The 122,846-nt window shown below is 36.6% G+C and overlaps 1 protein-coding gene and 2 long non-coding RNA genes across 6 annotated transcripts; 1 reads left to right on the plus strand and 2 right to left on the minus strand.

The window, feature by feature from the left end:
* Positions 1-23,619: 23,619 nt before the first annotated feature.
* Positions 23,620-25,941, plus strand: LOC135770365 (uncharacterized). The gene is made up of 3 exons (XR_010542605.1): positions 23,620-23,695; positions 23,846-24,190; positions 25,606-25,941. It is a non-coding gene; the product is annotated as an uncharacterized lncRNA (long non-coding RNA).
* A 13,047-nt stretch (positions 25,942-38,988) lies between these two features.
* LOC135770820 (uncharacterized) lies at positions 38,989-42,149 on the minus strand. Its single transcript, XR_010542777.2, has 3 exons — positions 41,608-42,149; positions 40,389-40,535; positions 38,989-40,245 (listed from the first exon to the last, which is right to left on the minus strand). It is a non-coding gene; the product is annotated as an uncharacterized lncRNA (long non-coding RNA).
* An 8,317-nt stretch (positions 42,150-50,466) lies between these two features.
* Positions 50,467-121,415, minus strand: aplp1 (amyloid beta (A4) precursor-like protein 1). Of its 4 annotated transcripts, none has more exons than XM_065280645.1 (17): positions 121,169-121,415; positions 71,645-71,830; positions 65,194-65,323; positions 62,085-62,197; positions 61,506-61,699; positions 59,887-60,200; positions 59,657-59,784; positions 59,101-59,175; positions 58,303-58,461; positions 57,783-57,911; positions 57,439-57,538; positions 57,172-57,339; positions 57,024-57,047; positions 56,846-56,913; positions 56,333-56,398; positions 54,997-55,140; positions 50,467-53,122 (listed from the first exon to the last, which is right to left on the minus strand). In XM_065280645.1, exons 1-17 carry the CDS (start codon positions 121,229-121,231, stop codon positions 53,021-53,023), a joined length of 2,163 nt encoding a protein of 720 aa, XP_065136717.1. In that variant the 5' UTR covers positions 121,232-121,415; the 3' UTR covers positions 50,467-53,020. The 4 variants fall into 4 exon arrangements, with proteins under 4 accessions (XP_065136717.1, XP_065136718.1, XP_065136716.1 ...); XM_065280646.1 differs by having other exon boundaries at positions 50,467-53,119; positions 121,169-121,414; XM_065280644.1 differs by having other exon boundaries at positions 50,467-53,119; positions 59,657-59,787; positions 121,169-121,414.
* Between the last annotated feature and the right edge of the window lie 1,431 nt (positions 121,416-122,846).

Genomic DNA, 122,846 nt, shown 5'->3' on the forward strand with positions numbered 1-122,846 from the left:
TAACCCACCAAACTGGCTATTGATTTTACATCGTTACCACAATAGATGGACATGATTTTCATATTTTCAGTCACTAGGACCATGTTTTAAAAACTCATCAGATTTAGACGAATCACAAGAATGACCTATTTTGTATTCAAAATAGCGGATTTCGCCAAAAGGTGACAAGTTTGCACCCCTAAACCTTATTTAGCTTTCCCTGTCTTAAGACAACAGATGATGCAGGTAGTCTTTTCCGGAATCCGGACAGAAACGTAATTACGATTGGGTTTATGTTTGTTCCCTGGCTGCATTTCGGAGAGGATTGCTTAACAAACAATGCTCAGTTTGATGCCTGATTTGCCACTTGTTTACAACTGAGTCAAGTCAATTTATTTATATAGCACAACATTAACACAACCACCGTTGATCCAAGGTGCTTTACAATAAAAAGGTTACCTTAACTCTTTCACCGCCCGCGTTTTTTAAAAGAGTTGCCAGCCAGCGCCAGCGTTTTTCATGATTTTCACCAAAGTTTAATGCCTTCCAGAAAATGTTCTTCTTTAAATATATAAACATACAATATACCAAATGAAAGAACAGACCCTCTGCTTTCAAACAAAAAAAAACGTTTCATCCTACCTTCAGTGGTTCTTTTGTAATCAGCTTTTGAATATGGGTAGGTTTCTGCAAAAACACCACATTTTGAGCAAAAAGCAGAGATAATTCCATTTTTGTGACGGACTTTTCATAGAGATCCCATTCAGAGCGATCTTTAAAACAGACACGGACATGCAGCCGCTTGCCATAGGGCAATACTTCCGGGTTTAAAAAGTTGCGGAAAGACGGAAAATCTCGTCATTGGCGGGGAAGCGTTTTCTCTTAATTGACGAGATATCTCGTCAATGGCGGTGAAAGAGTTAAAAGCAACTGATAAAAAATTAAAGGGAAAAGGTATAAGATATAAAATAAAATATATAGAAGTATATACAGAAGGTAACATTTTACTAAACATCAGAGAGAAGCAAGAGAGTGGCAACACTGCAACACTTTTGTCGGAGCTCCGTCGAGTTCATCATTTAAATCCTATTTTTCTACTATCTTGTTCCTATCTATATAATATAACTCACTAGTTCATCTTAGGAATACCTTTCCGTGACGATTATTCAACAGTATCAATAACTGAAACGATTTATCGCTGGGAAACACCCAGTATTAGCATATAGCCCGCTAGCGTAAACAAACGGGGAAACGCTGCTCCGTGCATTGGAGCTCCGTCGAGTTCATCATCTAAATCCTATTTTCTTACTATCTCGTTCCTATCTATATAATATAACGTACAAATTTATCTTAGGAATACTTTACCGTGACGATTATTGAACAGTATCAATAAGTTAAACGATCTATCACTAGTAAACACCTAGAGTTAGCATATAGCCCGCTAGCACTTGCTCACTCTCTGTTTACTGTAAATCTGCCTTCCTTTTCGATCTAATGGCGGACACATCCGTTGTATGTTTTTCAGACCTTTCCTCACCAGAGCGGGAAGCTGTGGAGGAGTTGTTGCCCGGCATTCGCACCAGGCGGTACAGCGTGCCCCACATCACCCTGGCTCCAGGCACCCGGAGACGACGGAGGCATGCAACGAGCGATAACCCATCTCGATGCAGCTTCACGGACCGCGTTAGGGCAAACGGAGACGCTATCGCCCAGCATGAAAACGGTAAGACTCCGCTTGTCATTGTAACCTGCACTACTTGCCACATGTACAGTTTAGCTGCTTCCGTCAGCACAGAGGGGTTTACATGTGTTAAATGTATTAAAGTAGTAAGGCTAACGGAGAAGGTTGCAGAACTAGAAGCGCACATCCGAACGCTCGTTGAGGACAGTAAAACCGCTAATGTTAATGTTTCAAACACTGTTTCGGGTGAGCCTACGGTAACGCGTAGTACACATAGCTCGGTTTCGGCAACTGAGTTAACACGGCCGACTAACTGGGTGACTATCAGGCGGCGTAGTCATATTCGATGCCCATCGAAGTCCCCCCTAGTAATTTCTAACAGATTCGACATCCTAAGCAATACACCGGCTGAGACATCTGTTAAAGGTGCCCTTGTTATTGGAGACTCGATACTTAAGAACGTGAACATTGAGGCACCAGCCACCATAGTTGACTGTATACCGGGAGCCAGATCGTCAGACATTAGATCCAAACTTAAAGTGCTGGCTAATGCTAAGTGTAAGTTTTCAAAAATTGTTATTCATGCCGGCGCAAATGACACCAGACTCCGCCAGTCGGAGATCACCAAAGATTCTATTAAAGAGGTGTGTGACATTGCAAAAACAATGTCAGATAATGTAATATGCTCTGGTCCCCTCCCCGCCTACCGGGGTGATGAAACTTATAGCAGATTAGCGTCTCTTCACCACTGGTTGTCAAAATGGTGCCCTCAGCATAACGTAGGGTTTATAGACAATTGGAAGCACTTCAGGGGGAGACCTGACCTGCTAAAGAGAGATGGCCTTCATCCGTCATCGGAAGGAAATGCTATACTCTCTAGAAATCTGACCAATACTCTTAATTCTAATACAGTCTGACTACCCAGGGCCCAGGTCAGGAAACAGATAGATCGGCCTACCCGTCCATCTGTTAGCTGCTCTGACATGTCAAGATCACATATATCCCAGAACTTAGAGTCTATCTTACCAGAGTATCAACACATTTCAACTGTGTGCGTTCCTCGAACAAACGAATACAGAGCACCGTTTACCTCGTCTCGTACAAATCTTACTAACATAAAATTAGAAAACAATACGTTTACAGATGAACCTCGAATGTTAAAATTCGGCCTTCTTAACATTAGATCGCTTACCAATAAAGAACCCATTGTCAATGAAATAATTACTGACCAAAACTTAGATGCACTCTCTTTAACAGAAACCTGGCTTAAAGCAGACGATTACATTAGTTTAAACGAATCCACCCCACAAGACTACTATTATAAACATGAACCGCGATTAAAGGGGAGAGGGGGTGGTGTAGCTACAATATACAACAACATTTTTAAAGTTAACCAAAAATCTGAACTAAAATTTAATTCATTTGAAATAATGCTATTAAATATGGAAATAACTGATCGTAACCATAAACAGCTCTCTTTTGTCCTTGCAACAATCTATAGACCTCCGGGCCATCATGCAGATTTTCTTAAAGAAATATCAAATTTCCTGTCTGACCTCGTAGTCACTGTAGATAAAGCTCTTATCGTTGGTGACTTTAATATACACGTTGATAACCCAACAGATACATTAGGATTAGCGTTTATAGATATTCTAAATTCTCTCGATATTAGACAAAACGTGACAGGGCCCACGCATACTCGTATGCACACATTAGACTTAATTCTGTCACTCGGGCTCAATATTAATGAAATCGAGATATCACCTCAGAGCGATGCAGTTTCAGACCATTGCCTTGTCTCATACACGGTACTTCTAGATAGGATCACTCGATCCACAATATGCTACCGACTAGCCAGAACAATAATTTCTACCACTAAAGATAACTTTATTAGCACTCTTCCAGACCTGTCCCAAATGAAACATGTAGCAGATAATCCTGAAGATCTAGATATTGTAATAGAAAACCTGAACAGTATTTGTTCTAACACATTGGATGCCGTAGCTCCAATTCGAAAAAAGAGAATCAAAGAAAAAACGCCAGCTCCATGGTACGACCATCATACCGCAGCCCTTAAAAAGGCAGCTAGAAAAATGGAAAGAAACTATAGAAGCACAAAGTTAGAGGTATGGCGTGCAGCATGGAAAGAGAGTGTTAAACACTACAGACAGGCTACAAAAATTGCCAGATCTACGTATCTCAGCAATCTTATTAAAGAAAATCATAATAACCCTCGCTTCCTCTTTAGCACAGTTGCGAAACTGACTAGAAATAAAGAACAAACAGAACCCACTAATAAACTCCCACACAATAGTAACGACTTCATGAACTTCTTTACTAAGAAAATTATGATTATTAGGGAAAACATTGTAGGTACCCAAGCAGCCAACACTCTATCCAGTAATATATTTAACGCTAGCTTACCATACGAACATCTTGAGTCATTTAAACCTACTACAATAGAAGAGCTATCTAAATTAGTATTGTCATCCAAATCATCATCCTGTATATTGGACCCTGTTCCCATAAAATTACTCAGAGGTATTCCCTGTAGTGTCTAACCCAGTACTAAATGTATTTAACTCATCACTAGAATTAGGCTACGTTCCAACAGCTTTCAAACTAGCAGTTATTAGACCGCTCATTAAAAAACCAAACCTTGACCAGGGAGATCTAAATAACTTTAGACCAATCTCAAATCTCCCTTTTCTTTCCAAAATATTAGAAAAAGTAGTGGCAAGTCAGCTACGTACATTCTTAGCAAATAATAGTACGGACTATGAAAAGTTCCAATCAGGATTCAGGCCCCACCATAGCACAGAGACAGCGCTGCTTAGAGTTACAAATGACCTTCTCCTAACATCCGATCATGGCGAAATATCACTCCTTATATTATTAGACCTTAGTGCAGCCTTTGACACAATAGATCACACAATCTTACTTAATAGGCTTGAAAACTATGTTGGCATCAGTGGTCAAGCGCTAGCCTGGTTCAGATCGTATCTAACCAATCGCTACCACTTTGTTTATGTAAATGAGGAGGAGTCACATCACTCCCTGGTTAAATACGGCATACCGCAGGGATCAGTTTTAGGTCCTATCCTGTTCTCGTTATATATGTTACCTCTGGGAGATATTATCAGGAATCATAACATACAGTTTCACTGCTACGCAGATGACACACAGCTTTACATCTCCTCACATCCTAGCGAAACACACAATTTTTCTAAGCTATCAGACTGCATCAGCGATATAAGTGACTGGATGGCACATAACTTTCTTATGCTAAACTCCAATAAGACAGAGATACTTGTTATTGAACCGAATCGCTACAAATATAATATGACAGACTACAAGTTGCCCATAGATGGCAGCACTGTGGTGCCAACCTCCACGGTTAAGAATTTAGGTGTGATGTTCGACAGAAATTTATCCTTCGACAGCCATATCTCCAATGTCTGCCGCACAGCGTTCTTCCACCTTAGAAATATCTCAAAAATACGCCATATGTTGTCTGCATCAGATGCAGAGAAGCTTATCCACGCTTTTATGACCTCTAGAATAGACTATTGTAACTCGTTACTCGGAGGATGCCATGCAAATCAGGTAAACAAGCTTCAGCTAGTTCAAAACGCTTCTGCAAGAGTTCTTACTCGATCTAAGAAGTACGACCGCATAAGCCCAATTCTGGCATCTTTACACTGGCTACCAGTTAAATATCGTATACAATTTAAAATATTACTAATCACCTACAAAGCCTTAAATGGCCTAGCACCCTCATATCTTAGAGAATTATTATCAGAATACAATCAATCACGTGCATTGCGGTCACAAAACTCTGGCCTCTTAATTATCCCTAAAATATCAAAAGTGTCTAAAGGTGGCAGATCCTTTTCCTACTTAGCCCCTAAGCTATGGAATGATTTACCAACCGACGTCCGAAAATCAGAGACAGTAGATAACTTTAAATCTAGACTTAAAGCTTTTCTCTTTAACAAGGCATTCGCATAGTTTGTTTAAGCAATAGTACGTATCTCCCAATAGCTAGCTTGTACAACCTAATAAATAAATAAATTAATGAATAAATAAAAACCTTTTTTTTCGTTAACACTCCAAAACATGGTAAATGACATTAACACACTTTAGTAATATGCTGAAACTTTGAATTGGTTGTCGATTGAGTCTTAATTGCAAAATATGGTCGGTTTGCAATTTTGACATTTTCCCATGGCCTTAAAATAGTATGTCATACAGAACCGTTTGCCACTGTACGTTAGTATTAACGACGGCAGTGGGGCCTCTGGCCTTAGTCAAACGAGTTCTGTTTCGGTTTCTAAAATCATCAACTATATGTAATACACTTATCTCCCAATAGCTAGCTTGTACAACCTAATAAATAAATAAATTAATGAATAAATTAAAACCTTTTTTCGTCAACACTCCAAAGCATGGTTAATGTCATTAATACTCTTTAGTAATATGCTGAAACTTTGCATTGGTTGTCAATTGAGTCTTAATTGCCAAATATGGTTGGTTTGCAATTTATGGCCTTAATAATAGTATGTCATACAGAACAGCTTGCCACTGTACGTTAGTATTAACGACGGCAGTGGGGCCTCTGGCCTTAGTCAAACGAGTTCTGTTTCGGTTTCTAAAATCATCAAATATATGTAATACACTTAACCAGCAATAGTTAGCCTGCCCGGAACCAAGCTGACTAAAACCACATTACTGTGTGACACCTGCTTTTTATGTGAACGGCCCCTACGCTAATAAGATTTTGTTTCTCTCTCCCTGTCTCGTCCTCAATCACGAGGACAATAAGACAAACAGATCCAGTTCCGGTAAATGTGAAAGTCGGCACACCTCTGATCTACTGGCTGTTCTTCAACGTGATGTCCAGCTGATGCCTGACCAAAGACCACCGGCAGAACTCGCTTAATCTACGCTTAATCTCCTTCCGTTTCAATGTATATATATATATCTCCCAAGGGTTTTTTCCTCTTAGGACTTTTTTTTACTTCCCCGGCTAAAATTCCGGGGTTTTTTTCTCCTAGGGGGTTTTTCAACCCGGGGAGGCAGCCTTTTTGGGCTTAACTTCTATACGTTACATTAGTAATACGTTTGCTTATAATGTTGATTTATAGCCGCAGCAAATTTAGCTGCTTGTGCTATCGTGTATTATGTTATGCTATCTGTCGATTTTCTGTGCTTTTCACTACATCTATTATGTAAAGCTGCTTTGATACAATTACCAAATTGTGAAAAGCGCTATATAAATAAAATTGAATTGAATTGAATTGAACTAACCTTTGATTATGTTTCAACACAAACATGCTTTACCAACAAAGAACAACAACCTTTCATCCTGACTTATGTGCTGTCACCAAATGCAAGACTCAGACTGCAGAAGCAATGGATTAAACTGATACTACACATTCTCTGCTTTTCAGTGGTGGATGAAGTAAACAAATCATGTACTTGAGTAAAAGTAAAGATACCCAGGGTAAAATATTACTCTTTTATTAGAAAATTAGAAGTACTTCCTTAAAATTTTTACTTGAGTAAAAGTGCAAAAGTATTTGCCTCAAAATGTACTTAAGTACAAAAGTACTGTGATTATTATGTCTGTATCATTTTTGTCACGAAACTCAAATTATGTGAAAAACTCTCTTGGCTCACTAATCTATTAATAGAAGGACATTAATTAATCAGACACTGATGTCTATTAAAATTATCCTAAGCCTAAAACCAAAAAATTTCCTTTAGTACCAAATGAAATAACAGGATTTGAGAGCAGCAAGTCTCATTTCAAGATTTATTCGTTAAATAATTTAACAGTTTAAGTTTAGTAAAAACTTGAATTAAGCACAGGTTTACAGTAGTTTTCTTTTACTATCTGGAGTTTGATGGAGCCTCCTCACTTTCCAGGTTTCTTTTCCTTGATGATGTAACAGCAACATACCTTTTAATGTTGGCTACCATGCTTTCTCTGCAAAAGAAAAGATTTAAAACATTAAATACATATCTAGAAATCAGTCTCCCTTCCTTTGACAAATACAATTAGCCTTACAGAATATAATTTAAGAAACATTTCATGTGCTTTAGCATGTCATATGTCTATTGTAATACATAAATAAATGTATTAATATACAACCCCAAATCAGAAAAAGTTGGGACACTGTAGAAATTGTGAGTAAAAAAAGGAATGGAATAATTTACAAATCTCTTAAACTTATATTTTATTCACAATAGAATATAAATAACATATCAAATGTTGAAAGTGAGACATTTTGAAATGTCATGCCAAATATAGGCTTATTTTGGATTTCATGAGAGCTACACATTTCAAAAAAAGTTGGGACAGGTAGCAATAAGAGCCCAGAAAAGTTAAATGTACATATAAGGAACAGGTGGAGGAGGACCAATGTTTAGGAATAGGAATGTTGACCTATTCTTGTCTAATACAGACTTCTAGTTGCTCAACTGTCTTAGGTCTTCTTTGTCACATCTTCCTCTTAATGATGCACCGAATGTTTTCTGTGGGTGACAGATCTGGACTGCAGGCTGGCCATTTCAGTACTCAGATCCTTCTTCTACGCAGTCTTGATGTTGTAATTGATGCAGTATGTGGTCTGGCATTGTCATGTTGGAAAATGCAAGGTCTTCCCTGAAAGAGACGACTTCTGAATGGGATCATATGTATCTAGAACTTGGATAAACCTTTCAGCATTGATGGTGCCTTTCCAGATGTGTAAGCTGCCCATGCCACACGAACTCATGCAACCCCAAACCATCAGAGATGCAGGTTTCTGAACTGAGCACTAATGACAACTTGGGTTGTCATTGTCCTCTTTAGTCCGGATGAAATGGCGTCCCAGTTTTCCAAAAAGACCTTCAAATTTTGATTCGTTGGACCACAGAACAGTTTTCCACTTTGCCAAAGTCCATTTTAAATGATCCTTGGCCCAGAGAAAACGCCTGCGCTTATGGATCATGTTTAGATATGGCTTCTTTTTTGACCTATAGAGTTTTAGCTGGCAACGGCGAATGACACGGTGGATTGTGTTCACCGACAATGTTTTCTGGAAGTATTCCAGAGCCCATGTTATGATTTCCATTACTGTAGCATTCCTGTATGTGATGCAGTGCCGTCTAAGGGCCCGAAGATCACGGGCATCCAGTATGGTTTTCCAGCCTTGACCCTTACACACAGAGATTGTTTCAGATTCTCTAAATCTTTGGATGATATTATGCACTGTAGATGATGATGATAACTTCAAACTCTTTGCAATTTCTCTCTGAGAAACTCAGAAAACTATTCTTCGCCGAAGCATTTGGGGAATTGGTGATTCTCTGCCCATCCTGACCTCTGAGAGACACTGCCACTCTGACAGTTTTTTTTTATATCCAATAATGTTTCCAATTGACCTAATAATAATTGCAAATTAGTCCTTAAGCTTTTCCTTATATGTACATTTAAATTTTCTGGCCTCTTATTGCTACCTGTCCCAACTTTGTTTGGAATGTGTAGCTCTCATGAAATCCAAAATGAGCCAATATTTGGCATTACATTTCAAAATGTCTCACTTTCTACATTTGATATGTTATTATTCTATTGTAAATAAAATATAAGTTTATGAGATTAGTTAATTATTCAATTCCTTTTTTACTCACAATTTCTACAGTGTCCCAATTTTTTCTGATTTGGGGTTGTATATTGGAAGCAAAACTTTTGAAAATAACAATCCCAGTTAATAAGGAGCACTACAATCCACCTGCTTGTTTAAGCATCATACACTGCATGGCTACTTAAAATGTCATTTATATTTTACAACAGTGTGTTGATAGCGATTGATTGTCATTTCACAATAACAGAGCACTGAGCAAACTTAAGTGAAACAGCTAACTATACAGTTAACTATACGGCTTAAAATAGCTCCAGCCTGCATAGCTAACTTGCTTAAAAGTTCATTCATGTCATGATAACGTCGTATATATTTTCTGCAAGCTAATTAACGTTACTGTTAAGATTGTTTATTTAAAAATATAACCAGAACAAAAATGGCTTACCTCTACGTGTTTCCTTAGATTTGAAGGAGTAGTCTTGTAAAAAGAAATAGCACAGTTTCAAGGCAGACAGAGAAGACACAAAGGACTCGTTCTTTTATTCAAGGACTTTAAAAAACTTGTTGTTTATAAATGCAGTTTCATTCTCTAAACGAAACGATGCGCTGGCTGGCTGCTGCACTCGCGTCACATACATTAACCACCGCGGCAACCAAAACAAGTTCAAAACAAAGCGCGTCCTGTACCGTGATTGGTGGTTTGACGCATCACGTGTGCATCTTATTTTTACGCAGATTTAGTTTGCCCAGTTAAGTTTTTATCCACTGATAAATAAAAAGGAACGACTGATTTTTCAAAATGTAGTAGAGTAAAAAGTAAGTAAAAGTCTCCCAAAATAAAAGTACTTGAGTAAAGTACAGATATGCGAAAAAACTACTCAAGTACAGTAACAAATTTCTTTTACTTCGTTACTGTCCACCACAGCTGCTTTTCAAGTCTGAGCAATTAGCCTAATGCATCAAACACAATTTATGACTTAACACTTGTCGGACAATTGTCTCAATATAATCACATTGGATAGAAGTATTTAAATGCTAATGTGTTGCTCCATTTAGTTGGTAAATTGCATGTTAAAAAGTAAACATATAAAAGTAAAAAATAAAATGTGATATTCTGTACTTTTGTCACACACACACACACACACACACACACACACACACACACACTAAGAATACATTACCATTTCGAATACAGTCTATTTTAAGACTAAGCTGAGTTGATATGTTGCTGAATCCATCGTCTTCAAATTTTAAAGGGGTAGACTGTTCATCACTGGAAATACACTTCATCTTAAATACTGAAAAGATAATATATTGTTAACATTTTTTAATCACATTATAAATACTTGAGTTTTTCTCAGCTATCATAAAACAAAGAGCTTTTAATCATAGAGTAAGTAACTATTGAACACTATAAAGTGTAAAACATGTAAACTGTTGAAATGGGTTATTTTTGTAAATTCAGTTATCATTGTGTCATATATGAACTATATTTAAATATTTAACTGTCATATATTAGAGATCAGAGTTAGGGGAGAGCAGGGGCAATTTTTTTTTTCAGAAAAATTTCATTTTAAAAGATAATGTTTAGACGGATATATTTTTGCTGTGGTCGATAACTCACAAGTGTGGTCAATACCAGGTGGAATTTGAACAAATGTAAAACGACTTCAGTATAATTTCACTTTAAACACAAGTAGTGAATTGTTACTTTTGACCCTGTCAGGTGGGACAAAAGTAACACACAGGTTGGTCAAAATAACACAACAAAACAAGATAGATATTTGTGTTACACTTGTTTTTAGTGAATGTACCATGACCTTGTTAATATGTTATTTTATTATTTTTTGCAAAGATAAATAAAATATGTTTGCAATTACAATCTCACTTTAAATTTCAGTTTCATCAAATGTTTCAAAAGCAACCCAACAGTACAAACTTGAATTTTAAAGAATAAGTTTTGTTAAACAGTATGAACATAAAAATTTAATTACATCAAATTAGCATAATATAAATGTTTAACATAACATGCAAAGATATAAGCAGCGGGACAAAAGTAACAGAGAGTTACTTTCGTCCCGACAGGAACCACTGACATTTAAACCCGATTCACTATTATTAAGAAAAAATCTAAGAAGGTAAACTTCAGGATGTGTTAGAGCACTAAATACTACTTTAGGAATTTACTTATCATGGTTGAAAACAGCTTTCTGGATCTACACGCGCAAAACAGTGAAAAAAATAACGCGATATTTGTCAGCTCTGTCAAGGGTTGTATGCTAAAGATGCTGTCATAGTTTGGAATGCATATGTAGTCAGGGCTTGAAGTGAGAAAATCACTGTTTCTTTCGTCCTGTGTTACTTTCACCCCGGTTCTCCCCTACTGTATCTTATATTATTATTATTATTAACATTAAAATAAATTACTATATATCTTTTAATTAAAACAGGTATAGATATAGATATTATAACACAACACTTTTGTTTGTGCCCACATTTTTCATGAGCTGAACTCAAAGATCTAAAACTTCCTATGTACACATAAGGTCTATATAAAAATATCAGTACCAATTTTTTCACAGCCTATTTTATGAATTGCTTGTTTTTTCTTGTCACTGAATCCATAGTCTTCAAAGGTTACATCAAAGGAGACAGACTGGTCAGAGGAGATACACTTTATCTTTAGCCCTGTAAAGACAGAGTACACACAAACACACACACACACACACACACACGTGAAACGTCTTTGCATTGGATAATAACACGCTTTCTTATAAATAGTAATGAGACACCAACACTTCATCTATGTACTATAATGCTTTGCCACATCACAGCCCGTGACTTTGACACGATATGGAGTTTAAATCCGGAAGACAAAAATATCACAAAAAAGCTAAACATTAACTAGTTTTCTCCTAATGTTAAAATTAACAGATGCTAACATTATCCTCTATGATGTGCAACACAACTAACTCTGTTAACATCTAAAAAAAAAACACTTTAACATTTATGTTGTATGCAACCTTAAAGGTGCAGTGTGTAATTTTTAGAAGGATCTCTTGACAGAAATGCAATATAATATACAAAACTATATTATCAGGGGTGTATAAAGACCTTTCATAATGAACCGTTATGTGTTTTCTACCTTAGAATGAGACGTTTTTATCTACATACAGTGAGGGTCCCCTTACATGGAAGTCGCCATTTTGTGCCGCCATGTTTCTACAGAAGTCCTTAACGGACAAAGTGTATTTACCAAGTTGTCTCCGACGATGCATGTTTGTCCGGTGGCAGCTACCGTAGCTTCTCTATGTGTAGGGCCCTATAATTTCCGCGATCACGGAATCGCGGACGGAATCGCGGAATTGGCTAATTAACATGGAATCTAGTATTAACGCGGAATTTCGCGGAATTTTACATATTTTGAATAAAATTATGTTTTTGTGTGGGAGACGAACGTATGTCTGGGGAAATGCAGACCGGGGGAAGTAAATCTGGGCGACACGCCCCCTCCAAAACACTGAAACCATGGCGAAGCGGCTCTCCACGACTCTGCTTTCGTCAGCGAAAAAATTAAGAAATTCGACGCTAAGCACTTAGTTCCGAGCAGGTCTCACATGACTTTTATCTGACCGGAGAACTGTTATTTTGTAAGTTTTGTCAACACTCTGTTCACGGTGAGCGCAAAGATACATGCACTCTCTCTTCCACGTCTGTCTCACTGCACCTCTCACTCGTGCACACGCTCACGCATCTGTCCGAAGTGCGAACACAAATCCTCATGTATTTGTTCAGTTTTATGCATTTCAAGCGAGCTGAGGCAAACTAACTATCCCTCCCATTTAAAATATAATCATCTGCATCATGGTGCCGCTCTCTGTCTCTCTTTCGCTCGCACGTTCAAAGAGCTGCGTGCTCATGCTGTCCTAAGTCAGATCACTATCCTTTGTATGTTTGTAAAGTTATATGCATTTCAAGCGATCGTGTATAAAATATGGATCGCGTTCCGCTGGATTGATGTGTTTAAGGCACTTCTAAAGGCACCACTGCTTTGACACCTTGTTGTAGCCTCCTGCAACAACACTAAACAATGCATTGAATTGAGTGTGTGTGTGTGTGTGTGTGTGTGTGTGTGTGTGTGTGTGTGTGCGTGCGTGCGCGCGCGCGTGTATTTGCGTGTGTAAATGCATCTTTTATAGTCATTAAGTAATCCTGTTTTCCAGTTTTTTCCCAAAATCATTTACATTTTAATCATTAACATTAAAGGCACACTCTTTTTATGACTAAAATAACAGTAAAGGGTAAAAATATAATTGCCAAAAATTTAAACGGATAAAACGGAATTTGCAAAAATTTAAACGGAGACAACGGAATTTGGGAAAAAATAAAACGGAATTTGGAAAAAAATAAAACGGATTTTATAGGGCCCTATATGTGTTTCAAAAGCAAGAGGTGAGCAGTGGACTAAGCCCTTGGTTGCAATTCGCAACCTCACCACTAGATGCCGCTAAAATTTACACACTGCACCTTTAAGGCAAAGATAAAGTGGAAAATCATTGTTACCTGTTTCTGTGTGTGCATCTATAGGTTGGAATGTAGCCAGGTATATCAGGAGCTGAATGTATGTTGTAGCTCCCATGCCTTAAAAACATAAGTTATATAGAAATAAGATACACTGTAAAAACAAGGATAATGTACATCCATCCTGTTATTGCAAAATAAACCCTGACATGTTGATCAGGACAGCTGTTGCTTATTACAGAGTTACCATTAATTGGAAATTGATTTGAAATCTTTTATTAGCTCATTTGTAACAAATTGAAAACTAGCATGAAAAAAAGAGAGTAATACAGTAACATGCATGTAGTTCTGGTGAAGACAACTCTCATTTCAGGGTGAGCAGTGTCAGGTTTTCTATTGGGCAACTCTGTTTCTCTATGGCTGCGTTGAAACGAACACACTTTCAGTCTTGGCCATTCGAGAGTTTAATTTATTCAATTTTATTTATACAGCCCTTTTCACAATTGGTAAGTGTTTCAAAGCAGCTTTACATTAACTCTTTCCCCGCCATTGACGAGATATCTCATCAATTAAGAGAAAACGCTTCCCCGCCAATGACGAGATTTTCCGTCTTTCCGCAATACCGCTATTATCCACCAGGTGGCGCCCTTCCGCAACTTTTTAAACCCGGAAGTATTGCCCTATGGCAAGCGGCTGCATGTCCGTGTCTGTTTTAAAGATCGCTCTGAATGGGATCTCTATGAAAAGTCCGTCACAAAAATGGAATTATCTCTGCTTTTTGCTCAAAATGTGGTTTTTTTGCAGAAACCTACCCATATTCAAAAGCTGATTACAAAAGAACCACTAAAGTTTTTTTTTGTTTGAAAGCAGAGGGTCTGTTCTTTCATTTGGTATATTGTATGTTTATATATTTAAAGAAGAACATTTTCTGGAAGGCATTAAACTTTGGTGAAAATCATGAAAAACGCTGGCGCTGGCTGGCAACTTTTTTTTAAATGCTGGCGGTGAAAGAGTTAATAGAAGCAGGGAAAAACACAGAAAAATCGACAGACAACATAAGAAGCAAATACAGCGGCTATGAATAAACTTCACAAGTGAGCGTATTAATAATGTAACGTATAGAAGAGGGTGCTAAGTTAAGCCAATGTTGGCTTACTCCCCAGGGTTGAAAAACCCCCTAGGAGAAAAACCTCCCGACTTTTAAGCCTAGGAGGAAAAAACCCTTGGGATATATAATGTATGTATGTGATGTAAACAAATAAGGAGATTAAATAGTAGTAAGTTTTCAAAACTGTCCCATGTCGTAAAACTGGCAAAGTACAGTGCCCTTAAAGGGATAGTTCACCCAAAAATGCTTGAGCATGCGCTTCACAACAGATGCGGAAGAGAAGACAATGCTGAATAAAGTCATATTTTTTGACCAAAATGTATTTTCGATGCTTGAGCACATTCTAACTGACCCACTGATGTCACATGGACTACTTTGATGATGTTTTTATTACCTTTCTGGACATGGACAGTATAGCGTATGTAGATTTTCAATGAAGGGTCCACAAGCTCTCGGACTAAATATAAAACATCTTAAACTGTGTTTCGAAGATGAACGAAGGTCTTACGAGTTTGGAACGACATGAGGGTGAGTCATTAATGACATTATTTTCATTTTTGGGTGATCTGTCCCTTTAACCCACATTCTCTCAAATACTGCTTCTTGAATTGCAAGGACGAAATTATGCACAACTATTTAATGTACTACGGCAATTTAGAAAGTACTTATCAATCTAAAAATCACAGTTTGAGTCATTTATAACATGCATTGGAAAAAGCAACACTTGTCAAACATAATCATTCATTATAAATATTCTTTATTATTATGGAATAACTTGTTAATGTTTGAACAACAACAACAATATGCTTACATTCCTGGAACTGCCTGTGTAATTATAATTATTCTGCGGTGCGTATTGAGTTTCTGCATGAGAGCGCCATCTGGCTGTGGTGGCATTTTTACCGTAATTCAATGACAAGCATAGCAAGCAGAATTGCACGATGTATCGTTACACCCCTACGCATAATGCTCATTGCCCATAGTGCCTCCCACTGCCATAAATGTGTTCTGTGTTATTGGGCCCTTATATTGTACCATAATAAAGTGAATTACAATAGTCTAAAAGAGATAGAACAAACAAACTATTAATCTGTCTGAACTGTTTTTTAGAAAGTAGAGATTAGATTTTTGATAAGCGCCGAAAGTGGAAGAAGCTATTAAACCACTGACTGTGCTGATTTGTTTCTCAAAACCAAGATTATAAAACGGGCAGTTCTGGTTCTTCATTCTGATTGGTTAAAATGAGTTCTAAGCCGTGATAAAATACGCACAGCCGGCGCAACGTCATAGAATGTCTCTGAACAGGTTCACGCCCACTTTTGGGGGAAAACAAACTAGACCTCCCATTGACTTCCATACAAAATAGCAGAATAAAGCAACATTCGTACACACCCGGCAGGCATAAATAACTTAAGAAATCACTCAGATTAAACATGTTGAGTAATTATCTGTCCACCCTGCCTGCCATTGAGCGCGAAAGATACATTAACACATTTAATTTGGTCATTATAAAAACATATCTCTTTCATTCTCACAGCGTCAAATTTGTGTAACAACGCTTCCCATTGGCCAGAGGTGTCTTACCCGAATATATTTACTCGTACCTCATTGGGTCAACAGGGAAGACAGTAAATGAATTTACTTCGTATTTGAAAGTTACTTCGTATTTATATATTATGTCTTTATATTTAGACTACTGAGTAAACTTTTCCGTCCAGCCATACAACTAACTGGCTTAGCGATATTTCCAGCAATCACTGGATGGCGTTGTTACACAAATTTGACGCTGTGAGAATGAAAGGGACATGTTTTTATATTGACCAAATTAAATGTGTTAATGTATCTTTCGCGCTCTATAGCAGGCAGGGTGGACAGATAAATACTCGACATGTTTAATCTGAGTGATTTCTTCAGTTATTTACGCCTGCCGACTGTGTACAAACATTGCTTTGTTCCGCTATTTTGTATGGAAGTCAATGGGAAGTCTGGTTTGTTTTCCCCCAAAAAGGGGCAGTGACGAAATTTACAGTCAAGTTCCCGGATATGCCGGTAGTCCGTATACACCGGTAACCTCACGGTTCAGACCGTATTACATAAGTATCACTGCGCCACTGTTGCTGCGTGGGTGATTCTCACGAAACCATTGAAACACCACGGCACTAATGATTTTAGATATAAAATGTGTAATATAGTAATATTAAAAAGCCTCAGAATTAACACAATACTGTGTTTTACCTTGCACAATGTGTGATTTCAACATAAGAATTTATAATTTGTCAATTTTATCTCATTTTCTGCTGAAATTCTCATTACCGCAATGCTTCCGGCTGTGTTTGAACATGCGTTATGCTGTAATTTAAACATATTAAAACAAAAATATTTAGAAAAAAAATTAATGGATGTTTTTCTAGACTACTTTAGATGACAGAAAAATAATTTACTGAATATTCATGTATAATAATAATGAAGAAAAATTAGGAAATTGATGTGTCCATGCCTGATGTTCTCATCCTCCGCAACACTTTTTGAGAACAGTTTAAGCACACATACAGAATTTTAATAAAGTTTGATTTTGAGTGACCAAGCACATGGACCAGTTACTTCAAGAAGGCTACCAGGTAGGGTTGTGACAATTAATCCGGCAAATGCGCGTTTTCTCAATGAATGAATTTGAATGAATTACGGTGAAATGCCGCCACATTCAAAAGCCAGGGGGCGCTTTCGTGCAGAAACTCCATTTGTGCCACAGAAGAAGTATCATTACAAACACTATTCCAGGAAATGTCTACAGGAATATCTATATCGCTGTTCTTCAGATTGTTTCAGGTATTTTCATGATAATAGAGAATATTTTGAATGATTGTGTTTGACGAGTGTTGCTTTTTTAAATACTCGTTATAAACGAGTTAAACTCATAGTGATTTTAGATTGATAAGGACTTCCTACTGATCACGGAGCCGTAGTACATGCACAAGCTGTGCATGAAACACTGAATCGGAGCCTTACGATTCAGAATCGATTTTTAGACAGGTCTTTTCAATGGGAACGCGATGCATCGATGCACATCCCTACTACCAGGTAAGATCATCTCTTTATATCTTTCCAGTTAAATTTGAAATATTCTCTTGTCAGAATGCTTACACGACATTTTGATTATCATTACCGAAACAGGTAGTTTTCTACATTTCGAAAATTGTTTGATTTACAATTTTTTATGAAAATGTTCTTTATTAAAGTCTAATTATATGCACTGAATAAAAAATGAGCAAAGCCTACGTGGCTTCTCTATTTTTAGCAAAACATACTGGGGTACCTCCTCCTCCGCAACACCATTCTCATATACCGCAACCATTTAATAGCAGTTGCGGTAAAGAGAACTTCTGTTTCGGAAATGAGAATTTAAGCATATTGTTTATTACATTTAAATATCTCTTATGAATTTTATATAAAATGTAATAACTGTTGATATTTTGCTTTATGATGCTTCATTGTAGACAGTCAGCAAGTGAGAAAAAAGCTTTAGCAAAGGCCAGGTTGACAAAGTTCAGGGAGAAACTTAACAGCAACCCAGAATGGCTAGAGGAGTACAGAAGGAAGGAGAGAGAGAGGTTAGGTTTGGAGATGTTACTAGCAGGTGTAATTAGCAAAAAACACACTACAGTGTTAGGAAATGTACATGACAAACACACAACACAACGCAACAAGTCTATACTATATGATGATGTGTACATTAATTTTTTTCTCCCATGTTGTGAGACATGCTAATTTAATGTTATGCTTTCTTTCCACTTTCAGGTATCAAAAACAACCTAGCGATGGCACGCCACGCATCTAGGCGCTGCAACATCAGTTGGATCACAAGATCCACAAAGTTGGATCCCATGCGTGCCAGCATCTCAGCTACCTGCGACCGCACAGCGTCAGATTGCTGCCTGGGGGCGAGGGACAAAGGGAGACTAAAGGCGGCACCTCCTTTCTGCGCAGTGCGTGAGTCACAGACACCAGAGAGGATGGCCTAAAAGCGCCCGGCACTGTGACAGAAAGCGGGTTGCTGCGCAATTCATTAGGACTGTGCGTTAACCCTTTCCGCCTCTACTGTCTTCGCAGCATGTGGGTCGTGTTCGAGAGTGGGGGGGGGGCGTGTTGTAGACGCTTATGTGAGGACGGGCCCTGGGGCGAGCAACACAAAACCAACTGAGGAGAAAAATGCTCTGTTTTTGAGCGGCTTCGTTCTCATATACTGGAGGATTTGTGCCAGGGACTCTTGTGATGCACCACCGGTTCTGGTCCATGAGACACAGGGTGGTGAGGTAGGAAGTGGCTCATAGCCTTAGAGCTCTTCACCGCTTCCGAGAAATGCTCCGTGATTGTGCCCACCGTGTCACCAAACAGGCCGGATAGAGAAACAGGTGTGACTGTGCATTAGCACCGTGAGTGGTCTTCGTGGCCCTTAGCGTGAAATCCGTAACCATTCTCAGATCCCTGAAGGTATTTAGATCCGTGCTGCCCTCATCCAGAGCCTTAAGCACCTGCGCCTAAAAGATCTGTAGGACCGCCATAGTGTGCAATGCAGACAGAGCCTCTCTCGGCGCGGGTATGCTTTTTCGGACAGGTGTGCTGTCATGAGGCTTCACTACCCTCAAAGCTGCGCCACACCATCCAAGGAAGTGGACAAGGGGCAGAGGTGAGCAGCCACAGCGTCCTTGATGGGGGGAATACACAGGTAGCCTACCTAAGAAAAAAATGGGGGGAGGGGTAGCCCACGCTTTGGTGACTTTCCTCCGAGCATCAGCGGGGCGGCCTGAGTGAAGAAAACAAAAGTCAAGCTTGCTTCTCTGGGGTTCTTGTGGGGTGCTCCACTCAATCTCCAAGTCCTGCACGGCTTTGAAGAGAATGCGCACCAGTTCCTTGTAGAAGGATGGCTGTGTGTCTGATGCACCACGTGGAGCCTGGTCCCAGTCTCCATCCAATGCTGTCAGAGACATCTCATCTTCCTCTGCCGGAAACCCAAAGGAAACAGAACTGGCGGCTCCCGGTTCAGGACACAGGCTCTCGGCGACAAACTGAACCGGTTGAGCGAGGGGAGGACGACCACCAGCGGCTCTTTGCCGGCAGTGGGACACTGCAGTAAGAAACCTCCAAGGACGATGTTGAGCCGGGTCCTGAGCACCTTCATCGGGAGATCCTCACAATAAGGGACACCCTGAGCCAACAATTGCCGCCTTTGGGTGGAGAAGCCCCAAGCAGAGCACACAGAGCTCGTGTGAATTGGGTGGGTCGATCAGACCTCCGCACCACAAGCAGATTTGCGACATCCCGGAACACAGAGAGGGCTGCTTACATTTCAACCTGAATTCAATTTTGCTGCCTATGAAGTCTGTCCTAAAGCATTTCTCGGAGCTGCCATTATGCAGCCAAAGTCATTGTCTCATAAGGCAGCGAGGGAACAAGTCAGCAGTCTAAACTTTCGGATACAGCCTCTCTCTCTCTCTCTCTCTCTCTCTCTCTCTCTCCCTCTCTCTCTCTCTCTCTCTCTCTCATCGAAACAGATACAGAATGGTAAAAGGTCAGAAGACCAGATCATATCCAGCAAGGAAATATTTTTCATCTTATTTACACAAATGTTTTGTGATATCCAGCTGACATTAGCTGGCCATTTCTCAATCCGATGGCTGCAGCCTTCAGAGCTCGCATTTGTAGGCAGCATATGTCATCAAGACCATCTTATTTCAGTATGTTAAATGCATAAATGGGGACTTAAATATGACACAAAGGAATATTAATATAAGCCTTCCTGTTCTCATGTTTTTTCTTTAATATTTTTTTCAAAGACTACACAATAAAACAGTTTTGAACTTGAACGCATGATGCTGTAAATATTATCAGACTTTCTACTTTAAAATTTGTTTTTAACAAAATCTCAGGCTAGTATACGTATTCTCATTACCGAAATAATTAACCTAATTTCCGAAACCTATGTATCATTACCGCAACAGATGCTTATTAAATGTTAATTTCATTAATAGAAGCATAATACTTTGATTTTAAATGCATGTGCAGAATATCCAAATTATGTTCTTTCAGGTTTGTCATGTCATTTTGAAAATGTGTCAGGTTTCTTCGAAATATATAAAAAAAATAGTTGTAAATTGTGGAAGGTGTTGCGGTATATGAGCTAAATAAAACAAAATAAAAAAACGTTAAATTTAAAATAAATATTATTTCAGAATTTCAATTTACTGTGCATGACTATTAATAATCAATTTTTTAAAATGTGAAAATATATTAGCTTTTCTAACAGTGTTGATGTTTTCTGACTGTTGCGGTAATGAGATTTTTTAGGACTTATTTTTGAAATTATGTTACAAAAAGTGTTAAATGATAAGTAAAAGTTTTTAAATTAATGTTCCCATATACTTCAGACTTTGTTTCTAATGTCTGGTGGAAAAAAAAGTAAATTTAAGCAATTTTTACATTTTCATGCTTGACATTTTTACAACCAAGTTTTCGTGAGAATCACCCGCGTACTGATTTATGAAAATAAACACCACAGTCTTTAATCATATTTTTAATTTGTCTACAATTGCACAATTAATGGCGATATCCAGATAACTGTCAATTAATATTGATGAGTCATCTTGTTGATAAAGAGAAAACGAACACAGGAGTTTATAACTCAAGTTCATACGTCCGCTATTATCCACTGGGTGGCGATCTTACCCAACTTAAACACTGACGCTTTCACTCAACACTGAAAACACAGCGTGTAAGTTTTGATGGCTTTGAATCTGATCTCTTACATAAGTTCTTCACATTAATGGAATTATCTCCACTTTTAGCTTAAAAATCTGAGAGGTGATAAGAGAACAAATGAAGGTAGGATGAAACGTTTTTTTTTTTTTTTTTTTTTTTGAAAGCGGATGGTCTGTTCTTTCATTTGATATTTTATGTTTATTTAAAGAAGATAATTTTTCTGCAAGGCATTAAACTAAAACTGGGTGGCAACTTAAAAAAAAAACGCTGACGGGGAAAGAGTTAAGCATGTTCCAAGCATATTTGATCATCACTTCAACAGTTGCACAATATAAATGTTAATGTATAAATTAGATGAATGTTGATTTATAAAATAAACATCACAGTCTTAAATCATATTTTCATTGTGTCTTTGCTGTGTTGGTTGGGAACTGCGCTCTGTTTCAGTCACACTTGATTCTGAGGAACTACTTTCTTTGGCGGAAGAGAAATATTTGTACTAATATAATTACAACTTATTTGTGTTTTATTTTATATAACCCTCTAACGTTATGCATATGAAGTAACCGTTTTATAAACGCAATAAACCCCCTCGAAGCAGTGGGGTTACAGTGCATTTTATAACAGCTAAGGGGGTTTTAGGCACGACGCGCCCCTTAGCTGTTATAAAATGCACTGGTAACCCACTGCTTCTTGGGGTTAATTGCTTTATTAAACAATAAAAACACCAAGTTTTTTTAATACAAGGTGTAAAATAAGAAAAATGGCCACAGTGGGGGGCGTAGTGTTCATATAATGTTAAACTAAATAGAATTATTTCAGTCTTATTTGCATTAAGCACTAGGAGGTAAAGCTTTACCCATTTTTGTAATTTATTTAAACAATACAACAAGAATTGAACCTTGAGGAACCCCACAAGTTAAAAAAAAATTCACAAAATTACTAACAAATGATGTGGACAGAGCAGAAAAAAAACGACAGCGAAAAGGATCCAAGGCTTTTACTGTAGCTAACTTTAGCATTTAGTATAATTAATCACTGTAATTAGCTGTCCAAGTACTTGACAACAATGCAGGTAAGAAAATTACACAAAAATAATGATTTTATGTCACTGTAAATAATGAGTGTATATTGATGGCTGTCTGTCATTGTTTACCCTCGAGGGGGACAGAGGCACATTTATGACACAAAATTCACAAACTACTCCTGGTTTTTGTCTCTGACAACATTCTGACAGCCCACCACTTGCAAGCGCACACACATACACATACTGGTTCCATGTTTTAAGTAAGCAATAAGGTACGAGAGGTTGTGCTGTATCGTGAATAAGTAACGGCTGAAGGCCGTTGTTATTTCAATATTAAAGTAAAAAAAAACTATTAGTGCAACTTTCATGAAGTTAAATCAATAAAATGCATTCCTTCCGCTAGAAAAAAATAGTCCCTGACCATGAACAAAAATGTGTTCCAATGTGTAATATGCATGAAAGCTCAAATAAAAACAACAAACCGTTACGCGTGGTTGCTAACGGGTGTTGCTAAGGGCGCAGTGATCAACAGAACCATTGGTTGAAGAGGTCATAGCCGTGTTTTATCGTGTATAAAGCACATATGACCAATCAGAATCAAGGATTGGACCTAACAGTTTTATAAGGGGACTTAACATAGACAGAATGCCTGTATATTCTATCCCCCAACACTATACATACCCCTCACTCAAACCTTTCTGCATTTTGTACATTTTTAAATTTACATCACTTAGTATGGTTAATCAATTTGAAATGTGGGGTACTGCAGGTTGTCCCACACTGTTGGTGGTTAAGACTTGCTATAATTGTGGGGATACATTTGGACCCCCACAATATATAAAAACCTGTAGGCCACACACGCACGCGCAAAAACAACCTGCATTTTTTTTTTCTTTTGTGGATAGTCATTTAAACAACAACAGGAAATAAGTGGCCAATCTTGTCAGAGCTGCAGATGAGCACAATGAAGAAAATTTTCATATTTTTCTTGTTGTCAGGTAAAGTACTGTAAATGTGAAATTTGTCTCAGTGTTAAAATGATTTGATTATCTTTATTTAAAAATAAAACAAAGCATATTTTGCGTCACTGATACATTTTTAACAGTACCACTATATGTTTGCATAATTTACATGTTTTTATTCCAAAGGTCTTGGATCTGCTGAAGTAAAAATTGTTGTGAAAACCGAAAAGGATGATTATGCTATGGGAGACTCAGCAAAATGTCAATGTTTCATAACATCTGATCAAGAAATCCTGGAAAACTGCATCTTTAAGTGGTTCATTCTGGATAACAATAATGCAACGGTAGAAATTCTTGAGTTCATGAAATATAAACATCGTGTGAAGATTGAATCAAAACACACCTACAGTCTGATGATTTTGAAAGACCTAGCTAGAGATGATACCGATACGATGGTGTGTACTGCAACATGCATTGTAAATGATGAACTGGAAAGAATTCCAAGCAAAACAACCACAATCAAATTTCAGGGTGAGTACATCATGTCATTTCACACTGTAAAATATGGATAGGAAACACACCTAGAGAATTTTTTTAAAGAAATCATATTGTTGCATAATATTAAAACTACATATAAAGGAGGGAAGGGAAGATTCCCCAATTCGCTCGGTGCATCGGCATACAAAGTTTCGGCAAACTGCATCAGATACAAATTAGCATTTACATCATGATGCATCGCTTCTAACATATTGCATTGGTAAAAAACAGATTTATTTACATATAATTATTAGTAGATGCGCTATACTTTTTATTTAACAACTGACCAATATTGCTTTCTCCTCTCTCTACTCAACTGTTGCTACGTCCTGCTGGTGTATCACAACCCCTCGGAAACCGAGGCGTGTCATGAAAATTACATAGAGCATAAAAATACGAAATAGAGTTTAAATTATATGGACTCAAAATGAGTCAAGTGGAATGGATTTGAGAAAGCAGGAGCAGGAAATTTAAGGATGTGTAGCTTAAATGCATATACGGAGTTTAATTTATTAGGGCATTCCTCTAGTGGAATGGATTTGACTGACGCCGCTCTGACAAGTAAACAAACATATGTGCTAAATTAGAGAAAAAGTTAGATATCATTACTTTTAAAGTGGTCTTTTTAATGGTTCAGACGCCCATGTACAAATGAAGAGTTTCATTGCAAAACGAGATAAATCCATTTTTTTAATTGTTCAGAAATCTTGTTTTTTTGGTTGTGCATTCCAATTAATATCAATTCAACTGCAGTTGGTTTATTTTGATTTAAACCTTCATAACTTAAATACAGCTAAGTAGCACCATAAAACAAAATTATAACATGATAACATAATAATAAACATGTTTTGACAATATTGTAAAAAAATGGATTTCTCGTTTTGCAACGAAACTCTTCAAATCCAATGTGTGGAAACTATCTGTTCACTCTTAAGAGTGTACAACCATTTTAAGAGTATACCATATTAAATTGCATAGCATCATATTTTTTCATTGCATCGGACCGCACTGCAACATCAAGGGGTGAATCGCATCATATCGCACTGGTAGCTGCTCGTATGCATCTTTTAATGTATTGTATCGTAGGCTATATGCATCGAGATGCGCATCGCATTGGACTCAGTTATGGAGATGCACATCCCCAATATAAAGCACATACAAATTATTAAATTCATCTGTTGTTTTAATAAAATCTTTGATCCAGAAAGTATACCAGACCTACTGCAACAAACAATATTATTAGAAGTGTTATCAAACAAGTAGCCTATAAAACAAAATTATGACAATATTTAGATTATTCTATAATTTCTTTAATACTGTTTGTGCTTTATTCAATTGTTTTGAAATTACAGTTCAAACTCTGACCCTGATTAAATTCTAATTATGTAATTGTCTTTTTCATTTTCTAGCTGTCACAGCCTCTGTGCAACCTTGGTTGAAATACCTGTTATTTGCCATAAACTTATTAATATTCATTATGGTCACATTTATTTGTGTTTCTATTATTTGTAAGCGAACTAAGCATAGAAAAATGCCTGTTAAAAATTAAATTGACATAGTGCTGCTTTTTGCGTAGTAATCTATAAAACTATAAAACTTCCTGCACAAAGTCTGTTGTATTGTGTGTTTTTTTTAAGTGCATAATGTAAAAAGTTTTTTTAAAGTGCATAACACCTTTAGAGTGCATAATGCACTCTAAAGGTGTAAAAGAAATATAACAGCAAGCAGCATTTCTGCCCCAATCACAGTAAATGTTGGCATGAAATGAAATAAAAGAAATTAAAAAGTAAAAGTAAATTTGTTGGTCAACGGGTGGTTCATAATGCTTTTAAAAGCAGATGAAAGAACTAAAGAATGATAAGAAAAGTAATAAATTTAAGAGATATCCAATGACTTTCAGTATTTTGCCCTCAGCTGGATACAAATAAATTGTCCTGAAACATTTAATTATTTAAAGTGCATGTTAACCACATAGTGCAGTGACAATGTGGGTTGTTTCCATACTGAATTTGCAAGGTTGTTGGGGAAACTGTGTACAATCAAACTGTTTCAGTTTCTAATATTTTTCTTATGTCAAACACATGTAACCCACAAAATGTTATAAATTGTCTAGAATGCCTTTGTTTTGTTGAGTGTTGTTGTTAAGGGATTTTAAGTACAATAAATACAGTTATAATAATGTCATTTAAATTTCTCAAATTTTATATTATGCAGTAGTTTAGAGCAGTGGTTCTCAAACTTTTTCGGCATGCATCCCCCCTTGTGTATGGTGCATCTCTTTGTGGCCCCCCAAAGAAAATTTATGACAAATGAATTGTTAAATGAATTAAACAAAACATTAACTTATAGAATGTAGTGCTGTTGGTGAGAAGCCTCATTTTTCTGAGGTTTATGATAAATGAATGTATTTTATCAAATGTCATAAATCTGGGGCCCCCCTGGCACCATCTTGCGGCCCCCAGTTTGAGAACCACTGGGTGCGTCCATGAATAAAACAGGATATCACATCGGAAAAGGGACAAGTAAAAAAAGGTGCAAATACCACAGTGGTTGATCTAACAAAATGACCTAGTTTCAGACCACAAAGTTAAACGGCAACTGATATATTGCGAGGGACAGGAAGGTGCCATTTAGACAGGCGTTTTAATGTTTATAATGAACATTTTAAGCAGCACTATAGCAAATGTAAAAAAATGCCTTCTAACAACTTGGACATCTGCTATTTTGTATCCGGTGTACATGGTATTTCATAGAAGTATGGCAAAAAAAGAGACCAAATGGATGTTTATGAACGCAGTTTAACACACTTCTAACAAAAGATTCCTGTAAATGTCGTGGTTTCTGCTACCAACCAGCCCTGCAACTAAAGTTGTGCAATCTAAGAAAGGTGGTGTTAATTGCTTTACATCTTTTTGTGTTCTGCTTTTAACACTTTATGTGTTGTTTTGTTACAAGTACATTTGTTATACAAGTTACACAAAATGTGTTGTTTCAATAATAAAACAGAGATGTGTGGATTCTGTTGTTTTTAACACTTCCGTTCTAAGAGTGTGGTTGGTGTCTCAACCACAGTTTGTGCTGAGCTTTTGCTTCGCCTTGTTGTTCTACAAAAGGGGTTCACCTGTCTTTATAATAATGTAATAGTTACAGTACAACAATAACTGCAAATAAGACCATAACTAGTAGGCTAATAAAAAAATCTATCACTCAAGAGATAAGCTCTTATTGAATAAAAAATGTGTAAAAGCATGCTTTACTAACATTGCATTTTGTGCTCTTAACTTTTTGTTTCTTTTGCGTGTGGATGTGATGGCAAACTTAGATAAGCTTAAATCCACAGTGACAGCGGGTGCCCTCACTTGAATGTAAAACCACAGCACTTACCTATAGTAACTATTATTCTGTACTTCAGTTATATTGCTAAATAATGTTTGACAACAGCAACTCTGAGCAGTAGCTTCTTCATCTCCTGATTTTCAGTTAATCATTTTATTGTTTAGACTTCATCAGAGCTATTCAAATCTTTCCCTGGAGGTCCGGAGCACTGCAGAGTTTAGCTCCAACTCTAATCAAACACACCTGATTAAGCTAATCAGGCATATATATATATATATATATTATAAAAATTTTACAATTTTAAATAAATATTATTATTTTAAATATTGAGTAGATTGGTCCCTTACTGTGTAGGGATGCGTGTTTATATTTAAAACTAAAACAAACGTTTGTCTTTATAAAAGTTCTGTAACATTTCATAAAGCTTATTGAGTTGGATCACGTGATTTTTGGTTGGCGAGTTTCAGAAAAGGTCACGTGGTTTCCGGTAAGGGAACATAGGGACCATCGATGCTCACTGGTTTTTGCGTTGCATTGTGGGAATTTTTAGGGAACGAACGTTCCAGTGCACTGGAAGGATTTTGCGAATGAGACAGCCCTTAAAATGGCCGACTCCCTGATCAGTGCCCTGACTACTGAACAAGGGAGCTGAATGAGACACACGGAAGGTCTTCATGACAGGCCCGGTACTAGGCTTGCTGGACTGGGGGGGGCAGTCAGGATTTTTGGGTGGGCAGCCATTTTCCATGATTCATACACTAAATTATGGATGTTTCAATCCAATATTATTTTGCATAGGCTATGTCTTAAAATAAAGTGCCATTTATATGTTCTTTTACACGTTCAAATTTTAAAACTAGATACGATTAGATTTATAATGATTTTTAATGTTTTAATGATTACACTTAATGTAGTTTTACACATTAAGTCACAGTTAATGAAATCAGGCAAGCAGGTGATATGAATGCAAAGCTGTACATATAGCTATATTTTAATAATGTGTACACTGCATTTAATCTATTATTTCACTTATAGATAAATTAAAGCCATTCTTATACCTACCCAACATATGCCTTTCTTCTAAATAAACACTGGTTGGGCACTTTATTTCCACTTCTCAAACATTTTCTTCATTTAAAATAATGCATTTTCAATGTGATATGTGATAAGCTATATTTTCATTAATTCCTGACCATATCATGCTGCTGCAGCAACAACCTCAAATATCACAACAAAGAACAATGCTTTAAATAATCTATATTGAAACATCATGAAAGCAATTTGACATGCATGACAAATTAGTCAAAGCTTATCCTTTAACAGAACCAGACAAAAGCACAAGCCCTAAAATACTTTAAGTGTGTTTGCCACGAGACCAAAGATAACTCAAACTGCTTTGTACATAACACAGCAAATTAGATATTATAATACAACGCAAGATTATAAAATACAACGTTTTACCTTACGATGACCTTGCGGAGTGAAAGCTCCTCCTGAACTTAAAAGTCTGTAGATTTTTGCATGTGAAGATTTTCTCAAACGCGAGCTGAATGAGCTGATGATGAATGACGATGAAAAAAAACGCTAAAATTTGATTTTAAAACTGCACGCAATGCTCAGCTGTTACAATACTGTATATTTACTGTATAACCATCTTATATCATTTATATCTACTATATAGTATGCCACAACCAAACTGCATATTCTAATTTTAATAAACAGAACTACGTCTAAAACAAACACATTAAATGCTACTGGAGACTTGCCATTGGCTGTTGTATTTGAATGAATAAATAATGAGGTGAGTCTAAGAAAGGATAAGGGGCTATTTTGGGCATGTTTTACTATAAAAAAGTTTCAATTTAATATGTGTTGTGTTATTACGTTTATGTAATACTAAATTGCATCGTTTCTAATAGGGATGGCGAAAACGAAAAATTTTCTTGACCGGCCACCGAGCCTCATTAGCCGGTTGAAACCGGTTAACCGATAGGCCTATTAGTTTAAAATATGCTATGCTATTTAAAATAACAGCCATTTCTAGGTATGTGACAAAATGACGTAATACGCACGAGCGCTTTGTTCCCACGGCTGTGTTCCCAGCAGGTATTCAGCGCCAGACACGTTGGTGACTTAGGAAATCTGTCATATCTTTGCTTTGTGAATACCTCTAAAGCCCATATACTAGTGACATAAATTACTTCCTCACGTTGATTCTCACGTTCGAATTTCCAAGACAGCTGTCGTAAGAAGAAAGTTATAAGCGAAGCAAAATTTCTCTCGTGTTTGACATTGAAATCCTCAATGAAGGCGAGTATTTTTTTGTTTCAAACCAAATACTTTTTATAGAATATACATTTAACTTGAATTAGGTGAAGTTTGGGATTGATTGTAACATTCGCATGTGCTTTTTTAAGATCCGCAAGTGACGTTGTTGTCAAAAGCAGAATCGCCCATTCAATCATATTGGCTTCCAAAACTTCTCCGTTTTCATCAATTCGTGCAGTATTTTTCAAAGTAATCATACAGAACGAAGGATTAGACTCTCTAGATTACATTATTGGCATAATTTTGTCAAACATATAAATAAATACATGCATGCATTTATTGATTTATGAATGATAAATTACATAATCATCAATTAATGTATTAATAATATCTGACAATTTAAATTGCTCGCCAGCATTATTAGTCAATTAAGAAATATTAAAGAAACAATTAAATGTTTCTTTAATATATAAAAATACAGCAATTTTATTTGAGAGGGCTTTGATTTCAAATGGAAAGATATGCGTGGATTGATGCTCTGGGTTTCATTAATTAGTGGTTAATCAAAAATAATAACATTTTTATATATCTTTTAAAAAGATGTCATCTTAATCTTGTTGGGCTTTTAATTACCTACAATGTGGTGTTTGAATTATGCAAATAGACCAAGAAATGAGTTATGATATTTTAAAGTGTTTGGTCAAGCGGAAGAGGTCACAGTTTTTCATAGTTTTATTGTTTTAATTGGGTACAAAATGCCCCCTAATTTTCGAGATAAAAAATTCCATAACTTTCTTAATAATTATCCGATTTTAATAATTTAAAAACCATGTTAAAGTTCTTTTATATTATCTATCATATGGTTATAATTATATATGAATTTTCTAGTATTTATATTTTTTTGTCACATACCTACCATTTCGAGCCGCGCCTGCAATTTCGCAACTTGCATCTCTCTGCGCTCTGCCTCCGGCTCACACACACACACACAGACCTCACAACACTTTTTAAATCCCCTACAGCGCGAAACATAAGTCCCTCAAACGCGGCGCCGTGCTTAGTTTCGAAATAGTTTAGGTACTAGGTGATCGCGTTGAACTTGAAAATAAAGGCGTTTGTGAAGCTCATTTGAAAATTGCCGCGGCTCATTTAAGAAAATGACAGCTCAGAAGAGACTGCGCTTTAGTTTGGGGTAGTAATAATAAAGACATAGGATGATCATCATCACCTTTTCTGTTACCACTGAAATATAGATGTAATGTATTTCCAAATCTAAACCCATCTTATGCGGAATGTTGCCTAATAGACTGCAACACGATAAAACCAATGGATTAAACGGGCACCTTCAGAATGTGTAAAAGACGCACCGGCCAAAGCAGGTCTCGCACTGTGTTTGTTCTAGAACAAATGCAGCAAAGATATTTAATGCTTGTATGAGGCATATAGGCCTACGCTGAGTTTTATTTATTTATGATGAGGTGCGTTCTAATTAACAATGCAATGCAAGTAAACGCGCCGTGCTGGCGCCTTCATGCACGGACCGGTAATTATATACTCTGCTATATTTGCTTTTTATTTATTAAATACATGCATTTGGTTGATGAAACATTTATTAAAATTAAGATACAATTTATACAAAACGAAATTCACTTTAAAGAAATGCTTTCTACAAAGCAAAACTTAATAAAGTGGTAAAAATCATGGCTGAGGATTTACAGAAACAAAACTTACTCTGCACTTTATACTGTTAGCCTAAAAGACATAAATGTTAATAATTTGGAACACAACCAGGAGAGACTTTAATTTTAATTATTTTATTGCTGTATTTTATTTACTATTCGAATAAAGGAATTTATCAAAAAATAGCCTGTAGCATTTACTTTTCGCAAACCTTGTGAGCATGCGAAACCAAACGCAGTGACCTCGCGCCAAATGTTTTTTTATTGGTTTATAAAGTACAAACAGACCAGTTATGAAAAACTGAGTGTGAGGGATTTGTTCACTTCACACAAAATGATCTTGGAAAGAAAGAGATGACTAACTGTAGTAGGGTTTAGTCCACTGTAATAGCCTAATTTACAGATCCCTTTTTTTAACCGACAACCGACAACTTTGACCGGTTAACGTTGATACGGTCAACCATCGGTCAAACGGTCATCGGTTAACATCCCTAGTTTCTAATATATATTTTAAAGATGCGGGTTTTTTTTTTAGTTACCGTCATAGAGAACAGTAGTACTTTTTCTGTGAGTTAAATACTGCTGAAGAGACCTCTAATGCTTGAATAAGTTAATGGGCAGTAGTGGGCGTGAGCTGTAAACACTAGCTTTGCCAACAGAATTCCATTTTATGTTTAAAGAGACTCCGTTATTTTATGGTTGGCTGGATATTTTTGGGGGGGCAGAAGGAAAATCTGGGGGGGCAAGCCCCCCCAGCCCCCCCGTAGACCCGGCCCTGCTTCATGATCACTAGACAATTACAGGTGGTTAATTTTGATTAGGGTCGGAGCTAAACTCTGTAGTGCTTTGCCTTCCAGGGTAAGATTTGAATTGCCCTGGACTACATTAACATGCTCCCTGCTTGTGTGAACTTTCTGAAACCAAAGCATTCTGTATGTCTTCTGTTTACAATTGCTTGCATTATTGTTGTATTATTGTTTTAAATCAGGGGTCTCAAACTGGCTTGGGGCCATTTCTGAGATTGACACCTCGTCGGAGGGCCGCAGAGCAACATTAACATAAAATACACAATATTTATGTAAATACACAGTTTTTCTGTTATTTACCATAGAAAGCACTGTTTATATTTTCATATTATTTTTTATAATTATTTGTATTTTTATACATTATTTTAACAGTATAAATCTTTTCTTAACCTTATCTTTAATAACTTTATATTAAACCCTGGCACTAAACTAACAAATTTAATTCGTAAATATGAATTTATTAACTACTATAATTTTTTGCAACCAGGCAGTGTTTCGGTATTGATTTATTTAGGATTACGGTATTTTAAGTCACAGACTTGACTAGGTTATGTTTCATCTCATTAAAAACAAAAGTTGCTTAGCTTTTTGGCTAAAAAGGGGGTTGCTCTTCTTATTAAAAAATGAAATGCTGCACTGATTAGCCTCTCACTTACTTTGTGGTTGGTGCAGATACCTGTGTGCAATCTGTGCAGGTAGTGGTGTGCACAGCAGGGTTACCTGAATGTCTGAGCTGCACACGTGACATATTAAGCAATATGATGGACTGTGTGTGTCATCGCGCACCAAATGACTCTGATTAAAATCACAAACTTAACATTAAAATGGGTTCCAGTGTTAAGAGAGCACTTTACTTCCTGCTTTGTTTAGAACAATCTCATTCTAATGACGAAAGCGTGCCCGGGCATCGTTAACAGTACAGAGTGTGTGCTTCGGGGAGTAGGAAGGGGGAAACCCTGCACTTGCTCAAGGATTGGGGGTGACATTCAATTATTGTTTGTGTTGTCTGCTTTTTTCTTTCTGCCCGAAACCGATAATGTCATTTTCGACAGAAATTTCAGTGCAAGCATACTTTTTTCATCTTTTCTAAATTTGTGAATGTCCTGTAAATATACTTTCCAAGCAGTGTAGATGTGTGCGTGCACAAAGCGGTGTGTCTTGGGCTTTAATAAAACCTGCTTGAGCTCTGCTTGAGGCGCTTGTCATTGTTTGCAACGCATGACAAGATATGGAGATATATTTCTTTCTTTTAGGGATGGGCATTTTCCAGTAATTTACTATTCGAATATATAAGCTCATAAAGAACGAATATTCGAATATTTGTTTATTTAAATTATGTTAATTAAGACATGCGTGTTTTGTATTTTTTTGTCATAATTTCACAGAAGGCTTATAATTAGGAAATATCCACAACAAGCTAAACTTATATTCTGTATGTGTATATATATATATATATATATATATATATATATATATATATATATATATATATATATATATATATATATATATATATATATATATATATATATATATGTATATATATATATATATATGTATATGTATGTATTTTTAATTTGAAAACATTGTAAAAAATATATATATATATTTTAAATTCTTCCTTAAAAATATCCTGCAGAAAAAAAGGCGTTAACCCCATGCGGAGCGAATTCTGAGTCAAATCCTTATTTTTAAGTCGGTCGTTAGTATGAATTCATTACTGTTTGATATTACATACTTTATATTATACAAAATATTATACACTAATCCCAAATCTAAGCGAAGTTTGAGGACTTGCAAAGTTTAAAGTTTGAGGACTTGACAAAGTAGGCTATCATTATTTAAAAAGACTCAAAACACCAAAGAGCCCGGAGCAAACGAAAAAAACACATCTACATAACCGACTGCTCAGTCGCCATATTAATATCTTCTCAGATTAGTTTGACATGTATTTGTGAATAAAGAAACCATATTTACCCTACCTGCTTCGGTGAAAGCCGTTCTTCTGACTAGATACAATAATGACAGTGCTGCGGAGAAAACTCTTCCTCGTGATGATGGTTATCCGATAAAAACAACAGACGGATTGAACAAGATTGAATATCTGTATTTAACATTATTTTACAAATAACGTAAGCTGGCTCGATAGATTATTGTTGACTGTGCAAAGTTACTAACGATAGCTTAATTTAACAACATTTCACAAAGACGGAGCTTTGCTTTTAAACTGCCATGTGCAGTTATCCGGTTCGGTTCATTTTTGAAAGAGCACCGCATATAATAAATGTTCTCCGTTTCATTTCGTTCTCCGTGTCTGTCTCGTTATTAACAAAATAAAGTAGACTTTATAACAGAAAGCTTACAAATCTCTCATGATGTGTTGATACGGGCGGCGGAGAAGCACGTTTAATAACACGTGAGCCCTCACTGAGCCAGTGGCCAAATACGGCGCGCCGCGGACAAACCCGGAGATAAAAGGAAAAGCTTAAATTCGTCTGCAATCTGCATTGCCAAACAATCAGAAATACATACAAATTAATGTTCATGTATATTCTACATTTAAGTCTGTAAAATACAGTATAGATGAAGTGAAAAAGCATTAAATAAGTCATAACCCTTTTGTGGCACATTAAAAACAAACAAACATTCGAATAGCATTTTTTAAATTCGAATTATTATTGCCGATCGAATATTCGAATATCCGTGCCCATCCCTACTTTCTTTAAGTCCAACACAAAAGGAAAATGTTTAGATTCCGATGCGTGCTTACTGTGTTGTATATGGTAATTTAGTCACGTCGAGTTTAAAGTTTTGTTTCTACTTTACTATACGTATTGTCATTTATGTGTATCATCTTTAGCACCCAGAATCTTTTTGTGGCTCAAACATATATGTGTTCGGCTGCTATTTTTACACATTAATGTTAACATTAACCCGTGACTTCCCACCCGTGAACTCGTACTAGATCGATGTACTCCCAGTTCAGAGTCGTGGTTTTGAAGTCGTAATTTACAGGTTACAGGTTGCCTGGAACGCAGCATCAGTATAGTAAAATGGTAGGCGAGAATTACCGGGATTTTAGACTATTTCTTGCGAGGTTCAGAGGCACGTGTACTCAAGTACCGTCCGAAACCGCCTACTTACTGAAAATGAAGTGGGGGAAACAGTACGTGAACAGAGTAGTATGTCTGAATCATCAGTATTCATAAAATCAGTATGCGAGAATTCCCCGGATGCCCTGAGTCCGCCCAGATTCTGAAGCAAGCATCATATGGACACTAATCCTAGTTTTTCCCATAATGCCACGGGAAAGCAAAGCAATCGACATATCGACCGAAGAACCGGCCAATCGGGTGATTTCGAAACTTTACACAGGGCTGTTCCTCAGTACCCTGACAGCCAGGGGCGCTGTAAGGGGGGGAAGTTAGGACAATTCTAAGGGCCCATGAACTTTCGGGGGCCCCAGCCAAGGACTGTGCCGCACACGCAACCCCCTTAAGCTGAGCACTCTTAGCTCCGCCCCGTCTTTACTCCTTCTTCAATCCACGGTCTCACACAGTGGGGAGTGAACTTCAGAAGAAAGCAAGGTGTGTGTATTTTTTGCTATTTGCTATGATATCTGCATATGTGCACTTCCTTATAAATGCAGTTTATATGTGATGCTGGAGCAATACAATGCAGTTTTCTTTCCACTGTAAAGTCTTTGCTCTGTTCACCCCAGTTTAAAAAAACAAGGTGGTTTACGTTCCCAGTTTTGTGTTATGATTCTAACACGAAGTCAGCCCTTATATCGGTTTTAATTCACGATGCCCATATAAGCTAAGAAAACAAACTACAAATGCGATCGGTTAAACACGCCAATGTTTTGTAACACAATATGCCAAAGGAGGATTTTTATGCAGTCGAGAATCGAGTTGATTGTGATAAAACAGAAAAGCAACGAAGGCTAAACTAGTCCAGTTATGTATATTAAAGCTTCTTACCTTGCAACAGCTTTAAGAAATCAATGGAAATCTATGTCATAATCTGCTATAGTTGTTCTTTCATTTCATTGAAAGAGTCCCGTTGATAAAAACAGTCTGAAGAATCATTTACGAGTATAGCTGTTTTCTTTTTTACGATTTCAATGATCGGTCGTTATTTTTGCTTTACTGTAGCTGTGTGAAACCTGTTCTTCACCTTATAAATAATACTAATAATTATAATACAAGGTTTGGTCAAGCGTTTTTGACCCAGTCTTATTTGAGGCATAAGGTAACTGACTGTATAGAAAAGATGCACTGTTGCTGGTTTGTTTGCCATTTTTAAATGCTGCAATGTTAACAGCTCAAGTATACAGTATGTCACTGAGACTGCCTGTAAAAATCAAAAAGTCTCAAATCTTATTGTGAGATAAAAAGCATCACAGTTTGATTTCAAGCATTAATTTCACTATGATTTCAATCGCTGACATGACATTACTCAGTCAATATTAAAGATATCAAGTTTATATTTTCACAAAATGTTCTTTACATTATGTAGGATGATTTTATGTGGAAAACCATAAACCACAAATAAATACTTCAGCTGGGTTTTCACAGGCATTGGTCACATTTATCTTTAATCTTTAAGAATGTTGCACTTTCTCTGATTATTTGATTACTGTATTTTTCAATTAAATTTACATTTGCACAATAAATTATCTTAGCTGCAGACATTGTAAGTCTCTATAAATACTGTTAATTGTTGTCAAAACAATAGCAAAATAAATAATTCTGTATTATTAAATTGCAGACAAAGACTTTGAATAGCTACAGTAGGTTGAATTGTTTGGTGCGAAATGGGTATGGTGGGGGACCGACCCCCTATTCTTTCATAGGGCGCAAAATTGCTAGCAGCACAGACCCAGGATATACCACAAAGTGCTCAGCTGATTCATGAAAATAAAGCTGTAGAATTGTCACAGCTGTGTTGAGATTGCAGTAAATATGTGATAGTTTGTTAGAAAAATACATCTGAATAAAGTTTTGTTTAATTTGGTATTTACTTCTATACGTTTTCATTTATTGTGATGGTTTTATTCATATTTCCTGTTGTTTAAAGTAAATAAAAGAGCATCATTGCTTCACTAAAGTGTTTATTATCACTTGAAAATACATATTACAGTCTGCTTGTTTTACTTAATTTTCTCCACTAAAACAGCATTTGTAATATAATATCTGTAACACTGACAGATAGGTTTGTTCGAGTTCATGCACCGCTGCAAGAACCAACAAGTGGATGACATCAAAGTACCGTAAGAGCAATTCCAGAAACCATATGGAGATTTCGAGTCGCTCTCGCGGTATTGTGGTGTCATCCTCTTGTCGGTTCCACTTCCGCATGAACTAGAACAAGTCTACTACGTAGACTTACGTAGGTCACAACGTGGCGGATGACTGTGTCCATTCTAACGCAAACTTAAGACTGTCTTAGCGCTCGTTAAGTAGGTACTCAGTGAATTCAGTACCTACTCAGTAAGTATGCGATTTCGAAATCAGCCAATGACACTTAAACATGATTTTTTTGTCAGACTTATTTGACCCGTTAATGCGACTAACTTCAGCTCAAGTGCAAATGACGTTAGCTCGTGCGATATATGTAAGCAGACAATATTAACCAACTAACATCACTCATAGTTTGCTGCCAAATTTGAAGTACTTTTATGACATAATGACTATTTAATATTCAAAATCTCATTCATAACTCACCAAAGCATGAGTTTAATATTATTCAAAGAAAGAAGTTCATCCGCGGTGGGCTACTGATATGCTCCAGTGAAGTGTGCCGTGTCATCTGCAGAGGTGCTCTCAATTCTTTTATGTGCATTCTTCCTCGTTTCCTTTCCTCGCAGCCTACCCAGATAGCAAAATCTGCCTGGCCCACCACTGGGCCACATATTTGCTTGAGTTCTGGCCCAGTTCTGGCTGGGTCCCCGGCCCAGAACTGGTCCACACACTAAAAATTGGATCAAACTATTAAATCTGGGCCAGTTGTGGCCCACATCCAGTAAAATAGATCTTACATACTGACTTGGCCCAGATTTGGCCAGCACACTGTAAAGTGACCTAAATTGTTTATTTGGCCCAGGTCTGGCTAGCACACTGTAAAGTGACTTAAATTGCTTATTTGGCCCAGGTCTGGCAAGCACACTGTAAAGTGACTTAAATTGCTTATTTGGCCCAGGTCTGGCCCAGACCCTTTGTTTTATATGGCCGACAACATCTGCATGGTCCCTGTGCCAGATGTGGCCCAGAAACTGGTAAATATTGTATATTTTTTATTTTTCAAGAAAAATACAACCATTTAAGAAGATTAAGAGCCTTTTATTAAAAAAACACACATCAAATTAATGTGAATTAACATTTAACAAATACATAAATATGAACATGTTTTAACATGTACCAACAATTAACCAAATACATTGTAATTTTGAACATATTAATTCTTAACAAATTCAGTACACTTTACAAAAACCCAACAAATACAAACAGACATATATCTCTTACACAACACATTTTACAAGCACATAACCCACTTTATAAACAATTTAAAGGGATAGTTCACCCTTAAAATTATAATTTTCTCATAAACCACTTACCCCTGTGTCGTTCTAAACAACCAAGTGCTCCGATTGTCTTCAGAATACATTTTTAGAATTTTTTTATGAAAACCGGGAGGCTTTTGTCTGTCCCATTGACTTAAGTTAGTCTCACAATCCATTTCCCAGAAAATAATGAAAGACATCGCCAAAAAGGTCCATGTTCCATTAGTAGTTTAATAATAATATTATGAAGTGACAAGAACACTTTGTGCACAAAGAAAATAAAATGAACGATTTCAACAATTTGTTCTCCTCCTTAGTTGTTGAAAGTGTATTCAAGACCAGACTACGGCGATGCTGCTGACATCACCTGCAGCTCACGTCACTTGCTGATGTGGTTACCAATGTTTTTTTTTGTTTTTCTACACTCTTTTTTAAAGCATAATGCAAACATTGTAACACTTAAACAGCCCAAATAAATGTACAAATTACTTGGCAGCCTATTCTGTCTGTACGCTGGCAACTACGTCAGCAGGTGACGTCAGCATGATGCGCCGTAGTCTGGTCGTTAACAGGCTTTGAACGACCAAGGAGAAGAACAAACTGTTGAAAAAAAATTTCATTGAAATACTGATGGAACACTGAACTTTTTGGCAATGTCTTTCATTCTTTTCTGTGAAACGGATTGTAAAACTAACTGAAATCAATGGGACGGACAGAAGCCTCCCAGTTTTCATCAAAAATATCTAAAAACGTGTTCTAAAGACAATCTAAGCACTTGTTGGTGCGACAGAGGGGAAGTGATTTATGATAAAATTGCAATTTTGGGGTGAACTATCCCCTTAAGCAATTACAGCGAGACAACATGTAAAACAAATTAATTAACATTTAAAGAAAAAAATTCTCTCTCACACACACACCACACACACACGTTGGCATATGTGGTTTACCGGGACAATTTCATAGACACAATGCATTTTATACTGTTCAAACTGTATATTCTATTGCCTTAACTTACCCCAGTCCCTAAGCCCAACCATAACAAAAATCTGTTGGAAGTCTTCAATCTATGAAAAAGTATCACTTAGTATTGTGTCCCTGTAAAGCATGTTTATAGCATATTAAACATGTCATTATACACTATTCCCCATAAACCACATATACCAACCCACCCGCACACACACCTCTCACACACAAACCAAGTAATTAAAACAAGTTAAACACATTTAACCAAAACACCACCACTCTTTTTACAGAACAAAACATTCTCCTTTGTAGACACAAACACAGGCGCTAACACTAACTGCTTTTCTTTTGCTAAAGTTGTCTCTTGCACCCACCCTCTCGATCGAGCCACCTCTTCATTGTCCACTGTAAGGGACCTTCTCCGAACTGCATCTTTAAAATAATTAATCCATATTAATTATATATTTACATATTAAATATATTATTATTGTCATTGTGAAATCTTTAACATTTAATGAGCATATTAAAAAGAAATGTCTAATTTTTATTAACAAATAATTAACAGATATATTTACCAATCACTACCTCTCTGAGTTGGAGGGTGGCAAATAAAGTCTTTTCCATCCAGTTGAGGTTTTAAGCCAGGGAGTTGTCAGTCGCCCTCTTCAATGCCATGTGCAGTCTCGTACATCTGTCCCGCCAATAAGCCCTAACCAGTTAACCTGAAACAGATTTATAGTCTTAATAGTTGGTCATAGTTTCATACAGGACACAGGTCATACAGTAGTTGATTGCTTATATCAAAGAGGTGATGCATGCTATTTTTTTGTGTGCTAATTTAAGAAAAGTTGTGTGCAATCCATAGAAGTAAACTGTTGTGTGTTTGTTGAAGTCCAAGAAAAGAGATTTAAGTTGAAGAAGATAACTGGCGTCATTGTTTACTTACACTGTAAAAAATGTCTGTATAAATTACAGTATTACTGGGTATTACTGGCAACTAGCTGCCAGTAACTTACTGTAGATTTTACATTTATGTTATTTACTGGCAAGAGTTTGTTCAAGTTAAATGAACATAAAACATTTTCAGTCTTTAACTTCTACAGTAAGTTACTGGCAACCAGCTGCATAATTACAGATAATTTTTTACAGTGTAGGGTTTTGTACATTTGCACATCGTTCACATGTCTCTAACACTTACACATCAAAGGGTGTGTACATTCGTGAATTTGAAAATATGTGCCCTGCTGAAAAAAAACAGCATACCAGCAAGACCAGCATATGTTGTGTTTTGGTGCTGGTTTGCAAGTGAACACCAGCTAAAACAGCCTCAAACCAGCACCATCACCAAACCAGCATTAGCACCAGCATCCCATGCTGGTCATACCAGCAAGCCACAGCATATGTTGTGTTTTGGTGCTGTTATGCTGGTGACCACCAGCAAAGACCAGCATAATTCCCATGCTGGTTTGATGCTGGATTTTTCAGCAGGGTGCTCTTTAACTTCTTAACTACTTTAGCTCAAATAAGGTTGTGTGTACTGCTCCTTTTTATGAAGACATGAACGTGTGTCTGAATTCTCTGCTTGATTATTAAAAACCTGTTAACCTGCACGAGGACGACGACTGGTTATTTACATCTTTCTAAATGGATTCAGCTTACTAACAACAATATTTAAGCTAACATGATAGCTGGCTAAATGTGCAGGAAAATTCACGGTTTTGAATATGTAGCAAACAATTCCTTTTCATTGTTATCATGCATTTTTAACATATAAAAACTAAATCAGTGACTTACCAGTTATTGATGATGGTGTCTGTGTCGAACGGGAGCTCAGCTTTGTGCTCTGCTTGATTCAAATCATAACAGCAGTCGTGATGTTGCCGTTCAACAGCTAGAGGGCTGATTGCCACATCACGGAATCGGGCCGTGTACTGTATACTGTCCGTCTGAAGCATAAACATTTTTAAATTGCCGCCAAACAGCGTTACAACCGGCATGTGTCAGTTGCACTGGCATCGGGCCACATACTGAATTTCTGACATCATACACATCTTGGCAGTATCATATCAAACCATAATCGGTCCAGGCACAATGCAATGTAGTCGGTCCGACTACACAATGCCAGATTCGGCCCGATTACACTGAGACACTACTTTAGTAGACCCGGACTTCAGCTGAGTATGCTTACACTCGGGCCAACAGCTATAAATAGTGTTTAATACTGGTATACTATTTCCTCATCTGGGCCAGTTCTGGCGCATACACTAAAAATCTGTCCGGCTTTCAGCCGACACTGGCGGAAAAAAGCCAGAATCGGGCCAGAACTGACTGCTATCTGGGTAGTTAGCTCCACCCAGACGCGAGGACGTAGGAGACGTATGGGGTTCCGGATGTGTCAAAATAATGTTGTAGAAAATGCCCCAAAGTTATGTTAGAGTTGTTATTATTTAGTCAATCATGCTTCAGGTTTCATGTTTTCTCCCGTTTATTTAGTGCTTGTAACAGAGTAAAGTGCGCACTGGTTTGTGTATTTTATCTGATGTCACGCAGTTAGTATGCAGTACAGTAGAGATAGACGTTCGTTGTCACGCAGTTAGTATGCAGTATGATAGAGATAGGCGTTCGTCATTTCAGTTAATATTCAGTACTACAGAGATCGTCCGTCGGTTCGGACATAATTGCGGGTGTCATTTTTCCTCAGAGTGTGCGTGAATGTGAAAAGTAAGTAAAGTTATATCTACTGCATTTCTCGTGATATTGTATTTTTGGCGCTGTTATTTCTGGGTAACACTTTATTTTACGACCCGCAAAGTACCGCGTAATTAAACCGAATTTACAGCGTACCTATTTGTAACAACAGGGTAGGTAACCTGTAGGTATAAGGGGATAATATTTTAAGTTTGGGGTAATAAGGGGGTAAGAATATGAAGAATTATAAATTATTTATACTCTAAGTATTTTATAACAACAGGGTACCTATTGTAATATTACGTGGTATGTATGACTTAGTCAAGTCTATGGGGAAATTATGTTTTATTTTTTTTTTATTGTGAATTTTTCATATTGACTACTGAATGTTGTATACAGTCAATGTCTACGAGCCCCATCGGCAAATAAATATAACAGCATATCACTTTTATTTTAGTAGCCTATATTACTTGCTTTTAATAAAAAAGTCCAGCTGATTTAATGTGGTTATCTTTTTTTTAAGGTAAGTACAATAAAAATAGCAACTTATTCCCTATTTACCAGGAAACTCCTACATTTGCGGACATATTTGAAGTGGTGCTTTGCAATTTATTTACTGTAAACACAAGTATTTTAGCCAAATATAATTTATGCAATGGCAAACCAGAATGAAACAACAGCAGATATCAGCTCCTGTGGTGAAATTTCTTTAAGAGGTTTTAAAAACGTTCTACCCTGTGGATTACGGCTGCGAGTGATGTTAGCAGGATCCGCATGCTGGATAAGGTGACTGGTTTTGTTAATACATGACTCACGCTTTTCAAACAATGTTTTTCAAGAAAGTTGCTATAGCTAACGGTAGCAGGTTAGCTAGCACATAAGTAAGCCTAAAGTTATTAACGTAGGCTAACTGGCTCAGAAAACTCTGTTTCTGTCAAGGCACAAGAAACATTTACTGAAGGCTTTCATTTATGTTTTTTATATGTAATGCAGAACAGCATTTGTGAGACGACATCAACTCATCATCCGAGTGGACAAGAACACCAACAGAGGAAGCCAAGCCGCAAAAACAATGAAAAATCTTGTCATAAACACCTTTTTGTGCTATTGCCTCCCTATGACACGTCGCTTTCATCGTTTCCTAATCTTTGAAAGCCACTTTAAACAAAAGCGTCTGGTAAATGCCTAAATGTAAATGTCTATTAAAAGGTAAGAAAGAAATTTTAAGATTCTTTGACTAAATGTTTTACTGAGAAATTAAAATTGGCTGCTCTGGCCCTGCTGTGAATGACCTTTTGTAGCACCTTTTTTTTAGGTTATGTCCATATTGAAAAAAAAGCATTTTCAGAGTGTATCTTTCAACATTAAAGTCTATGGCAGTCCATAAATCTACACAATACTTTCACACCACAAACTCTACCAACAGTTGGAGGAAGAGAGTTACAGTGAGAGTTCATGCACACAGACTGAAGCTGACAAAAATGCAAATCAGGATGAACAATATATTCCTTTATGAATCTCTTTATCAGTAATTCATTGTCTGCATTTAACTTTAGTGGTTATGCAACTAAATTTGCTTGCAGCATGGCTTTCTACAACATAGGTGTGACTGATCATGACATATCATGACTTTTTTCATGTTTTAACTCTTGAAAAGCACCCCCATTCTGGCCCGAAACCATGAAAATACCTACTTTCACTAAAAGGGCTGTTTTTACTAAACCATTTATAGTATAAGCATAACTGTGGTATCATTAGATAGAAGACACTTTGAGCTTCGTTTTCCATGTTTCAAAATTATTTTAAGATAAAAATTTAAAAAGTTAGAGAGGCTGAAGTACATTGTTATAAAAAAGTTTTGCATAACATCTTTTTTAACACTAAAAATCTTAATGATAAATATATGTGTGAAACCTAGAAATGCAATGAGGCCAAAGCCACAAGTCTAAAGAAGTTATATTTCACGTTTGAAGTCAATAGACCCAAAAATGAGGTTCTTGCAAGAGTTTTTGTAAGACTAGTGCCTTTTCTAAGTGCCAGTCAGCCACAAAATAAAAGTCTTTTGTTTACATGCATACACGTTCGTTCTTTTTATTGTTTATCCTTATATAAGCGTATAAAATGCCGTATCCACACCAGGAAATAAAGCTTCACACAAAGATCGTTGAATTCGTGTTCTAATTGGCTACACGTTTTGTCTATCAATATTTTCCATGAAGTCATTGGAGGAACGCGCGAGTCAGATGACGTCACGATATTTGACAGCGCTGTTTGGATATTATGTATTATACTCCCGCCTACTTGTACAATCATGTTTGAGCGCTGGTTTTGAACGCGAGTGTGATCTCATATACAAGTGTTACGATGGATGTAAATAGTCCTCAGATTGTATATTATAATCTATTACAAGACGTGCATCTGAAATCTGATGTAAACAATGGAAAATATATCCATATTTCACGGATTATACGCATTTGTGGACAAAAATGGTCATTGGATGTACTTTGTTGGAGAGTTTTTATGGGTTATTCACACATCTGAAACAGACTGGATTCGATTCGCGTTCCTTATACCAGCACAAAGGTAAGGAGTCAGTTTATATTATGCATGTTGTTATCTGGACTTCTGTAATAAAATACTATATTTATGATACTAGAGCAATTTAATCTCAAAACGGACACCATACACTGATGCTAAACCCTTAGACCTTTTAAACAATGTATAGTAGTGTTATTATTATTGTTGTTTGTACACAGTAGGCTATATATATATTGTTAGCAGCATAAAAAAAACTGACGTCTTTCCGTGCGCGAGCTAGTGCGCGTCGAGAGGTTAAGAGCTATAATTGGCTTTCCAGTCCTTCTATCAAACTAGAAAATGTGAAAAAGATCAACCCAGTAACTTAGTTTTGGTAAACCATTCTCTACAAGCACATGAAAAAATAGGTCATTGAAATTTGGCTCACATTTGGACACATTTTTGCTCACACCTATGAAGTGGCAATTTTAACATGTTATAATAAATTATCTATAGGGTATTTTTTACTAAAACTTCACATATGTACTCTGGGGACACCAAAGATTTATTTAACATCTTAAAAAGTCTTGTGAAATGTCCCCTTTAAGTCTTTTCTTTTTGTTACTTTTAAAGGCAAATTCGGTATTTTACACTTAAAGCCCTGTTTTCAGATTGTTTATGATGAAATAGAACCCCCCCCCCCCCCCCCCCGACCTCTACAATGGTTGTATAGGTGCATAAGTAATACCGTACCTCACAGCACATCAAATACAAGTGAATGGAGTTGGACATAAACTACGAATATAACCTGAAAGCATCTTTTGAGGCCATTATTGTGTGAGCATATCAGTGAACACCCCTGACCACTCGGTGAGTTTCATGTCTTTGTAAACAAAAGTTTAATGCATTTTAGGAAGAATTGTTCCAGTGCAACATGCAGTCATTGTAGAGGTGGGGGCTGATGCATCAAACATCCGAAAATTCTCGGGCCAGCATCATATGTCCAAATTTCAGTCAAAATCATTCTATTTCATCATAAACAATCTGAAAACAGGGCTTTAAGTGTAAAATACCGAACTTCTCCTTTAAGTACATCGAGGACAAACTTAAATGGACACAATGAATAACCTATAGGTTTGCTGCTATCTCACCAAACTTTTGAGAAGAGTTGTCAAATGCCTCGCCTTGTAGCAAAGAGCATGCAGTATATGCCACAGAAATCCTGTAAAATATGAATATGATTTTAGTTAATCTATTATTTAGTTCTTAATGTTGCATATGACTTATGTAAAATATTAACAAAACGCTGCATAAATGTAAGCATTTCTGGGTTTTAAAATACTATGTCTTCAATTCTGTCTCCACCACTGCACTGGTAAAATCTATGCAAGGTCAAGCTGCTTAAATTTAACAAGACTTACCAATGATGATTAGCCACATAATGAACAACAACATAAAAAATATTAAATCATTCATAATTTTCAATTAAATTAAAAAGTACAACCTGTGATGAAAAGGTTAGTATGTTTTCCTTTTCAGTGAGCTACTGTTTGTCGTTACTGTAAACCTTTTACTGAAACAGTTCAAATGCAACTGAATGTGTTTTTATAACTTGAGGGAAGGGCATTCTACACGAATACAAACAGACTGAATAAAAAACCAGTTTAACCAGTTTTACAAGTTCAGGCCTGGCGCCACGAGGGGCAAAGGGGGGAATTTCCATAAAAAGAATTTGTGCCCCCTCCCTCCAGTTTTCTTAATGTTTCATTCGTTTCTTAAATGCAACTCACACTAGCTTAGTAATATTGCTGTCACTATCATCATCAAAGCGAAATGTGAAGATAAATCTGACTTTATCAATAAAACTGAACATCAGGCCTGCCGTCCAAAGCTAACAACTGCAGAATGGTCCAGTTCACTACTGGGGGAGTCCAGTCAGAGCAGGTGTGGAGTCAGACGGGCAGCATAGATCAAAAAGCCACCCAGGACCTCAGACAGTGACAATTCAAAAAGCACCATCAATGCTTCAAGAGAGATCCCTATGCTGAGCAGAGAGTTGGGTTTAGTCACATGGTCAAGGAATGGGATAAAAGAATTTGTTTGGGCTTCTTCTTCTTCTTCACTTTTTCTCCGGTTCTCATTCTTTCCCTTCTTTGGACGGGTCTCCATGAGTTCTGCTCATTCTGCTTTACCTGAGCTCTGGGGTTCAGGCCATTAAACCAAGATTCCAGTTCTCAATGGTGACTTTCTTTCTTTCTCTGTTCTCTATACTATCAGGTAATGTCTCATTGGAAACAGCAATTTGTACATGTATTATAGATGGACAGTCCATCACAAGGCCATAACTCTAAACATTAAAAACTAAGTAGTGCATTATTATAATACGTTTTAATATAACAACATACATTATAATATTTATGATGATACCAGCTACAAACACCTGACATATATATATATATATATATATATATATATATATATATATATATATATATATATATACCAGAAGAAGTGGATATAAAGGTAAATAAAAGTGAAACAAAACAGCCTGACCTAGATACAGTTTTAACATTATGCTTATCTGCAGCTTGCTTGTTTTGACAAACCAACCACATGCCAATGGTGTGTACCCGTTTGTGTTTTGATGTTTCCACTTCTTTCTTCTGTTTAGTTTTGGTGTGCTGGTGTGTCTTAATTATAGTGTTTATTCTGAAATGACATTACCAGCAAACCATTAACTCTGTGAACCAAAGCTTCGTTATTACAGTATGAAAAAAATGGCTGTTTTGTGACCATATTTCTGTTAACATCAGAGTGGTTTTTACCATGCCAAAACTAACAATAGCTGCTTTACCAAAGTCTGAATTGAGATTTTATTACTAATAATGAGTTGCAGTGAAAGTGTTTCCTGCAATTATATATTTTTTCGTCATTTGTGCATTTAAACATTTGCATTTTAATATAAGAATAGTAACACTGTTTAGTCGACTACTATGAAACAAAGTATTTAGGCCTTGTGTTTATATCCATCTCATTTTTGGCAATTCTCTGCATTAGTTTGATCATTACATCTCATGTACTGACAACGTTTTTTATGCAAGCTAAGAAAGGAAGTAGACCTTAAGTACATATGAACACACAATGCTTTATATGACAGAGCATTCTGCTGCAGTCAGCTACCAACATCCTGTGCAACCTGAATGTGTGGTTGGGTATTTTTCAATTGAAATACATTGCCATGAAAATTTTTCTGAGTACTATCATGTCTTGTAGCCACAGTGACAGGTGGTGCTCTTGCATGAATTTGTAATGGTTTAGCATTTGTTATTTGTTAGTAGGCCTATAGATCAGTGGTCTTCACTTCATTTTTTTCATGAGAGCCACACTGATAGTTCAGAGTCAATAGGAGAGCCGCCTTTACTGCAAAGTATCAAAAGTTACATTCAGTAGCATGTCTGCTTATCAATCTGGCAATCTGATGCAATACAATAAATAAGATGGAAAATCATTATTTATCATTTACCAGTCACATTTGAGACCAAATTATTTCTCTTAATGACAAAAACAGGATTTTAATGCTAAGCATTCTTATAATATGCGTATGCAGTGCCCCCGAACCACTAGGGGGCCACCTTTCTTTTAATTTTATGCGGAGCTGCACAGAACGTTTGGCAAGTGACATTACTGTGCCGCGAGAGCAATTTGAAAGCATAACAAGCATCTGATCTCACATACTTTGATGTCATATGACAATTGCTCTGTGCAAGCACTGCATACGAATGAACGCGTTTATCGACGTGCGTCTTGATATGGTTGATAATGTGTATGGTTTTCAAACAAAGTTTGCATCCGGAGAAGAAAAGAAAGAAAAAGCGCAAGCCTGCATGATCATATCACCAGATTATTTACTGCCATGCGAGCCACAAGTTTTAGCTTAGAGCAACAAAAGAACACCAATACATTAGTACACTAGAACTAGTCTCATCAAGTCTAACACAGTATACATAGCCAAGGGTTAGATAGTAAGTTTTTTTTTTACAGAAAATTTACAGATAAAGATGGAAAAAGAGAAAGACATTAAGCCCTCTATTAGTAAGTGAGGTGTTGGCGGAAGAGATGGGTTAAAGACAGCTTCAGAGTGAGCAGATCGTGTCGCAACTAGCAGATCAATTCACAGTTGTGGAACAGCTCCAGAGAAGGTGCGCAATATTGATTTTTTCCCTTTTTGAGATGGCACCACAAGTCGTCGCTCAGTGACAGAGCGCAGGGATCAAGAGGGTACGTAGGTCTGTATAAGTGAGTGAAGGTAAGGGGGGTGCTGACCCAGTGGTGCTTTTAGATGCCAGGAGCAGAGAGTGAAATGTCCCCGGCATGCTGAGATGCAGGCAGAAACCGTGGGATCATCAGGGTGGAACGACAAGTGAAGTTGTGTGTCATTAGCATAGCAGTGGTAGGAAAAGCCATGTTTTTCGAATGACAGAACCCAGGGATGAAATGTATATCGAAAAGAGCAGTGGTCCGGGCACTGAGCCTTGTGGTACCCTGTTATTAAGATCTCAATTATATTGTTCAGAGACGTCACCTGTCCAGGATACTCCAAATGACCTACCTGATAGGTAAGACGTGAACAGTAGTAGCGCCGCCCGTACCAGAGACACCCATAGCCTTGAGGGTCGACAGGAGGATGTGGTGATTGACCGTGTCAAAAGCACATTTTGAAAAATTGTTGTTGTACAACACATTGTTGTTGTATGTGGTTAGAACATTGCACTGTTAACTCTTTCCCCACCAGCGTTTAAAAAAAAGTTGCCAGCCAGCGCCAGCATTTTTTATGATTTTCACAAAAGTTTAATGCCTTCCAGAAAATGTTCTTCTTTAAATATATAAACAAACAATATATCAAACGAAAGAACAGACCCTCTGCTTTCAAAAAAAAAAGTTTCATCCTACCTTCATTGGTTTTCTTTTTATCACGTCTCAAATACGTGTAGGTTTCTTTAAAAACACCCAGTTTTGAGCAAAGAGCTGAGATAATTCTATTTTTGTGAAGGACTTTTGATAGAGATCAGATGCAGAGCGATCTTTAAAACATACACGGGGGTTCTTTCTCTTTCACGTGAGGCGCTACTTCCGGGTTGTAAAAGGTGCGGAAGTGCACCACCTGGTGGATAATAGCAGTATTTCGGAAAGCTGGAAATTCTCGTCATTGGCAGGGAAAGAGTTAAAAGTAAAAGTTGGTTCAACTTAAAAAATCATTTCCCTAAAAAATGTAAGTCTATTCAACTTATTTTTTTCACCTAAAGTGAAACTAAAATGAAATTTGAAGTAATTTTCCCAGTTTTTCACCCTTTACAGTGTGAACAGCACATTGGTCAACTGTGGTTGCTTTAAATTGTGCTCTATAAATAAATTGAGATTTAAAAAAAATAAAAAAGGCAAAGCCAATAATCTGTGGGTCATTTATAATTTTATTATCATTTTAAGTACAACAAGTCAGATCAGTTCACAGATTACTTGCTTCTACAATATGTCAATTATTTCATGAAAACAGGACACATTATTTCACCTTCCAATCACATCCGGACATTTCTTTGGTGATGATCACATCTGATATCAGCTTACATTTCTGCATTGGTTGCAGAAGTTTAATGACATCTGACACCCTGACCAATTCTGGGAAATTATTTCAAAATTAAACCAACTGATTATTTGACATTATTAAGCTTTATCTTCAATATATTACCATGCTAGTCATTTGAAAGATAAAGTTGGGCAATTAATGATGTCTAACACAACATTCTTTGCTAAATGTGTTTCCATCTTGGACTTCATTTATTCTTCAGTAATGAATTCGGCAAGACAAAAACAACGTTTAGAAAAACTCAATCTGTCAAACTGGATACAGTTGTGCTTGGCTATACACCTCAATTATTACAGACTGTTAAGTTTACAAGCATGATGTTGAGTTGACCCATTGGGAAATTTCAAATCTACACAGCAAATGACCCAAACTCCAATTAATATTGACTTAAATAAAAAATACATATAATTACATCCAAAACACAGCATTGAAAAAGGCAATGATGCAGCAGTTAAAACATCTGTAACTTTTTACATTTCTATTGGTTCAGTACAGGAAAGAGGGAGGGGTCATTCCTCGGGGTGAGGGGTTATCATCTCAGTCAAAAAAAAACGCATCCAAACTAATTTAATACCTACAGAATACACTGTAATAAATCTGCCTGATGCTGGTAACAAATCATAAACTCATCACATTCGTTGCATACCTTCAACAACATAACCGTTTCATCTTCAACAACTAATAAACTGATCCAATCTAACCTGAACCGTTGCTTTCTTTAATGATGTTAAATGTGTATTCTGTGATATGACATCATTTTTAGTCGTAACATATTGAGTACCTCAAGCTGTCCTGTGTTTCAGTGTGACTATACAGTACCAACATAAAATAGGGAGGACAAAAAATATTGTAAGGTGTGGAAAAACCAAGATATTTGCTTAACGGAGTGATTGCTGTTTAGTTTTGTTTATATAAAAGTGTTATTTTGGACTAAAGAATAAAAGTTTAGGAATGTACAGCGCCCACATTTTGGTTTTGCTGATAATGTCTTCTTCCTAATAAAAAGATTGAAAACAAGACATGTCCTCTCTATAGCAGGCTAACTATATGCGTTTATGTACTGAAACCTATGTTTCACAGCGAGACACGCAAGACATGTTTTATCCGCAATTTCTAGAACTAGAACTGAAATGCATTAGACGAACATCTTCCTAACCCTTTAACATTAAAAACAAACTTGACATGTGATTCATTTCAAGAATTAAAGACTCAAACTAGTTTCGCAATTTGAACTTGTCATTCAACGCTGTACCAAGTTTTGGTTACGTATAGACGTTTAGTTTAAGGTATGTAATACAACAGGTCTCAACAGGTAAATGACAACTAATATGCGAACAAACCTACGCACTAACCGCATTGTAGGAAACTTTAATTAATAGTGTGGACGTAAAAGTTAGGAGAACGTGAATGGAGCGTATGTTTACCAAATATACATTCAGTCGAGAGTTACTGTATCTTGTGCTGGTTTATACAACAGTCCGTTTTCATTCAGCCATGTTAAGAAATGTTTCTCTTTCCGAGCAGCACATCTTTACGTCCATCGATACAAATTAATGATAGAAACGTCTATTTTACTTACGTCTTTAGTTATGTACACGTCATTGTTGCACTGTGATATTTTCATCAAAAAGCAAGAAACAGGACCAACACAATTACGTTATAGCATCATACACCAAATTTCGCATGCTTTTTCTTTACGTTTATGGACTTCGGATTACTTAAGATTTCGGCAATATCAGAAAAATATTCGAAACTTTGGATAGTATTGTTAGATGAACGTTTGTGGTACATTGAAACAGTCGTGTGATGGAGACTAATAATCTACCGGTATGTCAGATGGTCGAGTTATTCATGAATACAAACCTTTTGTCATCATTGTGAAGTCTTATTGAAACAATATAAGTAGCGGATAGTCGTCTAAGAGGGCCTAAACTTTGAATTCCAAAATATATTATTTAATTCATATCACAGTTTCACCATGAAAAATAAAACTCGGCCTTGAAAATAAAACGGACAAACAAACCACATCAAAACAGATTTAGCTTCTGTGAAACACACGATTCGTTCGGCATATGAAGCCACTGAACATGCTTGGTGTGGCCATGCCCTCACGAAAGCAAAAACCGGTTATGAGGGGGCTTTCATTTTCTGCCAAATATCCTATTGGTTTTCTCTCCCTGATGAAAGAGCAGTATGCAGACGCTTTCACTACAAACTCCTTATTTACGTGCCGGGTACGCTTTTAACATCGGTCATATACACATACATACAGTACAGGGGAGAGTGGGGTTGCCATGGAAACCCCAATCGAAAAACAGGAGGCAAGGGGGAGGGCATGGCCTTGAGACTGCAGGGCTCTCCTCAGTTCATTTGCTCGAAAAATTTGTAAGTGGGATTTTCGTAGCCGTGATTCTGCATCTTATTGAGCTGCCTCTCCTCTGGAGTAAGCATAGGGTCGACCTGCTGGGAGAGAGGGGGGCGAGAGAGATGATAGTCGGTTAAAATTGAGCACATGTATACAATTTTTTTTAAACATTTCAACACGTCGACCATAAGAACTTAACTGTTTCCCTGCCATTGACGAGTTTTCTCGTCAATTAAAAAAAAATGTTTCCCTGCCAATAAGTCACTTTGGATAAAAACATTTGCCTAAATATAAATGTAATGCAACTGGCCAAAAAATCTTACTCTAATACCCTAAAAACAATTTTTTTTGGAACTGGTCTAATCCATCGAAGTTTCACTTTATTTCCTGGTTTAAGACACTAACTGGCACCGTCCCTTGAGCGAGACACCAGATTTTACTTTCAATATTTTGCACGTAAATTTTTATCTATCATGACAAACTATGTATCATTGGAAAGGTCTAAGCCTCTAGAATACATATTTCAACAGTGTTTCATAAAATAAATTATGCATGGAGAGTAATTGATTTATTTATGTAAAGAGTGTGCCTCAAAACATTTATATTCTGCTAAATGTCACTGTCCCGCCAGCGGGACGCCTATGTTTACTTCATTGTTTTGCATGTGAATTCTTATCCAATCATGACAAACTATATATCGTTTGAAAGCTCTAATAGTGTAGATTTCATTTATCATCACCATTTTGGTAAAGAAATTACATAGTGAGAGACATTTTCTAAAATGCCAAGGGGTCCACAGGTGGGCCCACTTTGTTATTATATATTTGTAACACTAATACCCTACTCTAAACCTAGAAAATCATGACAAACTATCTATACTGGAAAGCTTTCAGAATGTAATTTTCATATTTCAAGGTCATCTGATAATAGAAATAATGTAGTGACAGTTTTTTGTTACATGACCCCCCCACACTGAAAAAAAATTCATTCAATTTACTAATTTTTTTGTTAAAATTTATCTTAAATAAATTGATTGCAACCGCTAACCTTAAAAAATTTAGTAAATTGAAAGAAAAAAAATTCAGTCCATAGGAATGCATATTAATTATTATTTATTCATAAAACTAAATCCTATTATAAATCTTCAAAAATGTTGACAAACTATATACTGTATCATTGGAAAGCTCTAAGAATATAGTTTTCATATTTTGAAACCTTTTTCCATTAATAATAACGCAGTGACAGTAATTTATTAATTTGCGACAAGAGTATGCAGCAAAGCGTTGACACCTAGTGGTCGTTGTTGGTAAACCCACTAAAAGTGTGACACAAACCTAATTTTTGTGATTTTAACTTGAAATTTGGATCACAACTACTTGAGACTTGTGAGACTTTTATATTATTACTTTTGTGAAACATTTACATTTTTATAATTTTATAAAAAAATGAATATGTTTTTGAATTATTTTTATTTCTTAAAATAAATTAAAACTGCTATAACATTTTTTATTTAATATTTTAACCTCCAGAGACTTCTGTGAAAAAACTTTAATTGTCTTCTTTAAAATAAGACCAAGATTAGGCTTCTAGACCAAAAAAGGTGTAGATCACAGTTTTACCCCCCACTCAAAAGGGATTTGGGCCAGTTAAGGGGTTAAATAAACAAATAACACATAAAACAACCATTTTAATGGTCTCTGGCTTTTGGGCAACACTTTATGACAGATTATACAAATCCACATCTGGCATCTTTTTCCTATAATCATAATATCAGACTGCAAAAAAGCAGCCGATAAAAACAGACAGCAGCAGGAAGCTGCCAGTACTTCCTTTAGTGCTCTTTAGAAAAACAACAGCCCAAAATCCAAAGCGCTTATCCAAGTTTAGAATTAAACAGAGCATTACTTTAAAAATACATGAAGCTGCACAAAACAACCCATTTTAGTAGTCAAACTTTCAGGCGAACTCTCACCTCTACTATGCCGTGGCTGATGGTTCCATACGGCTTACGGCGCACTAGCAACAAGCTGATGACCATCACCATGGCGATTGCCACGGCAACCACCAGAAGCCCCACCATCGCTCCACGGTTGAACGTCTCCAAAACATCCGGCTGCTGTGGTAGACAGAAATGAGAAGATAAACAAGAAACCTTTTACATGGTATGTAAGGATCAGATTTTTGGATTTCTTTGTTTTAGGTAAAACACATCACACTTCATTATCTACTGTGGAGGAGAGCGTGGCACAAACTAACACTTTATGGTTTTGGGTCTATCAGTAAAAAAATATCTAAGTTAGATTTATCATTACTTATTTTACACAATCAACACACACATATCTGCAACAAACAAACACTTACAGTTTGTTTGTGGGACCTACAGTTATCATACAATTACACCGAAAGTGACAGAAGTGCAAACGTTACAACTTAACCCATAGGTGGGGTTCATTGTAACAAACAGGGGGTTTGTTGTTGTAACACGTGCTAGAACATTTAGTTTAAACAGAAAAATTGAATCAAATTCTGTCTATATACTAAAGGTGGATATTGTTTATATATCGACCAATAATAGACAGATATCCACACATTCATCCATCCATGATTCTTCATCTAACCATCCTTGTATTATGCATCAATGCATATAAATTGATTTTTTTTAAAGGGCTGCACAATAAAAATAAAAAAAATCATTATTGTGAGTTATTTTCCCTGATATTGTATTAACAGTTATCATTTTGATGAATAGTGCTTACATTGTTTTCATTTCATTATCATTGGAGGCTTGAGGCTTAATTATAACACTGTGTGACAACTAACCCCACTGTGTAAAAATGTTTTCAATCCTAGGCCAGCTATCAGTTACTAGGAGTTGCTGACATGTTTCAAAATGCTGTTATGTTTTAGGTAACATCACCCAACTTAGAAATTGAAAAAAAAACATATGATAAAGAAATTTTCTTCCATGCCTCCAAAACAGTCTTTGTTCAATATCTTAGCCAAAACACACAAAAACGTTTCACAAATTTACAAAAGATCATCTTCTGACAGTAAGAGAAAAAGACCAAAAGCACAGATTGCTCGGCCCTGTATAAATACTGTATGTAAAGTAGCCATGTTACAGTTAACCCCATGTTACAGTTAACCCCGTTGCCCTGCTCACCCCTACTGTTGTTCATACTATTAAAACAATTTTGCACACTGTGATTGAACATACATGTAGTTGGGTGCTTATATAATAATAATAATATAATAAATCGTAATAATTTACAAAATAATAAATACAATTATAGCTTTAAAATACAAACCAGCTCATCTCTCTGAATTCCTGGAGACTTGTAGACCACCTGCTTCAGTTCTACAGATGTGTTGATCTGAGAAACACGAGAACACAGGCAGAGGAAATAATAATTTAATTCTGGTTCAATTTCAAATGAGAAATATCAGGTAAGCTTAGTACTATAGAAAATATCAATTCTGTATAGCAATATTAACCTTGTACACATTTAAACACAGTCAGCTCCCTCTAGTGGTAAAACTAAACAATTGCACACTTAATACAGCTGGGCATTGTGGATAATATTTGTTAGGTCACACCGGCAAGAGAGCATTTACATTTACTCATCAAACAAACACTTTGATCCAAAGGGACATACATTGCATTTAATCTCTAAATATGTTTTTAGTTTGTGTGTTAACCTGGGATTGAACAAATAACGTTTGCTACAGTTACATGCATTTACTAAAAGCATTTGCTAAAAATGTAGAGGTAGTAATAGTAACAATAATTAAGTAATAGTAGTAAGGGCAGATTTTCCTACTTTTTCTTCATATTCATAAGTCGGTCCTCTTTCAGATGTGGTGTAATCATATTCATCCACTGAGGAAACTGTGGAAAGACCAAAGAATGATCATACAGGTATTCAGGCTTATATATATTAAGAATAATATATTATGAAATAAATGCATATAATCACATGAAAAAAACATAGCGCTCACCTTTCTTTTCATTTGGCTGGGGTTCTGAATTGCCAAAATGTTAAAGAAAGAAAAATAAACACATAAGGAAATGGTAGTATTATTATACTATTATAAATAGTTTGTTAATATGCTGACACTATTTGTGTCCTTTATAATGCATGTGTACCGATGCGTGGTGGGTAGGGCCGGTTCTGGAAAGCTCTCTCCTCTTCCTCTTCATCATCTCTCTCTTCCTCACTCTCAGCAGGAAGGAGCTCCTCTGTTGTCCGTGTCTCGGAGAAGGAAGTGGTCATAAGTTCACTGATGTCACCTCGCTCTGTTTTCACTAACTCCTCTATACACAGAGAAAGAGACAGAGAGAATAATACACACTATTTGAGATCACAGCATTTACATGGAAGATTCATTAAGTCTTTGTAACACAAACTCTTACGGATTTCATCATGAAGTTTCTCGGCCAGGCCGGGGACTTTATATAGCAGAGCCAGACTCTGGTTCATCCTCTCCTCGATCACATGCAGGTGTGTGTACACCTTTAAACACACAAATTAAATAGTTTTATTGATTTTATATTAGCATTTATATCAGTGCATTTATATACTGCAGCTACACCAGTGCTGGGATCTTACTGGTCTTAAATACAAAAACTTGCAACACATCATGCTTGGACACACAGTCATTATTTTTCTGCTGTTTGCAAACTTAATTGAAAAACGATATAAATAGTTTGAAGACTAAGATTAATGTATCAGGAGAAGGTGTGTGAATGTGTCGAACCTGGAATTTCATCTGCTCTGCTTTCTGAGGGTCGGCAGACTCGATGTGTTGATAATGACGCAGCGTGTGTCTCCGGTCCTTCTGCTCTGCGGCCATGTAACGCTTTAAAGCCTGAAGCACTCGCTCGGGCTGAAAGAGCGAGAGAGGAACAGAACGAAAATTTGATATATACACTCACTATAATACTGTATCAAAACACATGCTAGCACTGCAGATATACAATAAAGCCAACATTTAAAAACAAGATAGGCTACTTATCTAACTACAAAAAAAATCATAAAAAGATCACACATAATCCTGGAAGTATTACAACATTATTGATTGTGATGTTTAATCTGTACTAACATGTGGATAAAATATCTTCTGCTATTATTTTTTGTGATAATATTGTTCTGCATTATTCCTTTCTTCTGCTAATATTTCTGAACTAACATTATTTCCTCTATTATTCCTCATTATTAACGCTCTATTAATGTAAATATGACATTGTGAGCTGATATTTTATCAGCAGTTCTCAGACCTGTGGTGGGTCGCTTTGCACCGCGCTCAGATAGCTTTCAAGTGCCAGTCGGCGGTTGTTATTCAGCGTAGCCACCACACGGGCCAGATGTGTTTCCACCAATCGCTGTCTCTCACCGGCTACCTGCTCCTCAAGAGTCTGTAAAACCGACTGGAAATGCTGGGACAGAAAGAGAGAAAAAAATTATTTGCAGAATTCACTTGGATCGTACAATTTTGGAATGTTTTTTCTACTATAGAATCTGTTGCGTAAGCAGTGCAGGAAGTACAGTGGATGTCCTTATATGGGCATTTCACCCGGAATAATTTAAATGCTCGGTTTAAAATATTTTGACAGTGATTAATAAACACACATGGAATTGTGGAAAAGTATTGTGCATTATTTTTCGTATTTCTTTTATTATAATTGATTAAGAACCAAGAAATGGAACCGGAATTGGAATGGGAAAATTTCTTATGATACCCAACCCTGAGCTTGGCTTCTTACACCTCCCTGAGCTCGGGTTTTTTTGGAAAGTAGTGGTATAGTTATCTTTTATAAACCTTTTCAAACTAAAGTCTCTTTTGAGATGTAAAGGATGCAATACTACTCTATAAGTACTCCAGATTAACATGATGTTTGCAGAAACAGCTTGTGTTATGTGAGCTTTAATGCCATCCATAACTATATTAAATTACTGTGTTGGCATTTGGCAGGCTGCTTACCTAAAACAAGAACGCAAAACAAAACCTTTATAGCCTTGGGTAACTTCAGACAATAAAATGGTGTTACAGAGGAGGAGCATTGCGATTGGCTTACCTCATTCAGAGCCTGTCGGTCTGACTTTGGCAGGTTCTTTGATTGGTTGTCGGCCTCTGCCCATTCCTTCATGATCTGTGCAAACACCAAAAAAAAATTTTTTACACACTTTTTTACTATATATATATATATATATTAGGGCTGTCAAAAGATTAATCGCGATTAATCGCATCTAACATAAAAGTTTGTGTTTACATAGCATATGTGTGTGTACTGTGTATAAATATTATGTATATATAAATACACACACATTCATGTATATATTTAAGAAATATTTGCATTTAAATACTGTATATACATTTCTATAATTTATATTATATATAAATATAAATATTTTATATATAAATATAAAAATTTTTTCTTAAATATATACATGATTGGGTGTGTTTTTATATATAAATAATATTTATACACAGTACACACACATATGTTATGTAAACACAAACTTTTATTTTGGATGCGATTAATCGCGATTAATCTTTTGACAGCCCTAATATATATATATTATATAACATCAGTGAAAATGTCTGTTGTGTGTTAACTCCTGCCCCCTGACCTCATTGATGCGTTTCATTCGCCGTTCCTCTAGGTCCATCTTAGCACGCAGAAAGTTGGCGTGTTCGCTGTCGTCACCCGGCATCTCAAAATACACATCAACACCGTCTGTAGGACGAGAAGTGGGAACTACTGATAGAAGAGAAAGATTAAACACAAGACAGTAGTTCAATCAATGAATGTATCAAAAAGAGAAAGTAAGCAACACAGATTGAGAGAATGAAAACTCACTGTTGTCCACTCGTGTCTGTGGTGGGGTGGATGCTTTGGCGGTCTGGAGATTCTTATCATAGTAGAAGTTGTCCATGTAGTCTTGGCCCTGGAAATGGGAGTCGATTGGATACTCATATTCCTCCTGGTCTTTTACTGTAGTGGCAGGTTCCTCCTCTTCTGGTTCCTCTACCTCATCTGCTGCTTCATCATTTCCTTCTTCCTCTTCCTCCTCTGCCTCTTCCTCCACTATCTCATCCTCTTCCTCCTCCATGTCATCTTCCTCAATGTCAGTGATGGGAGAGGGACTTGGAGTGGTTGGCGCTGTTTTCACACTGATTTAAAGGTTCGTTGAGATATTAATACATTAAAGGGGGCAGAGAATGAAAAACCATTTTTACCTTGTCTTTGTTGAATAATGGTAGTCTACCCACATTCACAAACATACAAAAAGTGCTGGACATGCTAAACATCTCAGTCTCATAGAAATTCCTCTTTTAGAAATGTCAGCCAGAAAACGGCCCAATCTGAAAAACTGATGCTTATGACATCACAGGCATCTCACTGTAAAATAATTGGCTACATTTTTTGAGTGGCAGCAAAGTCAGCCAATCAGTAATGAGATTGCAAGTTAAGCCAGTAGGGGGAGCCAAATAGGTGCAAAACCACTTGTTTAAAATCCCCCACCCTAACAGAGCTATCTGAGAGAGGTTTTTAGGAAGCTTCTAAGGCATTACAGACCCAAACAAAAAATATTTTTTCTAGATGTCACATCACAGAACAAGGATAAATACTCCGTTCAATCATTCTATGTCACCTTTAACAGATATAATTTGCCGGTCGAAATACATTTTGAACCTACACTGGACTGTTAAAGGTGCGGTGTATGATTCTGAAAGCCAATGTTGATATTTGAAATAATCTCTTGACGTGATAACATATTGCGAGAGGTCACGGTGGCACGTCACAGGACCGGTGATAGACGAGAAGTTGTGGTTTAAAAGTGCATATTTTTTATTTTTCTTCTAAAAAATGACAATTGTTTCGGTAGATAAGACCCGTATGCCTCGTTTGGGATCGTTTAGAGTCCTTTGAAACTCCATTGAAACTGCAATTTTATGCTGCATTAAAACTGTTACGTGTTGGGGTCCATTAAAGTCCATTAAAATGAGAAAAACCCTGGAATGTTTTCCTCAAAAAACATAATCTTTTCTCGACTGAACAAAGAAAGACATCAACATTTTGGATGACATGGTGGTGAGTAAATTATCTAGATTTTTTTTTAAGAGAATGGACTAATCCTTTAACAATAGAATAGGTTATACAGTGGATTTAATTTGTGAAGGATGGACGCACTTTTTTTGGACTTGAAGGTCGTGGACTATGAGTGGACCCCGTAACATTACATTTAATCAACTGAAAGATCTAAAATATTTTCTAAAATAACCGAAATGTGTATGTCTGAAAAACAATGGACATATGCAACTCGGACAGCTTGGGGGTGAATAAATCATTGGTTTAATATCGATTTTGCCGAACTATCCCTTTAACCCGGAAAAGGCCCATATTTGATCCAAATACCCAGCATGGTAAAAGGTTTGTCCATATTTGTTAATATTAAGACTTAATTCAAATTATACCTGGTGACAACTTTTTCTCCAGCCATGGACACAAGGGGTGTTGCTTCTTGCGCAGCATCTGTTGTCTCTGTCTCACCACGTCCACTGGCTCCCGCCCTGCCCGGACAACAGACGTACTCCACCCCACGGAAACGGTCACCGCATGGCAACAGCATCCCGTAACTATGCAACTCCAGACTGTCAGCTGTGCATGCCTAGAAAACAGCAAGTAGAAGAAAGAGAGCGAGAGAGAGAGAGTTAAAAAATACACTAAGTTCCCGTTTTTTGGCAAGTAAGATGAATAACTGCAGCAATGCTTCAAAAGGTTTACACATTTTTGTTTTTCTTTGTAATTGAGTGTAGGTGCCAGGAGAGAAATAACCATGAAATTCAGATGAGAAAATCTTATTTTTTTAAAGTCTGATGCAGTGTGATCGATGAGATTGGATGTGAGGGTAAAAGGATCATAAATCAGAGAAGAGGACTGTTGCAATATACAGTAACTCCCACTAACCGTGAAGCTATTAAAGTTGAATTGCAGTTTTCATTTTTCCAGCCTTTATATGTACACACATTGATCTGTAAACTTTATTTATTCACCTCTTTGGCAATGTTGTGCCAGTACACGTAACTCTCGCAAGAGTCCATCTGCTCCTGGTGCAGGAAACGGCAGCGGTCTGGAACCAGCAGCGCTTCACTTACATATTCACCAACTGAGAAAGAAAGAGATGGTAAGAAATTACATGAAAAGTCGCTCTTTATAAAACTAAGATTAAGATAGGGTCTAATTAAGAGAACAAATTGAATATTCAAATTAATCCAGAGAATAAATTAAGAAGTAGATAATTGTGAAGAAAAAGGGAAGATAAAAATAGTGCTGTTGGCATTTTTTAAAAATGCCCACTTGGGCTGATGTGGCAAATTTAAACTTTGCGAGGGAACTTTGCAGTATGTGAGCAGAAACCAAGGACAGAGCCGATCCATATTCATCTACATCAGTACTGAGCAAACAGATTTAGAGATGCTTTTATTCATAAAGCAGCACCTTTGTGATAGTTATGCATTATAAAATGCTGTTTTATTTTAAAGGGATAGTTCACCCAAAAATGAAAATTCTGTCATCATTTACTCACTCTCATGTTGTTACAAACCTGCATAAATATCTTTGTTCTGTTGAACACAAAGGAAGATATTTTGAGAAATCTTGAGAACCAAAACGTTTGTGGACCCCATTCACTTCCATAGTAGGAAAAAAGAATAGTGAATGGGATTCACGAACGGTTTGGTTACAATCATTTCCTCGAAATATCTTCCTTTGTGTTCAACAAAAAAATACAGGTTTGTAACAACATGAGGGGGAGTAAATGATTACAGAATTTTCATTTTTGGGTGAACTATAACTTTCATGACCAGTTTCACAGACAAAGCTTAAAAGCCTAGTCGCATGTTTAAGGTGTCTAACTTAAAAACAACTTGCTCTCTCTTACACTGTCAGAAAAAAATGGCCAAAAATAGGACAGTATCCTTTAAAAAGGTCCTAATATGTACCACTCTAAAATGCTTGATTCTGATTGGCCAGTCGTGACATTCCAAGGTATGTTAGTACGAGATAACAACCGGCAGAAACTAACAACACACGGCTGCAAATAATTTTGACAGGTACAGTTTAATATTACACAAAAATGTAATATAAATTTTTAACAAATGTTTCACAAAATGCCTGCTAGGAAAATTTTCTTCTAAAAATATATAAACATACAAATATATCAAATAAAAGAACAGACCCTTTGCTTTCAAACAAATAATATTCAAAGACAAACCAAACGGGAATTTTTTTTATCCTATCTTTATTTTTTTTCTCTGTTTATAAACTCCAGGGTTTCCCGCAGCACTTTGCAGTTCAGGCGGCCCACCTAAGCTGGGAAACCCTACCACCTTAACTAGGTTGTCCAAAAAATAATAATTTCGCAGCACAAAATGCCATCAAGTGCATCTCGGAGAAAAGCGCGGACACGCTTCACACCGCGAGCGGGCACGCGCGCCACACGGCCTAAATGTTCTACAACATCTGCTTCAGTTTGTGTTTATTAACCCTTTAGTTTCACTTCATCACGCAGCTATTTTGGTTTAAGGTATCTGTTAAAAACATTTAATTCATTAATAATCTAGTATGTGTTCATTTTCTGTCATAGTTTAATATAAAAATATTAAAGTGTTTTTAATAAAACTATATTCATCATGACGCGTACGCCCTGCACCTTTGATTGTCACGCCCCCCGGCACCACCCACCCTACCACCTTAACTAACAAATTTTCTGCGGGAAACCCTGAACTCTTAAATATTCTTCAAAAAATACAACATTTTGAGCAAAAAGCTGAAATAATTGCATTTTTGTGAACTGAATTTTGTTAGAGATCATTCAGAACAATTTTCAAAACATACACGGAGTGTTAAATTAATAAATTATTTTTTGCTTCAGTTTTTTATAAATTGGGTAAGAGTGACATCTAGTGGATAATCGTAATAATCATAAAAACTAATCAGCTACACATTTTTTTTTAGGCAAATGTTTTTTCTTAATTGACGAGATAACTCGTCAATGGCGGGGAATGAGTTAATAACATATATGACATTATATTTACAAATTATTCAACCATATAATGCGTTTGTGACATTTGAACATCGTCTTCTATCTTAAAACCAAAAGTAAACAGTTTTTTTCTCGCGGAAGGTGTGCATTCGTTAAAAATTTGCAAATAAAATATTTTATATCAATATTTAATGTTCCTTACCTTACTGTACTTATTATGTATATAACCGTATAATAAGCAGGAAAATGTACAGGCAGCAGGTTGTTATCGCAAAATAAGCCCCTTCAGGTGTCATACAAGACTGATGACACTGTCTAGGCTTTTTTTCAGCGATAATAACCTGCGGCCTATTAATTATCCCTTACTTTATCCTTACACAGATATGTATACATTTGTACCATATGTAACGTTGAGTAGGTGGTCTTTTGTAGCTGTTTGAACACATTCAACCACATGCGTGTCGGTCGAATGGGTTTTCGACTACCTCTGAATGTGGTCGAAAGTGAACGAGCTCAAAACGTTTAAATTTACACCCCGTTTACACCTGTATTTAGGGTCGTCCATATGTGATCCAATCGACCAAAACACATCTTGATACCATCAGGACCAGTCACCACAGACTGTTGAGCTCCAAAAAAGCAAGTAAAAAATATCTGTATTTTAGAGTGCAAAGGTCACGGCTAAATAAAGTATACTGAGAATATAGTTAAAAGATGGCTGTGTCTCATATGACCTTGTTATTTGTACATGCTGTGTCTATACAAATCACAACATATAAATAGGAAAATGTTGGCATTAACTCGTCACTTATTGGGAGCTGTATGCTAGCAGGAGCCATTGACTTACAGTCTTTGTGCCAAGCTAGGCTAGCCATGGATGCATCAGACAGAGTTACGGCACTATAATAATACAGCACTTACATGCACAATTTCAACGTTAATAATAAGAAACGGCTGAAATGTTTTATAGCAACATAAGTGTTAGTAAATATTCCTGAACAATTTTTTGATTCAATTACTGAAGTGATTTTTGTCTGTTAAATACATATCTGTGAATTTAGTCCATGGTGAGTTCTTTCTTTTAAAAAAAGGTTCAGGATGTGGGCTTTATAACTCACCCAGACATCTGTAGGGCACAACAATGAAGGTACGGGTTTGACAGTGACCCCAGCCTTTCTTACACCAGCCCTGGATGGTTGCTGGAGATGAGGACTCTTCCACATGAGAGATCTGCAGCTCGGGATACATCTGATACACACAGAGAACAGATGGACGGATAGACACACATGAGGAGAGAGCCAGGGACATGAATCAGGATCACAACAGTTGGAAGAAGGTAAACAAATAATACATTTAGCATGCATAAAATTAAAGTACAAAAGGATGATAAGGAACAGGAAACACAGAGGACAAAAGGCACTCGGGATTTTCAGATTTCTCACAGATTATTAATAAAGCACTATGGCTACAATATGGCACTGCTATCACTAATATAGGTTCCATATACTTTGTGTGGCATTAATATCTGATCTTATTTTTTGAAAATGTAATTTTACCTGATTATGATGAATAAAAACACATGCAACTAATGGCAACCCATCATAAAATGGTAAGTCTTATTGTCTCATTTCACCAGCAGAGGGAGTCCCTGAGTCAAATGGCACCAGCAAAGACTGCAGCACTAACGTGAACTATTTTGGGTATAAGCAGTAGGTTGGGTTAGAAGATTCATTGCGTATGCTATGCGCAGAATAAGACTTTAACCTTCAAGAAATGTTTGTAGGGGTTGTAGACTCATTTAAGCCATCTGTGCATATTAAAGATTGTATTTATGATTCATAATAAAATCATAAATGACTGAATTGAATCATTAAGGAGTGCTATAGGAATAGAGGGAAATGGATAGAAAGAAAATATACATGTATATTTTCCACATAGGGGTTGGTTATTTTACTATATATATCATTTTTCACATATATAGATCAGATGTGACAAGACAAGGTCAGTCAGACAGATATATTACATTAATAACTGTTATAGCATTCGAGTAACCTAGAGATCAATACAGCATCTCAGATGTCTTAAAATACACCATACACAGCAGCCATAAAGACAAACTGTTCGTTTCTGTGTCAGGGATTAAAACTTCAAGAGAGAAGCTTATTGTGATGAATAAAATAATCAAAATAAAATAGTTAAAAAAGTCATTTTTAATAAAGTAACAATGGTAATCCTTTACGATAAGGTCGCATTTGTTAACATTAGCAAATACATTAGGGTGATTCTCGCGAAATTAGACTTATGAGGTGTCATGAAACATTTTGATAAAAAAAAGTAAATGCTATCAATATAAGAAGCATACAGTTACAAACATCTCTTCATGTACTATTTTGCACATGATTTCAAATGACATCATACAAACCAATTTTGTTGTTTTTTTTTGTCACATTAAAGAGGACAATTTTCATTACCGCAACGTGTCCATGACTGGATTTGGGTTCTTTGACATGGAAATATTTATAATAGAAAAATCTAAAAAAATTAAAAGCTTCAGTGTATGTTATACTATAAACATTTACAGTAAAGAAACATGTGGTATTGGTGTTCATTTGTAAATGTAGAGAAAATAATAAGGAATATAAATGTGTCCAAGACCAATTTTCTCAACCTCCGCAACAATTTTCAATCATTGTTTAAGCCCTCAAGGAACTAACATTTTCATAAATAATTTGTTGGTAGGGACATAATTGACTGTGACACTCAAGATGGCTACCAGGTAAGTAGTTCTTATTTTTCTCTCCAGATAAAAGTTGAACTTTTTAGTTCTCATTACCGAAACATGAGTTTGTAAATGCATATATTTAATGTAATATCATGTTGCGTTAATGATCATTTTTGTTAATGATAATCTAAAAAATGTAGAGCTGGGCATAGATTAATAGCGATTAATCTCATACAAAATAAAAGCAATTTTTTGCATAACATATGTGTTTGTGCTGTGTGTAATTATTATGTATATATAAATACACACACAATCATGTATGTATTTAAGAAACATTTACATGTGTATATATATTTATTTATATTTTTATGTATTTTAAATTATATATAAATAAAAAACAATATTTATATAAAACATCTCTTAAATGTACAGATATGTATGTGTGTGTGTTTAAATATACATAATATTTACACCCATTACAAACTCATATATTATGCAAAAAAAAGTATTTTATTTTGTATGAGATTAATCTAGATTAATTTAAAAAAAAAAAAATAATTTTATAGAAAATCAATTTTAAATCCTCTAAAAATAATGGTAAGTTCAGACCTTAATCTTAAATATGCAAAAACATTTTTAAAAGAGGGCTTTTTTAAAAAATCTGATACTGGACACCTTCTAAATCTGGATTTCATGAGAATCACCCATTAGCTAACATAAACTAACAATGAGCAATAGAGTTGATTCAGCCCAATTGTTAGCGAACTCATTTAAATTTAAAGTGAATCATACAAAAACATAAGATTATTAGAAATAAAATAAAACAATAATGAAACTCCACCCCTAACCCCAACATCAATCATTTTCATTATTGAGTTTTTTGAAAACGCATTAAAGGTACAGTATGTTTTTTTTTGCGGTATTTAGCTGTGAGATTGCAAATTGCAACAACCAACCTCAATTTAAAAACGCAATGAGAAGCTACGGTAGCTGCCACAAGACAAACATGTCGAATGCGCGCTGTAGAGCACTTTATACTTTTCGAGTTACTGTAGAAACATGACGACGACTTCCGTGTAAGGGGACCCACGGTGTACATACTGTAGATAAAAACGGTTCATTCTAAGGTAATAAAAACAATACAGTTCATTATGTAAGGTCTTTATTCACCACTGCTAATATAGTTATGTATATTATATTGCATTTCTGTCAAGAGATCTTTCTTCTACACAGTGCACCTTTAATATTCAAGTTACTGGGCTGCATGAAATGCATTCACACTGGGCTGAACAAAATGAGGGTGAATGCTTCAAAGCATATGGTAAGGGATTATTATGTTCCAAACAAGCCTTGGCAATGACGCTGTGGTCCACTGGCAGACCGCCTGTTATTGTAAACATCATCCAGCCCGTAGAATGACATATTCTTTGGACTCCTCTTTCCATTGAGTGTCGCAATGTCACTCGTGCCAGCTACAGCAGCTTACATACATGCCATCTCGTGCCAGGCTAGAAGGTGGACACAATAATGCTTTTAAAAGCCATTAGGCAGAGTGATTGGTTGACTGGTTTAGCACAGCTTAGCACACAAAGAGATGATTTTATACTGTGGAGGCACAGTATGTACGGACAGCATGTTGATTCAGAGAAGGCTGGAGCGATGTTGCTGGCATCAGAGAAAGAAAAATGTGCTTTTTTAGACTGACATCTCCATTTTCAAAATTGCTCTCACACAGAAACATAAAGAGCTTTTAGCCGTGAAAGATGCAGAATGGATTGGCGAGATGTATTGCGGTATTTGGCAATAGAGATGTAATTAATGACCGGAGAAATACTGGAGGAGCAGGATTTTGCAATCTTGCTATCCTACAGGGATGCAATGTAAATTGTTTTTGTACAATGTTACAAATCTAAAGGGATGCAGTTTTGTAATAATCACTATGCTACAGGGAGAAGAGAGTTTTGTATTTGGACGGCACTAATGAAAAATATGAGAAAACAGTCGGATAGCATTGCTCATCCCTAATTCCTTTAGATGAGACAATGGGGGACACAAAAACTTGCAATCCTCTTAGGAGCGAGAATACCGTCACATTAGCAGCACAATATGCTTCAGCCTGCGGCGCTCCGAGCTCGTAAATCTTCACCGCTGATTGATTGTGAAGAATATTCCCATTATCCTGCACACTTAATACATTGAGACTTAGACACAGATCTGCATCCAGCGTATTTACATGGACTGTGCTGTGTCTTGTTTTACAATGCTAATATTAGACAAGGCTGCCCTCTGTGTTCACCTTGAGAATATGCTTGAGTGGAGATGGGCTGAGGATGCCTGTCCACACAGTTATTCAACCAGTCAGCATGCATACAAAATCAGGTGTTTTGAACTTCACTGAAATTTATTACATGAAAGTCTAATATGAATGAAATACACTATAAAAATAGAAGAGAACATAATGTCATCTTCACTAAGGGTTGCGTTGAACCGTGCGCCAGCACGGTTGCCCTCCCAACATATTGCACAACATATTAGTCGATTCATCTTTTGTGCCATTTTCACGTAACCTTGCTGCACGCATGAGAAGGTTTTTACGAAGGCCGATGACATCGCGCAAATTGACATCTTGCTTTCTGATGCACGGTCCGGTACGATTTGGATTCCTACTGTTTGCTCCGAGGCCCAAGTAAACACCCTAGCATGTTTGATCACCCAAAGTCTGGTTCAATTGACTAGTGTGAGCATTCTGTAGCGTGCCCGAACAAGGTTTGGTTAATCCAGTGGTTCTCAAACTGGGGGGTGGGCACGAGATGGTCCCTGGGAGCCCCAGTTTTATGACATTTTATAAAATACATTTATTAATCATAAATTCTGTGTAATAAAACCTCAGAAAATATATATAATTAGGTCCACAAATAATGGGACAGAGGCACATTTTGTGTTGTTTTAGCTGTTTACCAAAATGTATTCCAGTTAGAGTTATATAATGTATATTGGCTCTCATCTTTATTTAAAGAGTATTACCATCCAAATTGGCTGAAGTATTTAGGAATTACAGCTTTTTAATATGTAGCCCCCCTTTTTTAAAGAGGCCAAAAGTAATGGGACAGTTGATTTAAAAGCTGTTTTATGGACATGAATTGTCTACTTGTCAAATCATTTCCTCATAAATGAAGCATGTTAAAGGTTTGGTGTTGATTTTAAGTATTGCATTTGGAAGTTATGGTTGTGAGCCCATCATGTGGTTCAGGAAGATTTCCATATAGGTTATACACACATATATAAATATAAAGAGTTTGGTTCCAAAACGTGATAAATGCCATCCAAAAAACAAAATCAGTATTGTATCTGGTCAGTATTAAAAAGTAAATCCTTCAATTTTTCGCAAAATCTGATATCCGCCATGTTATTCTGTCATATTTTCTCCCTTTTTTCCAAACCACATCAAACGGCACTCCTCCTCTGCAGAATGCAATAAATCCGCTTAACAAATCACAGCGCACCATTCCACGCATTGTAAATAATAATGCCACCGCTTTGAATACACACAGAATCCTAGTTTTCCTCATCTACTTTGTTCTTCATAATCAACAAACAAACAAAAACAAAATAATATTTTTGATGGCATTGATAAACCTGTGGTGGTTTTCTGTGGCGGGAAAGAAGCAAAATCAAATAATTTACGCGAGAGGCATCTGGGGTGAAGGAAAAATGCCAAGCTTCTGTCATGCTAACACATTGTCAACGAAAATCGAGGAGGACCAAAACATTTTACAGCTGATCGCTGTCAAAAAAGTTCAGGGACGACGTCCCAAGGATGACAGCAGCCATGACAATGTTCTTAATATGACAAAGCAAGTGTTTTGATTAATGTCATTAATGTTTATTTTTTTAATCAGTGTATACCACTAGTCAACTTAATGAATATAACATGACAAAGATGAATGCACATTTATATATTGATTTAATAGATTTATAGTATTTTTAAGAAAAAAAAGTTATGGATTTATTGCATTTTCCGGAAAAATAATCAGTTTTTATAATAAATCTTTGAAAATCAAATTATAGATTTAATTTTTTTTTATTTTATTATAACCTAAATATGCTATGTGAAAGTTTGTAACAGAAAATAGTGGTTTTCATCTTGTCACTTTCTTGGTATAGAAAACACGTTTTTACCGAAATTAGTCAAAATGGATTTATTGCGTTTTGAAACCAAACTCTTCTATAATATAAATTTACTGAAAAATTCAATAACATAAAACAATACATAACTGTGGCAAAAATAACAAAATGTGCCTCTGTCCCAATATTTATGGACCTACCTGTAGCTACTGTACCAACCAACAGCACTACATTTTATACTTTATGTTTTGTTTCAAATTCCAGGTTTGAGATTGTTTTACGTCATGTCTTTGGGATGCACCTTACAGAAGGGGGTGCGCACAGTGAAACACATTGCTTGCAGAGGTGGTCTTGGGCATGCTACGGTGTGCTCATACTAATCAAACGAACCAGGTTTTGGCAGTCAAACGCGCTTGAGCGTGGTTCGGTTTGGATATTGTGAGTACGCCCTAAAACATGGAAATATAACAACATAACAGAACAAAACCACAAAAAAACAAAAACAATAAAACAGAATAATAAAAAATATCAACACATAACCAAAAGAAAACTAAAAGAATAACAAAACAGAATAACAAAATAAAAACAATAAACAGAGAGAAATAAACAAAAACATAATACAAAACATAAAAACAAAACAGTAAATAAAAACACAATACAAATGACAAAACATAACAACAGAAATACGTAAAAAAACAATCAACAACATAATAGAGGAGCACCTCTTGGCAGTATGACAGGATCTTGCTGGGCTGGGTGAAGCATCCCTGTCGTCCCTGAGGATCTGGTTCCCACTGTCCAGTCTCAGTGTTCATGTGTAGAAGTTGACGGCCACAAAACATCGCAATCTGAGGTTCTGCAACATGCGGACCACCAACCGGTCCATTCACCTCAGTCATGCCCACAGCCTGAGAAAGAAAAAGAGAAAGATTAGGTCTATTATATGGGTTCATCAAAGCCAAACTTAAACTTCGACAATGTGCATGTTCTTGGCATACAGTATGCTTTCTTATTCAGAGAACCCAACAATTTTAAGCTCAGGTATAAAACCATAACAAAGAAAACAACAAAGAGAGAAAAAGAGAGGGAGAAAGAAAGATTGCTCTGCACCATCTTAGCTTCAAAGTCTCCTACATTCACAATAAAAACAAGTTAAGCCAGGCTGCCTGTTATTATTGCAAACCACCGAGTGATAAGAACATTGAGACCAGCAGATATTCAAAGCGATAGTGAAGTGGACAAGACGAGTAGAGATACAGAGATGTGGAAGATGAGAGAGCTCAGCTGTTATCACTGCCTTGACAGCAAGAAGGAAATATAACATGGAGAACTATTATTGAATTTCAAATTGAGGCAGAAAGCCTGACTGACTGATAACCCTAAAAGTAGCTTATCTAGCTCTCATCAAACCTCTGTATCTGTGTGTGAGATTGAAGGACAGACAAAGGCAATACACGGACGAGCACAGCGACTCAGGGATTCATAAAACATGAACTAAATAGCCACACATCATGAGAATAGAAAAAATACAAATGATTTCATAAAAGCAAAGGTACATTATTAAATTGAAAGATAGGAGTGGCTCAGTATAATAATAGACCATTTGCATACTACAGTAGTACACTTTAAAAATGCAGGGTTGTTATAAAGTCGCCATAAAACAGAAGATTGTCGTATTTCCCCCGTGGTGACATATCCGGCTTCTGAAATGTAAAAAAAAGGTAGGGATGGACTTGAATTCATCCATTTGGAGAACTTATTGGATCATTTGAAGTTGGGTCATGTTGCTTTTTGCTGCGATCTTTTCACGAGCCCCGCCCACCTGCCATACAATATGACCGGTAAAGAGATATTGTTTCGAGGAGGGGAGGAGATTTGCATTTTTGATTAAAAATTATGAGGGCACATACATTTAAAAAAAGTAATTTGTTAAAAAAAAATACCACAATATTCCAAAACAAATTACAATTTTTCATTTCAATTTCACTGCGACTTTAAAGGTCCACTGTGTAGATTTTTGCGGCATCTAGAGGTGAGCTTGTGAATTGCAACAAATGGCTCACTCCACAGCTCACCCCTCCCTTTCAAAACGCATAGTGAAGCTACGGTAGCCGCCACACGACAAACGTCATTGTCTGAGACAACATAGTGACAAAACACTACATATGTAGTAGTCTATGTAGATAAAAATTTCTCTTTCTAAGGAAATTAAAACAATAAAGTTTATTATGTAAGGTCTTTATACGATGATGCTCGCTATGCTTCTCAATGAATTACGGTGAAATGACGCTACTTCCAAAAGCCAGAGGGCGCTCTCCTGCAGAAACTCAATATGCGCTGTAGACGAAGAACCATTAAACACGCAGAAATGACACGCAGCTCCAGGAAATGGCTTAAGGATATATTTATATTGCTGTCCTCAAACCTTTTTAGGTGTTTTCATGATAATAAAGAATAATGATTATGTTTGACGAGTGTTTAGTATAGTTATCGGCCACGTATTATTAGTGTATATCGGCATTTATCTGTGCACCCCTACTTTATACACCACCGATAATATATTATATTGCATTTCTGTGAAGAGATCCATCTAAAAGTTGCACAATGCACCTTTAACTCATCGTTGGGTTTAACAGCACCCTATGCTGGGTAGTTTTAACCCAAAATGCTGTATGCCTGCGTCAAATATGGACAAATACTGTATTTATTTTTAATGAAACAACCAAGCATCCTATAGCTAGTGTGTATACAGCAAAAACAGTAGTGAGAATGGTATTGTAAGACACCATTTTGAATACACCCTCTGTACCAAAATCATTCTTGTGCATTCCTCATTCGCATTACTCATTCATTTCATGCTCTCTCTCTCTCTCTCTCTCTCTCTCTCTCTCTCTCTCTCTCTCTCTCTCGCTCTCTCTCTCTCTCTCTCTCTCTCTCTCTCTCTCTCTCTCTCTCTCTCTCTCTCTCTCTCTCTCTTTCTCTCTGGCAAAGGATGTTGGTATTGATTTGAAATCTGTTCAGTACTCCTGCAGAAAAGCCCCGGGGACGATCACACTAGCAATGCAAACAGTAACCCAGCGCTACAGTCGGGTGTTAATACAAGCTCATTGACCATCAGGTCATTTGAGTACATCAACACAGAACAGAAAACAAGAGATCAGAAGAAAAGAAAAGACTAATGTGGGAGAGACTTCATTTCAATACAACATTACTTATGTTGTGAATTATGTGCATTTTATGTGCATCTCACATTTGTTTTGCTCTAGCAATGACAAGTTGTACATGTACTTTCATTCATTTAGCACAGGGGTGTCAAACATACGGCCCGCAAAGGTGCCCAACCTGGCCCGCATTATGATTTATTATTAAATATTAAATACATATTTTAAAAATCCTGTCAGGCGGGGCGCAGCAGACATGCGTAAAGCAACAAAATGCAGACAGTTACACAGGCGGAGCGTAGAAGGACCATATGCGGTCCTCGTGCACCCAAAACATTCTGCCGTTTCCTTTGTGTCAGACGGCAAATATGAAACAGTACAGTGTATGAAACGGCCATAAATCAGTTTATGTTAAGCGGTGATGGCGACACGCGACGAACAGCAGTGGGTTCTAGTTTAGAAACATTTTCTTTTAAATGTCGTGGCTGGTCAGGATTCGCACACAAACGTCTTGAAATGAGAAAAGCAACTGCCCTAAAACTGGTGTTGTTGATCCAGTGGTCGAAGAAATGTAAGGAGGCATGATTTAAAGGCATGTCTGTGTTTTATGACTTCAATTTGTACTACACTGCAACACTGCAAAAATGATTTTTAAGAAAAAAAAAAATCGTAGTTTTTTTGTCTTGTTTTCAGTAAAAATATAAAAAATTCTTAAATTAAGATGCTTATTCTTGATGAGCAAAACGACCCAAGAAAATAAGTCTAGTTTTTAGACCAAAAATATCAAATATAAGTGATTTTGTGCATAAAACAAGCAAAAAAATCTGCTAATGGGGTAAGCAAAAAAAATCTTTAACATTTTTCTTAAACACTAAATTCAAGAAAAATTCATTGCCCCATTGGCAGATTTTTTATTTGCTTGTTTTATGCACAAAATCACTTTAATTTGATTTTTTTTGTGACATTTTTACTGAAAACAAACAAAAATACTAAAAAAAACTTTTCTTGAAAATATTTTTTTGCCGTGTAGGTACTGTAAAACTTACAAATATCGGATTTTCTTTGCTAAATGACTGTTCTCATTACAATATTTCAAAGAAAAGTTCATGATTTATGAATGATTTAGGCATTATTTGGCGATACAGAGGTATAATTCAGAAGTTAAATTCAGGTTTTTTTACCTAAGACAAGTGGGTTTTTACAGATGTAGGCTACATTTGTGTTATTGTACAGAATGAGTATGTTAATGTTTCTGAGAACAGAGTCGTGTGTTTTTCTAGTTTTCTTGCTAATTGTTTTGTTAGTATCAGCACAGTAAGGTTTGAAAAAGTTATCCGGCCCTCACATGGTGGCGTTATTTACCATCCGGCACTCAACGTAAAATGAGTGTGACAGCCCTGATTTATTTAAATTGATCTAGGAAATGCAAAAAACCTGTTGTTTACGAACTAACTCACTTTAATAATCACACAGGAAATTAAATCAGACAGTAGATTGAGTCAAATCAGACATTTATATTTATGCATTTGTAAGATGCTTTCATCCAAAGTCACATACAATGCATTCAAGGTAAACATTTTTATCGGTGTGTGTTCCCTAGGAATCAAACCCATGAGCTTTACAGGAACACACAAGCACTGGAAAGTCAGAATAAGGTATGCTTCAAGAAAACACAGTTGAATACAGTAAATCATATCTCATTTAAATGCTTTTCAAACAATGAGTATTTACAGTATTACAGCAGACTGAAAAATGAACTATATGTCATTTTTGAGCAACTCCAAAATACAAAACTAACAGATGACACGGAGCTGTAAACTGCATCTTAAAAGCATCATTAATCCAGGATTTGTCTGCATTGAAATGATTTGTCCTAGATTTGGTCTCATCTGGTAAATTAGAGTGCATTTTTATTAAGGGTAGAGAGGTTGAATTAAAGACAAGCAGCATTTTAAATAGAGATTGTTTAGTGGTGTTTAAACACCAACTGGCTTTTGTATCATTTAGACTGAAATATAACCAACACTGCTTAGCATAATCGTCCTTAAATATAGACATGTTTAAACGAATAGTTTATTCCAAAATGTAAATTAGCCCATATTTTATTCACCCTCAAGCCATAGGTGCACACACTAAAAATGCTGAGTTATTTTCAACCCAGCGTGAAACAGGGACGAAGCCAATCCATTTGGAATTTAACCAATGCTGCACTGTCAGAAAAAAAGGTTTAAACTTTTCTGTCACTGAGATAAGACCCTCAAATGTTAATTTTTGTACATTAATGTGTATACAATAAAAATGTTCTACCTTTTGGGGTACAATAAAGGCAGTGGTTCTCAAACTGGGGGCTGTGGCCGCGAGATGGTGCCAGGGAGGCCCCAGTTTTATGACATTTTATAAAATACATGAATTTATCATAAATTCTGTGTAATAAAACCTCAGAATAATAAGGCTAACCAACAGCAATATGTTGTACAGTTTAATATGTTTTGTTTAATTAAAATGATTAAGGTTTAGGATGTTTTATGTCATACATTTTCTTTTGGGGGGCCGCGAAGGCCCCCCAAAAGAACACATGTTAAAAAAACACATGTATGTTTATTAAAAAGTGAAAATGCTTAATCGAAATAATTAAATAACTACATGGTTAAATGAAATGATGATTTTAAGTAATTTTTATAGATTTATATTTCTGTATAATACAATTAATAAATAGTAAACTTTTATAATTTTCTGGATCGGTTATAATTTCTTATCAATAATAAATTACTCATAATAATAAAGAACCTTTAATGGTTCTAAATAGAACCATCTAACTTTGATTCAAAGAACCATTTGGGGTTCTTTTTAATGAACCCATTAAAGTAGTTCTATATTGAACCATTTGGGGGTTCCATATATGAAGCGGGTGATAGAACCATTTCTGGTTTGATATAGAACCATTTTTTTTAAGAGTGTACACTGCAAAAAATGACTTTCTTACTTATTTTTGTCTTGTTTTCAGTAGAAATATCTAACAATTCTTAAATAAAGATGTATTTTCTTGATAAGCAAAATTATCTTGTTTTTAGACAAAAAAAATGTACATTTTAAGTAAATTTGTGCTTAAAAGAAGCAAATAAATCTGCCAATGGGCTAAGAAAAAATCTTCAAACTTTTTTTCCTCACCCCATTGGCAGATATTTTGCTTGATTTAAGCACAAATTTACATAAATGATATATTTTTTGTCTAAAAATAAAACATATACCCGGTAAGAAAGTGATTTTTTGCAGTGTATTGTGCACCTTAAGGAACAATTATGAATGTCAGGGGTACAAAATATTTACCTATACCCTTAAAGATACACAATAGGTCCTTAAGGTACAGTTATGTAAGCAAAAATGTACAACATTGTATTATGTTTGTATGTAAATAGAATCTTAGAGTACCTACCAACCTAGCGACAGAAAAAGTACAGTTGTGTATCTTGTTGGGTCAAATATAAATATTTTCTGGGTTAATTTAACCTACCAGCTGGGTTTGTCCCCTTTTGACCTATCCCTTGGTTGAAAATAACCCAGTTTTGGGTTATGACTTTCTTTTTTCAGCCAAAACAGTTGTATTAAATTATATCCTGGCTCTTTTCAGCTTTATAATGTCATTAGATAGTGCCCCAATTTTACAGCTCCAAAAAGTGAGTTCATCATCAATATTAATCTATAGTTATGAAATCTCTTTCAAAGTAAAGGAATGGATTTTTGTATGGTAACATTTATATTTCTAGCTTTACAGACTACAGTCATATATGTGTTTACGAAAGACATGGCGTCAGGTGAAACACTGACCTCTGACCCAATCACATCGCTTCACCTTACATGTTTACATGTAAAGAACATTTTGTGAAAATATAACCTTTATATCTGTAATATTGACTGAATAAGGTCATGTCAAAGATTAAAAATTAATGGTTGAAATCAAACTTAGATGCTCCAAATCTCATAAAATGATTATGAGACTTTAGCCTTGATTTTAGAGATATGGTCACAAATAATATATAACTGTACATTAATGACCTGCGCACAGTTTATGGTATTTTTTGTTTATACCATTTTTTGTTTTACATGCTTTATTCAGATTGGTTGAGAAATGTTAGGTGTTGATTATTTTTCTGTAATCTGCACACCTAACCTGTGAAATGTCTTGAAATAAACACCAGAGCAATGTTTGTGGTAATTGTGGAATAAGCCAAATAATTGACTTCGTTCCTTTGAATTATTTGATTAGATTATTTTCGAATAATTTAAAGTCCCATCGTCAATTATTCCTTACTTATTCTCTCCTCAGTCTACAAAAAATGTCCCCTTCACAATTTTTGCTATTTATTTTTCATCATCTTTCTGTGACCAACTACATTATAATGACTGATGAAAACAACCCACAGTAACATGTCATTATAACAGCAGACGCTCTGTGCGTCAGTCCCGGGTTTGATTTAGTATGCGTGGATTGAGTAGGAGTGCGGTGAGGTTGTACAGCTCCTCGCTTGTGGGTGTAAAGACGCAATCAAAGCAAAACCGGCTCCTAGAAGCCCTGCACGGGTCTTTTACACTCCAAAGTTTACCGCATTTCAATGACATCCCCGGTGAGGACACCAATCTGGCAACCCTGGCAAAAAGCGTAACTTTAATCTTCAATGACAGACGGAGTGAGTGACAGGAGAGACACACGGCACTCAGGCAACCAATTAGAGCAGAGATGCCCAGGGGGAAGAGGAGGAAAAGAAGGGGGGGGGGTGAAAGCGATCAAAGAGAAACCTTGCCTCTGCTGGCCATTGCGAAAACGTTTGAAGTCCTAATTAAAATTTATGAGGAAATAAATATATAAATCTGAGGCGTAAATATACAATAAATATAGGGAGCTGGGAGGAGAGATGCGGAGCTGAGAATATAAGGCCTGTTGGATTAAAAATTTCATCAACCCTTGACAAATGGGTTATTATGGCTTGTGTAGTATCTGAATGTGCTTCTGGAGTTCAAGAGAGCCCTGGTTCATGACCTTGTGCTTAGTCAACACACAGCTGCAGCTCTCATGAATCTGTCCTCCAGCAAGAAATCATCTGTTCATTTTCTCGCCTTGTTTTGGTGCAAAAACTGACTCATTTTTTAGCACACATAGAGACTATGCACTCAACCCAGTTGGGTCAAAAAGGGATGAACCCAATCCACTGGGTTGTAATTTATCCTATGCTGGGTTGTTTTAACCCATTGTTGGGTCAAATATAAACATTTTCTGGGTTAATTTAACCCATTGGCTCTGTCTGTCCCTTTTTGACCCAACGCTGGGTTGACAGAGTGTGCGATCGGATTAAGAGGGAAAATGAGTTCTGTGGAATAAGGGATGCATTACTATTAAACGTATCAAAGTAGAAATACTTCTAAAGCCAAGCTTTAAAATTACAAAACAGTCTTTTAATCTGTACACTTCTTAAAATTAAGGTTCTAAAAGGGTTCTTCACAGCAAAGTGATGCTATTTCATTGTTTAAAAACAACGTTATTTTGTGTATTTGGTATAATACAACTTTGTAGGCCTGGGCAAAAATTTGCCGTTTTGGGGTGTGTCCTTTAAAATGCAAATGAGCAGATAGAATGCAAACACTGATCGCATTGATGGTGGTTTGTTGCAATTGAAACTCAATTGTGCTGTGATTTTTTTACTATGTTACTATAGGTCCCGTTTATATGTTTTCAACATCGCAATGCCTGCATCTGCAATAGTCACAATGCAGAAAATACAGTGCATTTGTTTTTAAAGAAACACCATTTTGGTCACATTTGCCAGTGGTACACTGTATAAAAAAGGTTTTAGATGGCAGAAGAAAATCACAGATGTCTCTGTAAGAATTCAGTGAGCTATACAAAAATGTGTATATAACAAAAATAGTTAATTCCTCTTAAACTCAGCTTTTATAAGTCATCTGGTAAAGTCATCAAAAAAAAAAAAAACATTGCAATGTTAGTTTCCCCCTAATATTGTACAGGACATGTTTGCATTCACACAGAAGGCAATTTTTTGGCAATTGTCTGGGATCAGTGCACTGTGTGAAAGGGGATCAAAAAAGTTTAAAGGAAGAGTTAAATTTAAAACTAAATTTTCATGATGATTTACTCCCCCATTATTCAAGCTTAGTTTAAGAGGATTTAAATCTTTATTTATATTTTTTTTTGTATAGCGCACCGATTTCTCCCAAAAACAGATTTGATTGCCATCTGAAACCTTTAATATGGAAAATGGGTCCCAAATAGTGTTTCTTTAAAGGTGAAATAGAATGATTGAACGGAGAATTTATCCTTGTTCTGTGATGTGACATGTAGACAATTTTTTTTGTTTGGGTCTGTAATGCCTTAGAAGCTTCTTAAAAACCTCTCTCAGATAGCTCTATTAGGGTGTGGGATTTTAAACAAGTGGTTTTGCACCTATTTGGCTCCCCCTACTGGCTTAACTTGCATTCTCATTACTGATTGGCTGACTTTACTGCCACTCAGCATTATGGAAACAATTGATATAGTTTGTTTATCGGGGTAGCAGCAAAGTTTTGCGTGGGTGTTTGTTTAACGCTGAACTTAATTGAAAAGTTCCAACCGGGTCATGAGTTGCTTGCAGTAAAACTTCTGTGTTATGTTGGAAATAGGCCAGTAAGTGCACAAACGACATGTAGTGAATCATGAGTTATCCAGTCAGTGTTGCGTGACTCGTGACTCGCTCCTCCCGCAGCTCGTAACTCCTCCTTCCGAATTTTTCAATATATCGGGAAGAATCTGTAAAGTTGATCTGTCTTTTATAAATCTGATAAAACTAAAGACTCTTCGGAGATATGAAGGATGTAATACTACTCTATATGTACTACAGATTAACACCAGCTTTAAAATAAATACTGTAAAACTATAAACTGTAAAACAAGAGTGTTTTTGAAGTTAGAGGATGAAATGAGACTGTACTTGCGCCTAAGCCAAGCATGACCTTTTCTATCAGAGTTTCCAATTTTTTTATAATATGGCAAAACTGATTGTACGGAAATTTGGCGGTGCCTGAAAGCAGTTTTTAAAATGCAATTATATAAAGGCAAAACAAATAAGCATGCAGCTGATGTTTATAACTCGACAGCCGAATCCACAAAGCTTTGAGTAATTCAGGGGCGCTGGTTCTCTGTGGATCTATTTCTAACAATTCAATGTTCATTGCACTTTCCGTACACTTTGAAATACAACACAGGTAAATGTGCTATAATGCTCCCACCCACGCTGCATTATAGCAATGCCTTGATGTTCTCAAGGTGGTATTAGACAGATTAGGATCAGAGTTTTAGACCTCTGATGTGGTATTAGACCCCTGATGTGATCCAGGAGCTGGTATGGGTTTTTCTGGTGTACCTCTATCTGCTCAGATAATGGGATGAGATAATTTTTTTTAACAGGAGGAAGGTCGTAGCCACACGGGAGGCTTCCGGACATTTGAGAAGATAACCTGCACGCTCTTCACCACCCCCATCTCCAGCTCTTACTTCCATATGCACACATGGCACAAACGCACACTTAGAAACGCACACGCTCAAGATCAATATCCTGAACTGCTGCACGCTCCTTCGATCGATATAAGTGCATCAAGAGCCCCGAGGTCTGATCTAAAACACACACGAATGCAAACACAGAGGCCTTGTTATATACCAAGTCTTCGGGCTTGGGTTAGATTGAATTCTGGAAACAGCAGCTACGCATGACTTCATGCTGTGCATCATGTGATTCATTACAGTCTGTTAAAATAGTATGAGCATGGTTACAAAATGACCACTGACAATACTTTTTCATTAACCGTTAACATACAATGGGTAGGACAGACATCCCTGTGCGATTTACTGCAACATACTATATCTGATATGAGGCCTGTTATCTCTTTATTGTTGATGGCAGCCGTCATCTATTCAAAGAAAGGTCTCTGAAGGACAAAGCTGAAATAAAAGAACTAAAACATTTAAAGCATTCAGATCTGTGCTGGAGGTTATGCAGATATAAACTGCAGTAAACTGAAAGTTTGCACGTAATATCTAACTACAGATTCCTCTAGTAACAATAACAAAGTTGCATTATTAGAAAAAAGAGCTGGTATTCAGTATCTGGTTTAATGTTTGCTCTGAGGCACAAGGTGAACAAAAATATGATCTCCTTCATCTTCTATTGTTTCACTTTGACAGCAATGAGACTAAACGGAGATCAACATAAGACATCTTATAAACTTTTTTTTAAATGGTCCCAAGCTGACATGCGTTAACGCAAATTCATTTTAACAGGAATAATTTTTTAATGCATGATTAGACTGTCACTGAGGCCCTCTCCTTTAAATATATATATTTGGTACCTTTGAGGTTTTAAAGAGCACCTATTGTCCGATTCACATTTTTATATTTCCTTTGGTGTGTAAGTGTGTATTAGTAAATGTTAATGATATGCCAAAGGTACAAACCACAAAGTAAACAATGAGTTATCATCTCCAATGTAAATCTCTTTTTTTGGACTCCAACAAACACATGGATTGTAGGCAACAGTTTACTTCCTGGGATTGGTGATGTAGACAAGACCGACATTATCATAATTCCTCCCGCTTCAGACTCACAGCCTGTAAGTTAACTTCTGTCAGCATTGTATTGTGAGCGAATTTTTCAAACATGGTAACACTGCAAAAAAATTGCAACTGCAAAACTGCAAAAAAAAATGATTTTCAAGTAGGGCTGGGATAAACGATTATTTTTTTAACGATTAATCTAGCGATTATTTTTTCGATGCATCGATTAATCTAACGATTCATTTTGTCAGTCCGATTCGACTTCGATTCGATTCGATTCTCGATTATCTCCCCATTAATTAACTAATAGCAAGTTATAAATGTTGATTTACATATCTGAATGTAAACATTTCAATATATCTTTATTGCTCTTAAAATTTCAAAATAAAAAAGACTATGCAAGTGCAAAATAATGCATTCTTAGACAGAGGTAGCATTCAATAAAGCATTTGCAGTGCAAACTGTGCAGTTAAGTAACCGTATAAAAATCTCAAGTTCAAATTACTTTATTTTACATGCATTTATGAGCAAAACCTCTTCAATGTGCCTTTTGATGGTCTGTGTAATTTTTATAACTAGATTTGTTTAATCCACATTGTTTTCATGCTGTTCTAGTCCATTTAATGACAGATATAAACTTAAGATAGACTTAAGATAGACTTATTATAGACTTAAGAAGCACATATATTATTAAATCTCTTTCTCTTAAGTTTGTTAAGATAGATTAGGACTCATTTACGTTACTGCTGGACAGAGAGTGAATGAAAGCGCAGTCTTCTGGCAACAGTGACATATTTCATTGCTTTCTGTTAAATTGCTCAAATGACTGTTTAAAACACACTTGGCATCACATTCATGATTTTATGGTAAAATGACACTTTTTCGCGTAAATCCACGAGCATTTAAACCATAAACAAAGCACTTTCACTTTAACTGAGCGCAGAGGCGATTCTAGGGTTAGAGCTTTAGGGGTGCTGAGCACCCAATGAGCTCCGCTGCCACCATCCACTCTTTTTTCCTACAGAAACCAATAATATGTTTATTGTAAAATAACTATCATTTTAACATTGGTTCAACTAACTCCAAAATCCAGATTTTTTTGGAGACCTTTCAGGCATGAAAACGGGTCAGGGGTGAAAAAGATGAGAAGAAAATTACCCCTCTAGGGTCTGGGAGCATGCTCCCCCTTAGAACTTTTTTTTAAATTACATATTTTAAAGCATCAATCTGATGAGTTTTGAGATGCATTTTTTTGCCAACCTTTTTATTTCTAATTAATGGTGAGCTAGCACTTTTTTGCTATTAATGCCATATTAAAGTCTCAGGAGTCAGGACAAAAGGTGGGCTACAGCAGCAGTGTGGGTATGGTTTTATGTGGATATACAGTGTGTCGTTTTAAGCCTTTGTCAAAATGACAAATCTGCTAATTTATAACTTTTATGCCTACAACATATGGTAGGTTTATTAATAGTTTGTTAATTTGCAGCTTTTCTTTTAACAGTTCTTTAATTGAACCATTACCTTTACTATATATCTAAAACAAAACACTTGTGACTCCTGCACTAAGGGTTAAAAACGTTATCCCCTTCATATTAGTCTATATGTGACAAACTAAAAAAAATATTTATTGTCTAGTTTGATAGTCAGACAGTTAGTGATTTCACACATAACTTACCGGTACTGGTGGTATACAGTGATATGTAGTTTGTTTTCACTCTGTTCCAAACGCCATGTTTTCATGACGACTGACCAGAAAAGACGCATGTGATGTCATGTTTACATGACTCCCGATTGTTAAAATAAGTCTCAAATTAACGATAAATCATACAATAAACTTTAACAACGGAGACACACGTATGCAACTACCCACTGAGACGCACAAAACTGCATGCGTAAGTTGCGGAAGAACATTGTAACCGGCGCTACTTCTCTCCGTTTAAGTCTATGGACGAGTCACCCAGGTACTGTACTACTCCGCAGCGCGCGGGTACCCGCCGGACTAAAATAATCCGAAAATAAACACTTTCTTATACGTGTACCATGGTGATTCAGTATAAGACAAAAACACGGCTTGAAAGATTGATTCGTGATGTACTCGCTCAATATAAACATAACATAAACATTTTGTAAGATTTGAACAAAAAAGTTGCATCAAAACACTTTTAACTGATTCTCACTCTGCGTGTGTTTCGCGCTCGGGCTAAGCGATGCAGGTACAGAGAAGTAAAAGAAGAGGATGACACCATTTGCTAAGCGGGGAGGTTTTCATTTTCTACCTTAACATATACATTTTAAACCACAAACTACGGAGTATGTTTTGGACATTATTTAACCTTGTCAAAGACGAACGAACATTTTAGAATAAATACATTTCTTGCTCCAAGTTTTAGGGGTGCTGAGCTCCTTCTTAGGGGTGCTGAAGCACCCCTAAAAAGGGGCTAGCCTCGCCCATGACTGAGCGTGAGCAGCGCAGCAGAACCACGCAGAAACGATTGCAGCACTGTTGCTACAGAGCCGCCCAAGTATTTGCAGCTGGCTCCGACCTCCGTTTATATCCGTTTCGAGCCGCGAGCTCGCGCTGCTCCTGCGGCGGGGTGCATGCTTGTTAACATGGGCGCTGAAAAAAACACGCGCCGCGCGGCCGCAGGACTGAAGCCACTCGCGTTGCTACTACTGCGCCGCCGTTTGGGTCTGACGAATCGACGCGCATATTTTGCGTCGACGTATTTTTTGCGTCGACGTCGTCGATTACGTTGACGCGTTGTCCCAGCCCTATTTTCAAGTTAAAAAAAAAATTCACTAAAAATATCTAAAAATTCTTAAATTAAGATGATTTTTCTTGATGACCAAAACGACCCAAGAAAATAAGTTTAGTTTTTACACCATTTTTAAGAAAAATTAAAGAAAAATGATGCTTACCACATTGGCAGATTTTTTTGCTTGTTTTATGCACAAAATCACTTAAATTTGATGATTTCGTAACCCCAGCATTTTCGTAGCAAAAAGTCACATATACCTTAGCAGAACGTTGAAAAATGTTGCATTTACTTCACACAAGAGCAGCCATGTCCCCTGTTGCAATGGGAACGTTATGAAGTGATGTAATTATGCAACCGCAGTTTTTGCAAATTCCCGCAATTTTTGCAAGTTCCCACAATTTTATTGCATAAAATTGGATACATTTCCCTCATATTCCATCGCATTTTTTAATAGGGGGCAGAGAATGAAAAACCATTTTTATCTTGTCTTTGTTGAATAATGGTAGTCTGACCACTTTCACAAACATACAAAAAAGTGCTAGACATGCTAAACATCTCAGTCTCATAGAAATTCCTCTTTTAGAAATGCCAGAAAATGGCCCAATCTGAAAAACTGATGCTTATGACATCACAGGCATCTCACTGCCCCTCCACTTTAAAATATTTGGCTACATTTTTTGAGTGGCAGTAAAGTCAGCCAATCAGTAATGAGATTGCAAGTTAAGCCAGTAGGGGGAGCCAAATAGGTGCAAAACCACTTGTTTAAAATCCCCCACCCTAATAGAGCTATCTGAGAGAGGTTTTTAGGAAGCTTCTAAGGCATTACACACACAAAAACAAAAAAAATTTTGTCTACATGTCACATCACAAAACAAGGATAAATACCACGTTCAATCATTCTATGTCACCTTTAAGAAAACGTGCCACAAGATCAAAGATTTTTGCACGCAACAATCACCAAAAAACTAAAATTACTTTTTTTTACGGAAGGACTGTATAATATTACATACAGGAGAGCAAAACATAGACACATATAATTGACTGCATCTTAAAAAGACCACTGTTATTGCTTAAAAGTGCCACAATATAGAGTCTTCAACCTTTTTGTGGGCAAGGGCTATCACAATGGATAAAACAATCTGGAGGGCTACTTTTTGATATAGTCTCCTCAAAACATTTTGGTTTTATTTGTTGATTTTATTTTATTTTACTTGATATGTTTTGGTATTGATTAAAATGTTAACAAATAAATAGAACAATACAATAAACAATATTTGAGTAATAGTACTAGCCAAGTACAATCATAGACCATAACCCTTGCTGTTCAAGATTCAATGAAGATTTTCAAACTGGAGGCTGTGACCCTCTGGGCAGCCAAGAGATGGTGCATGGACATTTTATAACATAAATAAATTTTTCATAATTTCTCCGTAATTATACTTCAGGAAAATGAGGCTACTAAACAACAGCACTACATTGTAAAATTAAACATGTTTTGTCTAATTCAAATGTATGTCACACATTTTCTTTGGGGGGCCACAAATTGATGCACCACATGCTTAAAACCACTGGTTTAGGAACATTATTTTGTGGGACAACTGCATATACCTTAATAAGAGTGCTTTATGCTTTTGTTATGAAAAAGCACGTCCGTCATTACCCCAGACGAGCTCTAGTGTTCATGCTAAATTAACTGTATAATTTTGTTGCTTAACAGATCTAAGTACAAACTTCTTAGAAGAAGCGAGACCTCAATAAATCAATAACATTTTCCTTTTGGGAAAATAATAAAACATCTAAAGATGCATTATTTTTCAAGATTATGTTTAATTTGGGCAGAAAACACTGCTAATTCACAGCAAGACAAATACCCGCCTTTGTACAATGCTCTCAATGGAAATTACGGAATATTTTATACCACATCTCGTTAAAAAGCAAATCCCACGAATGCGGATTTAATCAATGTTTTATTTTAACAGACCACGCCATCTAGCAAATGTAATTAGGTTACGTACTGATTCATTCCATTAAGTTTAGTTTAAATCAGTCCGAACGCTTTACTATCCATTAGCTTTAGAAAACAGACAGTTATCTTTGACTCATAATGTAAGGCACAAGCTCTATTGTAAGAGCTTCATTTGATTCCTGTATGCTTTTGAACTAACATTTAACATCCATCGATTAAACGCTGTTAAGTGTCTTTGACTGCATTCACAAATAACACCAGATTTTATTGTTCTGGTTTTAAAGACCATACCCACACAGGATTTTCTTTCTGAATTGGGCGTGAGTCATTCACGACGAGGTTGTTGTGATGCTTACACAATCCCTCGTTTTTTTTTTTTCGGAAGGGCTGGATGTTGTGATTGATTTTCCCTCATATCAAAGGCATCGTGCAGGCAGACAGCAAATGCTCGCCTTTGTCTGCTGCCTGAGACTCTTTAAATGGACTGTAAGAACAGAGTGTATACTGGGCGTTTCTCAATTGAGGACGCTTTTGTAGGCTGTATACGTCAATCAGACGATGTCAGAAGCACTGGGGACCCAATTATAGCACTTAAACATGAAAAAAGTCAGATTTTTATGATATGTCTGCTTTAAAAAGATAACTCTGACCTAAACAAAGTGTAGTGAAGGAGAAACAGAAGGTTTATATATTTATTATATTATATATCATTATGATTATTATTAAAAAATATTGACAGACTGGCCATTTCACGCAATTCTGCAGATGACAAGTAACTGCATTGTTAGGAAGAACTGTTCATATTTTTAGAAACAATTGTTAAAAAAGTATCCCTAGCTGTCACTGGTGTGGTACCCTTTCAAAAAGTACACCTTTGCACCTAAAGAGTGCATGTTAGTACCTTAAAGTTACACATTGGTACCAAATGTATACATATCTGTACCTAAATGGTAGGACCTTTTAAGGGTACTGCCCCAGTGACACCTTGGGATAATTTTTTTCTGACAGTGCAGAGGATAAGCAATTGTATTAAAGGAACAGTATGTAGGATTGTGGCAAAAACTGGTATTGCAATCACAAAACTTGTGGCTAAAACTGGTACTGCAATCACACAGCTAGTGGCCAATACACAAAATGACAACATAAACATCAGTTGAGGGCTGCAACTCCACTTTTTAAATGACAATATCCTGGCCAGAACACTGTTGTCATTGATATAAGTATTAAAAATGAAAATGATTTCTTAATGTCTAGTGACATATCAGGGCCATTTTATGATTCATTGATATAAATTTCTTACATACTGTTCCTTTAATTATTTAATACAATATTTGCTATACATTTTAATACATTTTATTATTATTTATTGGACCTATTTAATAAAAAAATATACAATATACACAATTTTAGTGCATAATAGAGAGATATATATTTAATACAATTTGACACATTATATTTACTACATTATTTGATAGATATTTAATGCAACTTCATAAATTATACGTTATTTTTAATACATTATTTGATATATATTTAATGCAACTTCATAAATTATATGTTATTTTTAATACATTATTTGATAGATATTTAATGCAACTTAATAAATAATACATTATTTTTAATAAATGATTTGATAGATATTTAATGCAACTTAATAAATTATACGTTATTTTTAATACATTATTTGATAGATAGTTAATGCAACTTTATAAATTATATATGTTATTTTTTTATACATTATTTAATAGATATTTAATGCAACTTAATAAATAATAAGTTTTTTTTTAATACATGATTTGATAGATATTTAATGCAGCTTCATAAATTATAGGTTATTTTTAATACATTATATGATAGATATTTAATGCACTTAATAAATTATATGTTATTTTTAATACATTATTTGATAGATATTTATTGCCAATTAATAAATTATACGTTATATTTTAATACATTATTTGATAGATATTTAATGCAACTTAATAAATAATACATTATTTTTAATACATTATTTGCTAGATATATTAATGAAACTTTATAAAATACATTATTTTTAATGCATTATTTGATAAATATATATATAATGCAATTTAATACATCATATTTACTACATTAAAAGATGTCTATACTAAAACTTAATACAATATAGGTCAGTTTCCCGGACAGGGTTTAGATTAATCCAGGACTTGGCCTTAGTTATTTTAGGACATTTAAGATGTTTTTACAAACAAACCTTACAAAAAACAATACTGGTGTGCATGTTGAGACAAAACAATGGTTCTGATATATGTTAAAAGATGAAATTTAATTTTGAAATTAAATTAGCTCAAACATGCATTTTAGTCTGGAACTAGGATAAGCCCTGTCTGGAAACCTCCCTAAAAAGTTATTTTTTTAAATGCATTATTTGATAAATAGACATATTTAATAAGTTATTTTAAATAAATTGTTTGATTGATATTTAATGCAACATAATAAATTGTACTTAATATTTAATACATAATTTAATTATGATTTAATACAGTACCTTATATTTCATTTCTCGGACAGGGCTTAAATCCAGTCCCAGACTAAAATGCATGTTTGACTGAAAAAAACTTGCATTGGCATATCTTAAAATTGATCCGTGTCATTGTTTTGCCTCAAGATACACCAGTAATGTATTCTGTAAGAAACTAAATGTCCTCATATAACTAAGGCCTAATCCTCTCCTTATCTAAACCATGTACCAGTGTTCCACTTATCTGATTAAATATTCTGCAACAGCCCCTGGATTCAAGATGACATCATGCCCTGCGATGATGCAATCTTGAAGAGCTTCTGGGTAGGACGCCCGTCTATCATGTGTCACCTTTTAACAAGTCAACCTTCTTTTCCATCCATCAGACCTCCCTGCAGTAAATACAAGTGGACTGCATGTGTGCGTGTGCATGCTTGCCTGCATCCTCTATTCATTAGGTCATCTGTGTTCGTACCGGTACGCCATGCTTCATTTTAGACACGCGACTGTCAGTCGAGATTAGATTGCCAAAAAAATATGGGCTGTGGTTGTACGGTTTGTTTCACATGGCTCCAAGCAACAGCAATGTTTCAGACATTTCATGATTGTGTTCTAGATTTACAATATTGATTTGTTTTAGTGCATGCTAAATTTGCATTCAACATAAAAACATTAAGTACCACAACCAAGATTGGCTGGCACGCATAATGGATGACATCACATAAATGATGATTTTATATAAATACACACACGATTCGAACTGATGATGCTCTCAGCAGCTGCGTGTCCCAGGATATCAGCCAACTGTTGTCATTATAACACAACAAGTACTGGCAAGCCAGGAAGTGTCCCTGGAAACGCGTCTTCCTTTTACCCAGCAGTACCGTGTGCTTTATTCCGCATTTGGGGAATAAATAGAAACGAACGCTTGCGAAGCACACACTCACACTGAAGTTCTTGTGTTGTGAAGGACAGATGGCCCCGTTAGCGGGTGGCTGCCCGGCTCTCCGGCTCCCCTCCGCCCCTGCGCTCGATCGCTACTGCTGATGTCAACCCTCCACAATCTGTCCACCACACCCTCTCTCTCTGTCTTTCTTCTCGGACCCCCTCACCCTCCCCAACTTAATACGGCCCCTACGCGATTCTGGTGCATTCATCACTGTAATCATGCCCATAAATTATTCAGCACTCAGCTTCATTTGCCTGCCAGCCCTTGATAACAAGAGCGAGGAGTCAGATGGGTCCATCCTGCTCTTGGAGGTGTTGAGGGTCCGATGAAAAAAGGCAGAACAGGCTCGGTTCAGATCAACAAGCGTTGTTAATTGTACGCCTCATGCTAATTGCACGCTGTAATTAATGTTAGTGAAAGGCAACGAGCTGTGGAGCCATCAATTCTCACACTTGGCTGGTGTGAGGGGTGGACAACGCAGCGGAAAATTAGATGTTATGGGGGCAAACAGTTGAATATCTGTCTGATGAACAGGCCAGCTTAGACCGGCGCAGATTTCCCTGGGGGTTTATTGAGGTCTAGAAAGCTGAAAATACTTGATAAAGCTATACAAGCATTAAGGGGTTTCTGGTGAATCATGGTTGACCAAGAAATCTTGATGTTTGTTTAAAAACACCACTTAAACTGAGTTTTGTGGGTTTGGGTCTGGCTTTGAGGTCAATTTTATTTTAGTGTAATCTTATTATTCACTCTTAAATACATAACATACATTTGTCCAATGCAATGCTATCTAGAAAGAAGATGCTTCTCTCCCTATAGCTCTTACTAGCAATAATTTACATTCATGCATCTGGCAGATGCTTTTATGCAAGTGACTTATATTGCATTCAAGCAATAAATTTTATCAGTGTGTGTGTTCTTGGGATCGAACCCATGACCTTTGGGTTGCTAATGCAATGCTCTACCAATTCAGTCACACAAGCAAAAGAAAATCTTGAATTTAGTGTTAAAGGAAAATTGTGAAGATTTTTTTTGCCTACCTCATTGGCAGATTTTTTGCTGGTTTTATGCACAAAATCACTTAAATTTGACATTTTTGGTCTAAAAACTAGACTTTTTTTCTTGGGTCATTTTGCTCATCAAGAAAATACATCTTAATTTAAGAATTTTTAGATATTTTTACTGAAAACAAGACAAAAATATTAAGTAAAATTTTTCTTCAAAGTCATTTTTTGCAGTGTACAGTTAGTCAGCAAACCATGGCTGTGCACGCCAATAAATTACCCTCTTAGTATTTTTGTCTTGTTTTCAGTAAAAATATCTAAAAATTCTTAAATTAAGATACTTTTTCTTGATGATCAAAAGACCCAAGAAAATACGTCTAGTTTTTAGACCAAAAATGTCAAATTTAAGTGATTTTTTTGCATAAAACAAGCAAAAAAAATTCTTGAATTTAGTGTTCAAGAAAAATGTTGAAGATTTTTTTGCTTGTTTTTAAAAAATCTTAGTATATTTTTGTCTTGTTTTCAGTAAAAATATCTGCAATAAATTACCCTCTTAGTATTTTTGTCTTGTTTTCAGTAAAAATATCTAAAAATTCTTAAATTAAGATACTTTTTTTTGATGAGCAAAAGGACCCAAGAAAATAAGTCTAGTTTTTAGACCAAAAATATAAAAATTTAAGTTATTTTGTGCATAAAACAAGCAAAAACAATTTGTCAATGGGGTAAGCAAAAAATCTTGAACATTTTTCTTAAACACTAAATTCAAGAACAATTCAAGAAAAATTTGATTAGCCCATTGGCAGATTTTTTTGCTTGTTTTATGCACAAAATCACTTAAATTTGATATTTCAATTTAAAATGTGAAATTTAAACTTCTTGTAAACTTGTGGACCTATTTTTCCAAACGTCTCACAGCCGTATATTCTTCCGTTGAGAGCTTGAATAATAGACACTCCAGCCCAGTTGGTGGCGATAATCCGCCTTTGCCTATTGCAACAAGCCTATTACAAACAAAGTTCCCGGCGCGGAGTAATACCGTACCTCACAGCACATCTAATACAAGTCAAAGGAGTTGGACAAAAACTACAATAAAACCTGTTGGAAAGCATCTTTTGCAGCGATTTTTGTGTGAGCATATCAGTGAACACCCCGACCACTCTGTGAGTTTCACATCTTTGTAAACGATAGTTTAATGCATTTTAGGAAAGATTGTTCCAGTGCACCCATACAGCCATTATAGAGGTGGGAGGAGATACAATAAAGACCCGAAAATTCTCGGGCCAGCATCATATGTCCAAATTTCAGTCAAAACCGTTCTATTTTATCATAAACAATCTGAAAACAGGGCTTTAAGTGTAAAATACCGAACTTGTCCTTTAAAGGCGGGGTGCATGATTTTTCAGCAGTAATCAGCAGTAAGCGGCATGTCTACTAACCGACATCGTTGTCTGGGTTGCATATGTGTGGGGCGGGTCTATCAAAAGAAGATTGTATTGGGGTAGGGGCGTGTTTGTTTAGGTCATTTCAAATATCAACATTGGCTTTCAGAGATCATGCACCCCGCCTTTAAGTAGACTAGTAAAAAACTTGAAAACCGAATCGTGAATCGGTCAAATAAATGTTTTGCCAAATCGCCAAGCCTTAGCTTTATGATGTTACAGTAAATAAGGTGCCAGGTCTTTCAAAATATCCTGTTTTGGGACATCCCTACAGAAACCTACACCGTTGCAAGCAGTTCAGCATCTTAAATGCAACTTTACTTTCGCTGAGTACTTTCGATTCAAGGTCAATTATTTTTTCTCATTGCATATTCGATTATTTTCTAGCCCGTTTGTTTTGCCCTTGACAAACTGTGGGTTGTAAGGCGGTGGTGTTTGCATGGACAGGCAGCTGGCTGCTCATCACTCAGAGTCTCATCAGTTCAGATTAACTGAGCTGAAGCCCCAGCTGCCTGGATGGAGAACAGATGGCAGATGATGGGTGACCCCTGCAGGGATGAGGTGCACACTGGAGAATACGAACCCCTACGCTTCAGGGTGTTGAAGGGTGCACTCTATTTAATCATTTATTACGAATTTATTAAGTTAAATATCAAGTTGTTAAAGTAAGAGTTCACCCAAACATGTTAAATCTGACAGCACTTACATTATGGCATTGACCCTGTCTCCTTTTGTGGAAGAAAGACAATTGTCCATATTGTGAAAATAATCAAGATTTGGGTAAATTTAATGAGAAAAGTTCATTGTGAAATTTTGACTTTTCATCACAGACTTGGCATTCAAGATCTCTTCTTCTAAGTCTAACTTCTCTGTGAGATTTCTTGTTTTTTTTCTCAGGGGAAATATCTGAGATGCAAAATGTTTGTTTGCTCTCCATTTCATCTCATTTATGTCTAGAAGAAATTGCTGAGATATTAAAAAGATCTAATTTGAGATATATGCAATCATTTTAAGACAGGTGTTATATATAAGTGGTTATTTTAAATATACATGTTATTAAAGTAGCCAGTTGTTAATAATTTTATCACTTAAAGGGACATTTTTTAAGATGTAAAATAAATCTTTGGTCTCTCCAGAGTACGAATGTGAAGTTCTAGCTCAAAATACGATATAGATAATGTATTATAACATGTTAAAGTTGCCACTTTGTAGGTGTGAGCTAAAATGTGCCATTTTGGGTGTGTCCTTTAAAATGCAAATGAGCTGATATCTGCACTTAAACAGATAGTTCGGCCAAAAATGATATTAAACCCATGATTTACTCATCCCCAAGCTGTCTGAGTTGCATATGTCCATCGTTTTTCAGACAAACACATTTTCGGATATTTTAGAAAATGTTTTGGATCTTTCAGTTGATTAAATGTAATGTTACGGGGTCCACCCATAGTCCACGACCTTCAAGTCCAAAAAAAGTGCGTCCATCCTTCACAAATTAAATCCAAACGGCTCCAGGATGATAAACAAAGGTCTTCTGAGGGTAATCCGCGCGGTGTTGTTGTAGAAATATCCATATTTTAAACTTTATTAACGTAAATAACTACCTTCCGGTAGTGCCGCCATCTTAGTCGCGTCCGCATTCAGGATGAGAGCTTACGCAGCCTACGGAGGCTACTCTGCTGCTGCTCTGTGCCCCCGCCCTCCGAATTTGTCATACGTCACTAAGAAAAGTGCGTACACTACGCTAATACTCTCTCCTGAATACAGAGGAGTCTAAGATGGCAGCGCTACCGGAAGGTAGTTATTTACGTTAATAAAGTTTTAAATATGGATATTTCTACAACAACACCGCGCGGATTACCCTCAGAAGACCTTTGTTTATCATCCTGGAGCCGTTTGGATTTAATTTGTGAAGGATGGACGCACTTTTTTTGGACTTGAAGGTCGTGGACTATGGGTGGACCCCGTAACATTACATTTAATCAACTGAAAGATCCAAAACATTTTCTAAAATACCCGAAAATGTGTTTGTCTGAAAAATGATGGACATATGCAACTCGGACAGCTTGGGGGTGAGTAAATCATGGGTTTAATATTATTTTTGGCCGAACTATCCCTTTAATGGCAGTGCCATGGTTGGATAGTGCAGATTAAGGGGCGGTATTATCACCATCTGACAGCCAAATTTAAATTACCTATTTTGTCACATGCTTGCAGAGAATGGTTTACCAAAACTAAGTTACTGGGTTGATCTTTTTCACATTTTCTAGGTTGATAGAAGCACTGGGGACCCAATTATAGCACTTCAACATAAAAAAAAAGGTTTTCGTGATATGTCCCTTTTTAAAACTCATCTTTGAGCATATGTAAAAGTATTTTCTTTTGATAATAACTTTGTGCCTTTAAACAGCTTCAATGTAACTCTACAACCTTGCCTCCTTTAGTATACACAGGTCATGAATATGCAAATTAGTCCCAGCTTCTAATTATTCGCAACAGTCTAACCATAGATATATATCTAGGTAGATGCTACATTTGACAGTTTTACACAAGTAGCTGTTAGCCCATTTTCATTCAAAATGCTTACATGAGTTGCAAAACACAACTACAAATAAAGGTGCAACGTGCGACTTTTAGAAGAATCTCTTAAAAGAAATGCAATATAAACTACATAACTATATTATCAGTGGTGTATAAAGACCTTACATAATGAACTGTTTTTTTTTTTGTTACCTTATAATGAGCCATTTTATCTACATACGCCGTGAGTCCCCTTACATCGTAGTCAACGTCATGTTTCTACAGTAGTGCATGTCGTCGCTACGTTGTTTCAGACAATGACATGTTTGTCCTGTGGCAGCTACTGTAGCTTCTCTTTGCGTTTTGAAATTGAGGTTGGTTGCAATTCGCAATCTCACCGCTAGATGCCTCTAAAACCCACATTACACCTTTAACAATTTAAAGTTTTCTATAACCAAAATCGAATGACGCAGAAAAAGTAGTCATACTGTACAGATATGCCTACTCAAATTATTACTGTGTGTTTGTGGGCCAAAAAGTCGTGACTGAAGTCCTGTCCTGTGTGAGAGTTTCACAGCTTTGTGAAGAAGAACCCACGGCGTGAAGCCAGAGATCTCCCACATAGCCTGTGAGCTACATCATGAGAATAGTCCAACAGGACAGAGAGGTTTCTACACCTACGATAGTCCAGATGGGTACCAGCAGTGAGAGCTGAGTCACACTCGGCAGACCTTGAAAAACAGACCATGGTTATATTATACAAACAATCTAGAGGAACAGAAGGGAAAATGTTGATGTTTTGCATTCAGCTGTTGCTGCGCATATTCACAAACTAAAAAAAAATATGGAATATGAAGGACGAATCAGCGATCAAACTCGACAGTCTTTCGGTTTCTGACAGTCATTTAAGCTTTTTGTCCTTTCCACTCGAAAATGGGTTGCTTCCTTTTATAGCTTAATTGCAAGAACATCAAGCACAGCATCAGCAATCTTTTTTTTTGACAGACAAAGAGGCTTTCTCATTTTCTAAATTCAATTACTTCTACTCAGATAGAGGCACAGTTCAGAGACAAGCGCTTTCGATGAGACACATTGTCTATTTTTGGGGGTCTTTTGATGAACACACAATGTTCTAGCTCTCAGAAAATCTCTAATCAAGCTTTACATGTAGGACGACCGTAACAAGCTATGTACTGTATGACATGACCCACAGAAATCTTAAAATCTTAAAAAGCAACTATTATGTTGCTACAAACAATGTTATTTAATGTAATACAATGTGTTTGCGTGGTTTATGGTTCAAATTATTTATAATTTATTCATATTCTTTTCCACATACACTGTCAGAAATAAAGGTACAAAACTGTACCTTTTCTGTCACTGGGGCTGTACCCTAAGTTTCTGTTTGGTACCTTTACATGAATAACAAAAGATTTTTAGATTACCGTACCTTTAGGACCTACATTGTTAGAAAAAAGGAAAAATATGTACCCTTACTGTCAGTGGGGCAGCACCCTTTAAAAAGGTAATTGTATGGACCATTAGGTACAGATGTGTAAACATTTAGTACCAATATGTACCTGTGAAATACTAATATGTATTTTTGAGGTACTAATAAGCTCTCTTTGGTCCCAGTACCTCTGAGGTACTAAAATGAAATCCTTAGGTGCAAAGCTGTACTTTTTGAAAGGGTACAGCCCCAGTGACAGAAAAGGTACAGTTTTGTACCTTTATTTTTGAGAGTGTACCGTACATTATTGTTGCTCCTCTATGGCCCTTCAAAGTGCATGGATTTTGTACAAAGCTCATTGTTCAGAAAAGCGGAAATGTTACGCTTCTTTTCATATTTGGAAGATCAGAGTTAATATCGTCTTTACTATCTTATCAATACGAGACGAATCTGAGCCAGAAAATGAAAATGACCTAGCTGGGTCGATCAACTGTGCGGCTTGGGTTTGTTGTTACCGTAAAGGCGACTTGCGTTTGTTGTAATAAAAAAGTAAAGTTAGCCGCGTCAGCTAGCACTACCGTAAGTGTAGTCTGATTCACAAAAGTGCCGGCTACAAACAAACCTGCTAGCCTGTTTTATTTTAAAGTTTGGCCCTTCATCCCAGTGAACCACTTTAATCCACTACTTCCTTAGACTCTTCTTCCTAAAGCTGCGTTCAGACCAACCACGGTAGAGACGTCAAGCATGAGTGAATTCGATGTCAATTTGAAGACGCGTTAATGCGCGTTTGAAGGTATCACAGGGAGAATGAGACGTTTAGCGCGGCGCAGTGAAATGGTGCAAATTGAGCGTTGCCGCAAGAAAAGCACGAGTTGAATATTTTGAACTTTGGTTGAAAAATGCGGCACGTTAACCAATCAGGAGCTCGCTGTAGTAGTGACATGATTACAGGAAGTGAGCGGAGTCGCAGAAGCCCCTCCCATGACGCGAATTTCCACGTGAATGTCTCGATGAATATAATTTCACGCCCGGCTTTTACGCACAAATGAAGCGAGTAAACTCAAAATGTTCAAGCGGCAAACTAGACACGGTAGACACGAATTTGACCCCTCATACACAGCTGGTGTGACTTCCTTAACTCTTTCCCCGCCATTGACGAGATATCTCGTCAATTAAGAGAAAACGCTTCCCCGCCAATGACGAGATTTTCCGTCTTTCCGCAATACCGCTATTATCCACCAGGTGGCGCCCTTCCGCAACTTTTTAAAACCGGAAGTATTGCCCTATGGCAAGCTGCTGCATGTCCGTGTCTGTTTTAAAGATCGCTCTGAATATGATCTCTATGAAAAATCCGTCATAAAAATGGAATTATCTCTGCTTTTTGCTCAAAATATGGTGTTTTTGCAAAAACCTACCCATATTCAAAAGCTGATTGCAAAAGAACCACTAAAGGTAGGATGAAACGGTTTTTTTTGTTTGAAAGCAGAGGGTCTGTTCTTTCATTTGGTATATTGTATGTTTATATATTTAAAGAAGAACATTTTCTGGAAGGCATTAAACTTTGGTGAAAATCATGAAAAACGCTGGCGCTGGCTGGCAACTTTTAAAAAAAATGCTGGCGGTGAAAGAGTTAAGTCAGTCAGGAATCCATGAAAACTTCAGTAGGGTTGGCGTTGTTTGTTCGACTTAAAAAGTGGATCATAGCAGGAACTGTGCCGGAAATGGACATGCACAGATGACAAGTCCCGCCCACGAAACCCGGAAGCGTGATAATCCACTATCTCTATGATACACTGTCAGAAAAAATGGTCCCAAGCTGTCATTGGGGCAGTACCCTTTGAAAATGTCCTGATATGTACTAGGCTTGTTGCGATAGTCGGTGAAACGGTGATTACCGGTGCTTCAGCCTCTCACCGGTTAGATCACTTGTCCACCGCGACACCGTCTTTCACCGTCGTTTTGATATTTTCTTGTAATTAAATCATTTAGTTTTGTTAGAAAGAGCAAACACTTACAACTGAATGTGTCTGCTGCCTGAATCCAGCGGAGCTGAACGCGCGTCATCACAGAGCAGCGGCTGAGGGTGTCAGATTTCATTTATTCCTGTCAGACTGCGGCGAGCAGACGATGGCAGAAGCCGCGTGCTTACTCGGTTTTGTTATAATATACATATATGATGTTTAATATAGGCGAGATCGTTTTGTTGTTGTGTTTTTCATTAAGAATAATAATAAACCCATCATTCAAGCAGCGCTTTATGGAGGAATAGCCGGTTGCTCTGCTTGGGACTGGCGGGTTCTGTCAGAAGTACCTGTGCACATTGACTCAAGCACTTAAACCAGCAGTTGCACTCGCATTTACACGCAAATTCATACGCGATTTAACGCAGAGTACGCAAGCGCTGGATTTAAACAACAGTTGCATCTAATTCAAAAGTGAAAGTAAAATGCGAACTTCTGTGCATTTATAAGCCCCTCCCACCCGGTGAAACCGGTATCACCGGGTTTGTCACGCGCTGATTAACCGGTGGGAAAATTCTGTCATCGCAACAACCCTAATATGTACCATTTAGGTACAGATATGTATACATTTGGCACAAGTATGTACCTTTAAGGTACTAATATGAACTCTTTGTTACCTTATGAGGATACTTATACGAAACCTTTTGATATTTTTTGAAAGGGGACCAACCCAATGACAGCAAGGGAGCATTTTTTTTGTGTTCCTTACAGTAGATATAGATCTGAACATATCTATCAAGATTACATTTTTTTAACCATGTTGAAAGATTATATTCAAATGCATGAAAACTGCACACATTTCCTCTTCAACCACCACTACGCACCATCTAATTTCACTTAGGATATATGTCTTATATAATTATAGTGTGATTAAATCAGCTGATTTTAATTGTCTCATGTATACATCCACATGTCATAAAAATATAAATAAACATTTGCTCTTGTTTGTTTCAGTTTGTTCTCTCCCTACCTACACGCCGGTACTGTGGCGCAATGAATCACTGGACGTCATCACACGAGAAGTGGGCAGAAAAACCCCTGCAGTTCGTTGCTTAAACACAGGAAGTTGTTTCTGCCTTATTCAAATATGCCCACCAAACAGCATGTCACTATTATTCAGAGCATAAACAATGAAATAATGAAATGTTCACACTGCGATTCATTTAGCTGTATATTTTTACAGCTTTTAAAGACTGAACTGAATAACACAGTCTTGTGCCGGGTGGTCGAGCATGCACTTTTTACAATAAGCTGCGGCACTGATGCCAGCTTTGAATCCAGCAACAGCAGTTCTCATTTTATTCTCGTCATTTTCTCTCTTCGCTCTATTGTTATACAAATTAAGTTAAAAAAACATTTACATTTACAAATAATTTATCTCGACATTTAGGAATAATGTGACAGACATGATATGGCTGTTCTGGATGACCGCTATGTGGTTTTTATAGCATTACTATGGTGTTCTGGATTCAAATGTGTTTGCTAGATGACTACTTTTTTTTCAAATCTCCGATAGTCTCTAGATATAACCTTGAATCCTCAATAAACTGTATGTATGTGAGATTTTTTCACCTGTTTAAATGTAAGCCAGGCAATGATATCTAGAAATAGCACGCCTTGCCTCAATAAGCTGCGCAATTTGCACAATCATTCATAATTATATCACAAACGCTAATCATTTAAATTAACAATAATAACCGGCATGCTTGCGTGACTCGGTAAAGATTTATAAAGCGCATTGATGTTGTTCTGATTACACCTGCTGAGTCTGACTAATCTGGCAACCATTCAAACAGGCACTGATGAAGCGAAACCCAGAAATCAACACCCGTTGTGTTTATGTAAGTCTTTGGTTTTCCAATCCGATCTTCTGGTATAATTTCCTCGCACAATCTTTGCAAAGGACTTACAGAACTACCACTTCATCGTCACAGAGACGCTTTCTATTATGATGTCACTCCCTTGGCTACAGCTTGTAGTCACCCTTGTTTTTGGAAATAAATAAACACATTTGTAAAGAACGAAATATGGCATCACTGATGTTTATGCCTCACTCTGTTTGTTTAGATTTACATTAACATTCATGCATTTGGCAGACGCAAAGTGACTTGCGGTGCATTCGAGCTATACTTTTTTCAGTATGTGTGTACCCATAAACTCTGTGCTGCAAACACAATGCTCTACTAAATGAGCTACACTATCATTTCTTTTGGTTCTTATGCCTAATCAAATGATTGTATCTGTCACCTTGAAACTTGCCAGCGTTATGTAACTCTATATCTAATGTGAAATCACTAATCCTGTTTAGGAATCAGTGGTTTTCAGTGTTATTGCAGATTAGCATAAGGCAAAAGATTTAGATTTGAAGAGATAACTGGATATTTTACTATTTCTGTGCAAAAGCATGTGTGCTAAATGTTTAAACATGTTTAAAAATATATCAATTTATTTAAAGACTAAACAACAACCATCAATTAGTTTATTTTGATCTGATCTTGAGAAAAAAATGTATCAGCTATAATTCAGTAATAATAAATTAATAAAGCTATGATTTACCTTTATTATTAAACATAAATAAAAGACCTCTTTGTCTTCACATAAATCATATTTTATAATTTAGTATTTCCTACAATAACCAATTTTAGCTTACTTGTAACCTATAGTAAACTGTGGTAAATTGTGATACAATCCGAAAAAAAAAAAAATGCTGGGCTATTTAAACCGATAGGTTAAAAAAGACATCATCCAGCCGGAGGGTTAAATTTACTCGGAAAATCTTTATATTTTACACAACAAAAGGGTAAAAACAACCCAGGAAAGGTTAAATTATAACCCAATGTGTTTTGTTTTTCCCATTTTGATCCAACACTGGGTTCAAAATATCCCAGCGTTCATTAGCATATTTTAGCAATTGCTACACTTTGTTTATCTATACCAGAGTATTCTGTAGTATTAATTAATGTACATAATGTAGTAAATACTGTATTATACTTTAATATTTACTATGGTAAGCTTCAAAAACACTGTAGTATCTAGGAATGTTCTTCTGAGGTGTACACACCAAATGCGAATTTAGTCTTCCACGAGAAGCATACATACAAAATCAATTCAGAGATTTGAATAGACACGAACCCATGTTGGGCGATGTGACTGTTGCGAAATGGGCTGCGTGATTCGCCTCAAACGCATCTTCGCACAAGTTTAAAATATTCAACTTAAGAGAATAGTTTGCATGACACAAAGTTAAATCCTGCAAGTAATCTAGAGCGAGGAATGCAAACTTCGCGTTTGGTGTGTACGCAGCTTTACAGTTTACTATAAATACTTAAAGTCTGTGTATAAGGTCTAATATTAAATGTGTTCTCAGTTTGTGACACTACAGAAAAAAGTTGATATTAACCATCCAGCCCAGTTTGAATGAAACAGAAACCCAAATAAAATAAGTTATCAAAATGTTGGAAAAACAGCCAGTATTCTCAATTCTCTAACACTGGGGACGTGTCCTCTGTCTGCGCTAAAACCACACCCACTTGCAGGAAAATGCCGCCTCTCTCAACTTTCAAATACAGCTACAACCTCAATGGATGCTCGCGATTGAGTTAGGGGCGGGGCCATGCTCGGTGGCTCCAGTGCATCATCGAGCCACCATTTTAGCCCCGCCCAAATAATCCCGAACACAGAAATGAGTTTAACCGTATATCCGTCTAACTCGACAAAACTACATAATCTTTGTAACATTTTTCAGGAATACATTTCTAACATTTAAAATGTGTTTAGAAACAGTTCTCTGAAATGACTTTACAGGGGACATGTCATTAAAATCTGACTTTTTCCATGTTTACGTGCTATAATTGGCTAACCAGTGCCTCTGTCAACGTAGAAAATGATCAACCCAGTAACTTAGTTTTGGTAAACCATTCTCTGCAAGCATGTGCAAAATTGGTCATTGAAATTTGGCTCCCTTTGTGATGTCAGAAGGGGATAATACCGCCCCTTAATCTGCACTATCCAACCACGACACTGCCATTTAAAACGGCATATTTTTGCTCACACCTACAAAGTGGCAATTTTAACATGCTACCCTGTATAATAAATTATCTATATGCTATTTTGAGCTAAAACTTCACATGTGTACTCTGGGGACACCAAATATTTATTTTACATCTAAAATGACCCCTTTAAGTATTTTATCATGTGGGTTCAAAAATCTAAGTACATTAGTAGACTGGTTGGATGTTCATGGAAACTTTGTGTCACTAATAGCGTATAAATAATGCAATTTACCCATACACATAACCCAGCAGCTTGACAAGAACTAAAAATCAACCCTAACCAGCATTAACTAGCTTTAAAAGTGAAGTGTATAATTTCTGTGCCACTAGCATCACTGAATGACAAAACAATGCATGGGTCTCCTGAACACTTTCCACACTTTCTATTGGTCGGCCAAACAGATAAACATTGGTTGGGTCACTGTTGCTATGTCAGGATTCTCAAAAAAACAGAGCAATGTTTTGAAAGCACCACAGAGCCAAACCATTCACAGTACAGTACAGGGGAGTGAACATATGAACGGTTTACGGATAATGTTGAATATGTGGAAACAATCGCATGCAAAGTAATTTGTTTACATGCATAAAAGCACCTGTGTGCAATGCAGATGAAAAGCAAACAGGAAACAGAAATCCAGGTTTTTCTCATTGCGTTTTTCCACACAGGCCAATGTGCATTGCACATGGGAGCTTGTCATGCTTCAAGCTATTTTTCTTCAACACTGTTTCTGTGTAGCAACAACCCAACTGTAAAATTAATACAATCCTGCAACAATTTAACTAGACCTCACTGGTCCTTCAACAGCATCGCCTCTGATGTTTCTCTGTCATCGGTTAATACAGAAGTCGGGCTCTTTTCTTGAGATCTTTCGCTTTTACTGAAAGCACATTTGCATGTCACATTCTTCAGTTTTTCTTTCTTTGTCGTTCTCACCCTCTGTTCTTCACACTTGGCACATCTGTTCTTTGTCCCCATGGATCTGCTCTGCATAAGGTACGTGTGCATGTTATAGATCAGATGCTGACAAGGCTCCAGTGGGTCTGGGATTGGGTTTAGCTTTAGGCCTGTGACTGAGGATGGATGGACAGATCCAGAAATGATTCATTCTTCAGAGATCTAACATAGTTCCTCACCTTTCACCATGAGCTCACAAACGTGGATTACGGCCCGAGGGGAGATTTAGCAGTTTACTATGGTGTGTGTTTTTTTTTTGGGGGGGGGGTACAGCCAGGGGATTTTGACAAGTGGAATTATTTCCGTCAACATCTTTTGTTGGTTCTAAAACAACATTGCTGTCAAACAAGTCCTTACCTTATCTTTAACTATTAACTACCCAAAACTGATAGATATAATGGATCATAGAAATTGTTGGTTGGTTAAAGTGAAACTAGGAAGGATTTACAGTTTCCATTAAAAAGTAAGTTACCTGGTTGCCAATATTTGTTGACATAACAATTAATATTTTAGTTAGCTAATATTTTTAAGTTGAATTAACTAAAATATTTAAGGCAACCAGGTGACTTCCTTTTTAAAGGAACAGTATGTAGGATTGTGGCCAAAACTGGTATTGCAATCACAAAACTTGTGGCTAAAACTGGTACTGCAATCACACAACTGGTAGCCAATACACAAAATGACAACATAAACATCAGTTGAGGGCTGCAACTCCACTTTTTAAATGACAATATCCTGGCCAGACCACTGTTGTCAGTGACATAAGTATTTGAAATGACAATAATTTCTTAATGTCTAGTGACATATCAGGGTCATTTTATGATTAATTGATATAAATTTCTTACATACTGTTCCTTTAAAGTTTAACCAACAATATTTTTTTGAGTGAAGAAACATGACAATAAAGCTCTTATTTTTAATCTCAATGTTGTTTGGGAGCAAGATTTGGCGCACCAAAGAGACCTTACATTTTTCTATCAAATAAAAACACAAAACCCCAAAGTGATTCCAAAATATTTAGTGGAAATCGAATCACAAGTCTACACCATGACCACTTTAACTGACTAACACACTTTTGTGAAATAAAAATACCCCATTACAGTAGTGCAGCATACTCCGTTACATTCATTTACAAATCCACCAAAGATAGATTTACGCCTAAAGTGTAAAACTGGATCTCGTACTGTCGTGAGCTTCAAAGGCTTTGAGTTGGTGACAGCTTGTTGGGGTTACGATTATATCAAAGCGTCCTAATCGGATGTTCTCTTTTTCCCAGAGGGGAACCCGGGATGGGTTTTTCCTTCCGTCATCTCCACCTTTACCTTTGTTTAGCTGTTGTGAAAATTTCCACAAGGCCCAATTAAGCCCCTGCTTGTATTACGGCACGTTTAATCTTTTTATATCCACACTTTCATCTGATCTCATAGCCCACCCCCCGCCCATCGCTCATTTACTCGCAACACTTGTGCGTTTTTTTTTGTGCCACTCCTTCCCCCATTTCTTTACCTCTTGCTCTCTCTTTCAGCAGCATCACTTGGCCACTGAGGCTGGTTGCTGTGGCAACATCTCCCAACGGAGCTGGCTACCTTCCCTGTTACCGTAGCAACTGGTTCCCTGCAGGATTCCAAATGAGGCACTCCATCTCTCTCTCTCTCTCTCTCTCTCTCTCTCTCTCTCTCTCTCTCTCTCTCTCTCTCTCTCTCTCTCTCTCTCTCTCTCTCTCTCTCTCTCACCATAATTGAACAGAAATAAGTTTGCCTGGCTGCTTTATATTCAGTAGGTCATACATATAGCCCAAAGAAAACCTAATTTAACATATATCATGTGTAAATTATATTGCTGCCACATAAGACAATTACACACACACATTTATGTGTGACTGCCTAGCAAGCAATAGCCAAATTCGGGTAAATAGACTCAATATAGTCCAACTATGAGTAAAGTGTTTAGTTTTATGTATTTATTTAATTTCTTTTTTTTGGGGCTATAGGGTTAGAGGTATTCTGGCGTCCAAAGAAATGTACTCAACCCGAAATGACCCGAATCACTTTATATCCGAATCCAACGTGCATAAATCTTTAGTTTTTTAAGAAAGACCCGACCCGAGATAAACCTGAGAAAATTAGACCCGAGTCTGACCCGAATCAGTGGCAATTTTTTTTAACCCGACTGGACCCGATGTAAATGGCACCGACATGTGTGCAGTCTGCATCCCTGCATACACAAGAAAGAAACCCTGCTGGCATTGGATCCAATTTGGCCAATTTTGCCCCACTTATTTTCCTTTGTTATCTGACAACGACACCAAGGTAAACACTAAAATGTGCATGTAAAATTGATTGACAGGTCTGACTCAATGAAAATGAACCTTCTGCCGGCCAAACAATGTCAAAAGCGCTCACTGATCGGACCTCGGGTTTTCAGATCTAAGTGGACCCGTGAAGAACTTTGCTATTAGACTTTTTTTATGCAAAATTGCTTGCTTGGTGATGCCGTGGTGATAAAACGCTCTGTAACGTAATTAAACAAAAGCGAGCAACCAAATCAGATAATATTGAACAATCACAATTTTCTAAATGGATTCAATGGCTTTTTACACTGAATCCTGGCATTTCTAAATGTTACAAACGTGCCGTACTTCTCATTTTTATCTCTTTGGTTAATGCACACAAAGAAAATATGACTACATTACGCAAATTGTTCCTCTCTATTTCTCTGGATTTGATCTCTGATGTGCTATCAAGACTATGTTTATTTGTGAAATATATGAGACCATTAAGCAGCCATTAATATTCATATGCATATTCATCACAGATCATTAGAGAGTCATATTACTCATGTCTTTAAATTCATGTCCTAAACTGAAATGTGTAATTGCTGCTATAAGCAGAGACTGAATAGTGCTTTTAAGAAGGCAGGCGAAACGTTTCATCACATACTACAGTATACATTCTCATGGTGATAGGGATGTAAACTTAAAATAATTGCTCAAACCTATTAAAAACACACATACAATTTTTGGTTGTTTGGTTGAGTAAATATTGGACAGAACTGTTGGGTTATAAATAAGCCTGGGTTGTTTCAGCCCAAATGAGGTAAATTAATTTGAAGAGCTCGGATGAAAAACTGCTAAATGCAACACAGTCTCACGGCAAGTCGTGTTATAGTAACAAAATTTTTTGATTAATTTATTCGTGTTTGATGACACGAATTTCCGCTGTTTTTCGTGTCTCTGGAGACGAATGTCTTTTTCGTCCTTCCCAGCACTAATTTCTATCAATGGCTGTTCGTGTCTGTGACACGACTTTCTTTATCGTGTCATTTTATATTTTTTATTTATTTGTTTTCTCATCGTTCTTTCCTATTTTTAAATCATTGTCGCTTGGGGTTAGGGTTAGATACGGGGTTTGCATTAGGATGTAATTTTTTGCATTGATTTCTATATGTTTTTCGTCCGCTTTTAAAACTATTCTCGCCTGGAGTTGGGGTTAGAGTTGGGATTTGGGTTAGGAAGTCGCAAAAAGTGATTCTAACCCTAACCCCAAGCGACAATGGTCAAAAAATAGAAAAGAACGATGAGAAAACAAAATATAAAATGACACAATAAAGAAAGTCGTGTCACAGACACGAACAGCCATTGATAGAAATTCGTGCTGGGAAGGACGAAAAATACATCGTCTCCAGAGACACGAAAAACAGCGGAAATTCGTGTCATCAAACACGAATAAATTAATCAAAATTTTCGTTACTACTGTATAACACCACTTGCCATGAGACTGGGTTGCTAAATGCCACCATCTTCAAAAAAAAAAAAATATAATAACCGAATGCTTTCAGCACATATTATACATTCATCATATAGCTTCAAATCAGCTAAATCGCAGCCTCAGGCCATTCAGAAATAACGGCTTGTTGGCAGAATTTTTTAATGACGATTTTTCAGTCCTCTAAGTGCAAGGAAGAAGAACTGTATGAATGACGGCACGTGTATGTCAAGGTGCAAGTTTTTTACCCGGTTAAAGAAGGTTTACTGAATATATAATGATCAAAACAGTAACTGGAGACCTTTTTAGAAGTGGAAAATGTTTCATGTACTTAGAGGGTTTTGCAACGAAAGACAGACAAATTTGTTAATTAAATGTAGTTATTTATATAGCGCTTTTCACAACATTGTTCCAAATACCAATGAAATGAAAATTAGGCTTTTTTCAATTACTAATAACATATAACATTTAAAATGTCATTAAAGTGAAACGTCTGAACCTAAACATAACCCGACATTTTCATTTACAAGAAAACATGTTAGACGCACTTATATAAATAAATCGCACACCCTGGACGAGAACCGCCGCATCGTGTCTTGGACAACTCGCAGGTATCGTACATCGGAAGTGCACATTAAATAGCTCAAGCTTAGTCAGATAGCGTCTACTTCAAAAATCAAAATATACGTTAGCAGCCAATGTTTATCGCGATTAAAGATTAATGATTTGGGACAAATGTGATGTTATTAAATGTTAAACTATTGGCGCTCTGTTGCGCGTCAGGGATTTGAGCAGTGTCCAGAGTCACAGCAGACAGACGCCGCCAGGCGTGGCCGGTGTGGGTACATTCATAGAAAATAATGTGTTCTGTTTATAGATTCATGGTGCGATGCTTCTCGTCTGGTGTGCGACCGCCTTTAGGGGCCAATCACACCAAACGCATTTTAAATGCAAGAAGCGCCGCACTGCCTTTTTATGGTCACTTTAAAAAAGAGCATTGCAGTGTGGATTTTTATATTGCTAGACAACCACTGAGGCAGCTGCCCTGTCAATCAAATATTGAAGTGTGTGCTCTTTTGCTGTTAACTATCATAAAAGCAGAATTTTTAAAAAGAGGATGCTTGCTCTGTCCTTGATCGAGGGTGAGAGGTTCACAAACACGCAGGAGACAGTAAGCAAGTGCAGTCTCCAGCTGTTCCAAGCAACTGTTAACTTCTGTAAACCACAATGAAAGTCCGGTCTCTCCCCTCATTCGCTTTTTCGCTTAATGTACTCCTGTAAAAATGGGTGGCGAGGTAGGTGGCCAAAACGCGAGGCATTCGGCACGGATAAACAGCGCACATAACGCTCCCTGCCCATAGACAATCATTCAAAAAAGATGCATGCCACTGCCATAATGCGTTCTGTGTGATCGGCCCCTTAGAGGGTTTTGCATCCAAGCTCTTTGTTTATTACCAAATGGTTGGTTCTGTCCTATATTTACTCAACCTTGCAGGTTAAAACAACCAAAATGTTTAAGAATGCAAGGATTATTATTGCATAAACTGAAACGAAAAACTCTTTAGGCACTAGGATGTAAATTTATATATGATTCCTTTGTATTATCTTTTAAACTCATCTTATATACTGTATACGCTGGCTCATAACACATTTTTTCCCAACAACCCAGCAGAATAAACCTACAAAAGTTGATAACAATACCGTATAACACAAAATGGATGTTGTTCAATTTCTAAATGAAACAAACCTCATTTCAAACTGATGGTTCCTGCGAATCATGTCAAGCTGTCTGTATACTGTCTGTACTATTCTTCAACCCAGAGGTTCAATACTTTAAGTTTTCGAAATGGGAAAAACTGCTCTGTGTTAAATGGAGTGCCACAGTTCAACAATTCATTCAATTATCTGTGCTTGTGAAATGTTTTGATTGCTACAGAACTCATCTCGTCTCACAGTGGCAAGTGTTTACGAATGGCGTTTTCTTGCTGTGTCCTTGAGACTCCCTGCTGGTGTGAAATATGCCATCGGCAAAAGATTCTGGGAGAAAAAACACAACGTATGAAAGATCGGGCTGCACGCATACGGCACGACGGAAAAGCGAACCGCTGCTGCGAGAAGCAAACATTTACAAAATGATGAACAAGCCTAAATGTGCTATAATGCTGCAGTGCAACGGTTCGAGGAGAGAGACTGTGAAGTACACTGAGTTCTTACAGAGACAGAAGAGAAATCAGACTGACACAACTAGCAGGAGAGACAGAAAATGAGTGAAGTGGGCATAGACAATAAATAATTTATTATAAAACAAACTGAGAGAAAGGAAATATAAGGGGGGAAAGCAGTGATGGTCCACAAAGGGCGGGAGAGAAGAGGAGGGGGAATGCTGGAGAAACAGAAAGCGTGACAGAAGTACCCAAGCAAATCCAACAAGCAACAGTCTGGACCTTTTCAAGATCCTACATAATTGATGGAACTGCAGCAACTGGCCATCTTTCCTTTTTAAAGGGAACCAAGCGTCACACTTTATGCACAACCCCAACTGCATCACAGTCACGTGAATGTGCAGCAAAAGTTTCTGTAAAAAAATCATTCTGCACTAAAGATCTCTTGTGACCTTAAAGGCGGAGTGCATGATCTCTGAAAACCAATGTTGACGTTAGAAATAACCTAAACAAACACGCTCCACCCAAATAGAATCTGGAACTTCTTTTGATAGACCCGCCCCACACATACGCAACTCAATGTACTCACACTACACTTTAGGATTTGTGCCCGAGTATACTTATGTCATTATGATGCAATTGATTTAAAGAAAACATGGAGTTTATGCATGCTTTCTTCTTAGAGTCAACACAACAGAGTTTACTGTAATTATACTGTGAGTTTGTGTCTTATCGGGTGAGCTTGACTTATTTTAATGTCATACACCCAAATGGTCTGTGCAGCACTGCATTAAGTCAAGCGATCTGACTTAGCGATCTGGCATTAAAATAACATGAGCGATTCGAGAGCAGGATCCTTATATGCTTTCAAATCTTTCTTGCTGTTATTTAAATGTCATAAACTGATTGGTCTACACAGTGCCACTTGAGGTCTGCACCGAATGACCGCATGACGTCGAGCACTTTTAGGCCACATTTAGGGGCTAACCACCCCAAGCGTGTTTTAAACACTTGTAAATGCATTTTGGTCCATTTTTATTAAACATTGTCTTCTCTTTTGTGTCTGTTGTAAAGCGCATGCGCGAGACTAAAGTCATGTGACTGTAGTGACGTGGATGACGTGGCTGACATGTTATCTGGTGCGCCCCAGCTGTTTTTTTGTGTGCGCCCATGCTTTGTTTACAGTCTGAGGGAGACGCACACTGTAAGTTTGAAAAAAAAAAACTTTGCAAACATGTCTGAGGATAACATGTCAGCCGCATCACTGCAGTCACGTGACTTGAGTCTCGTGCATGCGCTTCACAACAGACAAAAATTTGTATTTTTTGATATTTTTGGACCAAAATGTATTTTCGATGCTTCAACACATTCAACTGACCCACTGATGTCACATAGACTACTTCTGATGATGTTTTTATTACCTTTCTGGACATGGACCCTATACCGTACATAGATTTTCAACAAAGGGTCAACAAGCTCTCGGACTAAATCTAAAACATTTTAAATTGTGTTCCGAAGATGAACGGAGGTCTTACGAGTTTAGAACGGCATGAGGGTGAGACGTTATTTTCATTTTTGGGTGAACTATCCGTTTAAGACGTGTAGTTGGTCATTGAAAATGCGACGCAGGCAAATGATGGGAACTCGGGTGGAAACCACAAGTGATCACATGACTCATCTTAGCAGCGCAATGAAGGACGACGGGTCCACTTATTGGAGTAATGTTTAAGTTTTACTGTATGTCTTGTTACAGAAATAAACTTCTATAATCTTGTATAATCATTTTGTCTGTGTACATTGCATATCGCAACGTTTTACTTTCTTTGTGGTTTAAGCCAGTGCTTTAAGTGGGCTGGAACGCGCCGGTACTCAGTACCGCCACTTTTAAATATAGCTCTTGAGGGTACCACCACCTCTCCGTGTGCCAAGAATGTGCTTTTAGCGTACCGGAACGCTTATTCAATTAATTTGAACGACGACGACCACGGGAGTTTTAACACCCGCAAAATGGAAAACAATGGGACAAAATAAAGTGATGACTTTCTAGTTTCAAATGGCCAGTATTTTGTTATTCTTGAACCAGTGGACATGGTCTTGGTGTCATTTTAAAGTTTTTTTCAAGCTCTTTCTATCTTTAACCATGCTGAAAATTTTACTCACATATCTACCTTTTGCACATTTTATTTATGTTCAGTAGATATTTCTAGCTCAAGCAAATCCACAAACTTATAAAAGGATTTATTATTTTTTACAAGGTCGTCTGTTGACTGCTGAATATAAACCCCCTTCAATATAGGAGTCGAGTCAGCAAAAAAAAAAAAAAATTAGAGTACCGGCACCTCTTTTGGGCCACTTAAAGCACTGGTTTAAGCTGTATGTCTGCCTTGAATTGTTTTGCCAAGTGTTTAGCGTAAATGCAGATATCAGATACAAGTCACTTTTAAAAGATGTTGTAAGCGAGTCCGCCAAAAAATAGGATACAGGCAACAAATCGGAATTGGGCATCAAGATTTGAAGTGTAAATCCAGCCTTATTTGGGCATGCGGTGGCATGCGGCTGCACGCAATCATGCTGTATGTATCAGAAGGGTTTTTACTGTGACAGCTGATGGATACAAATGGTCATATAATTGATTTCAAGCTTTTAAATCCGTGCTCTGGCGTAGTTAACTGAAACTGAACCATACCAGAACCACCTGTTGAAGGAAACCAGAGTAAACCTTGAACCCGGGACCTTCTTGCTGTGAGGCAACAGTGCTACCCACTATTATCATTGGCATTTTTAAGATGGTAATCACTGCATTCCTCACATGAGGTTTGCCATTATGTCTATGACGGTGAATCTCAAATAACAGTCACAACACCAACCTGACATTATTTTGCATAACACATTTAGCATTGCAACAGCCAATGAGAGACAGAGGAAATGTCCTTTTTATAAATAATAATAAATAAGCTGAATTGAGCTATCATCTCTGTGCGATATGTTTCATGACACCATTGTATTAATCTACATGATTCCCGGGGGATACATGTCATGTGGAGTCACCGGGTGCAAACCTACAGTTCTCATTAAGTGCTATATTTTTTATTCGGCAGGATTCCTCCAAGGTCGCCCTGAATCTGTCTTCGATCTTTAAACTCCACCTCATCTCGCCTCCAGCTATTTGCCATATCCATTCACTATAAATCTGTTATCACTTCCCATGTAGCCCAGTTCTTACTGCAGTCTTGTATCTCTAACCGCTGGTCTAAACTTGCCCATGCAAAAATCTTTGACATTTACAACAGAAAAATCTTGTCTAAAATATGACTTGATTTTCAAGTTTTGAATGCAATCATACTTCAACGTCTATGTTTCTGCCAAGATGATTCATTATCTCAAGCTCTCACACAAATCTCTATTGAAATCAGTTCTTGGAGACAAAAAAGGTCTGGCATGCTTTTATTTAATATGTTCTCGGTAGACTCGCAAATTGTCCGCACCTCTCGTGACATCTCTCCACTGACCGACATCTCCCCCAGGCCGTAAGCGAGCCCAGATCACTGACAGAGATGAACAGGATCAGACGAACAAACCAGTGGCGGGCGGCAGGGTTAGGATTTCTCCCAAAGCTATATCTTTCTCACACTCTCTTCTGGTATCATTATCTTTTTACATAAACTCTCCATCTTTTTTGCTGCCTCTTGCTCTCTCTATTTCCCTTAAGTATATAAGAGAAGAACAACAGTGTCAATTTATTGCACACGCTCCATAGGCTGTCAAGACTGAAGTCTCCTACAGGGAAGTCAAACCTTTAAGGTCTTCATTTTTCAGCCCTGCAATCTCTCAAACTTCAAACAGAAATAAGTGTCAAGTAGGTTTGTCCCTGGCCACGCACACAGACACTCTTATAAATAGATGTCCTACAATCTTAAAGACATCACTGTTTCACTGTTGTAGGTGTGCACTTAATAATCATACATATTGCACCTTATTTTGGCAAGAACAACGGTGGGTTACTCATATCCGGACTATAATTACCATCATTTGCAATAATACCATGTAGACCATTTGCGTGTTTGCAAACAGAGATGACGATTTTTGTGGGCGGGGCCAAACTGGTGGCAGAAAATGACAGCTCTGCAGTAGCGGTGTGAAGTGTTTTAGCGTTTAACTGTGATTTTTATGGATCCGGTGATATGTCGAGGTCTGTTCCCCTATGTTTACCTTATAGCGTTTATATCACGTTACGTTTATTTTTCAGATAAATTAGAAGTTTATATATATATATATATATATATATATATATATATATATATATATAAAAGCAATCAGTACTTCCAGAAAAACGTGATTGTCGCAGGCAAAAATCCTTGATCTTGCGGCATGTTTTCTTAAAAAATATGATGGAATATGCAGGATATTTATTCAATTTTATGCAATGAAATTGCGGGAACTTGCAAAAATTGCGGGGAACTTCCAAAAACTGCGGGAACTGTTTTCAGCTTTTGCAGCTTTTCAATGATGTTCACGTCACATAATCACGTCACTTCATAACGTTCCCATGGCAACAGGGGGCATGGCTGCCCTTGTGTGCGGTAAATGCAACATTTTTCAACTTTCTGCTAAGATATATGTGATTTTTGCTATGAAAATGCAGGGATTATGAAATCATACAAGCCCAGCATATTTTGCGCAGTGAAATCTGCAATTTTCCTGCAAAAGTGCGGCGTATTTCAAAAAATGCGTCCCCACGCATGAATATGAGGACTTTGGCTGATAATGCGTTAAATCATGCGATCGGATAATCACGTTTTTCTGGAGGGACTGAGCAATGCTATAATGTATTTTATATAATACCATTTATTTAATATTTCATCATTTTCCTGTTTTCTATTATTTCTTCTTTATATATGTATTTATACCCTACATCTTTGTTCTAAACTAAAACTTTGTTATTATGAAACTATTATGTTAACATACAAATTAATATGCATAGGCCTGTTTATATATTAATAACAATTTACATCATGTGTGTATTATATTTATATATTTATTAAGTATGTAAACAGAATTTTAGAACAAACAGGAAGAAAACAGACTAAGATATAAGGTAAAAAGAAATTATGAAATATTTAATAAATTGTGATATTATTGCTTTTTCAGTATAACCCATTCAAATATTTAATCTTTCTAAATAAATTATAAACGTAACGTGATGAAAACGCTATTAGAAACACATAGAGGGAACAGACTTCGACAGAACACCGGACATCTTCTCTAATTATTTTCTATTCAAATTATTAAAAGATTTTCAAATGATTTGATCACTCCAGTCTGTCCGTTCAAGGGCTTACTGCAACCATAAACACTTACGATTATCTTCAAATGGTGTCTTTGACTATGGTATTCTATAAAAATGAAGGCCATTTTTTTGGTATTCCTATTTTGACACTCAACAGCACAACAAGACATTTTCTAGTGCATTATCTTGCTAAAGGCAAGGTCTATAGAAAAAGGTCTATTGAAAAGAGTTCCTCTATGGCAGTGCTTCTTAAACTGTGGGGCGGGGCCCCTTGGTGGGCGCAAGATGATGCAGGGGTACCCAGTTTTATGACATTTTAGAAAAAAACGTTAATTTATCATAAATTCTGTGTAACTAAACCTATGTTTTGTTTCAATTCTAAGTTTGAGATTGTCATGATGTCATGAATTTTCTTTGGGGGGCAGGGGGCACGAATGGATGCACCCTATACATGGCACGCTGAAACGTTTGAGAAACACTGCTCTATGAAAACGTGAATCACCTTTATTTTAAATAATGGAGATGAAGACCTGTTTGAACCTCCACACTTTATCAAAAAGATAAATAACGGCATCTGCTGTCTTGCTAATATTTCGTACTTCCCTGCTTTTCCACTCTCGAAATCCTGAAATGCAGAATTGCATGTATCGTGCAATTTTTATATGCATACCCTCATTATTAACTGCATAATAAATTCTCTGAAATTGAACCGTCTAGGCTCGGATCTTATAACAAAAACTAAAAAGCGAAACCAGCCGCCAAATTAGCCACACTGCCAAAACGGGCATAATCTCATTGGTGAGAGTTAATGGATTTCAGTGTTGTAAGTCTCTTAATGAGGCTTCTTTCATATTTATGCTGCACGTCTCGTCTCCGCTCTGACAGCGAACACAAAAACTGCAGGATGGAAGAGAAATGATACACTGAAATGGTGCATTTCATACCCTGTAGCGAGCGCGTACTGAGCAGCAAAGCACATTGGAGAACATTAGTGAAACCTGATTATCTCCCAGCTTGGAAATTAATTAAACGGGAGAAGGGGGATCTGGTGGGGCTTGTAGTATGTTGCTATCCGTTTCAACATGTCCGCTGCCCTAAAGCCAAAGTGCCCGTGCTTCTAACAGGGTCTAGAGGAGAAGCGCAAAGCATGCTGGGCAAACTTTACAATTTACCCACCCCACCTTTTCTTCAAGCCCCGCCCTCCAGTCTATGCACACTCCATCCATATAAAGACTTCCTATGGATCGCATACACAAACAGACAAATTATAAACATCAAAAAATAATGTACCGTTGTGATAAATGAACCATGTAAGGAAGAGCCACGGTAAAGTGCAAGGTAATGTACAAAATGTAATGTACGTTGTTCCCGAGAAACTCGGTCCAGATGTGCTGCATAATTGCGCATGATTTTCCAATCTTTTGGAAACACTTCATGGTATTTTCCCTCGGGGGCAACGCAACATGGCTTCATTGGGTCTCGGGTTCCATAATGTGAAGTCTTTCCTCCGCTTCGAGAAATCTAATATCAAAATGTTCTCCGAGGGATATCACACTCCCAACAAGCTACGCAACATGCCACAGTTCAGCTGTTTCGAGTGTGCATAAATATAATATGAGAAAAAACTGCAATATGACACAAAAACAGATGAAAACCCTCAAAAAAGCAAATAATACAATCACTGTTCTGCCATTGACAAACAATCCCCCCACAACAATCCAGACATGGCTTTCATGAGGGAAACAGCACCCAGAAAACATTACGTGAGGTACATCTAAAAATATGGTGAAGAAAACTATGCGTTTTTGTAAACCACATACACAGGGGACATTGTAAGAAGTGGTTTCAAATACGGGGAATCCGACATTCTCTATCGTGACTGCAAACCCAAGACGCTTTCACACCAGAAAAGAGTTGCTGTCTACGACAGTAATCCCAGTAATGCTCTTACCAGCCAAGAATAATTGAACAATAAAAGATGGGTTTATGGGTAATAAATTTAAGCAATCTGCACTGTTGGTTAATAAAAAAAGAAATACAGTAATCCTCTTTGAATCTGACTGTCAAGTTTTCTGCACACTCCTACTTTCAAATGACAATGGGATTTGAAAATCATCCAGATTATACACACGCCATTTCCCATTGCAAGGTGACCTTATAGACTCATTAATCTATCATACAGGTTCACCTGGATCGTGTTACATTTGTAATCTATCCATGAGTATAAACAAAACCAAAGCGTTGCGATGCTAAAAAACGACAAGATTAAATATTTTATTTTGCTCGATTCTACACCTGTTTAATAAAATACAAGCACCAAAAGCTATGCTGTCTGCAGACAAATATCATCTTATTTCCTGCCTGTCTGATATTTTATTATAAGTTTACAGGCGTCGCTAAAGGCACTGGTTAAATAACCATGCATTCCCCTGGACAGTTATATAAACATTCATCTCCTCGCCACAGACATCATTTTTATCCACCTGCTGTACCATCGCTGTACTGACGCACATGGTCACTGCAGTTTTCGGGTGACGGTGGGTTTCCTAGACACACCCTAACAACTCCACTGTTCGTTTAGTTCGGGGCCGACGACAGCATGTGTGAAACGGCAGCTAGAGGTGAATGCTGACGCACTGAGATAGCAGGGATGGTGGAAATCTGCCAGGTCTCCCTCCCTCTATCTTTCAAGCGTTTGTTGTACATCAATGCTAATGAACCAGAATAAAGGTTTTCTAGTGCAGAAGACATCAGGTTTGGGTTTGGCGTAATACACCAACAGTTTGAATAACACTACAGGCTTATTTGTGACCCTGGACCAAAAAACAGTCATAAGGGTCAATATTATAAAAAATACGTTTTCCATTGATGTATGGTTTGTTAGGATACAACTATTAGAAAATCGGAGGTTTCAAAAAAATCAATTACACTTAAAGTTGTCCAAATAAAGTCCTTTGCAAAACATATTAGTAATGATAAATACATTTTTTGAAATATTTACAGTAAGAAATGTACAAACTATGTTTCTAGGAACAAGGATCTTTACTTTTAATATTTTTAATATCCTAATGATTTTTAGCATGAAAAAATCGATAACTTTGACACATACAAATGGCTTTCTTTTAGGGCTGCATAACAACTAATCACAACTAATCGTTTGCAGAATAAAAGCTTTTGTTTACATCATATATGTGTGTGTGTATTGTGTATAATAATTATGTATATATATATATATAAACACACACACACATGCATGTATATATTTAAGAAATATATATGTATATTATATAAATATATATTTATGTATATATTTTACACATAAATATGAATACTTAATATATACAAATATCTTTTTCTGAAAATGTTACATACATGTGTGTGTATTTATATATACATAATTATACACAATACACACACACAAACACATACTGTATATGCACATACACTTTTATTGATTAGTTTTATAACAATTAGTTGTAATTGGTTGTTATGCAGCCCTACTTTCTTTCTTAGTATTTTTGTCTTGTTTTAGGTAAAAATATCTAAATATTCTTAAATAAAAATGTAGTTTCTTGATGAGCAAAATGACCTAAGAAAATAAATAGTTTTTAGACAAATAATAATAATAATAATAATCTGCCAATTGGGTAAGAACATTTTTTTTTCTCCTTAAATCTTCTTAAACACTTAATTCAAGAAAAATGCTTTTACCCTACCGGCAAATGATTATTATGCTTGTTTTAACTTAAATTTGATATTTTTTTTGTCTAAAAACTAGACTTATTTTCATTTTGCTCATCAAGATTTAAGAATTTTTAGATATATGTACTAAAAACAAGACAAAAATACTAAGAAAGTATTTTTTTGCAGTGTACTCGTGCAACTTAATACTGGGTTTGTTGTCCAGGGTCACATTTTTATAATGGTAACATTTGGAAATTAAATTTACATTTTATGCTACAATTTCACTTTTATCTACAGCACCGTAGTGCATTGAAACTTTTGTGTTTTCCCTGGGAATTAAACCCACAACCTTTGCACTACTAATGCAATGCTCTACCAACTGAGCTACAGGAACATACAGACGACTTGATAAGTCTGTAAAAAGGTTTGTACGAGATTTCATTAAACCTTGACAAATTTCTTTACAGGAAACAGGATGTGACTTAATAAAAGATGACTTCATGGGAGCTGATTATTGATTATTGGTTATTGGTTATTGATTATGCAGTGGTAATGACTAAATAAACAAAATCAAAAAAGGAAAATAAATTTGCTCATTTTTATTTACTAAGAAACAAATGATAATATACCATCCTTAATCTAAAACTATTTATCTATGAATCTACCAAAAAAAGTGTTTCTTTTTTAAACCTGTGGCAATATACTCCTCATGTATAGCTCAGTGGTACAGGATTGCATTAGCAGCACAAAAGGTCATGGTTTCGAACCCAGGGAACCAACATACTGATAAAAATGTATACCTTGTAATGCACTGTAAGTAACTTTGAATAAAAGCCTCTGCCAAATAAATGTAAAATCCCTTTGTATAAAGTCAGAGATTGATAGGTTTGTGTACTTCTCAGATTTGTTCCCAAAATCGAAAGGGATTTGTGCAAACAGTATTTTTCAACATCAGCATGCGTGCAAATCTAACATCACGTTACATAAACTCTTTATATTTTTTATATTTCCCCCGTATTTTTTGCACAAAACACTTTCTAACCTTTGTAAATCCAATGATATTTTGATATTAACGTGAGAACCTAGAACAAATAAGGCCTGAAACATCTCGATATTTTGCCATCTGTGGCCTTGCAGCAGGCTGCAGTGATGCCTGCAGGCCTGAGAGGCTGCAGCAGATCCGATAGCACTGAATCAACAAACCTCAGAGCATCGGGCATCAGGTTCAGACTGTGTCTTCTGTAACATTCTGTACGCATCACTTCCTGTCACCTTTTCTACCCTTATGTCTGAAATGCGCCGAGCTGTAAAATGTCACATTTTATTCATGTACATTTTTTTTTCCGGCCAAAGAGTGAGGAGTATCTCTCTAAAACAGAAATGGAAATTGTGCCTGTACATTCTAGTATGCACAATAGGTTTTTGTAGGTAACACATTTTGGATTTCCACTAAATTTTATATGCTAAATATACAAGAAATAAGCCAGTTTAGGCCAGTCAGGTAGGCCTGTACCTGTTTTTTAAACAACATGCATCCATTATATAATGAAAAGCAGGAAAGCAATGCCCCACCCTTAGAAATAAATATGTTCAGTTAATTTACCTCTCCATTTATCAGGCCAAGGTCCTAAATCTCTCTCTCTCTCTCTCTCTCTCTCTCTCTCTCTCTCTCTCTCTCTCTCTCTCTCTCTCTCTCTCTCTCTCTCTCTCTCTCTCTCTCTCTCTCTCTCTCTCTCTCTCGCACACACACACCGGTAGATAAACACAATTCGTTTCAAAAATCATATCAGACCCCAGGATTGCATTATTGAATTTAATTTATATGATTAGGCTTATATTTTAAATATACCCACATGAAAAACCAATGCATTCAGGGTTATAATAAAATAAACAAAACATCCTATTAAAACACACCAAACATAATCCCTACAAACCATTATAAGACACGATGTGACATTAAATGACCTGTATTCAGTTCTTACCTCATCTCTCCAGACGCAATAAGACAATAAAATCATCAATATCAATGGCGTTATCTGCCCCATTCTTCTGTCTTCTTTTCTTAATAATACTTTGCTTCTTTCTTTGAACGTCTATTTCAAATGACTGTTTTATTTCCAGAAGGATAAAGCAGTGCACATGCAGTGGTTTTGCCGCGGGATCAGAGCTGCTCTCGTCGGTGCTTGGCTGTGATATCTCCTGTGTGCGCAGATCTCTGTGCGCTCGGCTGCGGCTGCGTTCACTCAAACCAAGCCCTCCTCCGCACGCGACGCGCTCGGGATGCGCAAGAGGGTGGGCGTCAATTTACTGAAGAACAGCGTCCTCTGCTGGACATTAAAAGAAACGCACGTTGACTGGAGCCTGTAAAAGACAGGAATCTATGTCAAGATACACATGAAGGAATGAATGCTTAGGCATACACAGTGATTGAATCAAGAAGCACAATCTTATAAATAAACAAATGTATGCAATTGGCAGTAAACATATTTACAAAATAAACCAAATATGTATGTGTATTATCTAAATACCTCTTTGTACTTCTGTAGCCTACACTCTGTATGCCAGCCTCCACTGTTGCACAGTTTATCCCCTCAGTGGATAAGTTATTACACTACTCAGATGGTGTAGTTTCAGATTTAAGCCGCTAGAGGTCAAGCTAATTGTTTACAATATGCGCTGTTACACATATACACACAAGGTTTAAGGGCACCAAGTCATGAGTATCGTGTCTGTCTACAGAGCTAATGAGGTGGAAATAGTATTTTGTATTGTAGGGATAATGTTAAATAGCCATATTTATAGCATGCAACGCCTGCAAGTTGACATTTATAAACACTAAGCTTCATGTTTACTTACTGTCACTCACGGTGTATGCTGGAAGACTATATATATAATCAGGAGTTTGTGCAAATAAATAATAATTTAATAGTGTGCTGTGACACCTTACCAAAATCCCTCTAAGGAAAGTCTTCCCACTTGGGGGTTATAGTGGCCACGCCTCTTGGCAGTTATTTTAGTCAAACAAGACCAAGTCTGAGTATTGAATTCTTAAAAAAAGCTTTGCTTCAATCACAATAAAACAACATATTTGTGCCCAACAGTTCAAATAATCCTGACATGAATTGAAGCATACATTCTGTTAAATAAGCTCAAATTGCGCTAAAAATATTTATTTAGGGTGCAGCAGACACTACGCATGCGCAAAGGTTGTCAAGCGCTTCACACATTCGTACCGAGCCCCTCCCACTAAGAATCGTCAGTCTTTAGCGCTTGATGGTTGGCTCTTTTTGCTGGAAGGCGGGACTTTCTTTACTAGAGCTATGTTTTGCACTTTCCTTCATTCATAGTAATACAACTGCGACGTCTTGGTATTTCATAGTCTTTGACAGTACACACAATTGTTCTTTAAGAGCTGTTACTCATGTCAATTTGGATGTTAAACACGTTTACACAATATTGTAGTATTCTGACATTTCGTTTAGGCAAGACAAGTTTATTTATACACGCATTTCATACATAAAGGTAATTCAGTGGCTGACATAAAAGAGATTGCCTGAATCAAAGTAACTGTAACATTCAAATAACTTTAAAAGGTAAGGATTCAAAATCATAATGAGAGCTAAATGTACATAATTATTTAAAATAACAATAAAAAGACAT

This window comes from Paramisgurnus dabryanus, chromosome 8 (assembly GCF_030506205.2).
Source record: "Paramisgurnus dabryanus chromosome 8, PD_genome_1.1, whole genome shotgun sequence".
Classification (NCBI taxonomy): domain Eukaryota; kingdom Metazoa; phylum Chordata; class Actinopteri; order Cypriniformes; family Cobitidae; genus Paramisgurnus; species Paramisgurnus dabryanus.

Coding starts and splice junctions, on each gene's coding strand:
- aplp1 (XM_065280643.1), bottom strand. CDS start 121,231: ATGGGGCAGATAACGCCATTGATATTGATGATTTTATTGTCTTATTGC. Junction 71,831..121,168: donor ATTGCGTCTGGAGAGATGAG/GTAAGAACTGAA, acceptor TTTCTTTCTCAG/GCTGTGGGCATGACTGAGGT. Junction 65,324..71,644: donor TCCTGTCATACTGCCAAGAG/GTGCTCCTCTAT, acceptor TGTGTGTATCAG/ATGTATCCCGAGCTGCAGAT.